Source organism: Ylistrum balloti, unplaced genomic scaffold, assembly GCF_031769215.1.
Source record: "Ylistrum balloti isolate Yb309-2 unplaced genomic scaffold, AGI_CSIRO_Ybal_v1 Utg369624, whole genome shotgun sequence".
Taxonomy (NCBI): Eukaryota; Metazoa; Mollusca; class Bivalvia; order Pectinida; family Pectinidae; genus Ylistrum; species Ylistrum balloti.
Window position 1 is genome coordinate 1209932 of NW_026781893.1, and position 144179 is coordinate 1354110.

Consider the following 144179-nt stretch of genomic DNA (forward strand, 5'->3'; position numbering starts at 1 on the left):
AGCGATACGGTCTAGATAGAATTGGAACTTCCCATCATTTTGATGTTGCATTAAGATGTGTAGTTTTAAACCAACTCTCTGCTAAATGAGCACTGTTGTATGAATGGGAAGTGCAACAAAATAGTTGAAGAGGTTATCTATAGATGTAATAGTACAGGGCATACAGTCGTATTTTGAAAAGAGTTTGTGGACATGTGTTTACGCATGACGGAACACATTGGATAGAAAACTACGCCACTAATGGTAAACGTTTACGCCTAGCTGATTTATGTAAATTGTTCCTAAAACGTTCCGAAATGCATTCTTATGCTTACTTCCCTTCAGGTATGGAAGACCGTGCGTGAGACAGTTCAGGTATGGGAGACCGTGCGTGAGACAGTTCTGGTACGGGAGACTGTGCGTGAGACAGTTCAGGTATGGGAGACTGTGCGTGAGACAGTTCTGGTATGGGAGACTGTGCGTGAGACGGCCCAGGTACCGGTGACTGTACATGAGACGGCCAAGGTATGGGACACTGCACGTGAGACGGTCCAGGTATGGGACACTGTAACGTGAGACGGTCCAGGTATGGGACACTGTACGTGAGACGGTCCAGGTATGGGACACTGTACGTGAGACGGTCCGGGTATGGGACACTGTAACGTGAGACGGTCTAGGTGCGGGTGACTGTACATGAGACGGCCAAGGTATGGGAGATTGTATGTGAGACGGTCCAAGTATTTTAGATAGTTCATGAGACTGTCTAAATATCGGAGACTGTGTGTGAGGCGTTCCAGGTAGGGGGGACCGAATGTGAGACGGTCTAGGTATGGAAGACTGTACATGAGACGTTCCAGGTATGGTGAACTGTACGTGAGACGGTCCAGGTATGGAAGACTGTACATGAGACGGTCCAGGTATGGGAGACTGTCCGTGGGACGTTCCAGTTATGGGAGACCGAATGTGAGTCATGCCAGGTATGGAAGACTGTACGAGAGACGGTCCAGGTATGGAAGACTGTACGTGAAACGGTCCAGGTATGGAAGGCTGTACGTGAGACGTTCCAGGTATGGAAGGCTGTACGTGAGACGTTCCAGGTATGGAAGATTGTGCGTGAGACAGTCCAGGTATGGAAGACTGTACGTGAGACGGTTCAGGTATGGAAGACTGTACGTGAGACGGTCCAGGTATTTGAGACTGTATGTGAGACGGTCCTAGTATCAGAGACTGTACGTGAGATGGTCCAGGTATGGGATACATTACATGAGATGGTGCAGGTATGAGATAGACCATATCTGAGACGGTCCAGGTATGGAAGACTGTATGTGAGACGGTTAAGGTATTGGAGACTGTCCGTGAGACGGTCCAGGTATGGGTTACATTACATGAGACGGTGCAGGTATGGGAGACTATATGTGAGACTGTCCAGGTATGGAAGACTGTGCGCGAGCGAGACGGTCTAGATAGAATTGGAACTTCCCATAATTTTGATGTTGCATTAAGATGTGTAGTTTTAAATCAACTCTCTGCTAAATGAGCACTGTTGTATGAATGGGAAGTGCAACAAAATAGTTGAAGAGGTTATCTATAGATGTAATAGTACAGGGCATACAATCGTATTTGGATAAGAGTTTGTGGAAATGTGTTTACGCATGACGGAACACATTGGATAGAAAACTACGCCACTAATGATAAACTTGTACGCCTAGCTGATTTATGTAAATTGTTCCTAAAACGTTCCGAAATGCATTCTTATGCTTACTTCCCTTCAGGTATGGAAGACCGTGCGTGAGACAGTTCAGGTATGGGGGATTGCGTGTGAGACGGTCCAGGTAGGGATGACTGTCCGTGAGACAGTCCAGGTATGGGAGAAGATGAGACGGTCTAGGTTTGGGACACTGTACGTGCGACGGTCCAAGTATGGGACACTGTACTTGAGACGGTCCAAGTATGGGACACTGTACGTGAGACGGTCCAAGTATGGGAAACTGTACACGAGACGATTCATGTATGGGATACTATGTGGGAGACCTTCCAGGTACGGGAGACTGTACGTGAGACGTTCCAGGTATGGAAGACTGTACGTGAGACAGTTCAGGTATGGGAGACTGTGTGTGAGATAGCCCAAGTATTGGAGACTGTACGTAAGACGGTCCAGGTATAGGAGATTGTTTGGGAGACAGTCTAGGTATGGGATACAGAAGATGAGACGGTCTAGGTTTTGGACACTGTACGTGAGACGGTCCAGGTATGGGACACTGTACGTAAGACGGTCCAAGTATGGGACACTGTGCGTGAGACGGTCCAAGTATGGGACAATGTACGTGAGACGGTCCAAGTATGGGACACTGTACGTGAGACGGTCCAAGTATGGGACACTGTACGTGAGACGGTCCAAGTATGGGACACTGTACGTGAGAAGGTCCAAGTATGGGAAACTGTACACGAGACGATTCATGTATGGGATACTATGTGGGAGACCTTCCAGGCATGGGAGACTGTGTGTGAGATGGTCCAGGTACGGGAGACTGTACTTGAGACGTTCCAGGTATGGAAGACTGTACGTGAGACAGTTCAGGTATGGAAGACTGTGTGTGAGATAGCCCAAGTATTGGAGACTGTCCGTGAGACGGTCCAGGCATGGAAGACCGTACGTGAGACGGTCAAGGCATGGGAGACTGTAATTGTAATAATCCGTCTAATTGACATCCCCTTTATTTCAATAGTTATTGTTCCTATCCGCCTAATGGACATTCCTCATATATCCTTAGTTATTGTTCCTATCCGTCTAATGGACATCCCCTATATATCCTTAGTTATTGTTCCTATCCGCCTAATGGACATTCCTCATATATCCTTAGTTACTGTTTCTATCCGTCTAACGGACATCCCCTATATATCCTTAGTTATTGTTTCTATCCGTCTAATGGACATTCCTCATATATCCTTAGTTATTGTTCCTATCCGTCTAACGGACATCCCCTATATATCCTTAGTTATTGTTCCTATCCGTCTAACGGACATCCCCTATATATCCTTAGTTATTGTTCCTATCCGTCTAACGGACATCCCCTATATATCCTTAGTTATTGTTTCTATCCGTCTAACGGACATCCCCTATATATCCTTAGTTATTGTTTCTATCCGTCTAATGGACATCTCCTATATATCCATAGTTATTGTTCCTATCAGTCTAATGGACATCCCCTATATATACTTAGTTATTGTTCCTATCCGTCTAATGAACATCCCCTATACATCCATAGTTAGCGTCAGCTGTCGATCATACATTTTTTTCATTAAATAAACAAACGTCCATTTTTTTAAAGATCGGTAATAACAACACTCAAATATTTAAAGTTGACTGTATTTAGTATGGTTAGTATGCATTAAAACAATGTCTGTATTCAACTCACTCAAGTTAATAAATATAAATCCATTAATATGCATTTTCCATGCTCGTTCATTATAAAGTCGCTTACGAACAATTTTGTGAACGAACGGAAGAAATTTGAAAAATCCATACAAAAAATAACAGAATAACGAATCCTATTATATATAATATGTATATAGTTATATATTTTACATACAATATGCAATGATAAAATACGACTTAATTCATAAAGTTGTATTTTTCATTTTAACAGTTTCCAGTTTCTGACATGATCGTCGTGCATAAGACGACGATAACACCAAGGAGATAGGTCTAAGTCCGTGGTAACACATTGGTATACGTGGATTTGTTCCTCTTGTTAAAGTGTACCCTGAGCGTAATTTCATATTTAGATATAATGTTAAGAATGCCTTAAAAATTAATAACGAAAACCCCGTCAAAATCCGTCGCCCCTGTGTAGAGTTATTAAAGCTCAAAGTTGTCGATTTTCACCTGTCCGCTCAGACCTAATCAGTGTAGTCGTCATTTCCGCGGAATCGAGGCGCTTCTGCTCGTGACGTCATTATCATTATTCTCTTTATTTATTTATTTATTTATAATTCTCTTTACGTGATAACGAAAATATAATATCTGGCGGCGGCCACTTGAGGATCTGGCGGCCGCCACATAACGATCTGGCGGCGGCCACTTGAGGATCTGGTGGCCGCCACTTAATGATCTGGCGGCGGCCACTTGAGGATCTGGTGGCCGCCACATAACGATCTGGCGGCGGCCACATAACGATCTGGCGGCGGCCACATAACGATCTGGCGGCGGCCACTTGAGGATCTGGTGGCCGCCACTTAATGACTTGCGAAAATATAGATAACAAACCATCCCTACCTATTTATAGGTCTTATTATATAACACGAGAAATGTGATAAAGTAGTCGATAAATATTAAATTTGAGTGGGTAACATTCCAATCCATTAGACGTATGAGATATTCGGGCATTGCTCATTCAAGGATTCACCAGAAAAAAATTGAACAAATTCTTTAATTGCTACTGTTGGAGTTATCTCCCTCTAATAGTCAAAACAAAACAAAAAGTAGTCTGAAATTAAGCATAATGTATAAAGATATAGAATTGCTTTTTAATAAAAAAAAAACAAATACTCATAATATACTCAATTTGTTTCATTGTTAGATTACATCGGATATAGTAAATGTTAAATTTGGACATTTATGACGATGAAGATATCCGAGGTTGGGTCCTATTTTAAACATCTTTGTCCAGTTTCCGTTAAGTTAGCAGTGGAAGGCCTGTTGAAGATGTCTGATGTTGGAGAAGCCCGACAAACACATGTAAAGTTTGTGACAGTCAATTAACGTTTCTTATTTTTCGTTCATATAGTAAAGTACACTTCTTTATATTGATGGGACTATCAAAACTGGTGTTATATTGACCCGTGGTTGTATCTGATAGCCACCGCGTGTCTGATTGTTATGACCTGTTGACATTGTCCATTTCATGAGGTGTAGTATAATATGGTAAACTTATTGATAAATACCTACATGTTAGATAAAACCTCTTTACATGTATGCAGGCTTTAAAGTCTTTATATGGGTATGTATCGCTTAATTTTGGTATATAAGACTTAAAATTAGTGATAATTCTTAAATATAAGGTCTTCAAATATACATGAATAGATATACATACATGTACGTGTAGACTAACCTGACCAGTGCCCGAACACAAATCATAGTGTTTCGATGATTTGATTGTCAATGACTTGTGTTGTTTAATCTTAGGAGAAACAGATCATGAACATCTCCAGCTATATTAAAATTACATGCGATTGTTGTTGTACTGTACTTTTTAGGGCAGGTAGTAAACACCACGTGTGTAATGGCAGATATCAAAGATAGAACCTACATGTATGCTCAAATACCCCATTAAAATATATCTTTACTGTGTCTATGTGATGTTTTATATAATGATATTCGAACCTCCTCTGCACGAAATTCACAAAAGACTCATTTCTAGGCCATTATTGTGGTATAAATTTTGTATTGATCTGCTATGGAATCGTGAATCAGCTTGCATTTCTATGGGTGAGTAGGGGGCAGGGGTGGGGTGAAATATGGACCAATGTTTTGGTTTATACTGTGTTTTACAAAACATGTCAGATCCACTTTTTGATGCAATACTTTTTTTCAGTAAGATACATGCATTTTACTATGATTATGGGTATTATGGGCATGCAAACTTTTAAGGAACTAGAGTTTGTCTTGCAGCTAGGATTCAGAATACCATAGCCTTGTTTAAAAGCTTTTCTTACTGAAGGTGGAAAAGTGTCTATATCCTGTTATTATCATGCATTATAAGTGGACAAATCAATCATTTTGTGGGATGAGAACTGAAAATAAAATAAGTGTTTAAGCACTGTTAGCCTTTGAGCTCAGGTCAGATTATTGTAGTCAAGAGTTATTTTGACATTCTATCAACTTTCATATATGACTTCGAGACGATAAAAGTACTAACTCTGTCCCTAGAAAAAGTGAGAGAAATCAGCCACCTGCACGCAGGTCAGCTTTCAAACAATAATTATGGAAAGAAATTGTCATTTTCACATGCATATTTTATATAGATTAAAGGTCTGTTCTTCATGTTATATGATGCAATTTTTGTTTTATAGTCATTGAATAACAAGGCATTAAGAAATAATAAAAAAACATAACAGGTAGATAGGTTTATTTTCATTAATGTCCTTATTACAGATTAAGGCATATATGTAGAAATACTACATTTTACATTTTGTATAAAAATTTTTAGGAGTAAGAAAAACTTCATGCAATGATAAATTTGGAAGATTTCCATTACTAGCTAGTAGAAAATTTAAGAGTCTTTAATAATTGGTTAAATTTTAAATGGACAAATAATTGCATCCTGAATTATTTAGGCTTGTTATGAAAAACATTAATGCAAAAATGATGTTTGGATGAGTAGAATAAAATCATGAATTGTTAATACTGATACTGTTTCATATAATTCAGTAATGAAACAAAGACTTGAATTTTGATAAACAAGGCATATTAAGTAGAATTCCAACTCCACCAAAGGATAGTCATACATACATTCAACAACTATGATTTATAGTATTATCTGTGTTAGTCAATCAAAGCAAAAATATAAACCACTGATTGCAAGTTTAGCATAGAAATTTGACGTTGAAAATACATTGGTAGAAGAAGTAGACTGTACGACAGTTGTAATGATGGTGATGTAGAGGATGTTTCATTTTATTCTGAAATGTACATGTTATATAGAATGAAGGGGAAAATATATGAAGAAGTTTTGTGATGAAAGTCCTAGCTATAGAACTGATGGTTGGATGGATGTTTTAAAACGTGATTAGTGAACTAACCATGCATGCCCTTGTTATCTAATTTTCATTCCACTGATTTTCTACAGTATGTTTAACCTTTTACCATATATGAGCCTGGTAGTTTTTACATTTTTGTACATTGTTATATTCCCCATCCCCACCCGTCTATAACTATGCTTAGGCAAATTGTGGCCTCTTTTTGGTGGAAATTTAGATATTTTCTGGTTTATACCAAATTTTGTATTTATTGGTATTATGGCATACCAAAATTAATTCTCAACTGTTTTTTACTTTTTCATGGAGATTTAACCAAATTTGATATATAGAGGTATTAGGGGACCCAATTCAATCTGTTATTTCTTGACGCTTGCATCTTCTGGATGCTTGCCTCTATAACCATGACTAGATCAGATGCTAAAGTTTAACGTTAGTTCATGAAGTAATTGATGTGGTTATTTGATAAATACATGTGTATATATATAAAATTGGAACTATTTCATACACATATTGCGTACTTCTCTTTTCACTTTGGAAGAAAATTATATTGTCTTCAACGTTTGATTTATCTCCCTTCGTCCATACTTTCAAATTTTTTACACACTAAATATTTTTTGAGATGTCTTAATTCCATGACATAACTAAAACAATGTCTAACTATTTTTTATTATTCTCTGAAAGATATCAGTCTTGCATATATGATCATACATCGTGGAAAAGGTAATTGATTTCTGACATTATTGTAAAACTGGAAGGAAGTATTTTAGCTGATTTTCAGTACCACCATGGACTTACTATCAATATCTAAGTCTATGGTACTACTTTATTATCAAGATCAAGTTTCTTACATGATTTAACAACTAGATGTGTGAAATACTTTTCACTTTTGAAAATTGAATGATGACAATAAATTAAACGAAAAGTTGATGAAATCTTCAATTCGAAACAACACTGGCTATAGCGTAGATATAGCTTTTTATGATATATTCATAGATGCAGACAAACAATCTTTAGATAACATTGTTGAGCTTTTGCATGTTTGAACACTTGAACAGCTAATAGGCCTATATCTTTTTTTATTTCATGTTGTATCAGTCTCGTTGATAAAATCTAGTATACATTTTTGTAATAATTTTACATGTGTCTAATCATGAGGAAGGATTTATCAACTCTTTTTACAGTTGAAGTTAACCTACTCTGCAGTCATTGTTGATTGTGTCTGGAAATTGATTGGTTTATATTTTGACTCAAAAATGAAAGCCCAGAAAGGTGACCATGAGTACCATCAACTTCTACAATTTCTACTGTCAGTAGGACTCATTAGTTTTGTACTTGTGAACTGGTAATGGTCAGTGCTCAAGCAACCTATGAAGTGATGAACTATTATCGGTCACAATTGTGTAAGGTACTTTAAAAGAATGAAAATAAAAACAACAGTTTACTTGATAACCTAGCAAGTAATTGATGGTTGTCCTTATCAGTAGCCAATTGTAATAACTGATCCTCGATGTTGAAATCTCAACCCATCTCCATGAACACTAGAAAATACTCAACCAATTTATTAGAGTTCACTACTTTAGACCTTCTATGGCCTGTAGCTATTCCCTAGACTGCAAAAGGTGCAAATTTTAGGGTTAAATTTGACAGAACATGATCAATTATTACCTCTCCAATCACATTTCCAACTGTCTATCAGTACAACTTCCAAACATCCTTTTTTGGGTGATGTTTGATGGTGTAGTTGCTTAAATTGTTGTTGAATGTCTTGGCTAGGCAATTTGGTGCAGTAGATCTCAAGTTAGAGGCCCAGGTAGGACACAAGTCAAAAGTTGTCTTCCTTTGTCAGTTGTACAAATATCAATTAACACAAAGCATCATATACACTGATTTGAATTTCCTGTCGAAATTGTTACCATGTTTTGTATATTTCCAATGTACAGTTTGTATCCATATATATGCAAACATTGTGATCCAGGTGTTCATATTACATAATAGACAATTTGCTACTGTGATCATGTTGAGAAAGCTCCAACTGTCTTTGAAACATCCTTTTTTGGGGAAGTCAGGAGGAGTGTAATTGGTTAGAAAGTCGTCAGATTTCATAGTTAGTTGATTGGGTTCTGTAGATTGTGAGTTCGAGGTTCGGTTAGGGCAGGAGTCTAAAATTGTCTTCCTTTGTCAGTTGTGTTACCATGGTTATATATCTATATACATGTGTATGTATACAGTATATATCAGCGTGGCCAATCATTAAAGGTCATATGCCATTCCATACTGTAATGCACTCCCTTTATTTCAGTACACATTGAACATTGCATCTATGAGTGTCTATGATACTTTGTTTAATTTCAACACTTTTTCTTTGGGTTTTATCATTCTCTGTAAAGAGGAAAAGAAGAAATTGAAACCTGCCTCTTCAGCTACATGCAAGAGGTGTTATTAAATTCTAAGTAATTGATAAAAATATCAAGGTCATTTGAACTAAAACTATAATAATTGATCATTATTATTATTTGTGTTTTATCAGGGAATCTCTGAAGAGCAAAGGAAAGAATTAACAGCACTTGTAAATTGTATGCGAGAAGGATATCTATTGAAATGTAAGTGTTACATGTGTATGGGTTTTTGCAAGATTTTCTTGTAAGTGATGAAGAGATTAAAATGTCATATGGGATAGTTCATAATGTCCTATGGAGTTTTTCATAATGTCTTAGGGAGTGATTCCTAATTACATGTTGCACAATGCATTAATTCAGAATGTCTATTAGAGAGATTTATCATGATGTCCCATGGAGTGATTTATAAATTGACGCATTTTCTATAAGAGAGATTTGACCACAATATCTCATACTATGATTTGTAATGTCTGTTACAGAGATGTGATCATAATATCCCATGAAGCGATTCATAATTTCTATGAAATAGATGTGATCTTGATGTCCAGAGTAGATAAATTCAAGACTGAAGTAATATTATAAATGTGGGATTGCACAGTACACTAAAAACTTTCTTGTGCAAATGATCCATACATTATCGACACACTTTGCTCACATCATCCACACAACCTGTGCCCATGTACAAAATGGAGTTTCAAGTGTACAACTGTACACTGCACATTTTGTAAAAGTGGTCAATTAATGTTATGGATTGAAAATTAAATGGAGAAGCCCATTAACTTACAAACTAAGTATTGTGTTAGTGTTAATCACTGATTATATCAAACAAAAAACGCACCCTCCACAACTGCATTAATTACTGTCTCTTATGTATAGATTTTAAACCTCAGAATGACAAGGGGTGTGCCCAGGCAAAAAAATGACCTGAAAACGACATATAAGCATTAGGTCTGTACCAACGAGGCCTCTGGCATAACAAGCACAATGTTTAAAATTTTCCTGAGTTTATATATTTTTTCATTCCAAAATGATACAAAAAAATAGGAGAAATAAAGAAATGTAATTAAAAATTCCTTTCTGTTGTATGGGTTTTTATACAATTCTTTACAAAGACAAAAAGATATCGACATCAACATCATCATCACTGTCACTTCAGTTTACATCATTATTATTATGACTGGTCATGGATGGCCTTTGTTACAGGTTTAGGAGCTGTTAATAAGGAAATAACTCTTACTCATATATATATTTACAAAATAAATTATATACCTCATTTATATATAAGTTATCGCTAAATTTATAGCAATCATGATAGAAACGCATATTAGTACAATAGAACTGCATTGATGTGCTGTTGCAAATTTTGCACATGTAACACAAAATATGAAGCATGGAGTGCTTAGTAGCAATTTAAAGGGTTTGGTTTGTCTCAGTCAAGGAAAATAAACTATGGTTTCCTCACAAGGGCAGAAACTTAAATTTCTACAGTTCAATACCAAGGAATGCTTTAAAAGTACAAAATATAAGCAAGAGGAATCTTATAAAAACAGGAAGTAACAATGTCCATTTCTGCAATGTGTGCACTAGATATATTGTTTATTACAATTACTTGTTTGTAAGCACAGGAATGAGACATACTGTATGTGAAATATAGCTATTGTAATTCTACCTGCTATTTTAGTAGTATAATAGCAGTATTTTACATATATCCGATTCCTGTGATGTAAGCAATACTTCAGTGTGGTATTAGGCAATGATATGATGCTTTTTTGTGATTAGGAATTGGTGTATAAATAGTAGGTTTCCTAATTTGTCTATGAACAAAAGTGTCTTTTACATGCATGTGTTTGATGTCAATTTCTGTCGTTCACAGGTGCATCTATATCAATAGGAATGTATACATTTTTTGAAGTACGAAAGCGAAGAGGTAAGAACAGAGAAAAACTTTAAATAATCCAAATTTTAAAAAAAATATTTATCACCTCATCTTAGAAGTAAGAAACACACATGTTATACATGTTGCAATCCTATACCTGGCCAGATAAAGAAATTTGCTCAACATGGCCATGTCCAGATGAATAACTGTACCCACCTTTACTTGCACAGATAAAATATTTTAACCACCTTGTGAATGTCTGGATATATAAAGCCTTGTACTTTAATTTTGTACCTGTCCAAGTAAAGTATTTTAACCACCTTGTGCCTGTCTAGATAATGCCTTGTCCCTATCTTGTACAATTTTTATCTGTCCAGATAGTGTCTTGAACGTGCCTTGTACCTTTCCAAATAAAGATAAAGTCATGTACCTACCTTTTAAGTGGCTAGTCAATTTCTTGTACCTACTTTGTACCTGTCCAGATAAGGTCTTGTATCTACCTTTAACCTGGCTAGATAACATCTTGTACTTATCTTGTACCTGTCCAGATAAGGTCTTGTATCTACCTTTAACCTGGCTAGATAACATCTTGTACTTATCTTGTACCTGTCCAGATAAGGTCTTGTATCTACCTTTAACCTGGCTAGATAACATCTTGTGCTTATCTTGTACCTGTCCAGATAAGGTCTTGTATCTACCTTTAACCTGGTTAGAAAACATCTTGTACTTATCTTGTACCTGTCCAGATAAGGTCTTGTATCTACCTTTAACCTGGCTAGATAACATCTTGTACTTATCTTGTACCTGTCTAGATAAGGTCTTGAACATACATTGTACCTGTCTAGACAATGTCTTGTACCTTAACTTTGTATCTGTCCAGATAAAGAATTTTAACCACCTTGTACCTGTCTAGATAAAGTCTTGTATTAGCCTTGGACCGGTCCAGATATAGAGAAGTCTTGTACCTAATTTGTACCTGTACAGATAAAAATAAAGTCTTGTATCTACCTTATACCTGTCCTGATAAAGTATTTTACCATCATGTACCTGTCCAGATAAAGAATTTTAACCACCTTGTACCTGTCCAGATAAAGAATTTTAACCACCTTGTACCTGTCCAGATAAAGAATTTTAACCACCTTGTACCTGTCCAGATAAGGTATTTTAACCACCTTGTATCTGTCCAGATAAAGAATTTTAACCACCTTGTACCTGTCTAGATAAGGTATTTTAACCACCTTGTACCTGTCCAGATAAGGTATTTTAAACACCTTGTGCAAGATTCAAGATTATGTTAAAGGTAGGTAATGCTACTGGGGATTGTTAATCTAAATCTCCAGAAAGTAAAGAAGCTTGCATGAAATTCCATTCAAACCAAATATATTCATTTTACCAAGCCTTTGACAAGGAAGATTGAAAAGTTTGTGACAAGTTTCATAAATGTCATACTGTTTGTCACATTAAGCAAATACGATGCACTTTCACAAGTATTTGTGAAAACAGCCTTTGATCAGACTGCTGCCAACTCTAAGTTAATGATGTTCTTACTTGCTAAGCTGTATCTTTGGTGATATCATGGTGTATATGACACCATGAAAATGTGACGTCACAATGGAAATATTTGGTCATAACCAAAACTGGTCTCAGTGGTGTTATTTAAGAAATTTATTTTTTCAACCTTTATGAGGTGGTAACAACATTGAGTTTCATGAAAAATTTTGATTATTATTATACATTTTTAAGATCACCTCAAACACTGAATTTATTTCACTTTGTTCATTGTAAAAACAACACAAGAAAAATTAAATGATGGCTTAACAGCAGTAATTTTAATTCAGTAGGTAATTTGGTTTAAAATATATTACAACACTGTAGCTACAGTAATGAAGTCATTGTTGTGGTGCTAAATTTATTACAACACAGTGTAGCTACAGTAATCAGGTCATTGATGTGATGCTAAATGTATTACAACACAGTGCAGCTACAGTAATCAGGTCATTGATGTGATGCTAAATGTATTACAACACAATGCAGCTTCAGTAATCAGGTCATTGATGTGATGCTAAATGTATTGCATTTTTGTCTTATGCATTTTGGCATACCAATTGTAAATATTATTTTGATAATATGTTAGTTTTTTGATGAAAATGTTAGTTACTGCAGTAAATTTATCGTGCAATATAATTCATTGAGGAAAGTATTGCATTATTTAAGAAAACCTATTTGTATTTCTGTGTGGCAGCTTAGTGATCCTTGAATTTAAAAGGGAACACCCAAGCTTTTACATGTATAGTAAAATGTACATTAGTAACAAGGTCTGTGGGTTGGGACCTTTTTCATTCGATTAAATTTTTGTTTTTCATTTTTGTTTCTTCAGGGTTTAATAACAGACATTGGCTGCTAAATGGATTGAGTAAGTATCAGTATATAAGTACTGGTAGATATAATGGACATTGATGACTGTTATATATTCTGATACATTTTACCTATGACATATCATTGTATCATTTGTTGTCTTTTGTTGTTTTGTTCTTCACACAAAAAAAAACACCATGTGATCACTTTCAAACTTAGTAGGCCTATGTTTTTCTGAACAGCGGTTTTATTTGACTGTATTGGGAAGAGTAACTGCCCTTTGTTTTCATGATGACAATCTTGTAGGGAGATCTTCTCTCTTCATATTCAACCAATTTTCTTTAAACTTGGTAGGCTTAATAGCAATGACATGGATTTGTATTTTCTTAAACAGTTGTTGGATTTGACTATATTTGAAAGAGTTACTTACCCTTGTTATTTTGTTTTCCTGAAAATTTTCTGAGGCGCATATAGTCACCGCGTTGTCCCTCTATCTGTCCATCTTTCTGTCTGTCCTTTTGTGTCTGAAGCATAACTTTGCCCACAGTTAAGTAAGGATCATGAGACTTGGTGTTCACATAGGTCATACGAAGAGGATATGCAGTGCACTGGATTCAGGACCCACAACTGCTTAGTTATTGCCCTTTGCTAAGATTTTGTGTCAGGAGCATAGCGTTGCTTTTTACAGGGAGAATTCATCAGTTCACCGATACTCATGTTTTCATAATTTCAATCTTGTGTGGATATCTCTCTGAGTATTTAACCTATTTCTTTCTCATTTAGTATCCTTTATCAACATGACATAACCGTTGTGCTTTCTGAACAGTAGTTTGACTTACTGCCCCTTGTTTTTTTTCACAAAATTGATTTTGTTTGGTAATCACTATTAGTTTTCAACTGGTTACTGTAGAACTCTGTAGACTTTATATTAAACCTTGACGTTTTTCCTTTAACAGCAATTCATTTAACAAATTTTTAGGGAATTATGGCCTTTTAGTATTTTTCAGCATTTTCATCTTGCATGCTGATCTCAATTTTCATACTATTCGTCTTGTGTCTTGTTGAGCTTTATGACCTTTATGACCTTTACATGACATTGTGTTAACCTTGATAGCATTATAGTTTTCCTTTTTTTTTATTAAAGGTATTGCCCTTTGTTCATCAATAATTTTTTCAGCATTTTAATTTTCCAATCTCTTTAAAACTTTATATGCTGTAATGATAGCGATGTTTTCTCTCTAGGTAACTTATACTCACAATTGCCATTTCTATATTAGTACATTGTACATGCATATTTCACTGCCATGCATGTTAAGGCTAGTTCTAAAATCTAAAAGTAGCTTCATGAACTGTTTTGATGTTTTATGGTAAATTTTCTGTTGTTCACTGCTCTCAACTTCTTATGGAAAAACTAGTTTTAAAAAATGTACACTGATGGCCAAGAGGTATATGGAATAGAGCACCATAAAAAATGTTCTCATATTAATTAATTTGTCCTCTTTTAATGGTTACAGGAGTCCAATGTTTTTGAAATTGAGAGTCTTCTTAAGTTGCATAAAACCAAAATTATTGATAATTCGCCATTAGGTACCTGGGACAGAGTACTTGAAAATTTCCTTATTTGAATAACCTTGACTCATTCCAAGGGCACATAGATCAAATATGAAAAAAATTACATCTTTTTGGAACACCAAGAGTGCTGATATTTGGCCAACAGCTAGATGGGTCTCTGAAGTAGCTGGTTGCTTCCCCACTGAACAATATAGTTGAGGTCCAATGCATGCCAATAACAGCAATTATAGTAAAGTTTCTAGCTGAAAAACACAACAATTTCAGCACAGACCGGACTGTTTCTCAGCTTCTTGAGAGTTGCAGATGCCAAAGGCAGGGAGCATCAAACCACCGGCCTCAGATCTTCACCTGATGTTATGTAGGTCAACTCTCGCTGACACAACTATCATGGCCCCTTCACATAAATAACTTTATATAATCTAAACCTATTTTCAATGTTGCAGGGATCAGATATGTTCAAGTTATGGTATTATAGAATGTTAAACGCTGAATGTTACAGTGGCTGGACTTAGTGGGATGATTTTAGGCAGATGGTTGAGGTTCCAAGAGTGCAAAGAAATGGCAAGACAACGCTTTCCTAATGGCCAGCTGGCTTCTCTCGCGAAAGGAAAAGTCAGGTACTTAATTAATATGTAAATTTATACAGTCTACTTCTCTAAATAAAGACATAGCTTCTTTTATATATATATGTACTGTAATATGTAAAATCACTTATTATTAGCATAAAGTCAAATATTATCTTCAGATGGTATTCTAAAAACAATCTCATATGATATATGTTCTGTTTTGTATGGCATTGTATGGCAATGCTGTAGTGTAAACCAAAATGTACGAAAGTCAGTTGCGTGTTACCAGCTCATGAACTGCAGAGGGCCAAAGAATATGGCAAGTAATGCAGAGGTTTTGTTCTCTTACGATGAGATGAAAATGGAAAATGATAAACATTAGCACTGAATTGCTTTTAGTTGATATTTCAGGGCATTGTGAATGCCAATTGGATTAAAAGGATCAGTAATTTCTCATCTTGATAGTTACTATTAAGTTTTTCAACACTTTGTCCTGATGTTCGATGATATCTACTTGGAAAGCTGACCTTAAGATTTTCCATGAAAAATTGTGCACTTTATGCGAGGGTTTTTACACTAGCAAAATAAGCCATATGGTAATGTCAGACTATGAATCTATTCTAAGTCTGTGATAATCTGTTCTAAGGTTTTGTTCTGGGTTCAGTATCAAATACCAATGCCAGTGGCAATCTCTTGATTTAGGACTTAAATTGCACATTTTGCACAAATTTCGCTGGAAAACGCATTAAAAGTTTCAAATATGGCTGTGGATAGTCATCGTTTATAAAAGAGTTTGTTTTGCATATGATGGATTTCAACTCGCATTTAAAGTTACAAATAGGTATGTTATCAACATATTTGGCCTTTCAGTGTTTTCAGAATTTTGATTTCAAGGTCACACTGTTATGAATTAACCTTGAGATAGATGACAGTGGTGGTGAAAGAACAAATAGTAAGGAAAAAATCCTGACTGATGTCATTAATCTTAATTACAGACCTGAAATGAATGAGCCAACAAACTTCGGACAGAACCCTAATGATCAAAGTGATGAATGGTCAGGCACTGGCAATGACAGTAAGTACAACACACTTAATATGTCCTGTAATATATACAGTGAGGATTTAACATATTGTACATAGTTCCTGATAATACAGTGATGATTTAACACACTGTATCTGGTCCCTGATAATACAGTGATGGTTTAACACACTGTATATGGTCCCTGATAATACAGTGATGATTTAACACACTGTATATGGTCCCTGATAATACAGTGATGATTTAACACACTGTATATGGTCCCTGATAATACAGTGATGATTTAACACACTGTATATGGTCCCTGATAATACAGTGATGATTTAACACACTGTATATGGTCCCTGATAATACAGTGATGATTTAACACACTGTATATGGTCCCTGATAATACAGTGATGATTTAACACACTGTATATGGTCCCTGATAATACAGTGATGATTTAACACACTGTATATGGTCCCTGATAATACAGTGATGATTTAACACACTGTATATGGTAACCCTGATAATACAGTGATGATTTAACACACACTGTATATGGTAACACCTGATCCCTGATAAACATGATTTAACACACTGTATATGGTCCCTGATAATACAGTGATGATTTAACACACTGTATATGGTCCCTGATAATACAGTGATGATTTAACACACTGTATATGGTCCCTGATAATACAGTGATGATTTAACACACTGTATATGGTAACACACCTGATAATACAGTGATGATTTAACACACTGTATATGGTCCCTGATAATACAGTGATGATTTAACACACACTGTATATGGTCCCTGATAATACAGTGATGATTTAACACACTGTATATGGTCCCTGATAATACAGTGATGATTTAACACACTGTATATGGTCCCTGATAATACAGTGATGATTTAACACACTGTATATGGTCCCTGATAATACAGTGATGATTTAACACACTGTATATGGTCCCTGATAATACAGTGATGATTTAACAACACAGTGATGATTTAACACACTGATAATACAGTGATGATTTAACACACTGTATAATGTTCCTGATAATACAGTGATGATTTAACACACTGCATATGGTCCCTGATAATGCAGTGATGATTTAACACACTGTATATGGTCCCTGATAATACAGTGATGATTTAACACACTGTATACAATGTAACACACTGTATATGGTCCCTGATAATACAGTGATGATTTAACACACCCTGATAATACAGTGATGATTTAACACACTGTATATGGTCCCTGATAATACAGTGATGATTTAACACACTGTATATGGTCCCTGATAATACAGTGATGATTTAACACACTGTATATGGTCCCTGATAATACAGTGATGATTTAACACACTGTATATGGTCCCTGATAATACAGTGATGATTTAACACACTGTATATGGTCCCTGATAATACAGTGATGATTTAACACACTGTATATGGTCCCTGATAATACAGTGATGATTTAACACACACACTGATAATACAGTGATGATTTAACACACTGTATATGGTCCCTGATAATACAGTGATGATTTAACACACTGTATATGGTAACACACCCTGATAATACAGTGATGATTTTTAACAGTGATGATTTAACACACCTGTAATCCAGTGATGATTTAACACACTGTATATGGTCCCTGATAATACAGTGATGATTTAACACACTGTATATGGTCCCTGATAATACAGTGATGATTTAACACACTGTATATGGTCCCTGATAATACAGTGATGATTTAACACACTGTATATGGTCCCTGATAATACAGTGATGATTTAACACACTGTAAAATAAAACCTGATAATACAGTGATGATTTAACACACTGTATATGGTCCCTGATAATACAGTGATGATTTAACACACTGTATATGGTCCCTGATAATACAGTGATGATTTAACACACTGTATAATGTCCCTGATAATACAGTGATGATTTAACACACTGTATATGGTCCCTGATAATACAGTGATGATTTAACACACTGTATATGGTCCCTGATAATACAGTGATGATTTAACACACACTGTATATGTTCCCTGATAATACAGTGATGATTTAACACACTGTATATGGTAACCCTGATAATACAGTGATGATTTAACACACACTGTATATGGTCCCTGATAATACAGTGATGATTTAACACACTGATAATACAGTGATGATTTAACACACTGATAATACAGTGATGATTTAACACACTGTATATGGTCCCTGATAATACAGTGATGATTTAACACACTGTATATGGTCCCTGATAATACAGTGATGATTTAACACACTGTATATGGTCCCTGATAATACAGTGATGATTTAACACACTGTATATGGTCCCTGATAATACAGTGGTGATTTAACACACTGTATATGGTCCCTGATAATACAGTGATGGTTTCAGTGATGATTTAACACACTGTATATGGTCCCTGATAATACAGTGATGATTTAACACACTGTATATGGTCCCTGATAATACAGTGATGATTTAACACACTGTATATGGTCCCTGATAATACAGTGATGATTTAACACACTGTATATGGTCCCTGATAATACAGTGATGATTTAACACACTGTATATGGTCCCTGATAACACACTGTATATGGTTCCTGATGATACAGTGATGATTTAACACACTGTATATGGTCCCTGATAATACAGTGATGATTTAACACACTGTATATGGTCCCTGATAATACAGTGATGATTTAACACACTGTATATGGTCCCTGATAATACAGTGATGATTTAACACACTGTATATGGTCCCTGATAATACAGTGATGATTTAACACACTGTATATGGTCCCTGATAATACAGTGATGATTTAACACACTGTATATGGTCCCTGATAATACAGTGATGATTTAACACGCTGTACATGGTCCCTGATAATACAGTGATGATTTAACACACTGTATATGGTCCCTGATAATACAGTGATGATTTAACACACTGTATATGGTCCCTGATAATACAGTGATGATTTAACACACTGTATATGGTTCCTGATAATACAGTGATGATTTAACACACTGTATATGGTCCCTGATAATACAGTGATGATTTAACACACTGTATATGGTCCCTGATAATACAGTGATGATTTAACACACTGTATATGGTCCCTGATAATACAGTGATGATTTAACACACTGTATAATATCCCTGATAATACAGTGATGATTTAACATACTGTATATGGTCCCTGATAATACAGTGATGATTTAACACACTGTATATGGTCCCTGATAATACAGTGATGATTTAACACACTGTATATGGTCCCTGATAATACAGTGATGATTTAACACACTGTATATGGTCCCTGATAATACAGTGATGATTTAACACACTGTATATGGTGATGATTTAACACCTGATAATACAGTGATGATTTAACACACTGTATATGGTCCCTGATAATACAGTGATGATTTAACACACTGTATATGGTCCCTGATAATACAGTGATGATTTAACACACTGTATATGGTCCCTGATAATACAGTGATGGTTTCACACACTGTATATGGTCCCTGATAATACAGTGATGATTTAACACACTGTATATGGTCCCTGATAATACAGTGATGATTTAACACACTGTATATGGTCCCTGATAATACAGTGATGATTTAACACACTGTATATGGTCCCTGATAATACAGTGATGATTTAACACACTGTATATGGTCCCTGATAATACAGTGATGATTTAACACACTGATGGTTTAACACACATGGTCCCTGATAATACAGTGATGATTTAACACACTGTATATTGTCCCTGATAATACAGTGATGATTTAACACACTGTATATGGTCCCTGATAATATGGTCCCTGATAATACAGTGATGATTTAACACACACACTGTATATGGTCCCTGATAATACAGTGATGATTTAACACACTGTATATGGTCCCTGATAATACAGTGATGATTTAACACACTGTATATGGTCCCTGATAATACAGTGATGATTTAACACACTGTATAATGTTCCTGATAATACAGTGATGATTTAACACACTGTATATGGTCCCTGATAATACAGTGATGATTTAACACACTGTATATGGTCCCTGATAATACAGTGATGATTTAACACACTGTATATGGTCCCTGATAATACTGTATCACTATTTAAACTGACTGGGAGTATGATTATGATACAGAAATGTACAGAGCAAGTGTATTTCCTTATGTTAACGAGACAGAGATCACAGAAATGTACAGAGTAAGTGTATTTCCTTATGTTAAATTGTTATCTAAAGGTAATTTATGACTGGAAGTCTTTGTGAAGCTTGTAAATAAGTAGGATTCAGTTTTATTAGCTCAAATGGCCTAAAGGGCCAGGTGAGCTAAAGAGATATCAGGGCCTCCGTCGTCCATTGGGCGTCCGGTATCTGTCTTCTTTTACTGTATATTGCAACTATTCAAGAATGACCAGGCCAATTTAAATAAAATTTGGTCTTGAGCATACATAGAGGGGAGGGGTCTCCTCTCCGTCCCCAGTGGCCTGACGGGTGGGGCCCAGTAGGGATAATCAATCAATTTCTTTAAAATTTATCTTGTTCTTTAGGAATTGCATATATTGTCCAAATTTAGTCTGAAGCATGCTTGGGTGAAGGGAAACCACTTTGTATAGAAAGTTGGTCTTGACCCCTGGGGCCTGAGTGGCGGGGCCCAATAGAGAAAATTTGTCAATTTCTTTAAAATCTATCTTGTTCTTCAGGAATTGCAAGATATTGTCCAAAATTGGTCTGAAGTATGCTTGGATGTAGGGAAATCAGGTTTGTATAAACAGTGGGTCTTTGGTCCCTTGGGCCAGAGAGGCAGAGCCCAATAGGGAAAATTTATCAATTTTTTAAAAATCTATCTTGTTCTTCAGGAATTGCAGGATATTGTCCAAATTTGGTCTGAAGCATGCCTTGGTGAAGGAAAATCAGTTTTGTATAAATGGTTGGTCTCAGTCCCCTGGGGCTAAAGGGTGGGGCCCATTAGGGAAAAGCAATAAATTTCTTGTTCTTCAGTTATTGCAGAATATTGTCCATATTTTTTTGAAGCACACTTTGGTGAAGGGAAAGCAGTTTTATATAAACGGTGGGTCTTGGCCCCCTGAGGCCAAATGAACAGACTCAACAGAGAAAATCTAACCCCCAAGTAGATTTAGTTTATTTTCATATCATTGCTTTGCTCTATCAATTATTCATCTGGATCTTTAATTCTTTGTAATAGTTGTGATCCCCACTAAACAACTATAGCAATGCTGAGTGTCAGGAGATAAACATAAGCACAACTGATAATTTGCCCTGGGGTCTGGTCCCACCCCAGAACAGATTATACCTTTGAAGCCATTGAGATTATCATACAATAAGCATTGCTGGAGATCAAGAGATTAACAAGTGATTTATGTTGTCATCCCTAGGGAATTTGAAGCAGTATCTGTGGGATGAGGTTCATAAAGGGAATTTTTTTTTCATTTTAAAGAAATGTAAAATTTTGCATTATTGACTTAAATATCTAGGTGAGCCCTTTGAGCCTCTTGTTTTTTAATGAAAGAAATCAAGAACTATGTTCCAGTTTTAAATAAGAAACTGATTATAATTGATAATTCATCAATTATGTCTCTTGTTAGGTCATCATGACCCGAAGTGTCAGGATGACGTATAGCCTTTGTGTTTCGTCCATCGTTGTGTGTTCTGCGACGTGCATAAACTTTCCATTGCTGATATTAGACCTGTAGCAAGCTAGTAAGAAGGGCTACCAAGTTTGTTCATGTGATTTGAACTTTCTCTTTTTAAAGGTCACAGGGGTCAAATGGGTTAAAATCTTTAAATGTCTTACTCTCAATAACGAAAGGGCCCAGCTGTTGTTGATATTGGTTCATTAATATACAAGTGGATGGAGGGCTACTGATTTGTTCAAATAATTGACCTTGACCCTATATTCAAGATCTCTTGGGTGAAGTGAGTTGAGATCTTTAAATTTCTTTTTCAACTAGAAATAGGTTCGGAGTAATGGCATTTGTGTAGTAGAATGTATTAAGAATATGATTTCTAGTTTGTCTTCTTTGTAAGCTGTAGAGTATTTGAGCAATTCATTTTAGGCCTGTTTAGCCTCTTTTATATATAGGTCTTTATAGTCAGATGACCATTAAAGCTTGTGAGCCCCTTGTTCATGTTGCTATGATTTGTCAGATACTTCAGATAGCTGGCAAAATCAGACAGACACATCTACCGAAAATACCTCAGGATCCGAAGGATTGACAATGAGTGAAGCACGACAACAATACCAAGCAAGGAGTCAACAGAACTCATCCCCATGGAAAAGACCCAAAGAAACAGAATCTAGCTTCTTCACTGACATCAATAGTAAATCAAAATCAAACACAGGTAATGTCATAGCACATCTAGCTATATAAGAGACAAAAACTTAGACCACACACAGGTATTGTCAGTAAATGTCTGACAAAAAAACAGACCACACACTGGTATTGTCAGTAAAGGTCTGACAAAAACACAGACCACACACAGGTATTGTCAGGAAATGTCTGACAAAATCATAGACCACACACAGGTATTGTCAGTAAAGGTCTGACAAAAACACAGACCACACACAGGTATTGTCAGTAAAGGTCTGACAAAAAAAACACAGACCACACACAGGTATTGTCAGTAAAGGTCTGACAAAAACACAGACCACACACAGGTATTGTCAGTAAAGGTCTGACAAAATCATAGACCACACACAGGTATTGTCAGTAAAGGTCTGACAAAATCATAGACCACACACAGGTATTGTCAGTAAAGGTCTGACAAAAACACAGACCACACACAGGTATTGTCAGTAAAGGTCTGACAAAAAAAACACAGACCACACACAGGTATTGTCAGTAAAGGTCTGACAAAAACACAGACCACACACAGGTATTGTCAGTAAAGGTCTGACAAAATCATAGACCACACACAGGTATTGTCAGTAAAGGTCTGACAAAAACATAGACCACACACAGGTATTGTCAGTAAAGGTCTGACAAAAACACAGACTACACACAGGTATTGTCAGTAAAGGTCTGACAAAAACACAGACCACACACAGGTATTGTCAGTAAAGGTCTGACAAAAACACAGACCACACACAGGTATTGTCAGTAAAGGTCGACAAAATCATAGACCACACACAGGTATTGTCAGTAAAGGTCTGACAAAAACATAGACCACACACAGGTATTGTCAGTAAAGGTCTGACAAAAACACAGACCACACACAGGTATTGTCAGTAAAGGTCTGACAAAAAAAACACAGACCACACACAGGTATTGTCAGTAAAGGTCTGACAAAAACACAGACCACACACAGGTATTGTCAGTAAAGGTCTGACAAAAACATAGACCACACACAGGTATTGTCAGTAAAGGTCGACAAAATCATAGACCACACACAGGTATTGTCAGTAAAGGTCTGACAAAAACACAGACCACACACAGGTATTGTCAGTAAAGGTCTGACAAAATCATAGACCACACACAGGTATTGTCAGTAAAGGTCTGACAAAAACATAGACCACACACAGGTATTGTCAGTAAAGGTCGACAAAATCATAGACCACACACAGGTATTGTCAGTAAAGGTCTGACAAAAACACAGACCACAAACAGGTACTGTCAGTAAAGGTTAGACAAAAACACAGACCACACACAGGTATTGTCAGTATAGGTCCGACAAAAACACCGATCAAGCACAGGTATTGTCAGTAAAGGTTAGACAAAAACACAGACCACAAACAGGTATTGTCAGTAAAGGTCTGACAAAAACACAGACTACACACAGGTATTGTCAGTAAAGGTCTGACAAAAACACAGACCACACACAGGTATTGTCAGTAAAGGTCTGACAAAAACACAGACCACACACAGGTATTGTCAGTAAAGGTCGACAAAATCATAGACCACACACAGGTATTATCAGTAAAGGTCTGACAAAAACACAGACCACAAACAGGTACTGTCAGTAAAGGTTAGACAAAAACACAGACCACACACAGGTATTGTCAGTATAGGTCCGACAAAAACACCGATCAAGCACAGGTATTGTCAGTAAAGGTTAGACAAAAACACAGACCACAAACAGGTATTGTCAGTAAAGGTCTGACAAAAACACGGACCACACACAGGTATTGTCAGTAAAGGTCCAAATAAGGTCAAAGAATATATCTATCTGTCACTTTAGGTCAAAACTTGAGTAGGTACATTTAATATAAACATTGTTTTGATTGTTAACATTTTCAGTATGAAAGATGAGTACCAGATCAAGTGTATTGTTTTTTCTGTCATGTGTTATCATCTTTATCAAGTGATATACAAATTGCCCTACTTCCATTGTTTGTTGTCAGGCCGTTCTCCATCCTTCTGTAAACAAACTATATGTTGTCACTATTGCACTAGTACTGGATGGATCGTTCTAGAATTTTCTGGTATATTGGTTTTCATTTTGGGACTGATCAGAAAAACAATATGACTAATAGTAGCCATCTTGGATTTTGACAATGAAAGTTTGTTATCATTATTATCATAATGCATGGATATTTCTGAAATTGTATTTGTGGGTACTCCTTGGTCCTGAGATGTGCAGTTTTGATTTTGGGACTAATCAGAAAAATGGCAATCATCTTGGATTTAACAAATATTATTATCATTAATAGCTGCAAAGAATATTCCATTGTGGCCGTTTAAAAGCAAGAACCAAGGAAAGAAGAGAAAAGAAGGACAAATTTTAATGAACAAATATAGACCAAATGCGAAGTTCCACTGGGGTCTCTTGTTAGCTCTCCCTTTATGTTTTGGGGAAGGCACATGTAATGTACTACATATTATTGTATGCCAGTGTAAAGAGATTATAATTGTGTTTTTTGTAGGTCAGAACAAATATGGAGATAGCTGGGATAACAGTGATTGATGCAGGGATGCCTCAGGTTTTCTTTTTTTTTTTTTTTTTGATGATTTTTACTGTTTTAGTTGCTGAATTAAATCCATTGTACATATCTGATATAAATATCACTATTACAACAAAGTCTGGTCTTTTGTGTCAATGATTCCAGCAACAGTTCATCTTTGAACATTTCTTTGTAAAGTATATTTGATCAAATTTGATCTGAGTGGTCATAATTTTGCAAAAATATGACTTACTGGTACAGAGACACGGGTGTTAATCTTCAAAATCCTTTTTTTGTTTGGAATAAGGGAGTTTGATCATATTTGGCCAAGAACATTCTTGAGTGAAGAAAACATTTTTGTTGGTGGTTAGGCTCGGTGGAGGGACAGAGTGAGCGGTTAGTCTTTAAAATACTTCTTCTATTCGGTAGAAAGAATTTCGACAAAACTTGGCCCAGGGAATAAACAGGAGCTCTGACAAAACATAGTCATGATGTTAGGACCGTAGTCATGATGTTAGGACCGTAGTCATGATGTTAGGACCGCATAAATGTTATAACAAGCTGAACATTTGCATTAGGAAAATCACCACATTCATCAGATTAGCAGAAAGTTATCTTCACTGCTTGCTTTTGAAGAAACAGAATGGTTCGTGTAACTGCTTCTGTTATTGCTTGTAATGATGATTAGTGTATGCGATGTTGATTATTACAGTTTTAATGATATCGTTTCTTATTGTTCAGAAGTAGCCATCGCCTATACATTTTCAGAAACAAAATTTTTGTAGAGGACTGTAAACAAAATCCATGTACGTGAAAGTGACATTAGTAATGTATTTATCTGCTGTTCTCATAAGCTCCTCAACTGAGTAAGCCCCAAATGAGTAAGCCTCAACTGAGTAAGCCCCAACTGAGTAAGCCTCAACTGAGTAAACCCGAAATGAGTAAGCCCCAACTGAGTAAACCCCAAATGAGTAAGCCTCAACTGAGTAAGCCCCAAATGAATAAGCCCCAAATGAATAAGCCCCAACTGAGTAAGCCCCAAATGAGTAAGCCTCAACTGAGTGAGCCCCAAATAAGACCCTACTGAGTAAGCCCCAACTGAGTAAGCCCCAACTGAGTAAGCCTCAACTGAGTAAGCCCCAAATGAGTAAGCCTCAACTGAGTAAGCCCCAAATGAATAAGCCCCAAATGAATAAGCCCCAACTGAGTAAGCCCCAAATGAATAAGCCCCAACTGAGTAAGCCCCAAATGAGTAAGCCTCAACTGAGTGAGCCCCAAATAAGACCCTACTGAGTAAGCCCCAACTGAGTAAGCCCCAACTGAGTAAGCCTCAACTGAGTAAGCCCCAAATGAGAAAACCCCAACTGAATCAATCTAGAGAAGGGTCAAAGCTATATCACATCTATAAATACTCAGAAACTCTGTTGAAAGTTGACACCACACTCAATGATATCTTGATATCGACGGAAACCGAAATCCGAATTACTGAAGAAAACCCTACTATCATTGAATGCCAGTATCAAAATACTGGTTCAAAGTTGGAGAAATCCCTAATGAATTTTGTGCCCAGAGCATGTTTCTGCGTCGGCACTCAAAAGGCCAGCATCTAAGTAGCTGTCCGTCAATTATAACATGATGAGAATGCATTTTCATTTCGAAACAAAATGGCTTGTTTGCTTACCGATGGAGCAATCCGTATGCCAGATACCGACAAAAAATACAGACGGAGTACATCTGGTGTTTTTGTATATACGGACCTGACTCTTTTTTATTAGATTCTATAACGAATTCGTCATTATAAACATAATATAACCGGTCATATGGCTAATTGCATAACTTTTAATATTGTTATGGGGCACTTAACTGTGCAGAAATGGTATGCCTATATATACTTGTATACTCGATCACTCTTCTCTCAAAAACATCTCGCGCGTTTAACTAGTAGTATCATACCTCACCGGACTTATTCAGAGTATGACAAAGTGAGCTGTGTTACTCTTGGTAAGTTACATGTACCGTTTCATTGTGGTGATTTGTGAAAATATGGCGCCTCACGATCGTGTGAATGATTGTCACTACAGTTTATGATTCTTAAGAAGAGTTAGGTAACGGGCCATTGGCCAGGGGTCATGTAAAATCATCATTTTGTAATGAAATGATAGAAATAGAGGATATTTAAAAGTGTCTCTGGTAATAACAAACATATTTCACAAATGTATGTAATGTTTAAGTTTATTTCACGAGTGCAGCACGCCGAGTGAAAGATGAACAAAATATTAGCCACACAAGTGAAATCTACTTATTATTGCTGAAGACACTATTGAATAATCTATTCATTACATTTTTACAAGCAAAATAGGCAAATTGTAGTCAGTCCTTTTGTTGAAATCATTAAAAATATATTAACACAAAATAATTGTTGAATGTCTATTTTTTTTTTTTTTTTTCATAGAAAATGTCACTAACAGACAAATTATATAGTAAAACATTCATAGAGTGACAAAATACGCAGCTGACAATATGGCGGCAACCTAGCTGTCGCTATTGACATGAATCTTCTTGAAATGTCCGACTCAAGTCATTCGGTTGGGGATTGGGTTTGGACACTGATAAGGTCATTTGGGATACTGGCTTGCATTGTTTTCTGACTCCCATGGAAGTGAACGGTTACCATGGAATTGAAAGTCATGTTACTATTAAACAACCCCTTCATGTTTCAGGTGTTTTGTTTTTTGTACCGGGCTTTGTGATTTATCATTTTTTTATAAGATGATTTGTGTTCTCTCTTTTCATTGGTGTAAGTCTACAAGTGTTATTTTTCACTAGTGAAAACTAACACTTTTATGAGCAAGATGTTTGTGTATATTTCGCTGGCAAAAATGTAATAAAATTCTTTCTTGGGAATAATTTTTAAACTCATTTTTCTAATAAAGTAATCAGTAATTTTTTCGCCTATTTCATCATTTTTAACTTATAATATTTCCGTTTTTGTTGACATGTAATATTTTCTGATTCATATTACTAGACTTTCGCCCGATGCCCTATGATAGATGCCAAACCACCAACATTAATAATCATTTTACTAGCAGACCAGCCTGTTTCGTTTCAATTATCGACACACTACAAACTTATTACATGTCATTGTCTTTGTTTAATCGCTGATATGGTTTCCTGGTGTAGACAAAATGTTTATCCATCAATAATTGAAAAAGGATTCTTATAAAACAATGAAGCTAGGAATCAGCAAGACCTCCAAATGTGACACGACTATAGTCGCTTTGCTGGCAATCCTTACTACACATTCTTAAAAAACAGTAATACTGTATTTCTGATATAATGGCACATTTGATTTAAAAGGGTTAGTTTGCACTCTAGATGCATCCTTTATCGTGAACGCGTACATCCTGATAAATAAACACAAATAATTCAACACAGAAGTCTACCACTGATAGAGTTCGTCTCTCGATATATACACGTTCTTGTTTAATATATAGAAAACGAAAGTTGTCCGTCAGCGAACGCACCAACGTATCCGAACAAGCCTTGGCTGTGCTCGTGGCCCTCCATAATTGCCAAACGTTTCAAATCTGGCCGTGCTCTTGGCCCTCCATCATGGCCAAACGTTTCAAATCTGGCCGTGCTCTTGGCCCTCCATCATGGCCAAACGTTTCAAATCTGGCCGTGCTCTTGGCCCTCCATCATGACCAAACGTTTCAAGAAACAAAATCATATTTACGTCTTTGATCCTCCATCATATATAACGTGTTTCCGCGTGTTGAAGGTCCCTCATCACGGATATGAACTTAAGTTTTATGCGTGCTCAAATTCCTCAGTAGAAATGAACACATAGCCATGAAGAGCTTAAGGTCGTCCTACATGTATGCACAGGTACGTACTTGTAATCCTGAATATCAAGTTACACGTGTTTGATAAAAAAAAGGCATGCGTCAGAGACATATGCTTAAGAAGTTGACACGTGCTTGAAGTTATCCATCAAGATTCCGGTTGAATGTATCTTGTTGCAAGTCGGGGACTAAATGCATTCACACTTTTTTCACGTCAAGTTTCCCATTCGAGATTATGTAGTTCCTATTTAGGGACTAATGTGTCATACATTATGTACTGTTGATACACATTTTGTACTTACACTTGTCCGTAATAATGGTTTCATGCACTTTTTGGTATGACTGCTACGTAAACCCAACAAGCTAGATGGAATAGTATTTTCTGAACACCGAAAATTGTAACATGCCTGTAGCGTTCACACGTGTTCAATATTTTCCTTTTCTAGTATGAAGTAGGCGTGGTAAGGTTCCTCCCCCGTGGACGGCTGTCTCGGCTTTGGTATGGGTTGAGACTTGCCGACCTGTGACCCGGGAACACTTCGTCGTTTTGGTGAGGCTGCGTCCTCGTCTGGAGAAATGTAATCGGCGTCGTCGTCGGGTTCGGCGGGTCGGAGGGTTGTATACGACACCGTTCCATCCTCGGCGCTCTGTAACACTGTGTAACCTCCAGAAGCTTCTTCGGGTACAGGGACACTGTCCTTCCGGATCTGGGGAGTTAGATAACCTTGCTGGTCCTCCGGGATTGTTCCGTTCGGAGGGGCAGATGGTAGAGGTCGCACTCCATCTGGTTCGAGGTAACCGTTCATTTCCGGATTTCGGAATGAATTCATCTATTAAATAAAATGAATGCATATTAACGCTAAAATAATCAAATAAATCGACGCCTTTAGATTAAATTTTGGATGAAATTTGGTGTTGTATTAAACCAAAAAGTTTATTTAATTTCTAAACTTCATAGTATTCCTAAGATAGGGAATTAAACTGGAATAGGGAGACTGAGGACTTTGAGAATATACTCACGGAACGCTCGTCGATTTCCGCATACACGTCTGAGTGCTGTCTCTGAACCTGGTTAAACTCCATATCCTTGTAACGAGACGATTCACGTTTATTGTTCATGTCGTTATCGCGAGAAGTCTTCTTTGATTGGCTGAAAGTATACAGCAAATATAACATCAGTTTTGGAACAACATTGCATGAACAACATTCCAAATAGCCACGATGGATCGAGAGTCTTTAAGAAATGATATCCCACGAACCAGCCTATGAGCACTGCTTAAGGTTAGTGACATCAGACCTTAATCAATTGACATTGTTTCAATCATTTAAGAACTGACACGTCCCCGGCATAAAGAATTACTATGCGAACGTTATTTTAAAAAATCTATTCTGAATCCAAAATACTGACTTGAGAGTGGGAAAGTGATTTGACATTACATTATATTTATCAAACTTGATTTATTCAATTTTATTGCTTGTCCTTAACAGATTTGTCATAAAACAGCAATTGTTGATTTTATCTTACGCGAAATCCTATCGTCTGAATGTCATTAGGTTAAGACATTAGGAACTATAGATTTTGACAACTGGGTGTGGTTATGTTTGAACTCTTGAAAGGAAAAATATTATTTTTTCTTTTCTTCTTTCCGGTATCATTCTTCTTTCAAATTATTTTGCTGTATAAAATAACAATTATATAATTCAACCGTACACTCCTCTCGCCGGGTAGCGAGTATCCCTGGCGATTTCTTGGAACAGGAATGCTTGTTTTGAAAGAAAAGGTACATAGATTTACCTTCTTTTTGGCATCCTCCGTTTGATGAAAAGGCAAATAAGAACGAGTATTCCTATCAGAATGAAACCTCCAACACTGGCCCCTATGATCCCAGCATTCACGTGACTGTCACCACCAGATCCTTGGTGACCTTCGCCTCGGGCTGATGGAGTCGTCGTTTCCTGTCCTGTTTAAGTCAATGTCCAGGTAAGTATTGTAATTTGCTCTAGGCACATGGCTTTATTCGTGACATCTGGATATTCAAGTTTTCTTTTATTATCATTCTATTTCTTTATTTTGAAATTACATTTTCAATCTTTGGCTATAATTGCATTGGGAAAAAAACTCACCTATATTGACGCAGTGTGGGTCGAAAAATCTGTTGATAACGGTAAGTTGTGGCTTAAATTTTTCGTTGATATCCTTGGCAGTACTTCGGCACTGTTTCTGTTTCAGCGCAGTACTCATACATGTTAGGGAACTCCGAACGTGGCTGAAACACCAATTTCATTCAAATTTAGTTACACCGAACGTGGCTGAAACACCTATTGGCCGATCGACAGCTTTTGATTGACAGCGCGGTTTAGCCAATCAGATCGCGAGTAGTATTCGCCTCTTTGTTTACATTTCGCTACTCCGACATTCTCCGACAATGGTGATACTTTGCTGCTGGGGAACTTGCAACACCGATTTCGCTACCCCGAGCGATTATAGGGAGGTGTTGTGTTCATACCGTTTCCCAAATCTCAGATGAAGCCACAGGCACTCGAGGCCAGGATATTATTTTTTAAACATTGATTTTTGTTTTAGCACTCATGACTGACGTTATTTAAACGAAATATCAGCAGAATTCACGTTTATATGCCGGTTGACAAATCCGAGGTCCACGGTCATTAAAAATACACAAGGCAAGCAACTCCAGATTTTAAAAAATCGACCCCTCGCTTGGAAACTGGCTCAAAAAAAGTAGTTATGATAAGTTCCTTGTAAAACAATATGTATCCGTAGGTAGTGTGTATATTTACCTTTTATTTGGTGCATAACATTACAGGCAACGAGAAATTCACAATACGTACATGAGATTAACATCTCAATAACCGGAGATTTTATCGTCCATGTAATTATCTTTGACGGAAGTAACATGCCATTTCAAGGGCGGTCACTCCGAGTTTTTGGGAGAGGAGTTCCGGATAGCACTATACCAGTGAACAGGTAAGAAAGGTTCCGATGTCATTACGCGCGTAACTTCAAAATAGATATTTTTATTTCTACAAATACATTTGCGGGGATGGAAAAATAATGGCTGGGCAAAAAAGTCCACATTTGCCAACTCGGATACAATATCATGGTAAGGGATTATACAGAATGCATTAACTTTCAATCAAGCTGGCGGTAATGAGATTTTTTTTTCAAAAAAAAAATAAGAAAAAAATCACGCAGATAATGAAATATTACTTTGACATTATATTCAAGGTCATGGATAAACCCTTAAATAACATCTTCTGATAACCAAAAAGGCCTTGGGTCATGATATTTGGTCAGGAAGTCCATTGTATGGACGTTTGCCAAAACATACAGTACCTGTAGCAATACAAGCCCTTTGGGCCTCTTGGTTAATAAGTAATATGTATTTCTTTTCAAATATTCTCAATAACTTGACAAAAATCACTATGGAAAAAATCATTTAATTTCCAATTTCTAAGTTAATATATTTCCCCCACGATATTTTTCATAAATTGCGCCCTTTTTTCATTATCTGCATGATTTTTTTCTATTTTTTTTTTGAAAAAAAATTCTCATTACCGCCAGCTTGATTGAAAGTTGATGCATTCTGTATAATCCCTTACCATGATATTGTATCCGAGTTGGCAAATGTGGACTTTTTTGCCCAGCCATTATTTTTCCATCCCCGCATATGTATTTGTAGAAATAAAAATATCTATTTTGAAGTTACGCGCGTAATGACATCGGAACCTTTCTTACCTGTTCACTGGTATAGTGCTATCCGGAACTCCTCTCCCAAAAACTCGGAGTGACCGCCCTTGAAATGACATGTTACTTCCGTCAAAGATAATTACATGGACGATAAAATCTCCGGTTATTGAGATGTTAATCTCATGTACGTATTGTGAATTTCTCGTTGCCTGTAATGTTATGCACCAAATAAAAGGTAAATATACACACTACCTACGGATACATATTGTTTTACAAGGAACTTATCATAACTACATTTTTGAGCCAGTTTCCAAGCGAGGGGTCGATTTTTTAAAATCTGGAGTTGCTTGCCTTGTGTATTTTTAATGACCGTGGACCTCGGATTTGTCAACCGGCACATAAACGTGAATTCTGCTGATATTTCGTTTAAATAACGTCAGTTATGAGTGCTAAAACAAAAATCAATGTTTAAAAAATAATATCCTGGCCTCGAGTGCCTGTGGATGAAGCATGAGAAGTGCAAATCTTGGCTCCGATTGTGCGGACGGCCTAAGTATCAACTTAACGAGGAGATCCTGTGGTGTCCTTCTAAAGGAAAGCATTTTTTATTTATGTCTGCTCAAAAGTGCGTTAATATTCACAGACTCACGTGTACAATATTGCAATGAACATCAGTATTTGTTTTTCACTCAAAATTTTGCTAGCATAAGTTTTATAATCCTCTCTCATGTGCTAATAAGTCGCATGTTAATGTGTGTATTTATAAACAAGCTTGATTTCGGACTGACCATTTTCGGATATTTATTGACTGAAGGGAAATGAAATCATCTGGACATGTTTCTGCTCTTTTACAAAGTTTTACTTTGTGAATGGTCTGTGATAAAATGAATGTTTACTGTTATGGTTAAACAGTTGAAATAAAATCTTAAAGTCTTCCAATAAGGTATTAATATTCTTGTTGAAAAAAAAACATTAACATGATATAAAAAAACCAAAAATTTAAGAATTTAATGCCAGTTTAGAAAGTAACCATTATATCAGTGATGTACCTTGGTGGCCATTTTATAAAGACTTTATATGACTGTAAAAGCAAACTTGTTTTGTTTGTTTCTTTGGGGTTTACCACTTCCTTCCCACTTGAAACAGAGGTGAAAGAAATTGCTGCTGCCGGGATTCAAACCCACCCGGCCCTCTGCACCCTTCTGATCGTGGAGCCTATGCTCTACCAACTGAGCTAACCCTGCATGGCGACTGTTTTTATTTTTATTTCATTAATTCTGCTCCATAGAAAACAATCACACCACTTGAACTTTGTTTTGTTTTTAATTATTATCAAAAATATAAAGAGGAAAAAAACATCAACAGATTCAACATTGTGTGGTGTTTAAAGGGTATCTTCAGCGAAAAAAAAATTTTTTATATATATATATGAAAATATAGGTTACTGTGACCACTTTACAAGAAATAAAAATTTTCAAAGATGAACCATAAAAGCGACATTGACTGTTAAAATGGCAAAATTATCGATTTCACGGAAACAGTTTTAAGTCATTCAAGGAGGAAAGGGGCTAAAAAATATATCTACATAATTTTAGGTTATTAAATTCCCTAAGGACCGGTATATTTCTTTATTTAATTATTGCACTGCTACCACATATGAAATTAGTTTAAAAAGTAAAAAACCGTCTCAGAAATACTCGTCTGAAAAACGGATCGTAGTAATGTGGCGACTTACTGGGTCCTGGCAATATGAGTCAAATGAAAAAGACAGTTTTTACTCCTTCAATAACGGAATGGGCTGTAATTCATAGATACAAATTTAGTATTTTGAATTCCCTATTGATTGGTATATATATTGAATAAATGCAGTGATTTGCCATGTTAACCTTATTTGAAAAGGAAAACCTCATAAATATTCGACTGAAAACGGGTATATCCCCAAATTTTTCCGCTGACTGGGGAAAACATGGCCACTAATTTCAACTGTATCATCGTCTCTTGTTTGGAAGGACGCTCGTTGAAAGTATGACCCAGACACGAAACCGTTTGCTTTTAGTTTTTTCTTCAACGACACGTTAGAAGTATAATTAAGTCCGATATCATTGGGAATGACGTTCAATGTTGATGACATTTTGTTTGTCGGGGATGGTAAGAGTAGCCTCCCTTTATTTTCGGTAGGCGTGGTTATCTTTGCGTTGTCGATCGGCCAATTGTAGTGTAGTGTAGTGTGTTGTAGTGTAGTGTAGTGTAGTGTAGAGTGTTGTGTTGTAGTGTAGTGTAGTGTGTTGTGTTGTAGTGTAGTGTAGTGTGTTGTAGTGTAGTGTAGTGTTTTGTAGTGTAGTGTCGTGTAGTGTAGTGTGGTGTGGTATGGTGTAGTGTAGTTTGATATGTAGTGTAGTGTTAGGTGTTGTGTTGTGTTGTATTGTAGTGTAATGTAGTGTAGTGTAGTGTGTTGTGTTGTAGTGTAGTGTAGTGTGTTGTTTTGTAGTGTAGTGAAGTGTAGTGTAGTGTGTTGTTTTGTAGTGTAGTGTAGTGTGTTTTTTGTAGTGTAGTGTAGTGTAATGTAGTGTGTTGTTTTGTAGTGTAGTGTAGTGTAGTGTGTTGTTTTGTAGTGTAGTGTAGTGTGTTGTTTTGTAGTGTAGTGTGTTGTTTTGTAGTGTAGTGTAGGGTAGTGTGTTGTGTTGTGTTGTGTTGTTGTGCAGTGTAGTGTGTTGTATTGTATTGTATTGTATTGTATTGTAGTGTAGTGTAGTGTGTTGTAGTGTAGTGTAGAGTAGTGTAGTGTAGTGTGTTGTAGTGTGTTGTAGTGTAATGTAGTGTGTTGTAGTGTAGTGTAGTGTGTTGTTTTGTAGTGTAGTGTAGTGTGTTGTGTTGTAGTGTAGTGTGTTGTATTGTATTGTAGTGTAGTGTAGTGTGTTGTAGTGTAGTGTAGTGTAGTGTGTTGTTTTGTAGTGTAGTGTGTTGTAGTGTAGTGTAGTGTAGTGTGTTGCAGTGTGTTGTAGTGTAATGTAGTGTGTTGTAGTGTAGTGTGTTGTTTTGTAGTGTAGTGTAGTGTGTTGTGTTGTAGTGTATTGTATTGTATTGTAGTGTAGTGTAGTGTGTTGTAGTGTAGTGTAGTGTGTTGTGTTGTAGTGTAGTGTGTTGTATTGTATTGTAGTGTAGTGTAGTGTGTTGTAGTGTGTTGTAGTGTAATGTAGTGTGTTGTAGTGTAGTGTAGTGTGTTGTTTTGTAGTGTAGTGTGTTGTGTTGTAGTGTATTGTATTGTAGTGTAGTGTAGTGTGTTGTAGTGTAGTGTATTGTATTGTATTGTATTGTATTGTAGTGTAGTGTAGTGTGTTGTAGTGTGTTGTAGTGTAATGTAGTGTGTTGTAGTGTAGTGTAGTGTGTTGTTTTGTAGTGTAGTGTAGTGTGTTGTAGTGTAGTGTATTGTATTGTATTGTGTTGTAGTGTAGTGTAGTGTAGTGTAAAACGTTGTGTTGTATTGTTCTTCGTTTCATTTCTTAGTACATTTCCATGACGTACCTGCAGACCAACAACTTGTTTGCTTGTGTGTCATCATAGCTGTCTATTTCCTCCAGTATCTCTGGAAGATGGTCGAAACAGCGGACAGCCCGGAGACAACATTGGCGACCCTGTGGTCTGTTATAGTAGTCTGAAACACGGCAAAAAAGGACAATTACTGTAGGTCAATATTTCGTGATTAACGCAGATTCCATGTATCATGCACACTTGCAACAAAAATGCATCATGTTTCCAGAAAAATATCACAAAAGATCTGTAAGCCTTTTCACACAATGCATTTTTTCACGACTCGTGTTGGTTTTTGTAAGTTTAAATGATCTCATCATATTCAGTCACCATGAAAGCCAAAGCTGTGACGGTATATTTATGTCACTTGTCCTTGTTATTTAAGTGCCTCCTGTCATCAAATGGATGAAAATGAAATCGTATAGTTTCTGAAATAAAACAACACAAAACCAATGACAAACTATCAACACAAGAACAAGTAAAACACTACCATCGTCATCACAAAATGTTCGATCCTGCAGCTTTTCCAGCTCGTGTTCGAGAATGTCTGTAGATCGGTCCATGTTTGTACCTGTTCATCTAACTGTGTCCATTATTGTGTACTTGTGTGTAATAAACGTGAGTCACCTGTCCTCAGGGCCACGCACAGCGTGAGGACCTCGTTAGGACTGTCGTCAACATGTATCAGAAATGTCGTGTTATGATTGTATTGTGTAAGAATTCTGTGTTCGAAGTGTAAAATTGGTGGAGAGGGTGTATGTACATGCTACACTGTGTTCAACAAGAGGAGAGAGAAGTAAGGTATACATGTATGAAGACAGAGAAGTTTGAGGATCGTCATGTGATTTGCCTATGTAATATTTTTAATAGATTTCGAAGAAGAGGTTGCAAACATAAGTATCCTTTTTTTATAATTAAAAGCTAAGAGGTGATGAGTTTTTATATATTACTGTACTTAAAAAGTCTAACTCTTTTGTGTTTATTGAAGGTTTAGAAAAATAATACACTAATTACTCGTTAGCTGCGTTTTAACCTAAGTTTGTATTTGCAAAATATCAACATGTTTTCGTTTATCCTTATATATTTATTCATTTTTATTTCTGTTTTCATTAATTGAGCGAAAAGCTTCATGATACCTACTGTACCACGCCTGTTTCAAAGTCCATGTAAATCAGTCTCATAAGCTTACTTTTTCGTCACTCAGCGTGCCAGTATATTTGCAAACTTACACCATTTATTTAACTACCAAACTTCGTCTTGCAACATTCATATGGAAAGTGTGTCATTTGCATTGAAAAAAAAGTATATTTCGGAAATAACAGTGCTGATCAAACCCATCGCACTCGCAGTACTTTAATAATATTCTACATGAATGAAGCATTATCTAACGTTGATAAAGGGAGGTAATTCCAGACGGCTTAGATTGGAAATTCAATATCAATTTAAATATATTTAGACTAAAATAAGACCTTGTACAATGTCCACGTTGAGTCAGATCATCAGTTTTGCCATGATGCACTCGGAGCAGTTGTTGTATTTTGACCAAGGTCGTTAACAAAAAACATACTATTTAAATACTTATTTGATGATAAATAATTCCGAGGACGACCAGAAAACCAGAGAATCGGGACCAGGGTAGCATATTCATGCTTGTTACCTTTATTATGCATAAAATATAACCGAGTTTTTGATCAAAATATATAACACAGAAATAATATTTTTAAAATTTGCTCCTCGTTTCATTGCGAATTTCGAACTTTTACTGGACCAGTGAAAAAATGAGACAGTCAGGCAGCTGTTATGACAAACAATGACAGAAAAAAAACAAATTGTTTCATGGTGTTTACAGTGTCGATGTAGACTATTGTGAAACACTTGCTCTAAAAGGAATACTTTGTCTTTTGTAAGATTGTCTGAATAAACATACGACATCGTTATATCCCTCGCGGTGATCATTTCAGCTGTTTCAGACAAATTCTTTCGTTTTCGATATTGTATTGTCTGCCTTGTAGGAAGTTTCAGGAAATGATTGAGCATACAAGAACAGTTGTTAGATGAAACAGGATTGTAAAATCCAGGTCTTGGTAATAATCGTATACAACTGTGTTGGGGCATTCTCGGTCTGACATTTTATTATTATACAGCGGTCGGAACAGTGATCAGGCTTCCGGAAGTACAAAAAGCTTTAAAACGGATTTATTTGTTTATCAACAAGTTGAAGACAGTAATTAATCCACTTAAAGTTTGACAAGAGGAGAGAGTCCGGCCTCAAATTCATGACAATTCAAGTATGACTTTATCGATACAGTATTTGGGCGATCCACTTTACTGACGTTTACAATCCCACACACAACCTCAGACACACTGTGTATATACAACACATACTTCTCTGACACAACATTAATGCTAAATTTACACTATGTGACATTTGTAACTGTGGACGTCACGAGAACGCATCACGTGTGATGGACGATCCCGGTCTACAATTATATATGAACATTGCTCCAGGATAAGGCAAGTTTGTTGTCGTGAACTAACATGTTGATGTCAGGTTGGACAGTTTTCAGTGCATTCGCCATGATTTAATTTGATGACATACTTGGGTCTACCAACAATTAAAACCATGACCTTTTTTTTCTTTCTTTTTTTTTTTTTTTTTAGATTTTTGAGTTATAACTAGCACATTTATTAATGCATCACAAAACATTACGACTGTAATGGCTCTTGGTAATTCTACAGGAAAGATATTGATGACACTAAGAACATATATGGGGTATGGATATTCTACTCGACAGTACATGGGTTCAGAACCTGGTTCAGAACCCTGTGACATTATCTACATAGGGTTGACTCTATAACTAGTATAAAAACCAACATGTCAACATAATCATAATCCAAACTCAAATTCAATAAAACTAGGGCAAAATATAAAAGATAGAAAGATTTACACGGATACTCCTGAAAAATACAAGGATAATACGACCAGGTGTTTCGGAGAGTACGCGTCTTCTGGTTATCGACGACAAACGCCATGAAAACCTTGGTCAATCAAAGTAAGTAAATTCACGTTCTTCAATAAGAAAGAACAAGGTATACAACAATGTAACCAACAGACAAACTAACGAGCATCAAACACCTTCAGCTTTATATCACACAAAGAAATAGAATATTTCTCAATGAGATCACTATGACGGCCGTAAACCCTTCCCATAATTTCCATCAACCTGCATTTGTTGAAAATCTGTGTTACGAATTTGTCAATAAGTTGACGACTTCTTGCACGAAAAATATAGAATCAACTTCCACATATAAACACCATTAGTTTGGGAGGGTGTTGTTACCCAAAAATGGAAAATCAACAACAGGGATATAGTTCAGACGGTGCCAGAGAAGTACCTGTGCATTTGAGTCCAGAAGTGTGGTGAACGAATGGTCTGTCATTTCCCTTTACGACGTCTGGCCGTGGTCCTATAATTGGTCCCCCGAAATCTGGCCGGGGCACTCTCCCTGGTCCTCCGAAAGGAGGGCGAGGAGGTGGAAGCCGCGGGAGTCTTTCGGACCCCCTCGAAATGTACGACGGAAGGCGTTTTTTGTTTAAATCTTCCTCGTTTACCTCCGTAGGGTCTTCAGTGACATCTGAGGGCATGGTCTCAAACTTTTTTTTACACACAGTTGTGGACAGAACTTCGATTGGCACAACAATTAAGAGATGAGTACTGATAAGTAGCTAAGTACCGTGTGAACGAGAGCTGTTTCCGTGTCAGGGTGGTGACCAGGTGTGTGTATAACGGTATGACGTACTCTGAATCAGGCGCCATCAATCAAACTTGTCATGTACATAGCCTCTCATATCCGCAGCCTTACATCAACAGCTTCTATTTCAAACTTCACACAAATATTTCTTTGAAGTACTATAACATGTTTATTGTCCTCTTTACAAGAAAATAGGTAATTTCACCAAAGCTTCAAAAACTTAAACATTGTCGTTTCCAATAAAACATTTTATCTTAATTTCTTACAGTAACTCCTCCAACCACCATCCATGACTTAATCATGACATGCTACATTAACGTTCTGTTCATTGTCTCATATTCAACATTCATAACGACCAATGACCGTGTCATTTCACCTTAATTTAGACGTATCAGCGAAGATGTATGACGTAGAACCACAAATATCGTCATGATATGCGGTCTCCTGACGGGACGTTGTGACATGAATTTCCATTGGGTCAAAGTATGCACCAATGGCTTTGTTTGTTAATACGTAGTGCAGTGATAAGGCAAAATAAAATGATTAAAAGTCAAAATATATCATTTTAGCTCACCTGACCCGAAGGTGAGACTGAAACTCGTGATGCAATATGACACAGGAGTACATATGCAGCATCCAAGCAGCGGGCCCGAGACATAAAAAAAAACTGTCGGTTGGGTTGTCCTTATCGTCCTTTTTTGTAGTTTTTATCAATAAAACAAACGAATTTACATATAAACTCAAAAAATTGAAAAATAACAGGGTGAGCACATGAATCTCACACAAACCAGAATTTACATTAATAATTGCACACTATTCCGTTCCGCTTGTCTGTGGTTTATTTGTCCTTTGTAAGGACGATTAGTTGACTTTTCAATTACACGTAACTCTTCAACATCCGGAGATAACAAAACATTGAAATGCAGTTTCATTGCTGTAGCGCGAGGTCAAAGTTCAAGATTGAGAGTGCACTAGGATCAACCAATGGTCGGTTGCCAAACGATCCAGTTTACTTATTTATTCGGACGCTGAAAGGAAATGTGTTGATACTGCGTTTTAAAATTTATTGTGCATATTAGCTGCATTTCTACGAACCCTTCAACATCGTGTATTATATTACATATAGATAAATTGCATCTGTTGTATCGTTCCTGAAAAATATTACAAGCTAGTCTGTACTGGTCTTCATTAGAATATCATTTCATCACATTTCAATAAATATCAAAATGATAAAAGGGTGACAAAAAAAACACATTTCATATTGTTTAATTTACAAATCAAACATTTCATTCCTGTCGTTAATAATTTATTATCTTCGCGAGTACTCAAAGATCCGGTCTAAATATTAGCCACACTCGCGGAATGTCCATGAAATACATCCCATATTTATACATTTCAGAGAGCTCCTATAAAACGCAGGCCAAGTTGGGCCGTAGAAACCTGGAATGGATTCTCAAACCCTTATGGTCTAAACATCATATGTGATTTGTCACTACTGCAGTGTATATAGAATTAAGGAAAACATGCATATATTACAAACAATTACATGTTGATGGACGTAGACATGGAGCCGCTTGCAAAGGCGGACAGTGATATGCAATTAGATAATACAAGATCACTTTAACGTAAGCAGCGCTATAATACATCATATTGACGAACAGTAAACAAGGCCGAGGGCGAGCTGGACTGCGTGTAACCCCCAGGATATACATCATTACCCGGGGCCCCAGGATAGGCACGGATTTAAGTAGACATTATTATGAATTAAAGACTCGTAGGTCTGTGATTGAATAATCCTGGTCGCATGCAAAAACACTTCTCAGGTATACGGACATAATATTTTCAAATAGATAGGGATAACTTTTGCTCCATATAAACTGCAAAACCGCAAAAAACTCCGAAAGGAAACAAAGACAAGTTGTATTTGTATGCTTCCAGTAGTGTTGTAAGTAATGATACATTGTAGTATACATGAGTCGTATACAGTACGGATATAGTGTCTACACACAAAGATATTTAAGATTTTGTGCATTGTTGGCGTAAACTACATTCCAGTGATTATCATCAAGTCGATGTAAATCCAGCTCCTGACAATGTAGTCGGTGACATACTCGAGACTGGTATTCGGGGAATGTCATAACTGACTAACTCGATCTGTCGGTCAAGTGTAGACGTATATAATTCATAAAAAAACTGTTTTATAAATACACATATTTTGTTCACGTAGGTGATCGAACAAACAGGCTGACCACACCTATAGCAACAGACCAATTCACTAATGGCAGGCGTTATCTGTTCAGTTGTGGTACATTTATGTAGCATAAAACATTCCCGGTTTGTGCGGTATATGTCTTTGTTAATTTACAATACAGATGTAAAAATATCCTTGTAATTTTCATAAAAATACTACAGTTTGTTAGGCACTTCTTTGGTAACGTCATTCCATTTTCGGATTGCATGAAATTATACTCTTCGGGTCTGCTAACCAGTTAGAGTGATATCAGACGTCCCTTTACGTTGTTTGGTGAATAAAGCCTAGTTTATATTGGAATCTACAGACACATACAGATCATAAATAAGTAATTGATCCGTAACACCGAGGGGTTTGAAACAGGCTGTATTCAGTAAGATTGGCTTTACAACGAAAAATCATCTTTGTGCCATTGTTATCTCAGACTGAGTTGAATGAGAACCAGTGGTTAGTGAAAAGATTGAAATGGGAATGAAACAAAATTTGGCACACTATTCATCACTTCCCATTCGACGATATGTGGGGAGGACAAATTCATGTTTTTTGAGTGTTAACGTTTAATTTAATTATTTTGTATTTTAGTGGCAAAAAAAATGGATTTTTCACAAACCATTAGATAGCTTAACTGACAGCTTTCAACCATTGATTTAAAAAAAAAAACACAAGACGCAACAAAAGTTGAAGGTGTTACGGAATTGATGTTGATCAAGGTGGAACCCATGTATTGTGTCCATCAAAAAGTCTATTTCTTACCTTTCTTGCAACTCTTCTTCCATTTTCTTTTGAGTGACAGCGTTTTGTTTTTATCCGCGGGTCGAGGGGGGTGATGAATATGTATGGTAATACCCTGTTTTGAGTCCTCTCCTTCTCCCGTGGCACTATCCGCGTCAATCTCCTTTATGGTAAAATTTGTGTTCGCGGTCATGTCACTTTCCTTCATGATAGAATCCACACCCCTAGCCATGCTGCTCTCTTTGACGGTGGAATCCACACCCCCAGCCATGCTGCTCTCTTTGACGGTGGAATCCACACCCCCAGCCATGCTGCTCTCCTTGACGTTGGAATCCACACCCCCAGCCATGCTGCTCTCCTTGGCCGTGGGATGGGGATCATCTTCGTCACCCCCGTGGTCTTGTTCGGGGAAAGTTTCATCTGTAATGACACTATGCACTGTAGTAGGTAGGATTTCGCCTGGCGGAGCTAATGTAATTGTGTCTCTTTCGAGACCCTGTCCCGGCCCCTCGAGATCCTGTGACGAGGGTGCAGTGGGAGTGGCTGACGACGCCCGAATATTTGAAGTTGTGTCATCACGAATTTGCACTGAATCATCAGTCACTGTTGTGCTTTCAGCAACATTTACTAAATTCCTCACGTGATCACCTTGTAATGAATCCTGTGCGGGATTATGGTCCAATAAATGTTGTCGAGGGAGAGGATGAAGCTGTGTATTTCCCCCCAGCTTCATCAACGGGGGACCATTGTCATCGTCACTTCTGCCCAACAGAAAAGAATGCAAAAATTCATGCACGTGTTCATTATCCTCGATCCCCATAGATGCGTTGCTTGACCGCGCTAGGGCCGGGGACCAAATGACAGTGCTCGACTCGGGCTCATTTATCTGCCCCGGGGTCACATCCCCGACTACACTCTCACTTCCAGGCACGTGACCGTCTTCAATTAACTTTTTAACACTTTTGTTGAATTCGTTTCTGAATTTTTTCTTGTCTTTCTTTTTTTCCCGCTTTTTCGCTTTCTTTTTTGCTCTTCTCGAAGTTTTGTTTGGTGTATTTACTTCCTGTGCTGTCGTCTGCGAAAGTGCCAAATTGGAGTGTAGTTCCTTGATCACGGAACTGGTTCCACTTGAGGGAATATCTGGAGCAGGCGTGTCCATCAACATACTACCGAGACTTCCTGTATATACATATGTTTGAATAATAAGTAAAGCTGGCCCTTGGTTCACAATTCACAGATATAGCGAACTTACATATTTACCTCGAAGAAACCTGTCACAAAATTAAGAATATTAAGGTGGACACACATCCTGTTGACTGAACTGAGATTTTCTACTGCGGGAGACCACTGCCGATCTAAGTTACCTGAGCAATACCTTTGATAGATGTGGTCGTTGATAGAGATGCTTTCACTATCATATCTTCACCGTGACAGGTTTATACTTCGGTGACGTCACCGGACCTGAAACACCTGAGTAGGAATGGTCTCGGTGTGTTTACACATAGAAGGACTTTGCAAGTTTTAGACAGTTAAGCTGCCTTAGTTAAGGTCAGTGTATTACGACTTTTTCATTGTCCGACATAGAAATAAACTGAGGGACACCATCGATTTTAGGTGTGCAATAGAATCAGTATGACACGTGTTCTGGATTTGTAAACTGCTTATAAATATAATGATATGACATTGAAATAGTTGTGTACAACAGATGATGATGTCCATTAATAATACAATAAAAAATATGTGTTTTACAGTCGTTAGAATGATTTCATAGAGAAATACTATTCCCTTGTACGACATGAAGCTGGGCGTGCTTGATGTTAGTTTGCAAGGTGGTTCCAACGTTGTAGACCTTGTTCTCATTTGAGAACGTGACATTGCTTACTTGGATTGATGAAAATGAAGCAGAAGACGCTTATTTTTCATGGTCTCCTTCTCCTTGTGCTCTTTCCAGAATCTCCATGCAATTCTTTCTTATTTCGTTTTTTGATCTTGAATTTCATCGAATTTGAGTTTGGATTTTCTTACCATGTTGGCAGTTCAGTGTTTCTTTGTTGTTTTTGATTTTGGGTTAGGCTGTCATTACAAGATCTAGAGTATATTGTAACTCGAGTTAATGTTAAACACTTACGTTATTCACACATGAAATAGATGGATTGTTCAGTTGCAGCTATGTGAAGGAGATGTCATAGTAATAGTAAGTTCAAATATCGACGGGGTAGGGAGAGGGAGGGGGGAGTCTCGTCCTTTATGAATGGTACGAATGGACACTAATGTTATTTATGTAGAAACCGATGTTTTTTCACATTAGGTATTACAAATGTTAAGCTAATAATAACACTTGAGATCATGAATGTAGAACCCGTCAATATATAGATCAGTCAGGCGGTGTTGATGGAGTATTCCGCCCCAGGGTAATTATGTCCTTGTGATGTAAGACGATACCTATGTACATGTCTGACACGACACCGGTGTGATTGGTCATAACTATATATATTAACATATTTATTGACCATGACTGGACAGAAATACATGTTTTAGCTTATCCAGACAATACATCTATTTGCTGGTATTGACAATCCATCATAAAAAGTATACATAATGTACCTGCGTCATCACAGGGACCAATCACAATCTACCTATACCTTACTATATCGTCGGACCAGGTAACCCTGACTACTGTACATCCGTATGGAACGGATTTTTACCTAAATTTAGTACGATGTTTAACCCTCTTCCCTCAGTCACCGGCCACCTGTTCGCCCACAAACACAAACACCAAAAAAAATATAACCCTATTGAATCTTTCGATAACTTGACAAGATCAAACTCAATTGAAATCAATACCATTATTCTCTATGTTCGTTACTTTTGCTGGTTTATAAAGACGCACTACAGTTATTTGTGCTCAGATACGAGTTCTTTTGTGTTTAGCGTGTGTACTCCTTAAGACACATCGCGATCATCGTTTGTATCTACTCCTTAAGACACATCGCGATCATCGTTTGTATCTACTCCTTCATACACACCCCGGTCACCGATTGTATCTACTCCTTAAGACACATCGCGATCATCGTTTGTATCTACTCCTTCAGACACATTGCGGTCATCGATTGTGTCTACTCCTTCAGACACACCCCGGTCACCGATTGTATCTACTCCTTCAGACATATTGCGGTCATCCATTGTATCTACTCCATCAGACACACCGCGGTCATCGATTGTGTCTTCTCCATCAGACACATTGCGTTCATCGATTGTGTCTTCTCCTTCAGACACACCCCGGTCACCGATTATATCTACTCCTTCAGACACATTGCGGTTATCGATTGTATCTACTCCTTCAGACACATCGTGGTCATCGATTGTGTCTACTCCATCAGACACATCACGGTCATCGATTGTGTCTACTCCTTCAGACACACCGCGGTCACCGATTGTGTCTATTCCTTCAGACACAGCGGTCACCGATTGTGTCTTCTCCTTCAGACACACCCCGGTCACCGATTGCGTCTACTCCTTCAGACACACCCCGGTTACCAATTGTATCTACTCCTTCAGACACATTGCGGTCATCGATTGTATCTACTCCATCAGACACACCCCGGTCACCGATTGTATCTGCTCCTTCAGACACATTGCGGTCATCGATTGTATCTACTCCTTCAGACACATCGTGGTCATCGATTGTGTCTACTCCATCAGACACATCACGGTCATCGATTGTGTCTACTCCTTCAGACACTCACCGGTCACCGATTGTGTCTACTCCTTCAGACACATCATGGTCATCGATTGTGTCTACTCCTTCAGACACACCGCGGTCACCGATTGTGTCTATTCCTTCAGACACACCCCGGTCACCGATTGTGTCTACTCCTTCAGACACAGCGGTCACCGATTGTGTCTTCTCCTTCAGACACACCCCGGTCACCGATTGCGTCTACTCCTTCAGACACACCCCGGTCACCGATGCCATCTGCATTGTTGTCTGTTACAACAGCTTACGAATGCTGACAATTTTGTTGTTAAGTTTGTGTCACTTACAATGTAAAATTCAACTAGTTCCAGTTTGTGTGGAACCATATGGAAAATCGTGTGACTTTTTAATAGCGTTGAGATTTTTGGACTTGTCGTATTCGAACGTAAGTGTATTCTCTCCCAATAATACACAATTCTAAATCACCGAGACGACACAATTTGCCTCAAATTGCAGTGATTTTTATTGTGTGTTCTCATTTTATATTTCCTTTTTGTCGTAGACATGATTTTTCTCAATATAACTATTAATTTTTCCTAATCATTGAATATTCCATCCACGATTTTTTAATTAAGTGTTCGGTTTTATCGTATTTGTGGTACGGCTGTGTAACTGTGGAAAACTTGCCTTTGGATATGATTTTACATACTCGTGTAGTACTCGTGCGACATTTTAAGCAATTTTATGCATTGTGGCTACTGCATGGAAAATGGACTGTGAATAAGTATGACCTAGTCGATGTAATTTCCCGCGTATCAAAGTTTCCATTCGAAACCCTTTGGAATGTGTTCGGAACTCCTAAAATAACTAACAAAATTAAGTGTTTTGCTTGTTTTTTGTGGTTATTTTCCATTTTTCAGAGTTAACCTGATTTCATTTTACCTACCCAGTGAAATATTGAGAAATTATATGAAATAAGTACCGCTGAAGAGCGAATGTAATGTATTCAAGCAAATGCTATGACATGTAAATTGTCAGATCATTAAGTCGGCGTTTTTGTGTTTTCTCAACTAGAGACATCCAACGATATACCAATTTGTTTTACAGTTTGACGTCATATTAAAATTCAATGCACACTTTGTAATGCTAGCAAGCGATGATAATTCTATACTGGGTCGATTACCTGTATACAACTTCGCCGTGTTTCGTATTTAGTGTGGTTTTGTCCGTTATTGTATCGTTCCGTGTTTTAGTATGTCCTGCGTTTTAAATCGGAAATTAGATCAACAGGAAATAAGATGTGCTTTGATCCTGATTGGCTAAATTTTCAACATACAAATTTATGGCATGTGCGTTAAAATTTGAATGATTTCCATATGAATATTTTAAGGGATATTTTGTAGGCCAGAATACTTTTTAATCAATCTTTAGGCCATACCAAAAGTTCGTCGGATTTACCGCTCCTATTTTAAGCGATCAATAATTTAATAAAAAATACCGCTCCTATTTTATCGTCAATCAAAATTGACGAATCCGGACTTATTTTGCATGGGTTAAAAACTTAAAAATTGTCCTATTTCTGGATCACAGGGGCGTTGTCACAAACCTCGCAATTATATAAAGTTTTTTCTGCGTCTGATCTACATTCGATCGGGGGAAAAATAGCTAACATGGGAATAATCGTAGTTTCTGTAACGACTGAGACTGGTCGTTATAATGTCATGCCAACACAGCAATGGAGACAGCTGACAACATTTTGTTTTATGATCTGTACGATCAGTTAGAACTATCGCATCAGATATTGGAAATAAGAATTTTCGCTAGTCGTCCTCCCTGTTCAAACAACATCGTCGTCTCCTCGCCGACCATGCTTGTATCGGTATGTGCGAATTTGAACATGAGATTCGATGAATTTTTAGTCAGTTCTTGCCATAAATCAGAAGACACCAATTCCGATAAATGTAAACAATCTGCATTTTCCGTGCTCATGGGGTCACAAAAAATACTCTCTCCTACCGAAACCTACAACTTCAAAACTGAATGTTCTTTTTTAACATTGTTTAGTTTACAATTTGATAAATGTATATCATTTTTTCAATATTTTTTATATCTCTTTACATGTTTTTCTTTCAAGCAATTGTTGAATACAATACAGTTATTATGTTTTGAAAATGTGTTTGTTGATAATTTCCTTCTGATTAATATAATTGATGTGTCCATTTTGGAATTCTATTCCAGTGCAGGTTTTCTTCAGATATTCAGTCATCCTCCACCATAATGATCTGCTGAACTTGATGCAATTGGCCATGGATAAATGCAATTACATTACAAATTAATGGTTTACTGTGAGATATTTTGTTGGTTAGCCCATGAAAACTACCATTTCTTTTTATAAAAATGTCTACCCCAATCTAGGACTTCAGATTTCTTTTTGGGTATCATGCCTACAATTCTTTTCTAACATATTTTCCTTATATGATACAATATAAGTATGGATAAAATTATTTATTACTGGAGTCCTCGATCAGGTAGATGTTTTACTTTAAAAGATCGGTCATAATCACTTAGAAACAACATTAAAAACCAAAAGGATAATTTAATTCCATCATAAAAACATTGCTAACAGTCGCTCGCTCCAATTTTGGAAGAATTGGATTTTTTTTTTTAATATTAAAAAAATTTCGCTCGCTCCACTTTTAAATCCTAAAATCCCGAATGACTATAAATCAAATTTGTATGGCCTAAGGTCGTAAGTTAAAAGTCGAGGCTGTATGACAGATCATATGCAGTCTGTTTTTGTTGGGTTTTATCCTCATCCACTTTGATATTCCAGATAGCAAAATAAGATAAAATGTAATAAGCATGTATTTTACAGTCTTTCTGTTATTAACAAACAGTACTCATTCTTGTTGTTCTATATCTTCGATTCGTGAAAGATACTAAAATATTGGCTACACTGGTAAAATTTATTTGTTATTATTGAAAATACTGTTTAAAATAACCCGCATTTCCTCATCAGACTTTCTCAACCCGATTTATCCCGTCTCAGTAAGACAAACGAACGAAGTCAAATATACATTGTAGATAATTCTATCAATGATAATCGGAACTCCTCGAAATTTTTCGTCGGGAAACCATTCATCGATTAAAGCATTGTTTAAAATTACAAACTTCCGACTGTATTGTCTGTGAATTTGAATTTGAAAAAAATTGAAATATAGATATATAATACAAAATGAAACTATATAAAATATTTTAAAGATATATTTTAACAAAATAATTAGTTTACGTTATAATAATATTTGTATTTGATTTTTTAAAAATGTTTCAAATAGCTTTACGGTTTACCTGTGTAAGTTTGCCGGTATAAAATTTTGGTCCAGTTCTTTGCCTGTTAAAACAAGAAACACGGGTACCGTAGATGTTATAACAACACACTGCCCTATTTGAGTACATAATGTTTTGGGGACAAACAGGACAGATTTTTTTCAGTTTTGGGACAAACAGGATTAAACCGTGTAGAGTGGGTTATCTGATGTATACTCAAGATGTCAAATACTAAATACAAGTGCCTTGTGGACGAAGTGTAATTTATAAGTCTGTAATGGCTAAGAAAACAAGCCAGCAATTAATCTTAGTTTTATTTAAAATACAGGTAAATTTAGCACTACATACCACTATAATATAATGTACATTTTATATAATTATACAATTATACTTACAACAAAATTTAACTTGGAAGGATGTGATATAGTGTACATTTTATGTTCAACTACTAGTATACAGTTCAAGACATAACTATAGAAATAAATGAAACCGATAAATTAACACTATTCAAAATAAAACGAAATCAGTCCACATTCAACAGGTATGTGGTTCTGTCTCCATAATTGATGTAGTTGATGTTGTTGTTTCGTAGGAGAGTTTTCAGTTGGATAAGACGGTCATTTAGCATTCTGTAACGACGTCTCTTTGGCACAGGCAGTCCTCATGCAGCATGTTGTAGGCGGTTAATGTAATTGGTAGCTTGAATGTCTTTCAATTCTCTGAGGAATATGAAAATGCTTGGATGTGCATGTGGGATCTTTTTCTTGAGTTTGCTATGCCATCCTTCCAAGTTGTTTGTGGTCCTGGGTCCATCGTTGTTAAAGTGGTTCCAAACTTGTCGGCCTCCTTCTATCCATTGGGTGGTGACGTAGTCAGTGATTGTATCTACGGGTAGGTCGACGTCTTCAAGGTCCTCCAAGGCGTTGAACCAGCAGTCCTCGATGTGATGTGGTGGTAGTGGAAGAACAGCGACTCAGCGAATATTTTAACAAAATCATTTCTTTCTAATATCCTATTTAAATTATTTTATTTAATTCATATTAATTATTCATACATGCATATATATTAGTTAACGTTATAATAATATTTGTATTTGATTTTTTCAAAATGTTTCAAATAGCTTTATGGTTTACATGTGTATAAAATTTTGGACAAATTTTTTACCTGTTATAACAACATACTGCCCTATTTGTGTACATAATGTTCTGGGACTAACAGGACATAGATTTTTTTCAGTTTTGGGACAAACAGTATTAAACCAAACCAGGATACAGCAGAGGCCAACAGGCAATTGTTGAAAAAGGGGTGTGGGAAAAAACACATTTCAAACGGCTTCATAAAAACGCTTATTATAAAGATTATTTTCCACACACACTCTTTTGGTATCCGACACTATAAGGAGAATCTATGTACTGTGAAGGGATCAGAGTTATGAGGAAAGTACAAGACTGGCTATCGTGCTCACGGTATAGTCGGCGGTGGGAGCCCAGGAATGGGGTGACTTGATAGTGGCTGAAATTTACACATCTAATGAATGAGGGTTTATATAGGATATTGCCGACTAACATCATACACATCTATTTCCGGCTCATTATCCAATCGAAACTGGAAATTTCATTCTTCCTGGTCCCGTGTCTTAAAAAGGAAACCAGACCTATCTGTCGTTTCATCAAATAAGAAAAGAAACTTAATCATGGCACACCAATTTATTTTATATAACGTCAAAATTATATAAATATATTGTCAAGATACGGACATATTCTCTGAATACCTTGTTTGTCCACACACCTGTAAAATATGATAAATATTCTTTAAATACAGACCTTAGGGACGACAAAAATGACAAACGTGTGAGTAATTTATGTATTATAAAGGTACCTGAAAAATATATGAGAATGGTCAGAAATCCTTTTCATGGGGAATGAGTCGTACATCCTATATCTTGATAGACACTTCATCATTGTCAAACATAACACATTTTTAACATTCAGTGTGACAAATAAACGGGCTTATTTGTACGTGTTGTAATAGCTTCCAATCACAAATTGGCTTGTAGTTACTCGCCAGTATTGAGTAAATTTGAACTTTATCTCCATACTTGCATATCTAGAAAATCTAGCATGGTAAAAGTCTGCTACAAAACTGTCAATCTAAACCAAGCAGCACACAAACAACACATTTTTATAAGTTAATGGTGCGGTAAAACACAAGACGTCTACAATACGCTTGTGTGGCAAAGAAAGGATTTAGCCTCTGTCATCAATATCACGAAAGCTCTTGAATTCAAATAACTTCAATGTTATCATCGTCAATGTTTAAAGATATATTCATTCATCCGATAGTTTGATGGAAGGTGATAACTCACGATACAATTATTCGAACATATTTACCTACACAATCAGACATTTGGCATTATATATCCACATTAATGAACACAAGTAATTACATATTTATCAAAGGAACCAGCAGTAACAATATCATGTCTTACGACGGTTACGTTTTAGTCAAATGACGCCGCCGCTCGCCTGACGGTCAACAAAGTTATCATGGCATTGAAGAATATCGATGTATGAGTTGCGCTGTTTGTCCACTGGCTGCACGTAGTCCCGATAATCAGCCTCAGAAGGTCCTGTACCATTGGATTTTTCCAACAGGAAATAGTTATTTTCAGATCCCCCAGTCGCTTTCCCGTATTCCGGATTCGCTGTGCCTAACATTGGCTGTTTCTCAGCGTCCTCGTCACCAGGCGTCTGAGGTGAAGAGGGTATAAGCTTGATACCGACATTGTCATCGTTATCGGGTGAGCGGGGATCAAACGTTATATCGGTCACCTTTTCAACCATAAAATACGCTCCGTCAACTGGGGTAGTATCTTTCATCACTTTGGTATAACCATCGCCTTCCTTTTCCACGATAAAGTAATTGTCTTCCATATTTGTTGCCTTGGTAAGACTCCGTGTTGAGCCGGGAATTGGTGCCAGTGTGTTCTGACGTAAAGACTCGTATGTACTTCTTCCTGCGCCTGTCACCTTTAACGAACTTTCCAACGGGTTATAAACATGACTCCTTCTGAAATTATCGGGTCCGATTTCCTCGTATTCCGGGTTTCTATACGAAAGCCGTTTCTCACTTTGTTCTCGTGATCGCGGAAAACTGTTACTTTTTTGTCCAGTTTCCGGTATAGCCGGAAGTGGGCACCGCCTCGTTGGTTCCCTTGTTGCAGCGTATGGTTGTGCAATGGTTGGTTGATTGCCCTCTTCACTAAGAAATCGTTTCACCGTCTGGAGGCCATTCGATACTCCTCCTAACCTGTTCCTGTTCTTTCTACTCGGAAGTTCAACATGACCATCCCGGTACGTTGGATCTCCCTGAAATAAGTCAATGCAAATTAGTAAAACATTTATTGAGAAGACGTTGTCAAAATTGATCAGTGTCAGAGAAAATAGCAGAATTAGCAGAATACTATAACCTCGTGTTATACAAAAAAAAAAAAAAAAAAAACCTACCATTGAAAGCTCGGCGTAGTTATCCTCTTTGTCAGTTATACTGCTCAGGTTTGTCTTCATCACACTGGACTCCGCCTCGGCTGCCTTCCTGTAAACATGATTGATAGTAGTATATTACATCGACTATTGCCTGGTGTTATGTGAAACAAAAGCACACCCTGTCTTGACTGCCTGCACATACAAATCAACAATTATACATTAAGTATGTTCTACCCCGGATCACTTTCAGAAAATTGTGATATTCATTGTCTTCTTTCCCGTAACATTGTGTTGATGTTATTTGCGCTAAGCGTTGATGATGACGTCATATTACTGTCTTATGATCCAGAGGAAATGGGAGACCATAAACACCAATAGTACAAAATATGAATGTGTGGTTACAAGTATTAAAACTTACCGTCTCCTTCTTTCACTACGGTTTCTCCGAGACATGACCATACATATGATAAAAAACATGCACAAGAGGAGAAGCAAAACGGCAGCGCCTCCTATTATGTACACCATTGCATTTGGTATTGCGCCGATGGGTTCTGAAACAGAAAGATGACAGGCATGGAGTGAATTTACAGGGAATAAAACCTTTATGATTGAACATCCAATTACATTGATTGATAACTGTAAGTATACATCGGTCTTTGATGGTACAGTTCCAGACACCATTCAGTAACTGTAATTGGATATTCTTGGAAAGTGCAAAGGAGATTAGCAAGGTATATATGCTTAAAACAGCCTCCATGAAACATAAACTCTCCCCGAACACTTGCGCAATTAGTCTTATAATATATGGAAGGGGGTAATTGGAGTGCTATTGGTCGCACAATACTGATATCCTTCGTAATAGACCGGTAACCACCAATATTCTCTCTTGTCACTAGCAATGTCAATACCAGTCAATCATATTCTCTGTGAGTACTTGCTATGCCAATGCCAGCCAATCATATTCTCTGTGAGTACTTGCTATGCCAATGCCAGCCAATCATATTCTCTGTTAGTACTTGCTATGTCCATACCAGTCCATCATATTCTCTGTTAGTGTTTGCTATGTCAATACAAGCCAATCATATTCTCTGTAAGTACTTTTTATTTCAATACCAGCCTATCATATTCTCTGTTAGTGTTTACTATGTCAATACTAGCCAATTATATTCTCTGTTAGTGTTTACTATGTCAATACCAACCAATCATATTCTCTGTTAGTACGTGCGATGTCAATGCCAGTCAATCCTTACACTAGTTATGGATACCTACTTTTGGTGCTGAGGCCACCTGGTGTAGTGGAAGTAACCGGGCCAGCAGTGGTCGTCGTTAATGTGACAGAGTTTCCATCGGCATCGTAAAATTTTGACCAGCATTCAACATACAGGTCTACGTGATTGTCTGTAAAATAGCAAAACATGTACGGGTTAATACTATGATAATACTTTTATGGTTTGAATGGCGGACGAGTAGGATAGGACAGAATTGACTAACAATGGTAGAGAAAACATTTCGTTGTAAAACTAAGGCCGATATCAAAGAAGACCCACTTTGGTTTCGTCTCGATTCCCGCAGGGAGAGGTCTCCGCTGGATTGTCCCCATATACCATCTACTCGTGACGGGCCCGAAGTGATGCAATCCTTGCTTAGAGTTACAGAATATACAGTCATGTGACGGGAACCAATGATATAGACCCTAAACATTGAGAACATGAAGTTTTGGAAGTTGGTTGTTGCATCGGTGAAGATCATGCGGGACGTCCGAACTACACACATGGGTGCCTACTTGAGGTTTAAGCAAGCCTTTATCGTTAAAGCGACAAAAATATTATATTGATATGGAACCCCGTTATACAAGACATGAAAAACTGAAACAAAAAATACCAACGAATACTATAACAATGACCAACGATAAAAATGACGCAACGTTCTCGTGGTGGTCGGAAAACGCGCATTTAACCTTGGTGTCTACGGTTCAGTTCCCGAAACGGACGTGAAAAGGTAGGAGGGTCACCTGTCAGACCACGTGAAATTTCACTGGTTTCCTCCCACAGTAAGACCTCTCGCGCGTTTACATAAGTTGGGACATCTTGGTTTGCAATTGGTATAAAATAGATAAAGCTTATCTATTTATTTTAACACAAAAACTGTTTATCTCAATGTGCCTTTTATATTCACTGCGGAAGCAATACCAAGTATATGACCTTTGAACTCAGACAGGAAGTTACAAAGTACGCGTATGCTCCTCTCTGGCATATCAAAATGCAAACAGAAGAGTTGAATGTATGGTGTGGAATGGGTCCTATAGTATATTTGACAAACGTCAGTGTTACAATACTAAACAGCTGCAAAACAAACTTAAGCTCCAAAACATTTGAAGTATACCTATCAACGATTTGAGCAGTTAAATATTCTGTGAAACAGATTTCTAAGTACAATGTAGTTTTTATGTATCTTAACCACTTACGTACAATGTCGTTCAATCGTAGTTCCTCTGCCCTTCCCAGTATTTATATATCACATATACTGACACAATAATAGTAAAATCGTTGGTGTAAAGACAATGAGTGAACGTAAATGTGAAAAGTTTCAACACAGATGAATGATATAAATAGTACGCTTTATCTATATATACAAAGTAGATAAATACCCGTTAGGAAACATGAATGTCAGTAGTAATCAGGGAAGGTACTTTTCTTACTTTAATGTCCTCCCTCATCGGAAGTTAATATTAGAACATACCTTTGTCTTTCTTCATCCTGTGTTTAGTCTCAACCATCGTGTTTCTTTCCAACAATCTTTTCCGATACGTTTCATATCTAATTAGAAACAGTACGCCATTTTGATTTTCAACACTGGAGTTTCTAGTTCTCCCTTCTGCTTTGTCAAACTGATGACACATTTCCATACCGGAAGTTAGTCCACTTAGGCAGCGAGCAGTGTGTAGGCCAGATCGAGACAACCTCACCATTAAAATACATTTTCCCTACTTCAGACGAAAGAAACAGTGGTATGTGTTTGTATCGGACGCTGTTGACATTATTCGGTACCATAGTTACACGTTCCGGTTGTATGTGGGTTATGAAACATTCGTTGTGATGTCATTTATCTCCACCGTGGAATTTTAATTTGAACATATCACGAGCTTAAGGCTAACATACTTTGAAATGTGAAGTGGATGAAAGTACTGACGGACACAAGACTATGTACCTCAATATGTTAATAAGAGTTAACACATATTTACATTCTTGATTTTAACATCTAATACGACGGATATGTGGTCACCAACATCTCAATGACTGTGATCACTAAACATCTCAATGACTGTGATCACTAAACCTTTCAATAATTGTGATCACTTAACACATTCAATTACCGTTATCCATAAACATCTCAATGACTGTGATCACTAAACCTTTCAATAATTGTGATCACTTAACACATTCAATTACCGTTATCCATAAACATATCAATGACTGTGATCACTAAACCTTTCAATAATTGTGATCACTTAACACATTCAATTACCGTTATCCATAAACATCTCAATGACTGTGATCACTAAACCTTTCAATAATTGTGATCACTTAACACATTCAATTACCGTTATCCATAAACATATCAATGACTGTGATCACTAAACCTTTCAATAATTGTGATCACTTAACACATTCAATTACCGTTATCCATAAACATCTCAATGACTGTGATCACTAAACCTTTCAATAATTGTGATCACTTAACACATTCAATTACCGTTATCCATAAACATATCAATGACTGTGATCACTAAACCTTTCAATAATTGTGATCACTTAACACATTCAATTACCGTTATCCATAAACATCTCAATGACTGTGATCACTAAACCTTTCAATAATTGTGATCACTTAACACATTCAATTACCGTTATCCATAAACATATCAATGACTGTGATCACTAAACCTTTCAATAATTGTGATAACACATTCAAACACATAAACATCACTGTGATCACTAAACCTTTCAATAATTGTGATCACTTAACACATTCAATTACCGTTATCCATAAACATCTCAATGACTGTGATCACTAAACCTTTCAATAATTGTGATCACTTAACACATTCAATTACCGTTATCCATAAACATCTCAATGACTGTGATCACTAAACCTTTCAATAATTGTGATCACTTAACACATTCAATTACCGTTATCCATAAACATCTCAATGACTGTGATCACTAAACCTTTCAATAATTGTGATCACTTAACACATTCAATTACCGTTATCCATAAACATCTCAATGACTGTGATCACTAAACCTTTCAATAATTGTGATCACTTAACACATTCAATTACCGTTATCCATAAACATCTCAATGACTGTGATCACTAAACCTTTCAATAATTGTGATCACTTAACACATTCAATTACCGTTATCCATAAACATATCAATGACTGTGATCACTAAACCTTTCAATAATTGTGATCACTTAACACATTCAATTACCGTTATCCATAAACATCTCAATGACTGTGATCACTAAACCTTTCAATAATTGTGATCACTTAACACATTCAATTACCGTTATCCATAAACATCTCAATGACTGTGATCACTAAACCTTTCAATAATTGTGATCACTTAACACATTCAATTACCGTTATCCATAAACATCTCAATGACTGTGATCACTAAACCTTTCAATAATTGTGATCACTTAACACATTCAATTACCGTTATCCATAAACATATCAATGAATGTGATCACTTAACACATTCAATTACCGTTATCCATAAACATATCAATGAATGTGATCACTTAACACATTCAATTACCGTTATCCATAAACATATCAATGAATGTGATCCACTAAACATTTAAATGACACTGAGCATTATACTTTTCAATACCAGTGATCAGTGAACATGTCAATGACTGTGATAACGGCCACCGTGACCACTAATTATTGGTGTCAATAAATATCATTGAAGATGATCATGCCAAACACCTCAACAACTGTGATCATCCAACACTGTGGTTGCCGCGATCACTAAATTTCATGAAAACTGTGGTCAATAAACATCTTTGTAATCGCTACATATAGAAACTACTGCCATCGTCAAACATCTTGCTGGCTGTGATCACCTAATATCCCGAAGCTATAATCACTAGAAATAGTTATTACTGCAATCATCAAACATATTGATGAATCAAAACAGATTGCAGTGAAAGTAGATATCATGATTATAGGCATCAACAAACATTGCCATGACTCTGAGATCCAAACATTTTGATGACCGTGATCGCCACATGTAATTCTTTCTGCAATTACACAACACTTGATGATAATGAAGCCAAGGGCAATCTTGTTTGGTCTCCGTCATCATCAAACATCAATGATAACTGTGGTCAGCTACTAGTACGACGATTAAACCTGTAGATCTCTATGACTGATACCAGTATCTCTCTACGTGTATATTTTATTACCTACCAGCTAGTAGCACAAAGATAGATAGATCATTCCATTTCAAGAAACTTTAATCAAGGATTTTTCTTTGCTTCTTTGTTTCTGAATAACATTTATACTCCCTCAAATGAGGTGAATATTCGATATTTTTCACCAATCACATTTTTCACATTTTAGACACAAGGCTCCAAACAATTTGATATTTTTTATTTGTAAAACTATAACGTGTGACACTTTAATAATTCATTTCACATTCGCCCTAACCAATACCTTACCGTGAAACAAAAATCTCTTCAAATCATTAATGATTATCTAAACATTCGTTCGCTCTGAATGGTCAAAATGAATGAATGAAGATACTGAAACTTTTCCACTCTCTGAAAAAAGATCACCTAATGGCGCCCACAATTTTTTTATCTATTTTTATCATTTTGGTTCTTAAAAGTTGGGTTTTCCCTTATTTTTACTTCTTACCTTTGTATTTGCTTTCAATTATAAGATATTTAAAAATTCTTCTTAAGAAATAAAGATAAATAAAGATGCAGGAAAGCCGCTTGTCAGCTATTTTTATTTTTCTATTCAGTCCCAAAATCGTAGAGACACAAGGTACCAAGAGGAGCCAACATATGAAATTTAAGAAAGACCTATCCTGTCCTTCTCGAGAAATAACAGATTTCCATTGCCAAAATCCAAGATGACCGCCCGTCAATCATTTTCCTTTTTGCAAATCAGTCCCAAAATTAAACAGACAAAACCAGGGACAAACGGGACCTACAAATGAAATTTTGGATAGATAATTTAGTTCTTCTAAAGTTTCCGTCCCACTGGAATAAATATAACTTATTCATCGAGAAACAAGGAATATGTTGATACGAGGGCTGATAGATAAGTTGTGAGCGATGTTTTGAAGTAATTAAGCAAAGGTGTCCTTTTTTTAGCTCTACTATTACCTGACCATTTAAGGCTGTGCACCCTAAGACTGGTGTCATTGTGGCAGTTCATGTCGAAGAGGTAATCCTCTTGAACAAGGCAAGTGACTTTTGCTAAATGGACCAAATCGCCGAAAGAAAGGTCTAGCACCTGATGACTCTACACAGGCTTTAATGAAAGGTGGATAGTGGAACTCAAGCGTGGCAGGCAGAGCCATGGAAAGCCTGTCACTGTTGCAACCCCAGAAATAGTCAATAAAAGTCATTGTATTGTTATTTATGGCTGACAGGCGAGTTACAGATATGTATATATATATATAGCCAGTACAGTTGGGAGTTCACAGGAAAGAGAACTGACCATTCTTAGGGAAGATCTTACAATAAGAGAGCTCTTAACCCGTCGGGTACCAAGACTTTTGACAGTTGATCAGGAGCACACCAGGCAGATTTTATCGCGTGATAATCTTAACCTTTTAGAAGGCAGATCCTGCTAACTTTCTGCAGAAGTTTTTGACCATCCAAGAAATGTGGGTTCATCATTTCACCCAGGAGGTCAAATAACAGTCAAAACAATGGAACCACCCTTTGGTTTTCTGGAATGCTGATGGTATTCGAGTATCCGCAAAAAATATTATGCATCGCTTCTTAGGTAGTTAAGAGAAAATATTAAACTCAAGCGCCAGTAAGTCAGTAAAGGTTTGTGGTTGGACAATGCCCTTGTTCTCAAGCTTGTTATATGCCATTAACGATTGTAGCTTTAAATTTATTAAGCATCCGACTTATTCGCGTAATCTTGCTCCATCAGACTTTCATCTATTTCCTAAATTGAAAAAGGCCATTTACGGTACCCATTTTCGGTCAAATGGTGACGTCATACATGTAGTGGAGGACTGTCTGAACAGTCTAGAAAATGACTTCTTTAAAAGTGGCATTGAGGTCCTTAAACATCAGTGGCAAAAATGTATAGATACTGAAGGGAAAAACAAAGCAATATGTCCGCCAAAAGTCATACTCTTAATCATAAGGCTCACAACTTACCAATCAGCCCTAGCATCACGTGGTCTGAATTCGTCGCTTTGTCTATTGCGTGGTTTATAGTTTCACACCTAAGAGACAATTCTTAAAATATGTTTCATTAAAGCAAGTAAATAAAACACACATAACAATTTAATAATTATATTCAGATTGGCTTGTACTAACATCTTACATGATTTTCTTATTCAAATGTGATTTAGATATAGATAAACTATACCGCAGTTCGCCATGAAACTCGTCAGAAATTTAAAGACTCCTTTCATTATCACACACGAAATTGATGCTCATATCAGAACCTTTTTATCACATTTTCAGTTATTCTGATAAAAAAAATGTTCTTTCCCATGTTACACTTGAAATCCTCTCGGATTTGATATCTATGTTTGCCATTATGATGACACAAGGCAATGTGTAAATGCTCACCCCCCCCCCCCCCCCCCCCCCCCCCCCCCCCCCCCCCCCCCCCACACAAAAAAAAACATAATTTAGCTTTGTGTTATGAGAGTTATTCCCCTTTGCATGGAAAAGTCCTCCTCAGCGTATCCAAATGATTATACTCTGCACATGATCTTGTGCTTTAGAAAAATAAACATATAAATGAACTAAGAGAGCAATATACATTGACGAGGACAGTGGTGACATCCGCATTTAAAATTTGCTTTGATAGGAAAGCGATAAATAACAATTTCAACAAAATGTGTAAACAAGCGCGCGACAAATTGATAATATTATTAATCGGGCCACTATGTAAATAACAATTTCAACAAAATGTGTAAACAACCGCGCGACAAATTGATAATATTATTAATCGGGCCACTATGTACTGGATTTCAATGCATTTATCTGGTGATTGTGCGATCATTCAACCGAATTATTACACACATATCTAGCGTAAACTTTGATCAACATCAGCAAGCGAATTTACATGAGGGTAAATATTCTAACTGAAGAGTGGCGTGTATTAAATCAATTGATGAAATGCATTAAATGTAAAGATAAATTGCGTGTTTTTAAATCATTATGCAATTCAAGAGGGAAATTATAACCATAGATAAATAACAAAACAGAACTTTCTGAGCAAGTATTTTTAATTGATCTCTTCATCTCCATGATCATTTATTGGGAAGTACATGGTATACAGAACTTCATTGGAACATTGAAAGAAGTCTAAATGATGAGGAAGATTCAACCGTAACAGAAATCGATCGAAAACTTGATGGCGGATATTGTGTCTCGCAAAGAGTTTCAAACATTCATTCGCACTTGAATGACCATCAGATAAATGGATTTCAATTTTTTTAAAATATTACCCGGGATGTCGTTCCTCGCTGATAGAAAATCACATCGATAAATTCTTTGATTTACTAGGAAAAGCTTTACAGGAAGTCAACAATAACCCTAGCAGAATTTTCAAGTGTTATGAATCTGGCTTCTCTGGAAGACTTCCATCATCCAAGTGTGATGAATCTGGCTTCTCTGGAAGACTTTCATCATCCAAGTGTGATGAATCTGGATTCTCTGGAAGACTTTCATCATCCAAGTGTGATGAATCTGGCTTCTCTGGAAGACTTTCATCATCCAAGTGTGATGAATCTGGATTCTCTGGAAGACTTTCATCATCCAAGTGTGATGAATCTGGCTTCTCTGGAAGACTTTCATCATCCAAGTGTGATGAATCTGGCTTCTCTGGAAGACTTTCATCATCCAAGTGTGATGAATCTGGCTTCTCTGGAAGACTTTCATCATCCAAGTGTGATGAATCTGGCTTCTCTGGAAGACTTCCATCATCCAAGAAAGCGTTATAAAACGTAGGTTACTGTTAAAGGGAATATTACTTAAATGCGATTTCAGTTTCTGGGGGAACATCACCAGCTCTCTACTCTCTAGTGTTATTTCAAGTGGGCATTAAAGATTGTACAAAAGACATACAAGTGCACAAAACTTTTCCATAATTTTGAGTAAGATACAGTAGAGCCAAACAATGGATTAAACTGCATAACACAGCTGTTTCGTCCTTCTCGGACTCGTCAGTGATGAAACATCATAAACTGTTTCGTCCTTCTAGGACTCGTCAGTAATACTACATTATACAACTGTTTTGTCCTTCTAGGACTCGTCAGTGATGCTACATCATACAGCTGTTTCGTAATTCTAGGACTCGTCAGTGATGATGAAACATCATACAACTGTTTCGTCCTTCTAGGACTCGTCAGTGATGCTACATCATACAACTGTTTCGTCCTTCTAGGACTCGTCAGTGATGTTACATCATACAGCTGTTTCGTCCTTCTAGGACTCGTCAGTGATGATGAAACATCATACAACTGTTTCTTCCTTCTAGGACTCGTCAGTGATGCTACATCATACTGCTGTTTCGTCCTTCTAGGACTCGTCAGTGATGATGAAACATCATACAGCTGTTTCGTCCTTCTAGGACTCGTCAGTGATGATGAAACATCATACAGCTGTTTCGTCCTTCATGGACTCGTCAGTGATGCTACATCATACAACTGTTTCGTCCTGTTAGGACTCGCCAGTGATGCTACATCTTACAGCTGTTTCGTCCTGTTAGGACTCGTCAGTGATGCTACATCATACAGCTGTTTCTTCCTTCTAGGACTCGTCAGTGATGCTACATCATACAACTGTTTCGTCCTTCTAGGACTCGTCAGTGATGCTACATCATACAGCTGTTTCGTCCTTCTAGGACTCGTCAGTGATGATGAAACATCATACAGCTGTTTCTTCCTTCTAGGACTCGTCAGTGATGCTACATCATACAACTGTTTCGTCCTTCTAGGACTCGTCAGTGATGCTACATCATACTGCTGTTTCGTCCTTCTAGGACTCGTCAGTGATGATGAAACATCATACAGCTGTTTCGTCCTTCTAGGACTCGTCAGTGATGATGAAACATCATACAGCTGTTTCGTCCTTCATGGACTCGTCAGTGATGCTACATCATACAACTGTTTCGTCCTGTTAGGACTCGCCAGTGATGCTACATCTTACAGCTGTTTCGTCCTGTTAGGACTCGTCAGTGATGCTACATCATACAGCTGTTTCTTCCTTCTAGGACTCGTCAGTGATGCTACATCATACAACTGTTTCGTCCTTCTAGGACTCGTCAGTGATGCTACATCATACAACTGTTTCGTCCTTCTAGGACTCGTCAGTGATGCTACATCATACAACTGTTTCGTCCTGTTAGGACTCGTCAGTGATGCTACATCATACAGCTGTTTCTTCCTTCTAGGACTCGTCAGTGATGCTACATCATACAACTGTTTCGTCCTTCTAGGACTCGTCAGTGATGATGAAACATCATACAACTGTTTCGTGCCACTATTCCAGTGAATTTCTGTTGCACTGGGTTTCATAGGGTGCAAAACTCTGCCACGAGAATCTTTTTCACAGGTCCACCACCAAGCATTAAACCGGTCTCTTCCAGCTAGTTTCGTTACCCTTTTCCGATGCTGGAATCTATCACTTTTCTTTGAAAAAACTTGGTAAAAGCACATCATTAAGTCATGCCCATACTGATTCTCCAATTTCTGCTGTGGATCATCAACCTACAGTACCCCAGAGCCAGACCCTTCGACCTCAACCATCGACACATCCTGTGGTAAGGACAAAGAAAACGTGCTCGTTTGATTCGTAATAATCACAAAACAGCCCGCCGATGTATTTCTGAAACATGTCGTGATAAGAATTCATCTTACTTATAATCAGCCCCCACATCCAGCATCGAACAAAAATTTTAACCCCGTAAATCAGTCCGAAAATACCACCACCTACCACAATAATGTAATAAGTAGACATATATTTGAAATGGAGAAAAGAGACGGAAACTAGTTCCACACTCAGACGACAGATAGCCTTGAAATGTGTAGTCTTTGAACTGAAACGCCAGGAGGCTGCATGCTCTACCAATAGTCAATGTATAGTCTCAGGGCAGGAAACACCAGGAGGCTGCAGGCTCTACCCATTGTCATTGTAGAGTCTCTGGGCAGGAAACACCGGGAGTCTTTGTGCTCTACCCATTGTCATGGTATAGTCTCTGGGCAGGAAACGCCAGGAGACTTTGGGCTCTACCCATTGTCATTGTATCGTCTCTGGGCAGGAAACACCAGGAGGCTACAGGCTCTACCCATTGTCATTGTAAAGTCTCTGGGAAGGAAACACCAGGAGACTTTGTGCTCTACCACTTTCATTGTAAAGTCTGTGGACAGGAAACACCATGATAATTTGGGCTCTACCCATTGTCATTGTATCGTCTCTGGGCAGGAAACACCAGGAGACTTTGTGCTCTATCCATTGTCATTGTATCGTCTCTGGGCAGGAAACACCATGAGAATTTGTGCTCTACCAATTTCATTGTATCGTCTCTGGGCAGGAAACACCATGAGAATTTGTGCTCTACCAATTTCATTGTATCGTCTCTGGGCAGGAAACACCATGAGACTTTGTGCTCTACCAATTTCATTGTATCGTCTCTGGGCAGGAAACACCATGAGAATTTGTGCTCTACCAATTTCATTGTATAGTCTCTGGGCAGGAAACACCGGGAGACATTGTTCTCTACCAAATTCATTATAAAGTCTGTGGACAGGAAACACCATGATAATTTGGGCTCTACCCATTGTCATTGTAGAGTCTCTGGGCAGGAAACACAAGGAGACTTTGTGTTCTACCAATTTCATTGTATAGTCTCTGGGCAGGAAACACAAGGAGACTTTGTGCTCTACCCATTGTCATTGTATCGTCTATGGGCAGGAAACACCAGGAGACTTTGTGCTCTACCCATTGTCATTGTATCGTCTCTGGGCAAGAAACACCAGGGGACTTTGTATTCTACCCATTGTCATTGTATAGTCTATCGGCAGGAAAAATCAGGAGACGTTTCTTTGTTTTTGTTAACACGAACGGAAGTGTGAATATACTGACGGCCTGCTAAGGCGATATATTTTCGTGGAATAATGAATCACCTACACTCTCGAGTTTGGGAACGCACACCGGTTCGAGCGACGTAGAGGGAACAAGCCTGGTTCGCACAAGCTCCTTGTACAAATATCAACAAGACATGGTAATGAAAAATGCATTCAAGCTCAAAAGCACACCTTATGGAATGAATGAGCAGTTTCCTTCAGCAGCTGAAGAAGCTCGAAAAAACTTTATCCCGTCATAAAGGAGAAAAGGAGGCTTGGTTATAAGGTCAAAATGGTGAGATGTACGTGAATAGCGTTCTATACCCTGACGAACGTGACAACACTGACGAGCGTTCTTTAGCCGACGTCGCTAGATGTCGCCCAGTCCGTCAAAATTGTTTGATAGACCATGCAAACACCGACGGAAAGCTTCCTACTACCAAAAACTCCTAAATTTTATGCTACACCACAGCATATGTACTCGTGGGGAGACCAAACTTCGGTAAAATGGATAGATAGGATCTAAAGGAGGACATTTCGTATTTAAGACAATGTTCCTGGAACGAACAGAGAAATTTAAGTAATAAACTTAATGAAGCTGAGTTTAGTGACATTTAAAAGATTTAGTGTGTCTGATCGAATGTTTGTTAGACGATACAGAATCATTTTCTGCTGATAGGTTCGGATTTTTCTCGCCATTTCAAAGATCGAAATCTAAAGTTTGTGGGATAGTCTGTGAGTACAAATCTAGGTTACAGCCGTACAGAAGTCTGGAGAAGGTTACAGCAGACAGCATAGTCTGGGTTAAAATAACAGGGAAACTCTTTTCGGATAGTAAAATATGTACATAGGTTTATTATACATTCCTGCCGAAACGGCAACTGTTTACAATGTTTATGATGTTGGTGTTTTTGAATTTCTTGAAAGTGATATTTCAAATTTTGGTAAAGAAGGCCATGTTTTTGTCATGGATGATCTTAACAGTAGGACCAGCAATGAACCGGATTACATTGTTCTTGATGTTTTGCATAACTGCTTACATGAGGTTGCTTTCAGCAATGAGATGTGTCATAATGTTAGAGTTTCTCAAGATTTCCATGTGAATTCATTTGGTCGTCGATTGTTGCAATTATGTAAAACTTCTGGTTTGCGTATTTTAAATGGTCGAACGGTTGGCGATTTGGATGGAAAGATTACATTTGACTATGCTTTTGGTACTAGTGTAATTGATTACGTGCTCAGAAGTTCTGTAACGATTCGAACCTTCGTTCACTATTTTGATGTCGGCCTTTTTATTGAGTTTTCAGACCATGCCCCAATATTTCTTCGTTTAAAATTTAAGGCTGAAAAATGTAGATGTTGTGATAACGATAGCACAAATAATAAAATAACTGATGTTTCTTGATGTAAAGATACTAAATAGATGTCTTCTGAGTATGTAAGTGAAAACAGGACAACTGATGGCTTAGCAAGGCAGACAGCAAAATGCAGTGGTGACATAATTGACGGTATGTACAGTGGTTGATGCAATATTTCTCTATATTTCTTTGACCGGCAGGAGAGGAACATTCATATTTAACGTTGCCCAAGACTGTTTGCGATTTTTTAATATCTAAAAGACGTATTTTGATATTTGTGTTTGATCCAGGTACGTGTATATAGACGATGAGCTGTCAGTCAAGCGAGACACCTGTCCAGGTAAACACACCTGTGTCAGGTGAGTTTATCACGCACGACCAAGCTACCGCATACACTACACCTGTGTCGTCCGGAAAACGGACAATTCAAATTCAAATTCAAATTCATTTATTGACTTTGAGCTTTACAGCTCATCAGTATGTACACAATACATATAAATACAGTGGCAGGCAATGCAATACCGCAGTGGAGAATGGACAGAAAATGCATGTAGTTACATATATTTTAACATTATATCATGCTATTCCTCAACTGGGTGGCATCATATATATATTTACTTAACATAGTTAATTCTTTAAAGTTCGTTGTACTCAATAATTGTATCAGCTTGAAAACTGATGGTTTTTTCCAGTAATACAATTTTATACGTCTCTCTCTTAAAGCTTGATAAAATGGACAATTAAACAAAAAATGATATTCGTCTTCAATATCTTCAGAATTACAAATTCTGCATATACGTTCATTTCTAACAATGTTTCGGTATCTCCCGGTTTCACTATACAGCATATGCGCTGATAAACGTAATCTAGTTAGAGCAATTCTATTTCGCTTTGGTATATATTTACATAAATATTGTTGCAATGTTAAATTATCAACTAAATGTCTATACAAAAAACATTTCGAGGAATTCTCTAATATTTCAAACAATTCTTGCCGTGCATTATCAAAGATTCTCTGTTTAACAATTGGCAGGGCAACAGACGGGTTCACATTGTGTTGATTCAACCACACTTCGCCAAGACCGAGTAAAAAAAGTTTGTCTTTCACAAAAGTTACCCAATTAAAAACAGTATTTCGCTGTGGCATATACATGAGTTCATCAGAAGCAGTTTTAAGAACACAGTTCTTAGTATTTAAAAGCTTGAACCAGTATTTAATTAAATTATAATGTCTGGTATGTACAATTGGAAATCTACCCAATTCAAAATAGATCATTACATGGCATGTTGACTTCTTAACACATAATATCCTTTTGCAAAATTCCAGGTGAACTTTCTCAATATCTATGCCTTTGCACGAGCCCCATACCTCAGATGCGTAACACAGTATACTGTTAACATATGTATCAAAAAGTTTAATCCAGGTATGGCAGTTTAAATTCAAATTTTTACATTTTGTATATAAGGCAAATACTGACTTTCGACCTTGCCCGGATAATTGCTTTTGTACAACATTAAATTTATTGTTCCATTTAAAAACGATACCTAAATAAGTAAACTGTTCAACGACTTCTAATTTGTTTCCATCGAAGAACCATTCCTCGTCATTACGTAAGCGGCCTCCATTTCTAAAGACAACAATCTTAGTTTTTGCCGTGTTAACGGTCAATTTCCTTGAATTCGCATATATAGACAAACTAATTAACATATTTTGTAGCTCATTGGCTGATTCTGCAAGTAGCACCAAATCATCCGCATACATTAATAAAAAGAGACTGAGTTCTCCAAACTCATACGGCCTAATACCGTTAGCAATAAAGTCATTTTCAAAATCATTTACATACATTGAAAACATAATTGGGGATAAAATTTCCCCTTGGGCGAGACCCATATTGTTTACAAAAAAATCGGAACATCTTCCCTTAGATGAGACACATGTCTTAACTTTTTTTATACATAGCTTTCAAAATTGATAACAGCCTTCCTCGAACTCCTAATTTTGACAATTTATACCACAATTTACAACGATCGACAGAGTCGAACGCTTTCTTGTAGTCAACAAAACAGCAATACAAACGTTTACTATCATTTAGAGATTTTGTAATAATGGCATGAAGCGCGAAAATGGCGTCAACCGTACTTGTTCCAGGACGAAAGCCAAACTGTGCATCTGTGATAATGTCATTCGCCTCCGACCAGTCTACTAGTCTTTTGTTCAGTACAGATGTAAAAAGTTTCGCCATACAGCTCAGGAGACTTATTCCACGATAATTATTAGGATCGTTTTTATCACCATTTTTAAACACCGGGACCATCACCGCTTTAGACCATTCTTCAGGGAAACATCCAGAGTTAAATACATTATTAAAAATAGTGTGTAAGGCTTGTAGTAAAATGTCACCAGCTTCAATAAAATATTCGTTTAATAAACCGTCTAAACCATGCGCTTTTTCACGTTTTAGATGCTTAATAGCGCTTTTAATTTCGTCCCTAGATATACTACAGTCAAGCACATCAAAGACGGTGTTCATATCAACATTATCCTCTAAACGTTCATTATCCGGCGGGTCAAGATTCATGGCTAAATCCTTGAAGTGATTAAAAAAGTCATCCAACGACACATTTGAAACATTGGATTTTGTAGCTGAGAATTTTTTATAAAAATACCGTGGATTGGTTTTCCGTAAGTGTTCCATCATATCTCCCTCGAACTTCCTATATTGCCTTTTACATGCGGCTTCAGAACGTTTGTATTCCCGTTTCCTTCGTATTAAAAGTCCATGGGTTACATCACATTTATTTCTATTAAAATTATTCAATGCAGTCAGGTATTCTCTCCTCAAAGCACGCAACTGCCTGTCGAACCAGGGCTTATTATCTTGGTGAACTCGTGCACGTGGAATGGATTTGTCCGATGACCTTGTCGCGCTGTCACGTGATGACCCGCGTCACCTCGTAGTAAACGGTGATAGTATTTGCAATAGTTCATGCGTGAATTTGTAAACACTGGAATTTATGGCCTCTTGTGTTGTCTCCCCGTCAATAGTAGCAACCTGATTAATCTTGTCTATATTTTCCCTGATTGCAACTAAGCATTGTACTTTACATTGTTCATTCCATTTATATGTTGGTCTACTTACACCAATTGACTCGTCTGTGATGGGCGCGTCCCGCGATACCCTCACACGTAGTTCTACGTGCAGGGGGGCGTGGTCAGAATATTCATTGAAGTTACATACAATAAAAGTTTTAATATGCGGGAAAAGTACAGGGTTCGCTATAAGATAATCAACTGTGCTCATGCCATTTGTACCAATAAAAGTAAAATCATTTGATAACTTTTCTGGGTCTCTGCCATTCAGTATCCTCAGACCTGTAGCTTTACACAAATTCAATAATCTTGTACCATATTCATTGCGGACATTGTCTGGGTTAATACGTTTATCCATAATAACATCATTTTCATAATTGAAAAAGTTACGTACATTTTGTTTCAAATTTTTAACCAAATTACCGTTTTCAATAAAGTCATCATCGTTTCGAGTTCTGCTATTAAAATCTCCAATCAAAATGACCTCACCCAAGTTTGAGTACTCGGCTATAGAGGTTTCAATTTCAAAAAATAAATCACAATTATATTTTGCATAATAATTTGATCTACTGTGCGGGATATAAACTCCTGCCATAAAGACATCTTTACTGTGTTCAAACATTACTTTGTCTAATCTTAACCATACAACTGAATCATACAAAATTTTATCAACTTAAATATACTCCTTGTATTTTTCTCGTATTAAAACAACGATACCACCCCCTTGTGTATGATTTAACAATGTTCTTGGTATACACATAGAATAGAAACCATTAATATCTAAGTTATAATCATTCGGTATCCAACATTCAGTTAGAACAATGATATCATATGTTGAAATATAGTTTGTAAATACTGGATCAGTTATTTTTGTACATAGACCTCCATGGACACTCCATGATATTATCCGTAATTGACCATTCTCTGCGTGATCCCATTTACTGTCACCTGTAGTACGTTTGCCCGGCCCTTTGGAAGGTACTGATGATGGTGACACGTGCCCCGTGTACAACACCCCATCTATATACAACTTGTCCCTCACCAGGACTGCTCGCTTGTTGTCGGCACGCGCCTTCTTACACACAGGCCACAACTTTCTCCTGGACTCCTGGACACACTTGGGGAACTGTTCGTTGATATAAATAGCACTTCCTTTCAGATATTTAGAGCTTTTCCTAACCACCTCGCGTTGCGCGAATGATTGAAATTTCACTTTAATTGGACGAATTTTCTCAGAATATTTAGGACCCATACGTTGAGCTTCAATCAGAAATAACTCCTCACGAATTTGTAATTTATCGCGACATATCTTGGTTACGCGTTCCACACAGTCTTCATCCCTACGTTGACCGCTGTCCCTGTTCGTCGCCCCGCTTCCTGATACATGTACGTCCGCTTGACTGCTCTCCTCCATCTTGTCCTCGTCGTTGAGCGCCCCCTCGGGTACCCCGAAGAAAAGTATCCTTGAGGGCTCTGGATTCTATATCAACCACTGTGTCCGACAAGTTATGATAACGTTCGACAGTCGAATCCCTTCTTTAACATTTCAACATCTTTACCGACGTCATCCCCTCCTTTTCTGTTGTCATCGTATTTTTTACTTATGAACTGTTGACTTTTTTCAACTTCGGTCATCCTATCATTGAGATTTTTAACATCCTTTTTAACGTCGACGAGTGACTTTTCAATAACATCCAGTCTACTTCATTTGTCTTTCATCTCGTCTACTTTAAGAATTAGTGCATGGGCCCAGCTAGGGGTCGATTCTGAATGCATGGTGGGGTTAACGTTGGGTGGCCCGTGCACGGGGTACACCATAGTCGGGGACTGAAGGTTATGATAATTCATATTCATAAATTGTGGCGGACTGGCAGCATTGAAAAACTGTGATGGTTGTGGACTAGGGGCTGGGTAGCATTGTTGCTCGCTCATGCTAACCTGGCCCGAGTACGAGCTCGGCCAACACGTAACACTGTCGTGACTTTGCACACTGTTCAATGACTGACCTTGATTTCCTTTGTTGTTACTTTCTTTCTTCTTTTCAGCTTTGGCTCTCTTTTTGGGTGGCATTTAAATACCAATGATGATAGACAGCATCATAAACTTCATCCAAGACTATTTTTCATCTTCAGTAGAAAGTTTTAAACACATGTACAGGCTCGCTACACGCGGAGCCTACGTCGCGCACCTGTCCACTCTGCCCGCCATCTCACATCTAATTGACTTCATATCACCTGATAACTCTGTTCAAGAGGATTCCAAACGGCTCCAAACTTACGATTCCCCTCCTGATGTCAAGTCCCAGCACCAGCTACACCAGGTGTCGGAACATGTGTGTGAACTTTCTGACGCTATTTATCAAGCTATGTCTCAACCGTCATTTGTAAATCACCTGGTGCAGTTACTGGTCAAGCCGGTCTCTGATGCACTTTCTGCTGTACTTTCGAATTCGATTGCACATGAAATAAATTCCCAACTCGAGCCGCAAATGAAACATTTCATAGAAAATGATATTGAAATGAAGAAAGTTGTACATGATAGTGTTGGAAATTTGGTGTCAGAAAGTATGAAATCCGTAACTTCGTCAGTAGGTAAGATGGAGCAACAAATTGTCTCCCTACAGGAAACCATCAAACGTTTGGAGACAGTAATTAATCTACTCTCGATAACATAATTTATATTTGCAGTTATGTTGTATATAACAAAATACCATATACATCCATACGGATAAAGTTCCATTGTTTTTTTGTCATCCAAAGCTCATTTGTTTCTATCAAATGTTTTTCCAATTTCCATCATTTCTTTGTTGTGAAAAAAAAAATGTTTAAATATTTCGGGCGTGAAAAGTCGTAAGCCTGATATTTCAAAAAAAATGACAGACCCAACGACCAATATTACCTTTTCTAACGATGACGATAAAGCGCGTTTACTTAATAACTATTTTTGTAGCATTACTCATGTTAATGATGTTGATATCCCAGTTCCGATTATTGAATCCAAAACTGATAAACGCTTTGTATCTCTCAGGCTAAACTATTTGGAAATAAAAGATGTTTTACAGATTTTAAAACTAAAGAAAGCCTCGGGAGGGGATGGGGTTAGTCATCATGTGCTGACGTATACTGCAAACTCTATGTGTAAACCACTTGAACTACTTTTCAACATGCCCCGTTCTTTATGTGTGTATCCAAACAAATGGAAACTTGCAACTGTAATGCCACTTTTCAAAAAGGGCGACCGTCATACGCCGTGTAATTATAGATCCCATCTATCTACAGTTGGTAAAGTCTTCGAGCGTGTAGTTTACAAACACTTGCATAATTATTTGTTTGACAATCGTTTGTTTTATCACTATCAGTCTGGCTTTATGCCTAGTCTTTCTCCTGTTTATCAACTTATTGAAATTTACCATAATATTTGTATTGCTTTAGAAGAAAGAAAACACACTTGTATTATTTTTTATGATATATCTAAAGCTTTCGATCGTGTATGGCACAGGGGCCTGATAGCTAAATTGGAATAATATGGAATTTCGGGATCATTGTTGAATTGGTTCACAAATTATCTTCACCAGAAACAGAAAGTTTTAATTGGGAATTCTTTTCCGGTCTAGGTAATATCGACGCTGGTGTACCTCTTTTTTGTTAATGATATTTCAGATGTTCTTGAGTAGGCCTCTAGGTTATTTGCAGACGATACATCATCATTTCATTGTGCTTTTTCATGTCACGAATTACAGACTGTTCTCAGCAGGGACCTTGAATCTTTAAATCAGTGGCCTAAACGTTAGTTGCTTGCTTTTAACCCTCAAAAAACAGATGTTCTTCTTATTTCAAATTCAATAAATACTGACAGGGATCTAGACTTATTTTTTGACGGAAAAATTTTAAATTTTACAGAAGTTCACAGACACTTAGGAGTAAATTTTAATTCCAATGGAAAGTGGGGGAGTCATGTTGAGGCAGTTTATAGTCCGATTATGAAAAAAAATAATGTTTTACGAAAACTGAAATACTTGTTAAAAAGAGATTCTCTGTTAAAAATATATAAATCCTTCATTCTACCTGATTTTGTACATGCTTGTGAGGTATGGGATGGTTGCTCTGTTTTGGATTCTGAGAAATTAGAGAAAGCACAAAGAGAAGCGGCTCGAGTTAAGATTTTGCGGAATTGAGTTTATTTTTATTATTATATGCAGATGACTTGGTTTTATTCTCGGAAACAATCGAAAGTCTTTTGGACAATTTATGCAATTACTCAAAAAAATGGAAATTATCAGTTAATACTGATAAAACAAAAATCGTTGTTTTCAGAAATGGTGGGCGTATTAAGGAATCAGAACACTGGAAGTATGATGATAACCTCATTTCGGTAGTTGATCAGTTTTGTTACTTAGGATTTTTGCTAAGGTTTAATTACAAATATGGTAGTATGGTAAAACATTTAGCTGACCAAGGTCGTAAAGCACTTTTTGCGTTGCGCTCTAAGTGCAATAATTTTAACCTGAACATTAAAACTATGTTGCATCTATTCGACACGTACATTGGTAGTGTATTATACTATGCTTGTGAAACATGGGCTGTTTGCAAGGCTAAATCGAAAAAAATCATTTGGAATTTTGTAAAAGTATTTTATGCGTTAAAAAATCAACATGTCATGCAATGGTTTATTTTGAGCTGGGTCGATTACCTCTTGTTAACCAACATTTATTCAGAATATTTAAATATTGGTTTAAGCTGTTGAATTGTGATAATTGTATTTTGAATGGTGTATCAGTTTATGCTGAAAGAAACGGAAACAGATAACCCAAAGCAAACTTAGTTGTTATTTGTAAAGCAGAAATTATTCGAACTTGGTTTAGGCTACATCTGGATCAGGCAAACTCCTTCCGATATCATCCTATTATCATCAATTAAGCAACGCATAGACGATCAGGCTAAACAAAATCTATTTAATTCTCTTACTATGTCTAGTAAATGTGATCTCTACCGGTTCTTGGTAGATGATTTGTCACTTCAGTTTTATTTAACCAAATATTTACCAAAACAGCGCAGAATTGTTATCTCTAAACTTCGTTTTCAGCTCATAACCTAGCTATAGAAACTGGTATATGTAGAAATACTGATAGGAATAATAGACTTTGTAATAATAGTGACCTATTAGAAGTGGAAGACGAATTTCATTTTCTTTTTACCTGTCCCATACATTCTGATCTCAGGAGAAACTACATTAAAAAATATTACTGGTATCAGCCACCTGTTTTCAAAGTTATAGAATTATTGAACTTTACTGGGCAAATACATTATTGAAGCGAACAAACGTAGAAGTATTTGATTATTAATTACAGTACATTCTACATTTCTTTTTTCTTATGTTTGTTGTTGTTGTTGTTGTTGTTGATGATGATGATGATGATGATGATGATGATGATGATGATGATGATGATGATGTATATGATGATATTGTGATGATGATGATGATGATGATGATGATGATGATGATGATGATGATGATGATGATGATGATGATGTTATTATTATTATTATGACGACGACGACGACGATGATGATGATGATGATGTAGATGTAGTTGGGTTGTCGATACGTCTCATCATCAGATATTAATGAAAATTATTGTAACAATGAAAAAATATAACTGACTGTTTGTGTCTAAATAGTGTGTATGATGTTGTTCCAGTGTTTGTACTATGTATTATATATATACTTCTCACAATTTGATAGGGATCACTTTTTTATTTAATGTGTAACGGTATATATTGTAAGAATATATTCTACAGTTCAATTTATACATATTTCGGCATTATAAGAAGAAGATTTAACAACACCAACAAATTACGACAAAGGGGCGAACAATTAAGTCCTACGAAACAGCGTCGTTCAGCGAAAAATACAGTGTTAGTATCGAGTATTACGTCCTCGAGCATCAATTACGCTCTGGCAGCGGCGGCGCATGCTTCTGATCAAGCCTCGTATCCGGTTTTGGGGAATACTTGTCCATTCAGCGACGAGAGCTGCTTGAAGTTCCTGAAGCGTTCTAGGTTGGATGTTTCTCGCCGAAACAGCGTTCTGAAACATGTCCCACACGTGTTCTATAGGATTGAGATCTGGAGATCAGACTGGCCAGTCCATCCTCTCAATTGTTTCCCTTTCCAGATACTGTTCAGTCACACGAGCTCTGTGTGGTCGCTCATTATCGTCCATAAGAATGAATTCCGGACCTATAGCACCAGCATAAGGCCTGACGTACACGTCCAGGACTTCGTCACAGTACCTCTGTGCAGTCAAACTGTCAGCAAGGAACACATGAAGGTCGGTCTTGCCTTGCATGCTAATGCTGCCCCAAACTGTAACAGATCCACCACCGTATCGGTCATGTTGGGAAACGTTAGCGGCATGGAACCTCTCATTTGGTAGTCGCCACACCCTTAAACCAGCATCATGAAGTCTATTTCTCACAGTTTGTGTTGAGATAAGAGTTCCGGTGGCATTCTGGAAGTCATTACGTAGTGACGTAGCGTTGATGAACCTTTGACGTCGAGCTGCAATAACAAGATAGCGGTCTTGACGCTGCGAGGTAAGTCGTTCCTGACCCCAACCATGTCTTCTGGAGACAGTTCCATAATTTTGGTAACGATTCCACATACTGGACACAACACTCTGGGACACACCAAGGTCATTTGCCACCTCCCTTTGTGACCTACCAGACTGGATCATACCAATGCCCCTGTCCATATCTGAAGTGCTTAGACGCCTGCTGTCGGGGCATTTTGAAACCATTAAAATTCAAAATGTAAAGCAAAAAGCGAGATATTCTGCCACAAACATATTGATGACAATCTGCACGTAGGAGGCTCGTGCGTGTACACGTAAAGTGTAGGCCTTACGGGTGACTGACCACATAAACACCCGATACACATAGACCTCGGTACAGATATAAACCAACAAATATAAGGAATACGTATTATTTTATTTTAAAAGAAAATTTTGCTTATTATTGTGATCCTATCAACTTGTAAGTAGTATATTATCATGTGTGTTATTATATGTTACCCATAAGTTTTATAACTTAAGGAAATAAACTTGAACAAGTTTACCTTCGTATTCTAGTAATGAATCACTATTTTTTGAAACGGGATTGGAAACATTATCAGAGAGAAGGAAAACACGCAAGTTAAAGCCCCAATATACGTAAAAATCACTATAAAAAACAAACTTTATCTTATTTTCCCCGTAATATATGTAACAAAACAAACACTTTCCTATAAAGAAAATAAAACTGACTGTTTTCAATTTAAATAAAAAATGAAAAAAATAGGAAACAAACAATGTGGGACCCACAATAATTCATACATTACCGCTCGTAGAGATGACATGGCGCATGCGCATATTCCACGTGTGTAAACATGGCAGACACAGTACAGATGTTCACCAGTCGCTTCCTTTTTTTCCAATCATACATCAGGCCAGTTCTGAATTCTTACGTTATAATTGTGCGTCGTATCGTTTCTAAACTAATTATTCCTTCTAATAATTTCCCAAAAACTTAATGTTTATCACAGGAATACCTCAAGTCTACGACAAGACTTCGCAAACAATGTTTGTAAACAAAACCTTACCGTAGACATATCTGCATGTGTTTCCTCTAAAGTAGAAACCTCAACTCGCGCGAGATCAGGTCATGAACTTTCCGACGTGGTTCGGCAACAATCGTAATTTCGATGGCGGCGTGTTTAAAATGGAGGTGTGTTTACAAATAATGAGTGTCACCTGCTCATATATCAATACTTTATGCACAAAGTCATGGTAACTGTTGTTTGAATAACTCAATTTTAACTACATCTTAGAGAATATCTCAATAATTATGTGTGATTTTACACTAAATTTTTGGTGAATGTTACGTATATTGGGGCTTTAAATGTATTATACAAAATGATAAATAATTTAACCCCCTTCTTATTTATCGGCCCAATTGCCAAACACAGTGGGTTACAACAATCAGTATAACTTACGGAACCAACATGATTATATCATTCCTTCTTTCAGACTTTCCCTAAGTAACTCTTCTTTTCTGCCATCAAGTTTACGTCTGTGGAATTCGCTAGACAGTTCAATAAGAACATTACCATCTTTGAATGCTTTTAAATCTTCTTTATCTAATGACGCTAATTCTTGTCCTCCATCTTATTATGATTTTGGCGAACGTGATCTAAATATATTGCATACGAGACTCAGATATCAGTGCAGCTCTTTGAAAAGTAATTTGTTCCGTGTAAAGATTGTTGATAACCCATCGTGTGCTTCTTTACATCTATTTTTATTTGGAAATGAAAATCTGTCCCTAACTACCAATACAGAAGTATTCAGACACGTGCAAATTTTTATCAAATCCAGCAACAGATTTTAAGTGAAATGTACTGTTAAATATATTAGGTATGCCTTGTTAATGTTATCATGTAAAATATCATCATGTATTGTATTAGCGGAAAAGGCAGCCATTAGTTAAAATAACTTGTGCCTAATCCTCTGCTCAATTTTGGGCAATAAATATGTTTAAATCTAAAATCTAGAAACTGAAAACAGCTATCTGCTCAATGATTCTGTAAATGAAGTTTGCGATTCTAGTGAAAGTATTGATCGTTGCCTTGAAATTTTAATTAACAATGTTCATTTCTTGTTTGACCGGTTTTGCTGTAGAAAAAAGAAGTTCCGAGCTTTAAGTGCCCTTGTCATAAATTGCGTGGTCGTGTTATTAAAACATCAGAGAATTCTTGGTTCAACATAGAATGTAAGCATTGTATGAAATTTGTAAGTCTGTACTGTTGTGGTCTAACAAATGTATGTATTACTTCTGTAAATCTAGACACGGCCAGATTCACCATGCTCGACTTAGGATGCACTGTAGCTCACTAAACGCACACTTATATTCTCGTAATCTTGTTAACAACTCTCTATGTTCATGTAACCAGTCCGACGAAACTACTGAACACTTCCTCCTCCAGTGCCCTAACTACCATTATATCAGAATGCAATGCTTCAGTAACATACCCCCCGACATTAATGTTAATACCTTATTATATGGTAACCCTGATATGCCAGATCAGTACAATGAAAATATTTTTGACTGTGTCCAAAACTTTATTAACCGTTCTAAACGTTTTAATTAAGCTCTAGCGTAACTAGTGAGTTTGTGTATACTGCGAAGTAATCTCAATTACAGTACTGACCTGGTCGTGGTATATTGTACTTTGTTGAGTGAACCACAATCAAATATAGATCTATAGCAGTCCTAAACTCTTGCTTCGTCATCCTACAACGGTTTCCTCCTTTGAACCCATGCACCCTTTCTTTTCCCCTTCCCTGTACTTATGCACCTACTTAATTACATTATGTTGTCAGTGCTGTCCATTGCTCATGTAATTAGACACGGAGACAGATTAATATAAGTACATTGTACTTGTTTCTGAATCCAAAATGCATATTTGCTTTTGTACTGTACTCATTTCACAAAATAAAATACAGTTTAAACTAAATGTATGTAATAGAGAACGTTTGACTATACCAAAAAAGCGCTATACATTGTATGAAATTTGTAAGTCTGTACTGTTGTAGTCTAACAAATGTATGTAATAGAGAACGTTTGACTATACCAAAAAAGCGCTATACATTGTATGAAATTTGTAAGTCTGTACTGTTGTGGTCTAACAAATGTATGTAATAGAGAACGTTTGACTATACCAAAAAAGCGCTATACATTGTATGAAATTTGTAAGTCTGTACTGTTGTAGTCTAACAAATGTATGTAATAAAGAGTCGGATTATTGCAATGGGAATCTTTATCTCCGATTTTATTTTCATTGTTTATCAATGATATGGAGTCCGAACTTATCAATTCAAATTGTCAGAGTTATCAATTACAGTTGCTAAACCTTTTGTATATCTTTGTATACGGACGACACGACCTTGTTTTCTGTATATCTTTGTATACGGACGACACGACCTTGTTTTCTGAAGACATAGTCGATCTGCAGAATTTGCTTGACTATCTGTTTTTGTACGCTGAACGTTGGAAATTAAATGTTAATATAGATAAAACTTAAGTAATTATATTTAGGGAAAATACACACGTTTTTCCTAATGAGCAAAGGACATATAATGGTAGGCCTATTGATATAGTGGACAACTAGCTTGGTCCAGTGTTACTAAAATGACCTTTTTACCTTAGTAATAGATAACATTGCGGCCAAAGGCAGAAAGGCTTGTTTTTTATTGAATAGAAAATTAAGAAATTTTATGTCAAACTTTGAAACAAAGTTGTCATTATTCGACATATCTGTTACTTGCTTGCTTGTGAAATCTGGGGATCCAATCCTGCAACCCAAATTGAAAAAGTACATTTGCAAAGAAGTTCTTGGAGTTAAAATGTCTATAAATAATTCTATGATTTACTTCGAATTAATACGAGTTACTTCACAAATGAAACATAGAATATCAATTTTAAAGTACTGGTTAAAGCTTCTTAGTACTAATCATTGCATTCTGAGATCTTGTTACGAGGAACTTGTCGAATCAAATTCGAATAAACCTAATTGTAAAACTTATTTTGTTTACCAAGTGAAACAGGAATTATGTAGAACAGGCTGTTATGATGTTTATTTAAATCCGTTCATATTTAGTGAAAAAAGTTTGTCTTCTTATACACCTGACGTGTGAAAGATTATTATATTCAACAGGTGAGAAACATTCTAGAAATTCTTCCAGATGTCGTTTGTATAGATACATTGTTGATCATTACGATATGCAGTTTTACCAAATCTCTCGCTTGTAAGTATAAACATATCCTCAGTAAGTATCGGTTACCGTCCCACACATTAACTATAGGGCAGATATAACGGTATTTCCAGACCCCAAAGATACTGTCCTCTTTGTAATAGTAATGACATCGAGGATGAAACTCATTTTATTATGTTCAGTTTACTCAGAGTTCAGAAACAAATATAGTAAACCCTATTATTTCTGTCGTCCTTCTGTTTTCAAAATAATACAACTATTTTCCTTAAAAAATGTGAAGGGTTTGAGAAATCTTAGTAAATATTTGATTCAAGCTACTTCTAAAGAAAGTATCTTCTTAACATTGAATCAAATTGTATATTTTCTAGCTTAATGCTACTCACAATCACTGTATATTTTCATTGTTACATGTATGTTGATGATGTTGTCATGTCCTCCGCCATTTTGCTGTATAATATTTGTATATGATCATTTTGTAATCCTATATGCTATTCGCATTTGAATTGAAATTAAAAATCAGCACGACGCCCACCCCTCCACTTCCGGTGTTAAATAACGTTGAAGTATGTAACAAATCATTCCCCATTACCTCTATATGCCCCCCTCATAATACAGTACATACATAATAAGGAAGACACCGTACAAATTTATTACAATATGTGTCTTTATAAAATATACGTCCTCAAAGTTTATGTTCTCGTTTAAAAAAGTTTCATCGTCCATTGCAGACAAGCACACTTCTATTAAAGTTCAAAGCATCTTCAGATGATAGCACAGTGAATAGCTTGTGGATGATGTCATGCGTGTTTTAATATGGTTCTAAAAATTGATTAAATATATTGATAATTACAGTTATCAGCACCTTATTGTACTGATCGCTGTATTATGAAACAGACTGTAACTGTTTTTTAAACTTATATGTAACATCAAAGCATTCATAAACTATAAATGTGTAGGTATTACTCAAACTAAAACTGAAGAAAGGGAGATGTAGAGTATTATGAAACAGACTTTAACTGTTATTCAGACTGTGTAGTTACGTCATCAAGTGCAGCTGGTAGAGATAATATGTTGAGAAATTGTGTGGCCTGTACCAGGCATAACGTAACAATCTAGCTGTTAGCCGCAATTTACGACTGTTCAAATCCGTCTCGGTATACTGTTCGTTTATTTTATTTTTAGTCTTATTAATAACAAGAGGACACAGAATAAACAGGTGAAAAGGGATCAAATAACAAGTTTGAGTCTTATTTGTCTTGGAGAGACATGTAATAAATGTATATACCTCGCCCTTGTCTCCACGTAAGCTGAGAGAGGCCACGTGACTGAGCTTCGATCTATCCAGAATGAAAACGAACGGCAGTTCGGGGATACACGGAATGAACACAGACAGACGATGAGCGACCATCAAGAAGATATATGACCAGATGATTACAAAACCTTACTTTTAAACAGATTAACAGGCATTCTGCATTTGTACAACCGTAAGTATCCGTAAGCATAAAAGATGACACTAAAACTCGCCTTATCAGCATTCCGTTACTCAGAGACATATATATCACATATACGTCTCTGCGTTACTTATCACAGCAACGGATGTGGCAGAAGCATAAACTCATTCCCAAATAAGGAGATGTGCACATTGCATTGGAATTTGTCAATACGATTGTAAATTACAATGTGATTCGTCAATACGAGCGGAACCCAGAAACAATTAACCTTTTACATCATAGACACTTCGGCATCTGGTCAAGCAGGGACTTGGATATCTCGTCAATATCACTTTTGGTACTTAAGATAAGATAAGATAAGTGATTTATGGATGCAGAACACACACCTTGTCACTTTCACTTTTGGTACTTTGAACACACACCTTGTCACTTTCACCAGAGACATATATAACGTGTATTATATATGTCTCTGCTTTCACTTTTGATACTTGAAATGCACACCCCATCACTTTCACTTTTGCATACCTGCCAGCTTTCCCCGATTCTGTCTGCAGTTTTCCGAATTCTACTTCCCAGGACCGCCTCCCAATCGTAGGGATAAAAATTGGGGAATTTCCCGATTTCAGCGATCCCGCTAGGTAGGTCATAAGTAACCTTGCTTTATTTGTCAAATAGGTAAGGCTGGCCACAAGATCAATCCCTGGCTAGGCGAGTACTCTGCCCAATTATCTAATTAGTGTCACCCAATTCAGGTTAATCCTAGCTGACCGCTACGCTTGGTTGCACACTTGTACCCGGCCAATTAATCCTTACCTAATTAACGGTAGACTATTGGTCAGTTAAAATTACGTCATTATACCTATAATTAAGTAGTTATTACCATTTTCATACTACATATTCGATCAAAGTACAAATTAACAACAAAATGGTTGATAAGCGATCTTCATGATGTAACTATGTTCAAGCATTCCTCAATCAATTTATTTAATTCAACCATGTCATTCCTTAAAATCTACTAAGTTGGTATCATGAGTAAAAAAATCAGATAAAAATATTTCATTCACTGGCGAGTTAATTAAATTTCAACATGTTTAATGTTTGGTTTGGTACTCCTCAAAATTGTGATAATGGATAAACAGGAAGTAGCTACATTTATGCAAAATATGAATCGATCCGGACCGAATTTCCAGATTTGTATCTGTCTGCAGTTCTTTTCTAAATATATATCACTGTAAATACAAAAATTCAAATATCATGGACAATTTGATCTAGATTAAAACACTTTGAATTTTCTGGAAGATTTTATTTCAGTTATCTTTTTCACTCTTTTTCTAAAATTTTAATAAATTGACAGCTTAAAATTTCATGAGATGATTAATTTTATTTTTACCATATTTCAATTGAACAAAATCTTTCAGAAGCATCATATTTTGAAACACCTATCCTTACTAACAACTAATCTTAATATCTGTTGTGTGAGTTCAATGAATACTGAGAATTTGAATGAATAAATTCCAACTTGATCCTTACTTGTGAAAACCCCCATTTTTTTCATTGTTTCATTGAACACACACACCTTGTCACTTTCACTTTTGGTTCTTGGAACACACACCTTGTCACTTTCACTTTTGGTACTTGGAACACACACCTTGTCACTTTCACTTTTGGTACTTGGAACACACACCTCATCGCTTTCACTTTTGGTACTTGGAACACACACCTTGTCACTTTCACTTTTGGTACTTGGAACACACACCTTGTCACTTTCACTTTTGGTACTTGGAACACACACCTTGTCACTTTCACTTTTGGTACTTGGAACACACACCTCATCGCTTTCACTTTTGGTACTTGGAACACACACCTTGTCACTTTCACTTTTGGTACTTGGAACACACACCTTGTCACTTTCACTTTTGGTACTTGGAACACACACCTTGTCACTTTCACTTTTGGTACTTGGAACACACACCTCATCGCTTTCACTTTTGGTACTTGGAACACACACCTCATCGCTTTCACTTTTGGTACTTGGAACACACACCTCATCGCTTTCACTTTTGGTACTTGGAACACACACCTTGTCACTTTCACTTTTGGTACTTGGAACACACACCTTGTCACTTTCACTTTTGGTACTTGGAACACACACCTTGTCACTTTCACTTTTGGTACTTGGAACACACACCTCGTCACTTCTATGTTTAGTACCTGTACACCTCAGCTCTGTTATTTCCTGTCGGTGATATTGCTCCAACAGGCGAAATATCTTCTGAACTGTAGAAGTTTCTCTGCAACTCTTTTTATTAGTTTTGCATTTTTAACCATTTAGACCTGTGTGAGACTTTCTGTTACCAAACAAAAACATTAACAACAAGTAGAAAGGCACTGGACCAAAGCTGTACTTAAAGAGTTGATTTGGTTGTGCCATTCTCCAACATCGTTGTTGGTAAGGCTGGCCTCCACTTTGAAGACTTTGTGAATGAATAACAAGGAGTATTACATTCCAGTTACATGAGTAGGTACCAATTGTCTATAAATTATCAAAAGCCTTACACAGCTGAGACATATCTTTCTGGTAACTGGTGCTGTTTACTTGTGGCTGAGTGACAAGATGGATCCCTGCAGGTCTTTTCTCATGGCACATGTTTGTCAAGTATTTAAACAGTATATAAATCTATGACGCATGTTCTTGTGTGTCAAATATTTAAACAGTATATAAATCTATGGCACATGGTTGTCCTAGCGAATGATTAAAAGGTATACCGTACATGTTTTAATATCTACTAACATATGTCCCTTTGTACACAGCCAATTATTTGAATTATCGAGTTATACATCTACATTGAACATTATTGAACATTACATCAGGGACGTATATATATGTATATATTCTCCATTACATTGAACATTACCTATGTAGAGCTGTTCTCCATTACATTGAACATCACCTATGTAGAGCTGTTCTCCATTACATTGAACATCACCTATGTAGAGCTGTTCTCCATTACATGGAACATCACCTATGTAGAGCTGTTCTCCATTACATTGAACATCACCTATGTAGAGCTGTTCTCCATTACATTGAACATCACCTATGTAGAGCTGTTCTCCATTACATTGAACATCACCTATGTAGAGCTGTTCTCCATTACATTGAACATCACCTATGTAGAGCTGTTCTCCATTACATTGAACATCACCTATGTAGAGCTGTTCTCCATTACATTGAACATCACCTATGTAGAGCTGTTCTCCATTACATTGAACATCACCTATGTAGAGCTGTTCTCCATTACATGGAACATCACCTATGTAGAGCTGTTCTCCATTACATGGAACATTACCTATGTAGAGCTGTTCTCCATTACATTGAACATTACCTATGTAGAGCTGTTCTCCATTACATTGAACATCACCTATGTAGAGCTGTTCTCCATTACATGGAACATTACGTTTGTGGTGCTATTCTAACTACAAGGAAGAAAGGCAGGAAAACATGAAAATGGTACAGAATAGACACATTATACAGAATATATTAAATTGTAATCAAACACAAATTACAAGTAATGATACATATTTACTGTACCTACACTACATCAAACACAAATTATAGATAATGATACATATTTATTGTACCTACACTACATCAAACACAAATGTAATGATACATATTTACTGTACCTACACTACATCAAACACAAATTACAGATAATGATACACTACATCAAACACAAATTACAGATAATGATACATATTTATTGTACTACACTACACTACATCAAACACAAATTACAGATAATGATACATAGCTGTACCTACACTACATCAAACACAAATTACAGGTAATGATACATGATACATACAAATTACAGATAATTATTTACTGTACCTACACTACATCAAACACAAATTACAGATAATGATACATATTTACTGTACCTACACTACATCAAACACAAATTACAGGTAATGATACATATCTATTGTACCTACACTACACTACATCAAACACAAATTACAGATAATGATACATATTTACTGTACCTACACTACATCAAACACAAATTACAGATAATGATACATATTTACTGTACTACACTACATCAAACACAAATTACAGATAATGATACATATTAGAATTGTACCTACACTACATCAAACACAAATTACAGATAATGATACATATTTACTGTACCTACACTACATCAAACACAAATTACAGGTAATGATACATATTTATTGTACCTACACTACATCAAACACAAATTACAGATAATGATACATATTTACTGTACCTACACTACATCAAACACAAATTACAGATAATGATACATATTTATTGTACCTACACTACATCAAACACAAATTACAGATAATGATACATATTTACTGTACCTACACTACATCAAACACAAATTACAGATAATGATACATATTTATTGTACCTACACTACATCAAACACAAATTACAGATAATGATACATATTTATTGTACCTACACTACATCAAACACAAATTACATATAATGATACATATTTACTGTACCTACACTACATCAAACACAAATTACAGATAATGATACATATTTATTGTACCTACACTACATCAAACACAAATTACAGATAATGATACATATTTATTGTACCTACACTACATCAAACACAAATTACATATAATGATACATTTTTACTGTACCTACACTTCATCAAAAACATATTACTTATTATGATACATATTTATTGTACCTACACTACATCAAACACAAATTACAGATAATGATACATATTTACTGTACTACACTACATCAAACACAAATTACAGATAATGATACATATTTATTGTACCTACACTACATCAAACACAAATTACATATAATGATACATATTTACTGTACCTACACTACATCAAACACAAATTACAGATAATGATACATATTTATTGTATACATATTTATTACAGATAATGTACCTACACTACATCAAACACAAATTACAGATAATGATACATATTTACTGTACCTACACTACATCAAACACAAATTACAGATAATGATACATATTTACTGTACCTACACTACATCAAACACAAATTACAGATAATGATACATATTTACTGTACCTACACTACATCAAACACAAATTACAGATAATGATACATATTTACTGTACCTACACTACATCAAACACAAATTACATATAATGATACATATTTACTGTACCTACACTACATCAAACACAAATTACATATAATGATACATATTTACTGTACCTACACTACATCAAACACAAATTACAGATAATGATACATATTTACTGTACCTACACTACATCAAACACAAATTACAGATAATGATACATATTTACTGTACCTACACTACATCAAACACAAATTACAGATAATGATACATATTTACTGTACCTACACTACATCAAACACAAATTACAGATAATGATACATATTTACTGTACCTACACTACATCAAACACAAATTACAGATAATGATACATATTTATTGTACCTACACTACATCAAATACTAATTACAGATAATTATACATATTTATTGTACCTACACTACATCAAACACAAATTACAGGTAATGATACATATTTACTGTACCTACACTACATGTACAATCAAACACAAATTACAGATAATGATACATATTTACTGTACCTACACTACATCAAACACAAATTACATATAATGATACATATTTACTGTACCTACACTACATCAAACACAAATTACATATAATGATACATATTTACTGTACCTACAATACATCAAACCCAAATTACATATAATGATACATATTTATTGTACCTACACTACATCAAACACAAATTACAGATAATGATACATATTTACTGTACCTACACTACATCAAACACAAATTACAGATAATGATACATATTTACTGTACCTACACTACATCAAACACAAATTACAGATAATGATACATATTTATTGTACCTACACTACATCAAATACTAATTACAGATAATGATACATATTTATTGTACCTACACTACATCAAACACAAATTACAGATAATGATACATATTTACTGTACCTACACTACATGTACAATCAAACACAAATTACAGATAATGATACATATTTACTGTACCTACACTACATGTACAATCAAACACAAATTACAGATAATGATACATATTTACTGTACCTACACTACATCAAACACAAATTACAGATAATGATACATATTTACTGTACCTACACTACATCAAACACAAATTACAGATAATGATACATATTTATTGTACCTACACTACATCAAACACAAATTACAGATAATGATACATATTTACTGTACCTACACTACATGTACAATCAAACACAAATTAAATACAGATATCATGTTCTCTTATTTAATTACATGGCCAAATTATGTTGTGCTGATTTATATGAAATATTATTTTTATGTAATCTTAATACATGTAGTTGTCAGTATATACCAGTAATAGACAAAAGTCCAGTAAGTTCAATTTGACCCCTTAAGTAACCAAATCTATAATAGTCTTTTATAAACATCAAGTTGCCACTCTGATTTATGAATATAATAAATTAAGATCCCAGCTGAAGATGGGATAACACTAGAAGAAATAAGTCAACTGGTAACAAAAGTGGAGTATTGTAGGTAAAAATAACTGGTATGCCATAAGGAAATAACAGCTGATCCCTACATGATATATATGTATACAAATAATCTATTCCTAACATACTGAATCTAATGCTACAGTAAGGTCAATGTTCGTGTGTGATATCCCATGGACTAACCAGACTACAAACATCCAGTACATATTTAAACACTACATATGAAATAAGAACTACTCAGCCACCAAATAGACGTACAGATAATACATGTCAGAAATTTTGTCAGTCCGCCAAACCCAAAACTTAAGTAAAAACTTGTTAAAAAATGTATATCTAATGATGGAACGTTAGTTAATTTACCATGATAGTCTTCTTATGAATAGCTACATCCTGTTGACAGGAAAACTGTTGAATAGATGACCACGTCTAGGAAATCAGCTACTGACTGGAAGTATAGAGATGGCAAACACTGAATTACCAGAACACTGAATTACCTGAACACTGAATTACCAGAACACTGAATTACCTGAACACTGAGTAACCTGAACACTGAAGTACATGAACACTGAATTACCCGAACACTGAGTTACCTGAACACTGAATTACCTGAACACTGAATTACCAGAATACTGAATTACCTGAACACAGAGTAACCTGAACACTGAATTACATGAACACTGAATTACCTGAACACTGAGTAACCTGAACACTGAATTACATGAACACTGAATTACCTGAACACTGAGTTACCTGAACACTGAGTTACCTGAACACTGAATTACCTGAACACTGTGTTACCTGAACACTGAAGTACATGAACACTGAGTTACCTGAACACTGAATTACCTGAACACTGAGTTACCTGAACACTGAATTACATGAACACTGAATTACATGAACACTGAATTACCTGGTACAAAATTTGTATGCAAGAAAATAGTTACCAACTCAAGAGATTCCATTATCAAAATCCCTACAATGAATGATTTGTTCATCCGTAAATGAGGAACCAACCAAAAGCAGTTACACAAGTGAAACCTCTTCTGCTGGCAGGGCAGTGAAAGAGGAAAGCAAACGGGCCACAAGATATCTTATTATAGTAAAATACCAGAATTATAAGACTACAAATAACACATGGTATTACCAAACAGAATTTAGAGGTGTACAAACTATTTCAGCTAGAAAAGTGACACATCATATCAACAAAAACTTGGCCTATATATAATTCAGTAAGGATAAGTTGAAAGAGAATATAGGTTGCCTTGATAGCGTTGCTTTGACTTATAAGAATTTCCCCTTTTGTAAAGCTATGGAGTTAGAATCTAAAGGGTTGCTTGTTCGAACCCTGGTGGGGAAGGGCTGTTTTCATCACCCCATCCAATTAGAAATTTATAGCAGTTAAGTGAAAAATCAATGTGATTGATAGACTCCATGGGCCTGTTGATAAGACTGCTTGATTAAGATAAGAATTGTCTTTTTTTAACAATATTACATGATATTCCAATGTATTTATAGAAACTTTTCTGGTAACATTAATGCTACTCTGCAGCAATCTATGCCCATGCTATTTTTTCTCTCTATTTTTTTTTATAGAAATTCAGAGGTGACAAATATGGAGAGAAGGCCACTTAAAAAAGAAGCTATCGATGAGGACCTTGCTGCAGACTTTGAACGTGAGTATTTTGAATTTTAAGAAACTTTCATAAAATGTGGTATGCTGATACTGCAATAAGGGAGGCAAACCACAGTTTTTTTCTACTCAACTGATTTTAGAAAAGTAGTCTTGTACCATGTAATTTTACAGTAATCTATGCATTGTAAAAAAGAACAAAAATAATTATAAAAAACCCTTCTATCCTGCTATATCAAACCATGTTATAAACTGCCATCCACTGTATATCAACACCTGCTAACCATTGTTAAATACAGAAGTGTTGAATCCCTGAACCACGTCACCATTACTTATGTTTCATTTGGTCTGAGCTGTCAATCATATACCAGCGGTAGTTGATGAATCAGTGATAGTGTGTACCCCAAGTAGATAAACAATTATCACTGTAAATTGTTCTATTGTTGTTGATTTTGTATTTCTTAAAATCATTGGGCAGACATATAAACCCTGATAATACACTAACTGCATTATACCACTTGGTAAGAGAAAAAATTCTGTTTAGTTCAGTTGGTTGCGTGTCAGACTAGTGAGACAGGGATCAAGGGTTCAAATCCTTGGTTGGTGCTCTTGTAGGGATTGTAGGGATTCTAGAATAATACTTAGCATTATACTTTCGCAAGCATTGCTGTGTCTCCTGGAAACTTGAGGATGAGTGATTTCTTGGAGGGGGAGTATGTAACTCTGGTAAAATACTAGCTGCAATATAATGCTCAACTAGAGAGACCTTCCTGTTAGTTCAATTAGTTGAGGGTCAGATTAGTGAGGCAGGGTCCAGAGTTCCAATCCTATTGGAAGCACTGAAATTTATTCTGTAAATGATGACCTCTGTTACTCCTAGAAAACACTGGATTTCAATCAGAATGTGCAACATCTCAAGCTGACAAACCCTTTAGAGAATCATTAAATGTGAGAACTGTTGGCCATAGCTATTCTGTCACAGAAAGGATCTCCTGATCCTGGCCTTTCATATCTACTGATATTAAATGTTTCACTGACAATCTTGATCAATTGCCTTCTGTTGTCTGTTATATCAACAAACTGTTGTCAACATAACAGTTAACACATCATAAGAAAGGGTGTGGCTTACATTCTGGTGCGGCTAATATGTGGATCAAATCGAAAAAGTCATTTAACATTGGCTCTATAACTTATATATGCAGTTTATAACCTATGGTAGATCTGTCTAATTTCCCAAAGTAAACAACATTGTTAAATACTATTCCCATTAGTTTCAACCAGGCTTATTTGTACCTATAAATATGTGTCGCAATGTTCTCACTTGTAAACAACATTAAATACTATTCCCGTTAGCATAAACCAGGCTTATTTGTACCTATAAATATGTGTCACAAAACTTATGGTTTCTTTAAAGATAATGTTTATTGATTTTGTTTATTTTGCCATAAAAAACACCATATCATGTGACATGCAGAAAGTAATGAAAGATCACAGGTGAAAGTGAATTACTACTATGAAGTGAAAATGTCTGTCGTCATATTGATGAGACAGGAAGTCAAAATTTAAACCTGATGACATGTATGTAAGGTGAAGAACATAACTGTCAGTGTTCAGGTGATGTATAGGTGGTGATATTATATGGGAAATTACATTTATATGATAATGTTCTACAATCCAATTGTATCATGACCCTTATTACACTGCTAAAATCACCATGGAATCTCCTGTATAAATGAGTTTTGTGAATTTAAGCAATGAATTATTTACAAGTTGCAAGTAAGATTGTTAAGAAAGAGAGAGAGAGAGAGAGAGAGAGAGAGAGAGAGGGAGAGGGGGGGTAGGTTGGTTGGTTGGTTGGTTTACTTGAAAGAAATAATGAAACCTCCCCTTACAGAATAGTTTGTAGGCACTTCAGCTGACCCATGGCTCTCCCTCCTACCTGTAACAGGGGTCACATTTGCATTACATGTAGAGTGTAACTCAAGTTTTAAAAAAAAATATAATTACAGCTTTGTATCATGAGTACTAGCTGCAGTGATAGACAGGTAGACCTGTAATAGCCCATATGGTTTGAAAGATGTGTCATACATAAGGGACATATTTTCACTCCTCTTCCTGTATTTAATAATTAGTACATAAGTAAAACAGTCTTCATATTTTCAGAACCCCCAAGGAAAAAAATTCACAGGGACTTTGGTGCATCTTCAAGCAGAAATGAACAGGTTTATGGAAATGAAAACAGTTTGGAGGAGATGCAAGTTTCCTCCTATAGTACAGACAATAACCAGGATGTGGAAATGCTTTCACATCACGATGATGATCTTCCAGATGATCCAACAGAGGATATGTTTGCCGATAATGTAATGAGGATGGATATACCAATTCAGGGTAACAAAAATGATTTAGGAAAACAGATAATGTCTGAATTTCTTTCCAATACGATGTTATTAAGAAATTCAGGGGGTGGTGTTACGATCATCAGAAATCTAAACTATTCAGAAAAAGACAATGACAACTTATACAAGGACTCTTTCACAAGCAAGGTGGACTGTACGCTGCAAAATATGGCTACATATAGGGGAGAAGTTGGGGAATTCAACAGCTGGTACCAGACAGTTTGGTGGAAAGGGGTTGGAAAATGGCTACTCTATTATATTAAAGATGGTCCACAGCTTACTTTTCCTCTTGAGTCAAAAGTTTACACAGTAAACCAGCATGATCACAAAGAAGTGGGAATTGAAGAAATACAAAGACGCTTGCTACAATCAACAAAAAAACCATCAAACTATCACCCTGAGGTCACACATGTACATTGTAAGGAAAAACATGGGAAGTTAGAACTGGGAATGAAATGTTTCCATCTTCATGAATCTACAAATATTCAGCTCAAGTCTTCGAATGCTTCAAAAGAAGGTGGCCAGGGTGATAATGCCATTAATGGTATGTGTAAAGATATCAGACACTACAGTTCAGCATTTAGCCAAAACCAAGAAGGAGGGAGCATATATTTTGGAATTACAGAGAAAGAAAACCCTAAATCGAGTAATAAAACAGCTTTCAGTAAAACTCCTGTTGTGTGTGGAATAAAGTTTGATATAGATGAAGAAAAGGAACGAGTTATTCGTATGAAAATTGATTATGCAATGTCGAAAGAGATGCTCTGGGTGAGACATGATGGAGAAAAAGCAAATAAAGATGAAATACATCAGTATTATGATGTTCGTTTTCATAATGTTGGCGCTGAGAACAGTACTAGGAAAGTTTTGGAGGTTTCAGTGGCAAAGTTTTATGGTTGTGTATTTTCTTCTGACCCGAAACCATGTTATCTTGATGCTGAAGGACAGAGGAAATATTATGAAGTAGAGAAATGGGTGCCAATTGTGATGAAAGACCTATGTATGTATACATTGTTTAATTTCATTATGTAATTTTATATAGAGTGTTGATATAAACTTAATAGATCTATACATTATACTAGTTGACTTTAGAAATACTAATAATTGGTAAAGTTTATTGATTATTCTATTGTAAAATTCTCCTACAGCCAGGCATATTGTCACTCTGTGTCACAATCAAATGTAAAGACCTTCGTCTAACACCAGGTAAAATCTTTATGTGCACTGACAAGGGCAAGTAAAAAAATTATTTCAATGACAGGAAAGACATGCTCAGATTTCTAAACATTTGGTATACAGAAATATATGTACTATTCTTGTATGTTTCTTAGATATTTAAGGCAATAATACTGTATTTTCATTTTTAAATTGACAGTGTTATGAAAAATGGAATTTTTGCTAAAGCTATACTGTTGTAAGTTAATGTAAACACATTATGTTTTTCAGCTCATAGTGAAGACTTCATATCACGTTTCCAGAGATTGGATATTGGTCAGAAGAATAAAATCTATGAGGTAGAAAAAAGTTCGGAAAAGATTCAGCAAAGTGTCTTCAAAAGTAAGTTGTAGGTTACGATGTTAGTGATAATATTGAAGTATAGAAGTAAGTTACGATGTTAGTGATAATATTGATGTATAAAAGTAAGTTACGATGTTTGTGATAATATTGATGTATCAAAGTAAGTTATAGGTTACGATGTTAGTGATAATATTGATGTATAAAAGTAAGTTACGATGTTTGTGATAATATTGATGTATAAAAGTAAGTTACGATGTTAGTGATAATATTGAAGTATAAAAGTAAGTTACGATGTTAGTGATAATATTGAAGTATAAAGTAAGTAACGATGTTTTTGATAATATTGATGTATAAAAGTAAGTTACGATGTTAGTGATAATATTGATGTATAAAAGTAAGTTACGATGTTAGTGATAATATTGATGTATAAAAGTAAGTCATAGGTTACGATGTTAGTGATAATATTGATGTATCAAAGTAAGTTACGATGTTAGTGATAATATTGATGTATAAAAGTAAGTTACGATGTTAGTGATAATATTGAAGTATAAAAGTAAGTTATAGGTTACGATGTTAGTGATAATATTGATGTATAAAAGTAAGTTACGATGTTAGTGATAATATTGATGTATAAAAGTAAGTCATAGGTTACGATGTTTGTGATAATATTGAAGTATAAAAGTAAGTTACGATGTTAGTGATAATATTGATGTATAAAAGTAAGTTACGATGTTAGTGATAATATTGAAGTATAAAAGTAAGTTACGATGTTAGTGATAATATTGATGTATAAAAGTAAGTCATAGGTTACGATGTTTGTGATGATATTGATGTATAAAAGTAAGTTACGATGTTTGTGATAATATTGATGTATAAAAGTAAGTTACGATGTTAGTGATAATATTGATGTATAAAAGTAAGTTACGATGTTAGTGATAATAATAGTTACGATGTTAGTGATAATATTGTATAAAAGTAAGTTACGATGTTAGTGATAATATTGATGTATAAAAGTAAGTTACGATGTTAGTGATAATATTGATGTATAAAAGTAAGTTACGATGTTAGTGATAATATTGAAGTATAAAAGTAAGTTACGATGTTAGTGATAATATTGAAGTATAAAAGTAAGTAACAATGTTAGTGATAATATTGATGTATAAAAGTAATACGATGTTAGTGATAATATTGATGTATAAAAGTAAGTTACGATGTTAGTGATAATATTGAAGTATACGATGTTAAAGTAAGTTACGATGTTAGTGATAATATTGAAGTATAAAAGTAAGTTACGATGTTAGTGATAATATTGAAGTATAAAGTAAGTTATAGGTTACGATGTTAGTGATAATATTGATGTATAAAAGTAAGTTACGATGTTAGTGATAATATTGATGTATAAAAGTAAGTTACGATGTTAGTGATAATATTGATGTATAAAAGTAAGTTACGATGTTAGTGATAATATTGAAGTATAAAGTAAGTTACGATGTTTGTGATAATATTGAAGTATAAAAGTAAGTTACGATGTTAGTGATAATATTGAAGTATAAAAGTAAGTTACGATGTTAGTGATAATATTGATGTGTAAAAGTAAGTTACGATGTTAGTGATAATATTGATGTATAAAAGTAAGTTACGATGTTAGTGATAATATTGAAGTATAAAAGTAAGTTACGATGTTAGTGATAATATTGAAGTATGAAAGTAAGTTACGATTTTTGTGATAATATTGATGTATAAAAGTATAGGTTACGATGTTAGTGATAATATTGAAGTATAAAAGTAAGTTACGATGTTAGTGATAATATTGAATTATAAATGTAAGTTACGATGTTAGTGATAATATTGATGTATAAAAGTAAGTTACGATGTTAGTGATAATATTGATGTATAAAAAAGTATAGGTTACGATGTTAGTGATAATATTGAAGTATAAAAGTAAGTTACGATGTTAGTGATAATATTGAAGTATAAAAGTAAGTTACGATGTTAGTGATAATATTGATGTATAAAAGTAAGTTACGATGTTTGTGATAATATTGAAGTATAAAAGTAAGTTACGATGTTAGTGATAATATTGATGTAGAAAAGTAAGTTACGATGTTAGTGATAATATTGAGTATATGTTAGTGATAATATTGATGTTACGATGTTAGTGATAATATTGATGTATAAAAGTAAGTTACGATGTTAGTGATAATATTGATGTATAAAAAAGTATAGGTTACGATGTTAGTGATAATATTGAAGTATAAAAGTAAGTTACGATGTTAGTGATAATATTGATGTATAAAAGTAAGTAAGTTACGATGTTAGTGATAATATTGATGTATAAAAGTAAGTATAAGTTACGATGTTAGTGATAATATTGATGTATAAAAGTAAGTTACGATGTTAGTGATAATATTGAAGTATAAAAGTAAGTTACGATGTTAGTGATAATATTGAAGTATAAAAGTAAGTTACGATGTTAGTGATAATATTGATGTATAAAAGTAAGTTACGATGTTAGTGATAATATTGAAGTATAAAAAAGTAAGTTACGATGTTAGTGATAATATTGATGTATAAAAGTAGTTACGATGTTAGTGATAATATTGATGTATAAAAAAGTATAGTTACGATGTTAGTGATAATATTGATGTATAAAAGTAAGTTACGATGTTAGTGATAATATTGATGTATAAAAGTAAGTTAAGTTAGTAAGTATACGATGTTAGTGATAATATTGAAGTATAAAAGTAAGTTACGATGTTAGTGATAATATTGATGTATAAAAGTAAGTTCGATTAGTTACGATGTTTGTGATAAATATAAAAGTAAGTTACGATGTTAGTGATAATAAAGTAAGTTACGATGTTAGTGATAATATTGAAGTATAAAAGTAAGTTACGATGTTAGTGATAATATTGAAGTATAAAAGTAAGTTACGAAGTGATAATATTGAAGTATAAAAGTAAGTTACGATGTTAGTGATAATATTGATGTATAAAAGTAAGTTACGATGTTAGTGATAATATTGATGTATAAAAGTAAGTCATAGGTTACGATGTTTGTGATAATATTGAAGTATAAAAGTAAGTTACGATGTTAGTGATAATATTGAAGTATAAAAGTAAGTTACGATGTTAGTGATAATATTGATAGATGTTCGAAAAAAGTGATAATATTGAAGTATAAAAGTAATGATGTTAGTGATAATATTGAAGTATAAAAGTAAGTTACGATGTTAGTGATAATATTGAAGTATAAAAGTAAGTTACGATGTTAGTGATAATATTGATGTAAAAGTAAATAGTTACGATGTTAGTGATAATATTGAAGTATAAAAAAGTTACGATGTTAGTGATAATATTGATGTATAAAAGTAAGTTACGATGTTTGTGATAATATTGATGTATAAAAGTAAGTTACGATGTTAGTGATAATATTGAAGTATAAATGTAAGTTACGATGTTAGTGATAATATTGAAGTATAAAGTAAGTAACGATGTTTTTGATAATATTGATGTATAAAAGTAAGTTACGATGTTTGTGATAATATTGATGTATAAAAGTAAGTTATAGGTTACAATGTTAGGTGTTAGAATATAAGGATAGTTTAACTGAAGACAAGGTTCCCTTGACTGTTAACATTGAAATTAGCTAAATGAGTATCTGGTGATAAAATCTCCGTGTTAATTCAACAATTTCTGATAATACTTGTGCACAACAGATAACTGTCTGGGTGCCAGACTCATAACTTACAGCACTACATCACCTATTAACAAAATATAGCCATGACATCATGGAAGCATCCTCAAAAAGATTATTTGAAATGTTAGTGATAAACAGTTTCATATTCTTGACATGATGATAGAGGCTCAGATCCTGCATGAGTCGAAAAATGTTCCTGTGTGAATAATGTATTAATTACTTGATGGGATTAATGCCTAACAAACTAAGTAGATGTTGTGATGATATTGAAGTTTACAAAGTCTACGGGTTAGATATTATTGACCTGTTGTAATTTTCAGAAACATGGGTTATTTTTGAAAAGGTTGTTGTAGTTTACAGTATAATGGTTCAAGCATATGAAAATCTTTTTGTTTGGAAAGATGGGTTATATGTACATATATGTTGACTGAATGGCTATATAGATTGGAATTATCATACATATAGTATTGTATATAGTTTGAGATGGATACTATTATATATTTTCCAGTTTACAGGGAGATGGGTTATATATTCTTCCAGTTTATAGTTTACAGGGAGACAAATTACACAGTTTATATTACAGGGAGATGGGTTATATATTCACCAGTTTACAGGAGAAGGTTTATATGAAGACAATGGTGTAGTTTCATGGAGATGGGTTATATATTCTTCCAGTTTATTTTACAGGGAAGTTATATAAGCCAGAATGTTTACAGGGCATGTCCAGTGAAATGGGTCTCTATCCTGATTATAGTTTGTGGAGATGGGTTATATAAATGCCAGTGTTATGTTTACAGGGAGATGGGTTATATATTCTTCATTAGATTTACAGGGAGATGGGTTATATATTCTTCCAGTTTACAGGGAGATGGGTTATATATTCCTCCAGTTTATAGTTTACAGGGAGATGGGTTATATATTCTTCCAGTTTATAGTTTACAGGGAGATGGGTTATATATTCTTCCAGTTTATAGTTTACAGGGAGATGGGTTATATATTCTTCCAGTTTACAGGGAGATGGGTTATATATTCTTCCAGTTTATAGTTTACAGGGAGATGGGTTATATATTCTTCCAGTTTATAGTTTACAGGGAGATGGGTTATATATTCTTCCAGTTTATAGTTTACAGGGAGATGGGTTATATATTCCTCCAGTTTATAGTTTACAGGGAGATGGGTTATATATTCCTCCAGTTTATAGTTTACAGGGAGATGGGTTATATATTCCTCCAGTTTACAGGGAGATGGGTTATATATTCCTCCAGTTTATAGTTTACAGGGAGATGGGTTATATATTCCTCCAGTTTATAGTTTACAGGGAGATGGGTTATATATTCTTCCAGTTTATAGTTTACAGGGAGATGGGTTATATATTCAGTTTATAGTTTACAGGGAGATGGGTTATATATTCTTCCAGTTTATAGGGACAGGGAGATGGGTTATATATTCATTTCCAGTTTATAGTTTACAGGGAGATGGGTTATACATTCTTCCAGTTTATAGTTTACAGGGAGATGGGTTATATATTCTTCCAGTTTATAGTTTACAGGGAGATGGGTTATATATTCTTCCAGTTTATAGTTTACAGGGAGATGGGTTATATATTTCAGTTTATAGTTTACAGGGAGATGGGTTATATATTCTTCCAGTTTATAGTTTACAGGGAGATGGGTTATATATTCTTCCAGTTTATAGTTTACAGGGAGATGGGTTATATATTCTTCCAGTTTATAGTTTACAGGGAGATGGGTTATATATTCTTCCAGTTTATAGTTTACAGGGAGATGGGTTATATATTCTTCCATGGGTTATATAGTTTACAGGGAGATGGGTTATATATTCTTCCAGTTTATAGTTTACAGGGAGATGGGTTATATATTCTTCCAGTTTATAGTTTACAGGGAGATGGGTTATATATTCTTCCAGTTTATAGTTTACAGGGAGATGGGTTATATATTCTTCCAGTTTACAGGGAGATGGGTTATATATTCTTCCAGTTTATAGTTTACAGGGAGATGGGTTATATATTCTTCCAGTTTATAGTTTACAGGGAGATGGGTTATATATTCTTCCAGTTTATAGTTTACAGGGAGATGGGTTATATATTCTTCCAGTTTATAGTTTACAGGGAGATGGGTTATATATTCTTCCAGTTTACAGGGAGATGGGTTATATATTCTTCCAGTTTATAGTTTACAGGGAGATGGGTTATATATTCTTCCAGTTTATAGTTTACAGGGAGATGGGTTATATATTCTTCCAGTTTATAGTTTACAGGGAGATGGGTTATATATTCTTCCAGTTTACAGGGAGATGGGTTATATATTCTTCCAGTTTATAGTTTACAGGGAGATGGGTTATATATTCTTCCAGTTTATAGTTTACAGGGAGATGGGTTATATATTCTTCCAGTTTATAGTTTACAGGGAGATGGGTTATATATTCTTCCAGTTTACAGGGAGATGGGTTATATATTCTTCCAGTTTACAGGGAGATGGGTTATATATTCTTCCAGTTTATAGTTTACAGGGAGATGGGTTATATATTCTTCCAGTTTATAGTTTACAGGGAGATGGGTTATATATTCTTCCAGTTTATAGTTTACAGGGAAATGGGTTATATATTCCAGTTTATAGATTACAGGGAGATGGGTTATATATTCTTCCAGTTTATAGTTTACAGGGAGATGGGTTATATATTCTTCCAGTTTATAGTTTACAGGGAGATGGGTTATATATTCTTCCAGTTTATAGTTTACAGGGAGATGGGTTATATATTCTTCCAGTTTATAGTTTACAGGGAGATGGGTTATATATTCTTCCAGTTTATAGTTTACAGGGAGATGGGTTATATATTCTTCCAGTTTATAGTTTACAGGGAGATGGGTTATATATTCTTCCAGTTTATAGTTTACAGGGAGATGGGTTATATATTCTTCCATTTATATTCTTCCAGTTTACAGGGAGAGTTATATAGTTTACAGGGAGATGGGTTATATATTCTTCCAGTTTATAGTTTACAGGGAGATGGGTTATATATTCTTCCAGTTTATAGTTTACAGGGAGATGGATTATATATTCTTCCAGTTTATAGTTTACAGGGAGATGGGTTATATATTCTTCCAGTTTATAGTTTACAGGGAGATGGGTTATATATTCTTCCAGTTTATAGTTTACAGGGAGATGGGTTATATATTCTTCCAGTTTATAGTTTACAGGGAGATGGGTTATATATTCTTCCAGTTTATAGTTTACAGGGAGATGGGTTATATATTCTTCCAGTTTATAGTTTACAGGGAGATGGGTTATATATTCTTCCAGTTTATAGTTTACAGGGAGATGGGTTATATATTCTTCCAGTTTATAGTTTACAGGGAGATGGGTTATATATTCTTCCAGTTTACAGGGAGATGGGTTATATATTCTTCCAGTTTACAGGGAGATGGGTTATATATTCTTCCCAGGGAGATGGGTTATATATTCTTCCAGTTTACAGGGAGATGGGTTATATATTCTTCCAGTTTATAGTTTACAGGGAGATGGGTTATATATTCTTCCAGTTTATAGTTTACAGGGAGATGGGTTATATATTCTTCCAGTTTATAGTTTACAGGGAGATGGGTTATATATTCTTCCAGTTTATAGTTTACAGGGAGATGGGTTATATATTCTTCCAGTTTACAGGGAGATGGGTTATATATTCTTCCAGTTTATAGTTTACAGGGAGATGGGTTATATATTCTTCCAGTTTATAGTTTACAGGGAGATGGGTTATATATTCTTCCAGTTTATAGTTTACAGGGAGATGGGTTATATATTCTTCCAGTTTATAGTTTACAGGGAGATGGGTTATATATTCTTCCAGTTTATAGTTTACAGGGAGATGGGTTATATATTCTTCCAGTTTATAGTTTACAGGGAGATGGGTTATATATTCTTCCAGTTTATAGTTTACAGGGAGATGGGTTATATATTCTTCCAGTTTATAGTTTACAGGGAGATGGGTTATATATTCTTCCAGTTTATAGTTTACAGGGAGATGGGTTATATATTCTTCCAGTTTACAGGGAGATGGGTTATATATTCTTCCAGTTTACAGGGAGATGGGTTATATATTCTTCCAGTTTATAGTTTACAGGGAGATGGGTTATATATTCTTCCAGTTTATAGTTTACAGGGAGATGGGTTATATATTCTTCCAGTTTATAGTTTACAGGGAGATGGGTTATATATTCTTCCAGTTTACAGGGAGATGGGTTATATATTCTTCCAGTTTATAGTTTACAGGGAAATGGGTTATATATTCTTCCAGTTTACAGGGAGATGGGTTATATATTCTTCCAGTTTATAGTTTACAGGGAGATGGGTTATATATTCTTCCAGTTTATAGTTTACAGGGAGATGGGTTATATATTCTTCCAGTTTACAGGGAGATGGGTTATATATTCTTCCAGTTTACAGGGAGATGGGTTATATATTCTTCCAGTTTATAGTTTACAGGGAGATGGGTTACAGGGAGATGGGTTATATATTCTTCCAGTTTACAGGGAGATGGGTTATATATTCTTCCAGTTTACAGGGAGATGGGTTATATATTCTTCCAGTTTATAGTTTACAGGGAGATGGGTTATATAATGTCAATTATTGAGATATAAATAATGGTATGTACTATTTAAACTTATTATTTTCTTGTTGTAGGATTTCCTGGAACAGGAAAGACCATTATGGCCCGCCAGCTTGTCCTTAATCTGTACAACAGAGGATTCGAACCAGAAGAGATTTTGTTCCTGTCTCAGCATCGTACTAGTTGTTGTCAAATACAGTAAGTTTTAGTTACCTGTAGTCTGCCTCTCATCACAATGAAAGGGTCACTTTCTTCTTCTGTATAACTGGTAATATTTGCAGGTGATTAAATTTTGAGATGTTTATGGTCATCAGAGGCAGCACAAAATCAATACCCAGCATATAATTTTAACATAAATCAAATGTAAAGAATCTTGATATATATCCACATACATGAGTACTAATTGTACACAAAGTATCATTATTTCTAAAAAAGGGTTTTCATGCTTGAATCACCACCTTTCATACAACAGCTTAAGATGATTTGTTGCATCTTAAAAAGCATCTGCTGATTATCGAGACACCTAAATTTTCACCACTGTTCTCGATTATAGTTAAGATCTTTGTATTTGTTTTATGTTCTTTGTATGTGATGTAACTTTAAATGATATATGTTTTGGTGACTTGATAAAGGGGCAGATTGCCTTGAAAATCAGATAATTTACTTGTATTGACTTCATTAATCATACATAAATACTAATGCTAATTACAAAACTTGGTACCTGTAAACAAGCCCAAATATGGACAACTGCAAAATATAAGCCCTGCAGAATTAATATACATTATATATAGAATGTAAAGTCTGTGTTGGTCAGTAGTTTTTGTATATTTTTACGGCATTCCAAATTACAGTATTCAGATTTTCAGATTCAGAAGTCCCATTACTCGGGGATATATTGGTTTGACAAGTTTGTTTCACCGCACATAAATTTTATCATTGGGTATCATTCACTTATCATTCACTTGGGGAGGGAATAATGCAGTCTGGTTATTTTGTACAATTTCACAAGCTTTCCTCTGATTGGATGAGTTTTTTTAATGACTGATTGCTGATAGGGTTTAGATCATTTTACTGACTGTTAATGTTTTGTATTTACAGAAAAATGGAACGTTGTGTAGCATTAACACCTGATTGCTTGAAGGATGACCTGAAAGATCCAGACAGAAAAGTAATGTATAGAAAAATCAAACACTTCATCATTGACGATGCTCAGATGATCTGTGCAGTGTCCAAGGATAAAGGATGGTTTGCTTTCCTCCATTATCTATGGAAGAAGAAAAGGTCAAACAAATATAGCCTCTTCTGGGTGTTTTATGGGGATCACAAGTACTGTAGAGATGATGGAGGCTGTATGAAATTCATCAAGAACAGATTTGATCACAAAATAAAATTGGACTTGATCTTAAGAAACTCTCATAGTGTAGCTAAAAATGCTATCAAGTATGCAGAGAATCCGAAATACAAAACTGCTGTTGAGAAAATCACGACTGTCCATAACTTTAAGGGAGAGGCTGTTGTCTGCGAGGAAAAGCTCTTGTCTAATGTTGAGCAGTATCTTCAAGAAATCGGAGACTTCCTGAACAGTGTTCTGTCGGAAGGTTACCACTATGAAGATGTAGCCATTTTGTTTTCACGACAAGCAGACATTCCCAGAGCACTTGACTGTATCAGCAAAGAACAGGTAGAAAAATCTGAGGAAAATCTGTTATGTAAAACCATCACTTCACCTGGTATGGTGACACTGCCAAGGATAGGAAATGTTCGGATATGTAGTGCCTCAGACAATGACATTACAGGACATGTGGTGGTGGACACTTTTCGAAGATACTCGGGACTTGACAGACCAGTTGTCCTGGCGATCAACCGCAATATTGGGCCTTATGATGTTTACACTGATTCCAAGGGTCTTGATTTAATCATTGCTACAAGACCTATTGCTAAACTGATAATGTGGAAAAAGAAAAAGTAATTTGGACACTTTGATCAATGTTATGTTTATATCAGTGTTTTTCCTGCCTTTTCAATCGGTGCATATTTAGACCCCATGTCAACTTTTGCATTTTGATAATTTATTTTTCCTAGTTAATTCCTAAAAATTCCCAGAATCATTAAATCAGGGATTCTATTTAGATTAGGACATGAAATTTAACAAATGATATTCACTTTTTTATCCCATTTCCATGTGCACTTTTACTGAACGAAAAATTCTCGTTTACTGCCAGGTGGCAATTTCCCAGAAAGGCTAGGATAAACATTGCATATGATGTGGAGTAGTAGTAAAGATAAGACCACTTGTTTTGATTAAGTATAGGAAGACCTGTGAACTGACATTATTCGAAACAAGATTTTTGTCGCTATTGGAGCGGATATTTAATCCTTTCTTTAAAAATCAGCAATATTTGTCCAAATGAATTGTTGTGCATACTTTTATAAACCCTTAAAGCTATGAAAATCTGGTAGAGGAAAATATCTGATGGGTCAGAGTTCAAGTGAGGGGTTGATCTGATGTTTATTGGAGATGTCTGATGGTTATCATGAACTGGAGTTGGTTGGCGATTAGATCACAATGCCAAAATGGTGTATTGTATTGAGAAATACAGTTCTGTAGATGTATCTGTATTGTCTTTGGTGCAGGCAATTGTACAATAGCTAGCTTCATTAAAACCAGTTTTGTAGATGTATTTGTAGTCTGCCTCTGTCAAAAAAGTTGTCCACTCGACATCTGCTTGTCCAAACGTCTTTTTACACAACTTCTGCATGTCAAAAGGTATGTCTTCTCTATGTCTGCATGCACTTTTCTCTTCAAACAACTTTTGATTTTGAATAACCAAGAAGCTCAGGTTGATAATGTTTGTCCAGGAACAGCTGGAATGAAATTATCATTATAAAGTTTGTTCAAAATGGCCATTACCAATGTTCATGGTGATTTGGATCCAAGCAGATTAACCAAGAAATCTGATACTCATGCTGGCATCAAGGGATGTGAAAATAACTGAATTTCATATGGCTTGATATACTGAAGTCCAATTTAATAGTCTTTTTTGGATTGATTATCTGAAAAACAAAATGGCCTCCAGGCAGTACTCTTCAGTTTTGACCAGTAGAACTTGTCATTGCTATTTTCTGAGAAGTAAGGAATTAATCTCTCTCAGATTTCATAAATATTTTCATAAGTAGATTTTCTGTAGTAATAGCTGTGTGTGATCAATTTTTTGGATAAATCTGAAAGATGGAATTTTTGGATTTTTGAAGTTTTGAATTGTTGTTGCTATTAGAAATCTTGGATAAATCATTCTGAAACTTTATAAAGATGTAACCCTGGTAAAATATTAGCCTCAATAATCTGTTTGGCCCCTCTAAGATTTAATTTTAAAACTGATTGAAAAGATACAAGTGACAAAGATCACTGAATGGGGAGTACCAAGATCCGTTTGTGATCTGTTGTAAAACAAGGAATTTTACAGGGCTTCACATGTTTAACAAACAGTTGTTTTGATCTGTCTTAATGTACTTGATTATGTATAAATATTGTATAAGATGTGTTTACAAGTAATCTGTAACTGATTGATTTTATTTGTTGTAATGGTTCTCATTAACTAATGTTATTGTTTTCCTGTAAACAATACAAATAACATTTATATATCTTTTATGTACTGTATGTACATTATTGTACTGTCAGACAGTAAGCTGACTGTTATGAAAATGCTGTTATAATACTCTACATAGTTTACTATCAGACTTTTGTACAGACCATGTGTTTGGAATGTTTTGCATGTACATGTATCATCCCTTTGTGATAAGTTAGTAAGAAGATCTAGTGTTATAATTAGGTTACATTTGTAAGGGCCTGCTGCACTAATGCAAGGGCCTTTATCATTGTAGTGCCATTTTTTGGTGATATAAATATTGTACCATATTTCCTATAGTTAGTGCCCAAGATTGTGTGGCAAAGGTGATGCTTATTAGGATAACAAAATACAACAATACAATGAAAATCAGGTACAAGGTCCAGCAGAAAATCTTCTAAAAATTTTGATAGTCTTGTTGAGATGGATCCCTAATTCAATACAGAGTCCAGGTCCAAAAGAGTAATCAAAATTAATGGTAGATATGACCAGACAACCAATAAATCCTTCTGAACCTTCCGTCAGATGTTGTTTGGTCATATCTAAGTATGTCGTCATCGGAACCTGATGATGATGTACGTAGTACATTGAAACATGTAAACCTATAAATCCTTAGATTAGAAATATGTTTTATTTTGTTTGGTCATATCTAGGTACGTCGTCATCGGAACCTGATGATGATGTATGTAGTACATTGAAACATGTAAACCTATAAATCCTTAGATTAGAAATGTGTTTTATTTTGTTTGCATGCTTTTTTTGCACTTTGTGCTTTTAGTTAAGAAAAGATTTGTTTCTTTGATTTCTGATTTTCTGTTGAAATCTTTTTTATATTCTTGTCAATTTGTTTTGTGTTCATTGTCAATTCTTAAACCGTTCTTGTTATGGATACTCCATTTCTTGAAAAGTATTATATGAATGTTAAATTTTGACAATGAAAGTTTGTTATTGCGATTGAGAAATGCAGAACAGATCTTTCTAAAATTTTGTTAGCAAATGTCCCTGGGTCCACAGTGTGCCCTTTTGATTTTGTACACATCAGAAATACAAAAGGGCCAAGATCCCTGCTTTAGGATCTGTTGTCATTTTGAATTTTTGAATTGTCTGCTATTTTTGAAATTAGTGACATGTCAATTTGAATCTTTTGACCAGTCCTGGAGTACTTTGGTGTTAGACTGGATAGTTAAGTACAAATTCATCAGGAATGAGATAGTGTGTCAGAATTCAGATAACATCACTATCACTTTGATTTTATATAAGTAGTCCGACAGAGTATGGAATATGAAATCATGATTAAGTTGGAGTCAAGATCACAGACACATTTTCGAAAGTCTTTTTATGGATAATCATTATACCATGTTCATGATTACTTCTGATCTTTGGAAATAGTTTCTGTCATTTCATCATACTATATATATACATCATTGTAGTATATTCTGTCATTTCACTGTCTATTTTTTCCTACTCTGCTGTGAATGATATCTTTAAAAATGTGTATTGCTTTATAATAAAATTATAACAGGACCAGTAAGTAATGTGTGGTTATTACTTGTAAATTATTGATATGCTGTCTACATACATATTTACTGTTCATCATTGTATGTCGGAATGCAATCCTATCATTTAGAACATATCAAATAAAATAAAACAAACCCCAGAAAATTGTGGATTAATTCTGCTTAACAAGAACATATCAAATAAAACATGACAAAATAAACAGCATATCTTTTTAATAAGATTTCTACGGCAAAAATTCAGTTAAATGGCATAAAAAATGTAGTCCGATTGTTAAATATCCTTACTCCTCTCTATTTTCCTATAAAAGCTCAGACGTGTCAGTGATACATTAAATAACATGACTTCTGGTAACATCAACATTTACAGATGTATGTCATAAAAACCGCCAGCATCAATTGTGTAGGACATAAACTTATGCTGATGTAGTCCATAATCTGTCCTGCATCTCATGTGTGTGACATCAGCAGTTATTGATGTACTCCATGAACTGCCCAGTATCCAATGTTTGTGACATCAGCAGTTATTGATGTACTCCATGAACTGCCCAGTATCCAATGTTTGTGACATCAGCGGTTACTGATGTACTCCATGAACTGCCCAGTATCCAATGTTTGTGACATCAGCAGTTATTGATGTACTCCATGAACTGCCCAGTATCCAATGTTTGTGACATCAGCAGTTACTGATGTACTCCATGAACTGTCCAAGTCTTGTTATGCATACTTTGGTTGGGAAGTACACAACTGTATCATTTTCTTTATGTATTTTACCTGAAAGCAATCAAATGAAACTCAAATAAGAAAAAAAAAAATAAATAAATAAAAACCTTGCATGTGTTGTCATTAAATTTTGACTTCCAGTAATAATAATTTTTCTTTATAATTCCTTAAATGTTAAAACCTTATTTTCATTACTGCTAGAACAGCAAAAACTCCATTTTCTTTGTCTTTCTGAAAACTGTTCTAAAATTCATAATATTTAAATTAAATTTTCAAATACCTGCTTCTCTCACTTTGAAAAATTCCCGGATATAATAATTATAAATTCATTTGTCTTTCCATCCATGACTGCCATAGCAAATTGAAATTTGCATGAAATATAGGAAATTTCAATATTCAGCCAATTTGTCGATTTTTACAGTTTTCTCTAAAGCACATTCCTTAACAAACTAAATATATAAAGGCACCTACATGTCAATAAATTTTGTTCAAGTATAATCTAAACATATATATCCACATTTCCCAAATTCATGCAATTTTGAGGTAGTTACTATAGCAACATAGCAGAAATATTAATAAATCTCATTACAGTGGTACACATGTAAATAGAGGTATGCAAGAGTTTGATTTTAAGTTTCAGAAATTGATTTAAATTGGGAGCCAAAAAAGGCTGAAACCATATCTAGCCCTTTGTATGAGATGAAATGTAATTAGTCAATGTCCAACAAGAATAACCAGACAATTACAATCCCCTCTGACACACCACCTAACCAAAGTAAGACCCACACCCCAAGTATGAAGTTCCAGTGACAAACAGAGGAGATAAAGAGGAAATAATTTTTTTATGAAGGTCAAAGGTGAAAATGATCAAAATGCGACACACCATCTAAACCATATCCCTTGTATTATGTTCCCGTGATTAGTTGTGTAGAAGTGCAGGCCAAGACAAGACAGTTGAAGGATGGAGAGAACACAGTGCAAAACCCTCTGGTTTCCAGTGATAGAATAATAAAATGTCACTGTATTGACTAATTGATAAAGTTTGAATGATGTATCAAATGTGATAAATGACAGATATGAAATGTAAACATCTGCTTCAGTATTTTGTAACATTTTCTTCAGGATGTTAATGTCAATAGAATAAAAGTTCTTCTAATAATACCAGTAGAAAATTTGCGTATGAGGTTTCAATGACTGGACGATCACCTTCCAGTGTGGAGAGTACAAGCACTGACGTATGTAGTGTATTTAAGGAATCAATCAACTTTTTGGACTGTACTATAATCCTATGTACATTAAGTGTGATGAGATGGTAGACAGATTAAAGACAAAAAAAACCACAAGATTGTAAAAATGAATTGCAGTCAAATCAGCTATGCTTTGATTAACACATGGACATAGATGTGTAAGGTAGGTGGCCCATCTCCCCCTCTTCCCTGTTTAGTGCTGGCCTGCTTCGGCATATACCAGTTGTCCAGAATTGCTTTTTCATGTTGCAAAAGTCATTTAGACCAATGGGATGGTTAATCCTCTTATCTGCTAGATAAGGGAAGTTTAGAGCCAGTGGTAAAAAGATTCTTATGTCATAACCATTAGTTTACCTGGTTGTGGACTGACACGCTTACTAAAGAGAGTTGGCTTGATTTGTCGTCTTATAATGCTCTTTTCAATAGCCTTGATGTCTTCCAGAATCTGAAAAGTATAAATTGGTACACATGCAATTCAGTGTGTCTTTATAGGACAATATACTTAACATGATGGTTTGTTCAGGGTATGCAATATATAATGCCTTATTTAATGGGAGTGTTTGAATGGGAGCAATGTTTAGGAACTGTTAACATGTAGCAAATCTGTTGACCTACATACAGCATCTGCTGTAACATTTATGTTCTTAATTACCTGGAGTATATGATGTTTTAAGAAGGGTGGGTTGTGATGACATACCTGGAGGATCTGTTGATTTAAGAAGGGTGGGTTGTGATGACGTACCTGGAGTATCTGTTGTTTTAAGAAGGGTGGGCTGTGATGACATACCTGGAGGATCTGTTGTTTTAAGAAGGGTTGGTTGTGATGACATACCTGGAGGATCTGTTGATTTAAGAAGGGTGGGTTGTGATGACGTACCTGGAGTATCTGTTGTTTTAAGAAGGGTGGGCTGTGATGACGTACCTGGAGTATCTGTTGTTTTAAGAAGGGTGGGTTGTGATGACTTACCTGGAGGATCTGTTGTTTTAAGAAGGGTTGGTTGTGATGACATACCTGGAGGATCTGTTGATTTAAGAAGGGTGGGTTGTGATGACGTACCTGAAGTATCTGTTGTTTTAAGAAGGGTGGGTTGTGATGACTTACCTGAAGTATCTGTTGTTTTAAGAAGGGTGGGCTGTGATGACGTACCTGGAGGATCTGTTGTTTTAAGAAGGGTGGGTTGTGATGGCGTACCTGGAGTATCTGTTGTTTTAAGAAGGGTGGGTTGTGATGACTTACCTGGAGTATCTGTTGTTTTAAGAAGGGTGGGCTGTGATGACGTACCTGGAGTATCTGTTGTTTTAAGAAGGGTGGGTTGAATGGGGTATAGTTGTCACACAAGGTTTGGAAACTGATGCCCGGGGAAGCCATTATTTTGAACATCATTGACTCGACCATGGTTTTAAACAAGGGTTTGTTAAGGTTTCCTTCTGGCTTCCTCCACGGAGAACAGATCAGTCTCACCCTCTGGTAAGTACTGTAATAACACAGACCTACATTGATGACCTATTTACCTGATTACACACTTAAGATACTTCCAGTATGTTACTAAAAATATCTGCACATATTGCATCTCAAATCATAATAAATCATGTTTATCAAAAACATCTCATTTTATATAATAATAATCATAATATTATATTATATCATAATTAATTGTTCCACCATTCACTCTTCATTGGAATAGCTTCTAATTTGTTTCGGTGTCTCTCCCATCTTTTCATCAACATCAACATCATGAATTAGCAATACCACATAATTTGTGGTGACTTTGCTGTGATTGAAGTAATGAACAAGGTTTCTTTCACACAAAAAATATGTGTTAATTTCTTTAACAGAATATTCAATCTTGAATTTTAAAGGAAAAATATTTCCTTCACCTACCTAATTGGTTTGGGTGTGGCCGTGCTGCTTACTGCAGAGGCGTTTGTTTTCGTTTGCTCCCTCACTCGTTTTGGCCGCCCAGCACTTTCTCCTAGATTGACGGTTGATGTTTCCTCACCTGACTGATGACCTCTGTCCAGTACAGTGGTATCTAGGCTTTGTAAACCAGATGATGTCGGTCCACTTTCTTTCAAATCTTGTTGATTTTCTGTGGTACTGAAAGCTGTTACTTCATCACTCGTGCTAGTTTTATCCTTCAGGTCAGAGGTCAATGCTGTGACTGTGGAGGTTATGCCTGTTGATTCAAGGATCGGAGTAGCATCCCCTGTTGGCCCTGGAGCTGGGACGCTAGTGTTTCGGTAGCCAAGAGGGTTTGACAAAAGCTCTTGGAGAGACTCACTGTCAGCATCATCCACCTGTAAGGATTTAAAAAAATTTTTGTTGTCTGCCTTCAATACACAGTATTCATAATTTCTTTAAATGAATGAAAAAAAAACCCATATATTGCTAATCAGAATAATTTTTATTTTGCTTGTAAATGAAAAAATTGTTTTTGAAAAAAAAAGACTCATAGATTTGTCACTTTTTCAGTAAGAGTTATCCCTCTTCTGTCATATACCGATCAAAATGTAATGTGTGCATTATGCATGAAGTCCTATTTGACTCATATAAATTACGTTAAGCTAAACCTTTCTAAGCCTAAGTGGGCTAAGATTGACAGTCTGTTTTCTGTAGTGTGTTAGTAATTTGACATTTCTGGTCTTCTCTATAATACAAACTGTGTTTAGATCTAGCAGCAATTCAGTGTGTGGATAGTTCCAGAAAAGAGATCCCTGAAGGATCTTGGTGTTCATTTGTATGATCTTTATGGTGGTTTTCAATTTTTGGATCTTAATTTCCCTTTTTTAAAACTATTTTATAAGACTTTCCTATTGGACTTTTAGTCCCTGAGGTTAATCATAACCTGCACGCCACATTTTAATTGCTTTGAAATTGTGGCAGAGTTCAGAATAAACACATGCACTTGAGGTTGTGCTGAAATTATCAGATATCTGTCAAATTTATTCAATTATGGTGTAAGTGCACCCTCTAGACTTTGAATTTTTTATGATCACTCTGGATTTTCTTCAGTTGCCTCCTGATTTTTAAGTTGTATTCACAAGTAAATTAATCATCTGATAACATCAATAAACAAGTGAAACCTACAGTAAAAAAACAAAATCTCCATCTACAATTAAACTTATCAAAGGACTAAGGGAACCTACAAATGAATTCTTATAAACTACAAATCCTACATGACTGTTTGTCAGTTACTTTAGCTAAAAAGTGACTGAGCACCATTAGGTTCTTATAGAAACCTCTATACGAAATTTGAGATTGATTCATTCAGAAACTTTTCAAGGAAGAGTCATAGCAAAGTATATCAGTCGAAATCCAAGATGGCTGCCTGTCAGTCATTTTCTTTTTCTGATAAGTCTAAAAATTAAATGAAAGAACACAATCAAGGACCAAAGAAAATTTACGTAAGAGATATTTCAAAATATACTCAAGGGATAAAGAAATGCAGGGTGACATTAATTGCAATATCTTGCAAATGATTGTTCAAAAACAATGAAAATCGGTCAAGAAACTCTCTAGGTTACAGTGCTGGTGGTCCCGTATCAAATGTTGCATTATTGTATTGCTTGACAATGTCTTCCAGGGAAAGCTTAAAACGGGAAAATCTCGTGCACAGCAGTGTTGTGACATTGAGTTACACTGCTCATCATACCATTAGGTAGTCTTCATACAGACACATCATTTTCCAATATTTTGATTAATTTCTGATAGCATTAAACAATGGCACGGCTGACGGAAGTTCAGAGGTGTCAGGCCATTGTGAGGATTATGCAATGTCAAAGGCAAATACAGGTTGCCAAACATTTCACGGTCAAGTTTTGAAATATAGAACGTCTTGTTAGACATCTAAGGGAAACTGGTTGGGTTGCTGAGAGACCTAGGTCTGGCCATCCGCATGTGACGTCACAATATCAGGATAAGTGTATATATGTCTCGCATATTTGTGCAATCAACATCTTACTGCCATTGAATACCAAATACCAAAGGTACTCCTAACTGTCTTATCCATGCAAAAACTGTAAGGAAACAATTGCAGGAAGTTTGCTTGCAAGCATGTCCCCAATTTGTCTGTCCATTACTGCTGCTTGTTGGCAGTGTCATATGGCTTGGGTGGCAGCACATGTACCAAAAAATTCCCATTGAGGCAGTAGAGGTGGGTCTTGTTTACAGAGGAGTCCCGGTTCACATTGTTTCAAGCAAATGGTAAAATTTGTGTATACATTTTGCCGATTGCTACGTGGAAGAGACGGATAAGTATAAGGGGTGGATTGCTTATGGTGTGGGGAGAAATCTCATATGGAGTTCAGTCACCACTGTTATGGTAGTGGGTAACTTAAACTGCCACTAGGTATAGAGATAAGATCCTCTGACCCAGTGTTGTCCCATCATTGCAGCAAAACAACCTCACATTCCAGCTGGATAATGTTCTGCCCCATGTAAAACGAGGAGCTGTCACGACTTTCTCACTATCAACAATATCCACCCACTGGACTGGCTGCCATACAGCCCCAACCTATCCCCTATTGAGCACTTGTGGGACCAGCTGGATAGACAAGCTCGACGACGCCAGCCTCTCCCTGTTACTCTGGTCCATCAGAAAGCAGCCCTCTTGGAAGAATGGACTAACATCCCAATGAAGAAGTCAAGTCTTTCATGAACTCCATGCCTAGGAGAATCAGGACTGTGGAGTGGAGTGAATGGGGACATACCCGGTATTGACTAGCCATCTCCCACAATCAGTCCATTTCGATTTCAGATTACAGAGTTCTCTTTCAATTTCCTTCAATTACTCCTAAATCACTTGCCAGATACAAATTGTTGATTTTGCATTTTGTTTTGTATGGATTAATCTTCATGTTTACTTAAAAATATTGAACATTATACTCGACGTCTTGCCTAGAATAATCTTCAAAGTTTGTCCTGCATTTCTTTATCCCTTGAGTATATTTCAGTACAGATCTCAGTTTAGAATGGGTTGTATTATTTTTTAGTATGTGAAATTGTTTCATTAAAATCAAAAGCCTTTTCTATGATCATCCAGAAACACACATTTCATCCGCACAAATCAGAAATACATACATAAAGTTGGGAAGACACCAATTCCAGAGAAATCCTATTACTTTTGCTTTGCAGACACTTAATCCTTATCACATCTCCAATAACTTGTCAATGATACATATTTCCAACTAAATTTTTAAAGATTTTAATCCCTCACATGTACATTATGGAATAAGAAATTTGCAGACATGTCTGAGTGTTTTTTCTGCCAATACCTCAGTTGTCTGGCGAACTCCTCTTCCCTTCACATTCTTGTAAGCATGTGTCACCCATGGTCGAGCATTCCTGAAGCTTACATAACGTTCAACAGTCACTCCTACTTTCAATATCTGTAATGATACAAATGATATTAGGCATGAAAGTGAAAATAGTGTATGTAATACTGATCTAATGTAAAAGGCTGTTCTACATCTACATCAGTGTGAAAATATCGTAAACAGCAGTTACATCTACATCAGTGTGTAAACAGTGTCTACATCTACATCAGTGTGAAAATATCGTAAACAGCAGTTACATCTACATCAGTGTGTAAACAGTGTCTACATCTACATCAGTGTGAAAATATCGTAAACAGCAGTTACATCTACATCAGTGTGTAAACAGTGTCTACATCTACATCAGTGTGAAAATATCGTAAACAGCAGTTACATCTACATCAGTGTGTAAACAGTGTCTACATCTACATCAGTGTGAAAATATCGTAAACAGCGTTACATTTACATCAGTGTGTAAACAGTGTCTACATCTACATCAGTGTGAAAATATCGTAAACAGCAGTTACATCTACATCAGTGTGTAAACAGTGTCTACATCTACATCAGTGTGAAAATATCGTAAACAGCAGTTACATCTACATCAGTGTGTAAACAGTGTCTACATCTACATCAGAGTGAAAATATCGTAAACAGCGTTACATTTACATCAGTGCTTGAGGCTATGTAATTGAGAAAAGTTTACAGACATATTGAGGTGTCCTTGTAGTAGCTTGTGAGGCTATGTCATTGAGAAAGGTTTACAGACATAATGAGGTGTCCTTGTAGTAGCTTGTGAGGCTATGTCATTGGGAAAGGTTTACAGACATAATGAGGTGTCCATTGTAGTAGCTTGTGAGGCTACTTACTTCATGAACATCATGTGGAAGGCCCATTGTATGCCAAGTTGAACAAAGGGACAAAGTGTTTAGCCCGAAGACTTAACAAGGAAGACAGGTCTGTTCACAGCTTCTGGAGCAACACAAATGCTAGAGTGGCAGGTGGTAAAATTTTCAAATTGATAAGTAAATGAATATTATGTCTGTTATTTACTGGTTTGAAAAGTGAAATAAAATGAAACAAGAGATCCCAGAGGGATCTTGGCGCCCACCATTTGAGGATCTGTTTTCAGTTCTTGAAGATTTGTCTATTTTTTTTGTTTTTGTTTTTTAAATTTTATATTTTATTTTATTACATTAATGTTTTTGCAACAAAAACACTTAAATATTAGGAATTATCAACATTTTTAATAAATCAATTCTTCTGTTACTTTTCATGTGTCAACCCATATGCCATTAACTCAATTCATTGCATGGTTTAGTATACATACCCTAAACAGTGTATTTATCAATGTTTACTTAATTTAGAAAATCTGATACTTGAGAATGACTAATCATGTAGGTAAGAAATAGCCATAAAACAATTACTCGCTGTTCAAATCCAAGATGGAGAGCTATAGGCCATTTTGTTTTTCAGATCATTCTAAATATGGGAAAATGCTTAACTAGGTACCAAGAGGAAGCTAAATATGAAATTTGAGAAGGATCCTATCACAGTCATAACAAACTACTGTATTACTGTTGACATCCAAGATGGCTACCAGTGGGCCACCTTGATTTCAGATCAGTCCAAAAAAGGTACAATGCACAACTAGAGACCAAGGGGAACCTGCATATGAAATTTGAGAAAGATCCATCAAGCATTTTCCCAGAAATAGCGATAACAAACTTTTACTTTCAAAATCCAAGATGGACGTCTGTGGGCCATCTTGATTTCGGATCAGTCCAAAAAAGGTATAATGCACAACTAGGGATCAAAGGGAACCTGCATATGAAATTTGAGAAAGATCCATCCAGTGCTTTCTCACAAATAGCAGTAACAAACTTTTACTTTCAAAATAAAAGATGGCTGCCTGTCGGCCATCTTGAATGCGAATCAGTCCAAAAAAGGTACAATGCACAACTAGAGACCAAGGGGAACCTGCATATGAAATTTGAGAAAGATCAATCCAGTACTTTCCCAGAAATAGCGGTAACAAACTTTTACTTTCAAAATAAAAGATGGCCGCCTGTCGGCTATCTTGAATTCGAATCAGTCCAAAAAAGGTATAATGCACAACTAGGGATCAAAGGGAACCTGCATATGAAATTTGAGAAAGATCCCTCCAGTGCTTTCTCACAAATAGCAGTAACAAACTTTTACTTTCAAAATAAAAGATGGCCGCCTGTCGGCCATCTTGAATGTGAATCAGTCCAAAAAAGGTACAATGCACAACTAGAGACCAAGGGGAACCTGCATATGAAATTTGAGAAAGATACATCCAGTGCTTTCTCACAAATAGCAGTAACAAACTTTTACTTTCAAAATAAAAGATGGCCGCCTGTCGGCCATCTTGAATGCGAATCAGTCCAAAAAAGGTACAATGCACAACTAGGGACCAAGGGGAACCTGCATATGAAATTTGAGAAAGATCCATCCAGTACTTTCCCAGAAATAGCGGTAACAAAAATTGTTTACGGACGGACGGACTGACCACGGACGCAGGGCGATTTGAATATCCCACCATCTGATGATGGTTGGCTAATAAAAACCAGGTACTACATGGTACATAAACCTGTCCTGTTGATATTTGTCTAAAGAGCACATTTCACTACCCTGACCAAACAATAAAGCAGTTATGACCCAGATAATGGACATCAACAAAGGGCCAAAACTCTGCAAATAAAGGACTTGTCCTATCCCTAACTGTGAAGCATTTATCAAATACATTTGGGAAAGTGGCCGATTAAGCTGTACAATATTATGAACTACAATAAACCAAACTCCAGCACACATTTAATCAAATAAAAGATTTAAATTTTCAATTGTTCATACCTCACAAATCCTTATGTAAATTAAGTTTTCTAGGAGCATCAGGGTTTTATCATTTTATATAGTACATTCCCACCTCGAACAAATGAATCTTCAGGGTACACATCACACACGATATTTAACAATTAACAAGAGAGATTATCATCCTTTTTATCGCTTTTGTCATTATCTGGCCTAGAGTACAGATTTTCGCTCTGAAGATCTATATATCAAAGCCAGATATGTCAGTAAAGTGTTTTTGATAAGACTATGAAGATATAAGATTGTTACATTTAAAATCAAACTGCCTTCAAGCACAAACCTGGGTGAAAATGTATAACAGTTATAACAGTAACCTAATTCATTGTACTTCACCAGTTGATGGCCCTATAATGTCCTTCTATGTGTTGACTGGCTGGTAAGACTGTAATAATAATAATTGTCTAAAGAAACACTAGGTTTTCGTATATAAGGACGTTACAAGAATCAATTTAAGAAAAAGACGAATAAAGGTGACAAAAAGTGCAGTGTCACCAATTCACCAGATTTTATCAGGTGAAGATAATAACTGCCATATCATGACCTTCGCAAATATGAAAAATGCTAGAATCATAAAAATATTTCTTAACTTCTGTTCATTTCTTTTAAAATTTCAAATCAATTTTCTGAAACTATCATGGCTGAAATAAGACAACTGAAGATATTCCAATGTGATAACTATACAATAAAATTAATTTAAAGTTTTTTTTTCTTATTCTTTTTTCAATGAATTGGTACATGTCATTTATTATTCAGCATATAACTTGTATACTCATACAATGTATTACAATATATTGATATCCTTTTAAATTTTTTTTTTTGGATAATGTTTTGATGAAAAATTTAAATGGGAAAATAATTCATTTATAAACTGTACAGCACTTATTTATTTTGAATTTTACTTTGACTACAACACAGATATTTGTTATGATAATAAAACTTTAGCAGATTTGTATAAAGTTGAAGATGACTGCTCTCAGGCGTCCATGAACCAGATGTGTCTTGTTTTTATTGTACCTGAAGACATTTTAGCAGTGTAATCTGACAAGAAATACATCACCAGATTTATCATAATAGGGGACTCTTTAGATCTCACAGTATGACAATAGTTTATTGGCAGTAGGATTACACGACATCCTGTCTCCTGTCGCTCCTAATCTAGTTTCAGAACAGCACCAGAAAAACAACCTGATAATTTTACCATTCCAGACAAGTTCAACATAAATTTGAGTGTTAATTTCAGATGTTATTGTCATTGAATAGCAAAACTTGACTAATAAATCTGTACAAAGTTGTGTTAGGATATTTATGACGATGATTATGTGAAATATTCATGACTCTGAGCGGTAAACTATTGTGAAGCTTTAGCAGTCTCTATTCCAGGTTGTTTCAGGACTTGTCTTACCATACACTCTTAGAGAAATCCATTGATAATTTGTATTACCGTACACTCTTAGAGAAATCCATTGATAATTTGTCTTACCGTGCACTCTTACAGAAATCCATTGATAATTTGTCTTACCGTGCACTCTTACAGAAATCCATTGATAATTTGTCTTACCGTACACTCTTAGAGAAATCCATTGATAATTTGTATTACCGTACACTCTTAGAGAAATCCATTGATAATTTGTCTTACCGTGCACTCTTAGAGAAATCCATTGATAATTTGTCTTACCGTACACTCTTAGAGAAATCAATGGATAATTTGTCTTACCGTACACTCTTAGAGAAATCCATTGCTAATTTGTCTTACCATACACTCTTAGAGAAATCCATTGATAATTTGTCTTACCATACACTCTTAGAGAAATCCATTGCTAATTTGTCTTACTGTACACTCTTAATGAAATCCATTGATAATTTGTCATAACATATACTTTGAGTTACAATGTTGTTATATGTAACATGTTATAGAAATACATCTGATGATGGTGGGCTAATAAAGTAAGATATCTTGAAATACATTGTACATGTAATGCAAATGTAAACTGTGCATACCATTACTTTCATCCCACTTAAGTTTTTTTAACCATGTTTGTGTTAAAGTACATTACACTCAAACTGTTATTGCCCTGTATAAACATTTGTATCCATGAAGAGTACATGTATTTATTTGATTCTATCATATCTGGGTACTGAGAAGAAGATTTTTGAAATTTTAGTCAATTTGACCTTTTTTGGTCTTACCCATCAGCCCCTGTAATGTAATATTCCTATATAAAGTATAATTAACTGTACCTCTAAATACTTTACTGGCCAAAAACCAGTGACTTTAAGAAGCCATTGAATTTATCTTTGGTATTTCATTGGTCCCCTTTACTAATAAACGTACCAGGGTATATCAATTCACAAGAGTCCTCATTACAATTGTTACAGGCCCCTGTGATAGTATACCTTACAAGCCCTCATTCCCAGAAACATTGTTACAGGCCCCTGTGATAGATTGTTACAGGCCCCTTTGATAGTATACCTTACAAGCCCTAATTCCCCAGAAACATTGTTACAGGCCCCTGTGATAGATTGTTACAGGCCCCTGTAATGGTATACCTTACAAGCCCTAATTCCCCAGAAACATTGTTACAGGCCCCTGTGATAGTTTACCTTACAAGCCCTAATTCCCCAGAAACATTGTTACAGGCCCCTGTGATAGTATACCATACCAATAGTTTTTTCTAAAATCAAGTTTCATAAATATCACATGAAAGTGAAAGGAACGCTTACTTTGCTATATACATGTTGTCGCTATTGGGCCCCAATCTTCTGTCCCCAAGGGGCCAAGATCCTCCATTTACACAAAAATTTGGCCCCCCTCCCCCTCAGGATGCTTCTGACCAAAGGCTCAAGCCTATAGGGGAAACCCAACATACTGTTTACACTAAATTTGTTCTCCTTTGCCCAAAAATACTTCCGACTCATCAAAATCTGCTCAATTGTTTCTAGTAGCTATCTTAAGACAAGAGGCACCCTCGCCTAAATGGTCACCAAAGTGAAACCAAAAACGGAAACAATTGGAACTGGACCATATGATTTACACTATATAAGGTTTCTTCTTAACTGCACTGAAATTGGTCAGGTGTTTTGTAGAAGAGAATAAAAATGTAAAAAAGTTTACGGATGAATAATGGATGATGCTGGACAAAAGGAGATCGCAACAGGTCACCATGAGACTTTGTCTCAGATGATTTAAAAAAAGTTGACAGATGAGCAGCAGATGCCAGGCTATGGTAAAAAGCTCACTGGGTCTTTGGAGTAGGTAAGCTAAAAATTGAACAAACACAGTTGTTCTTATTCATCCTCCAACATCTCACGGCCTCCGGATCGTGAAGATCCTATGTAAAATATCTAAAACTGCAATAGATCATTGTATTTTTATCTCGAATCAATGAAGATATGAGTTGAAGTGTTTTTTTGACACATTCTCTTGGAAAATGCTAATCTTACACAATTTTTTTGACCAAGAATAGTCCAGTCTCAGAACACCAGAGTATTCTAATAGGTAAATGTTCAGACATTATATATCTCCTGTATATCTTCAATTATTTTTGATTTGCCACAAGACATCAGTTGCTGTCCAAATACCCTTAAGTATAGAGGTACAAATCTCTTGAATAATAATATGTCATCTGTCAGTGTTGTAAGAACAGAAGGGTGAAAGGTTTTATAGTTAATACATCAAACTATATAATGGAAATCTGATAAAGACAGTCAGTTGTCCTCACATCAATCAATTCAGACTCACAAACAATACCTTGGCTTAGCTGTTGCTAAGAGGAATCAAATATGTACAGCCGTCTTGTACCCCAGAGAGACCTATATATACAGCTATCTCCTGCCCCGGAGAGATCTACATATACAGCTATCCCCTACCCCAGAGAGATCTACATATATAACTATATCCTACCCCAGAAAGCCCTACATATACAGCAATACCCTGCCCAAGATAGATCTACATGTACAGCACTCTCCTGCCCCAGAGAGATATATATTTACAGCAATCTCCTGTCCCAGAGAGATCTACATATACAGCAATCCACTGCCTAAGAGAGATCTACATGTACAGCTATCTCCTGCCCCAGAGAGATCTACATATATAGCTATCTCCTGCCCCAGAGAGACCTACATATTCAGATATCCCCTACCCCAGAGATACCTACATATACAACTATCCCCTACCCCAGAGAGACCTACATATTCAGATATCCCCTACCCCAGAGAGACCTACATATACAGCTATCCCTAACCCCAGAGAGACCTACATATACAGCTATCCCCTACCCCAGAGAGACCTACATGTATAGATATCCCCTACCCCAGAGAGACCTACATACACAGCTATCCCCTACCCCAGAGAAACCTACATATACAGCTATCCCCTACCCCAGAGATATCTACATATTCAGCTATCTCCTACCCCAGAGAGACCTACATATACAGCTTTCTCCTACCCCATAGATATCTACACATACAGCAATCTCCTGCCCCAGAGAGACCTACATATACAGCTATCTCCTACCCCATAGAGACCTACACATACAGCAATCTCCTGCCCCAGAGAGACCTACATATACAGCTATCTCCTACCCCATAGAGACCTACACATACAGCAATCTCCTGCCCCAGAGAGATCTACACATACAGCTATCTCCTACCCCATAGAGACCTACACATACAGCAATCTCCTGCCCCAGAGAGACCTACATATACAGCTATCTCCTACCCCAGAGAAACCTACACATACAGCAATCTCCTGCCCCAGAGAGACCTACACATACAGCAATCTCCTGCCCCAGAGAGACCTACACATACAGCAATCTCCTGCCCCAGAGAGATCTACATATACAGCTATCTCCTACCCCATAGAGACCTACATATACAGCAATATCCTACCCCAGAGAGACCTACACATACAGCTATCTCCTGCCCCAGAGAGACCTACACATACAGCTATCTATTGCCCCAGATAGATCTACATATACAGCAATCCCATAACCCACTCAAATTACTACTGAAGATACTTATATTTCACAGGTTAACCTTCAGAATTCTATTAAATAACAATACATCCACATTGATGCTCTACTCTCTTTCATGATGCTTACCATTTTCAAAACATCAATAGAGTACTTCATTATGTTCAGGTTAAGGTACACTTACTGATTAATAGATGAGACTAATCCACACTGTTCCAAACATAGACTTTAATATATATATACACAAAGCCTACAATATCACAGTACATTGTATCTAGAATTCAGGCAATGTCACTCAAACAAATAGTTACAGTACTGATAGATACTTCACATGCAAAAGTACCATCATCTACAAAAACCTACCAGGATTCAGAATTAATGCGACATCCTTAACGTCTCACTAACGACATTCTAGGATGTGTATTACAGACATGGTTTTCATACCAGAGATAGGATTATTTCACCTGTTCTTGCTATTTTCCCATTCATCTGATGAATATTGAACTGACAAATTTTAATTGAAAAAGAATGTTTTTAGTCCCTGCTCTTTGATGGGTAAATTATGGCATAGCTCAAACTAATATCAAGGGTAACAAGATGTTTTAAAAGGTTGTTAGTTAAAAAAAACATATGGATTGTATTGTATCACATTTGTATGTATTTAGATGACATTCTTTGTGAACTTTACCATGATTTCATCAGGTCACCATATAGCCAATATCAGGTCATTATATAGCCAATAACAGGTCACCATATAGCCAATAACAGGTCATTATATAGCCAATAACAGGTCATTATATAGCCAATAACAGGTCATTATATAGCCAATAACAGGTCATTATATAGCCAATATCAGGTCACCATATAGCCAATATCAGGTCATCATATAGCCAATAACAGGTCATTATATAGCCAATATCAGGTCATCATATAGCCAATATCAGGTCATCATATAGCCAATAACAGGTCATTATATAGCCAATATCAGGTCATATAGCCAATATCATAGCCAATAACAGGTCACCATATAGCCAATAACAGGTCATCATATAGCCAATAACAGGTCATTATATAGCCAATATCAGGTCATAATATAGCCAATATCAGGTCATGATATAGCCAATATCAGGTCACAGCATATCAGCTTATAACAGGTCATTATATAGCCAATAACAGGTCATCATATAGCCAATAACAGGTCATTATATAGCCAATATCAGGTCATCATACAGCTTATATCAGGTCACCATACAGCCAATATCAGGTCACCATATAGCCAATAACAGGTCATTATATAGCCAATAACAGGTCATCAGGTCACCATATAGCCAATAACAGGTCATCATATAGCCAATATCAGGTCATCATACAGCTTATATCAGGTCACCATATAGCCAATATCAGGTCATCATATAGCCAATATCAGGTCACCATATAGCCAATAACAGGTCATCATATAGCCAATAACAGGTCATTATATAGCCAATATCAGGTCATCATACAGCTTATATCAGGTCACCATATAGCCAATATCAGGTCACCATATAGCCAATATCAGGTCACCATATAGCCAATAACAGGTCATTATATAGCCAATAACAGGTCATTATACAGCTTATATCAGGTCACCATATAGCCAATAACAGGTCATCATATAGCCAATAACAGGTCATTATATAGCCAATAACAGGTCACCATACAGCTTATATCAGGTCACCATATAGCCAATAACAGGTCACCATATAGCCAATATCAGGTCACCATATAGTCAATAACAGGTCATTATATAGCCAATAACAGGTCATCATACAGCTTATATCAGGTCACCATATAGCCAATAACAGGTCACCATATAGCCAATAACAGGTCACCATACAGCCAATAACAGGTCATTATATAGCCAATAACAGGTCATTATACAGCTTATATCAGGTCACCATATAGCCAATAACAGGTCATCATATAGCCAATAACAGGTCATTATATAGCCAATAACAGGTCACCATACAGCTTATATCAGGTCACCATATAGCCAATAACAGGTCACCATATAGCCAATAACAGGTCACCATACAGCCAATAACAGGTCATTATATAGCCAATAACAGGTCATCATATAGCCAATATCAGGTCATCATACAGCTTATATCAGGTCATCATATAGCCAATATCAGGTCATCATTTAGCCAATATCAGGTCATCATATAGCCAATAACAGGTCATCATATAGCCAATAACAGGTCATTATATAGCCAATAACAGGTCATTATACAGATTATATCAGGTCATCATATAGCCAATAACAGGTCATTATATAGCCAATATCAGGTCATCATACAGCTTATATCAGGTCATCATATAGCCAATATCAGGTCATCATTTAGCCAATATCAGGTCATCATATAGCCAATAACAGGTCATCATATAGCCAATATCAGGTCATCATATAGCCAATATCAGGTCATCATATAGCCAATATCAGGTCATCATATTGCCAATATCAGGTCATCGTAAGGCCGTTATCAGGTCATCATATGGCCAATATCAGGTCAACATATAGCCAATATCAGGTCATCACATGGCCAATATCAGGTCATCATATGGCCAATATCAGGTCATCATACAGCTAATATCAGGTTATCATATAGCCAATATCAGGTCATCATATAGCCAATATCAGGTCATCATATTGCCAATATCAGGTCATCGTAAGGCCATTATCAGGTCATCATATGGCCAATATCAGGTTTTCATATGGCCAATATCATAATTGTAAGGTCAAAATCAGGTCATCTTATAGCCAATATCAGGTCATCATATTGCCAATATCAGGTCATCATATAGCCAATATCAGGTCATCATATGGCCAATATCAGGTCACCATATAGCCAATATCAGGTCATCTTATAGCCAATATCAGGTCATCATACAGCTAATATCAGGTTATCATAAGGCCAATATCAGGTCATCATATTGCCAATATCAGGTCATCATATAGCCAATATCAGGTCATCGTATAGCCAATATCAGGTCATCATATAGCCAATATCAGGTCATCATATAGACGATATCAGGTTGACCTAAACAAATCAGGTAAGTTGGCGACACTGGATACAATGTATGGGTTGACATCAAAAATTGTGGTGATGATGAAACTTCTGACATTTAACAATTATTTTTGACAAAACAAGCTATATCTGAAGTATTGGTGATGCATAGACTATCAAAAGAATAAAAAGAAAGCTCCATTTAATAATCCCAGAACAACCACGCATAATCTCATCTGTTTACTTCAATAATGTATATCCCTTTGTCAATGACTTGAAAGGTAACGCAAGATCTCAGTTTAATCATTTGTGTGGTGACGTACATGGCAAACAACATTAATTATCATGATATGAATACTATTGCTACTAATATCAAATTATCTCCCTTTAGAAATTAGAGATTAGTCATACGATCAGCATTCTAATATCCAAACAATATACTAGATACAGGCAATCACACAGACAATGTCGCAATCAGCAGAAAGACCTATGTTTGTGTACTCCAATGTAACAGACACAGAGCCATGACAAACCTTATAGGGAGTTAATAGTTGATGTCCGTATCTATAATAGAGTTTTCCAGATGAAGAGAAAACAAATCAGGCAGATATTCCTTCATCATTCATGTTGAATTTGTTCAATATGTCAACTGAAGATGAGGAGATGTTTGTCTTGACAGATTGAGTCGAAGAAAAGTTGAAAAGGCTAGAAATCATTGCTCAATCATCAGATCTGTATTGGATACAAGCATATGGTTGATTCAGATTCCATATCTAACTTGTACCATCACTAATGTCACTTTGACAGCACATAACACTTATCAAAATCAAAAAGGAATTCTACCACATTTGGGTTTTTGAAAGATTTTTGATGTCTCAGCCAATTTGACCCCTTTTGGACTTGCCCTCCAGCCACTGGTACTGAGATTTAAGGTAAATACATGTTACTACCAAACTGTCATCCAATACCAGAAAGTCTTACAAATTTTTAATCAAATCATTGGCAGGAGTCCAATATGTTTCCAAATTGGTTCACCTTTCGCCATGGGAGGTTTCCCCAATATTTCATAAAAATGATTGAGGGCTTTTGGTAAGAAATTGAAGATATTTATTGTTTATGGATGCATAGCTGAAAACACCAGACAACATGCCTCCATTCCTGGTAACACACTGAACTACCTGCATTAGTTTTTAACCAAGAGTTCAATAAACAGCCCCCATAACGTGTATACAATTTCTGATCATATTCTTTGCTTTAATTCTCCTAAGCACAGAAACTATCAGACTTTTACATTCTAAGCTTTCATCCAAACCATACAATTCATAGTTTTCCAATCTGAATACAAAGGTCGCAAACATACAAACTCTAATTTTAAGTAAAGTTGGGAATGGGCTTGGTTTTTAAAAATTTTACCAGGTTTTCTTTACACACAATAATGGAAGTTTAGTTCATTGTTGCTTAATGTTCTATTAACAGCCGGGATCATTTTAGGTCATTGAAGGCCGTGTCAGGTTTAGTTGGTGGAGGAAAGCCCGAGTTCCTGGAGAAAATCCACCAACCTGTGGCCAGTACCCGGACTGACCACCCGTAACCCAGAGGTGGAGGGTTAGTGATAAAAACGCTCTGGGGCCTTATCCACTTGGCCACAACAGCCCTTTACAAGGCCAAATGAAGATGCCAACAATCTACAATGCTGATTTCATCTGTCATTGAATATAGCAGGATGGACAATCCATTTTTAAAAGGGTATTTTCTCTAGATTATGAAAACATTTTTCAACATTATTTCTAATTTTTTTTCTGTAGACCAATATGTGTGGTCAATATCACTAAGTAGAGTACCAATTATAAACATCCAAAAACTTAACAGGACTTCAGAGTTAAATGAATAAGAAACACACTTCAGAGACACATATACTGATGTAACATTTCTAGAATATACCTAACAAATTAAGACCCTTGGACAAATGACTGCTACCTTGCAGCATGTGACACACAAATGTCAATTATAAAGGCGTTAGAGAGTGTCAGTTTTTCACATGTTCAATTGTTAAGACAAATCACAAAATTCAAATCTATTAAAGTTTTGCCATGCCCTACAAACTTTTGTTGAAATCTAGCAAAGAATTAAAAAGGATCCTTTTTAACTAATTACCGTAATGCTAGCGTGAATGGCAGATGATTAAAACATTTTATTTTTTTGTTGTTTTTATCTCCAAACTATCATATAAGACCGACGACTTTTACATATAACTATGTGAAGGGAGGTAATCCAATATGGCGGATGCAGAACTCGGGAATGATAACCCCAGGAATGGCATGTACCTGCGTATAGTGTGCACCCCCTTTTTGACACGACAGTTTCAGCTTAGAAAAGTGCGCACTATACGCGAATATTTACAGTAAGTAAATGTACCCATCTTTTTTTGCCCCAGAACAAAAAAAACAGTGTAGAGCATTTACTAGTTATATGTTAGGTGTGTTAATAAGGTTAAACATGTCACATCTTAGTTATCTATTATTCCATTTGTATCTTAAATTCAAATCTTTAGAGACAATTTCCAAACTATTTTATCATAGTTTTCTGTTACCATGGGAACAGATATTACATTGACATTTTCCTGCAATGCCTTCAGTTACCTACCAAGCAGGCAATAAGGCATCAATGAGAAAGGTAAAGGAGGACACGAGTACAGCACAGTTAGATAAACTACCAGGAATAGAAAGTGTCTGGAACACTGCAACACACTCATCGGAATGCTTTCAAACCGTGATTAAATAATATACATATTAATTATAGCAACAAAATCTATTTTCTGTCTGGGACAAATTACAACTTTCATGGTTTCCAAGGTTATGACATTAACTGTATAAGGCTTGAAACTGTACAAAGTGGAATTACAAGTGACAAAAGGAAATAGAGCTAGAAAACTTATGGATATTTACCATTAACACAATCGTTTTGTCTGGAACAGGAAAATGGTTTTAGGGATTCTCGATCGTACCAAACGAGATAACTAGATCCTAAACAGTCTTACGCTATTCAGCAAGCTTTTCAGAAAAAAAAAACCTTTCTCAGTAAATCTATCATGAACATTTAGATAGAGGATATCACTGCAGTTAAATCAACATATCTTTATCATATGACCCTGATTGGTGCAACAATCTTAAGTTCCATATATACAATAACATTGTCACACTTTCATAAGGCTGTCTGTGAAACTCAAAATCCTTGTTTACATGACAAACTGAAGTCTACAGAGCTCAATACTATCCATAATCCTACATTCAATCCCCAGAGATCTACACATACACCAATCTCCTGTGCCAGAGAGACCTACACATACAGCAATCTCCTGTCCCAGAGAGACCTACACATACACCAATCTCCTGTCCCAGAGAGATCTACACATACACCAATCTCCTGTCCCAGAGAGACCTACACATACACCAATCTCCTGTCCCAGAGAGATCTACACATACACCAATCTCCTGTCCCAGAGAGACCTACACATACAGCAATCTCCTGTCCCAGAGAGACCTACACATACACCAATCTCCTGTCCCAGAGAGACCTACACATACAGCAATCTCCTGTCCCAGAGAGATCTACACATACAGCAATCTCCTGTCCCAGAGAGACCTACACATACAGCAATCTCCTGTCCCAGAGAGACCTACACATACAGCAATCTCCTGTCCCAGAGAGACCTACACATACACCAATCTCCTGTCCCAGAGAGACCTACACATACAGCAATCTCCTGTCCCAGAGAGATCTACACATACACCAATCTCCTGTCCCAGAGAGACCTACACATACACCAATCTCCTGTCCCAGAGAGATCTACACATACACCAATCTCCTGTCCCAGAGAGACCTACACATACACCAATCTCCTGTCCCAGAGAGATGTACACATACACCAATCTCCTGTCCCAGAGAGACCTACATATACAGCTATCTCTTTCCCCAGAAAGAACAACAAAATCATTATTTTTTTTTTTTTTTAATTTTGATATGATACTAAGATTAATACTGAATATGTCAAAGAGATTTTCAGGTTTAGTTCCAGAGAAGACTGTGGAGCAGTTACATTTTAACAATATTCTTAATCGCCTCTGATAATCTAGAAAATGATATAGAGATGAAAACCTAGCTCCCACTGCGGTGATCAGTGTAATACTTATTAGTGATAGACTACTGCGGTGATATCTGGTGAAGTACAGTGTAATACATTCTTGACTACTGCGGTGATATCTGGTGAAGTACAGTGTAATACTTTATAGACTACTGCGGTGATATCTGGTGAAGTACAGTGTAATACTTTATAGACTACTGCGGTGATATCTGGTGAAGTACAGTGTAATACTTTATAGACTACTGCGGTGATATCTGGTGAAGTACAGTGTAATACTTTATAGACTACTGCGGTGATATCTGGTGAAGTTCAGTGTAATACATTCTGGACTACTGCGGTGATATCTGGTGAAGTACAGTGTAATACATTCTGGACTACTGCAGTCTGGACTACTGCGGTGATATCTGGTGAAGTACAGTGTAATACTTTATAGATACTGCGGTGATATCTGGTGAAGTACAGTGTAATACGGTGATATCTGGTTTACTACTGCGGTGATATCTGGTGAACTCAGTGTGATATCTGGTGATATCTGGTGAAGTACAGTGTAATACTTTATAGACTACTGCGGTGATATCTGTGTGAAGTACAGTGTGATATACAGTGTTATAGACTACTGCGGTGATATCTGGTGAAGTACAGTGTAATACTTTATAGACTACTGCGGTGATATCTGGTGAAGTACAGTGTAATACTTTATAGACTACTGCGGTGATATCTGGTGAAGTACAGTGTAATACTTTATAGACTACTGCGGTGATATCTGGTGAAGTACAGTGTAATACTTTATAGACTACTGCTGTGATATCTGGTGAAGTTCAGTGTAATACTTTATAGACTACTGCGGTGATATCTGGTGAAGTACAGTGTAATACTTTATAGACTACTGCGGTGATATCTGGTGAAGTACAGTGTAATACTTTATAGACTACTGCGGTGATATCTGGTGAAGTACAGTGTAATACTTTATAGACTACTGCGGTGATATCTGGTGAAGTTCAGTGTTATACATTCTGGACTACTGCGGTGATATCTGGTGAAGTACAGTGTAATACTTTATAGACTACTGCGGTGATATCTGGTGAAGTACAGTGTAATACTTTATAGACTACTGCGGTGATATCTGGTGAAGTACAGTGTAATACTTTATAGACTACTGCGGTGATATCTGGTGAAGTACAGTGAAAAACATGTATAGACTACTGCTGATATCTGGTGAAGTACAGTGTAATACTCTATAGACTACTGCGGTGATAACTGGTGAAGTACAGTGTAATACAGACTACTGTGATATCTGGTGAAGTACAGTGTAATACTTTATAGACTACTGCGGTGATATCTGGTGAAGTACAGTGTAATACTTTATAGACTACTGCGGTGATATCTGGTGAAGTACAGTGTAATACTTTATAGACTACTGCGGTGATATCTGGTGAAGTACAGTGTAATACTTTATAGACTACTGCGGTGATATCTGGTGAAGTACAGTGTAATACTTTATAGACTACTGCGGTGATATCTGGTGAAGTACAGTGTAATACTTTGGTGATACTACTGCGGTGATATCTGGTGAAGTACAGTGTAATACTTTATAGACTACTGCGGTGATATCTGGTGAAGTACAGTGTAATACTTTATAGACTACTGCGGTGATATCTGGTGAAGTACAGTGTAATACTTTATAGACTACTGCGGTGATATCTGGTGAAGTACAGTGTAATACTTTATAGACTACTGCGGTGATATCTGGTGAAGTACAGTGTAATACTTTATAGACTACTGCGGTGATATCTGGTGAAGTACAGTGTTATACATTCTGGACTACTGCGGTGATATCTGGTGAAGTACAGTGTTATACATTCTGGACTACTGCGGTGATATCTGGTGAAGTACAGTGTAATACTTTATAGACTACTGCGGTGATATCTGGTGAAGTACAGTGTAATACTTTATAGACTACTGCGGTGATATCTGGTGAAGTACAGTGTAATACTTTATAGACTACTGCGGTGATATCTGGTGAAGTACAGTGTAATACTTTCTGGACTACTGCGGTGATATCTGGTGAAGTACAGTGTAATACTTTATAGACTACTGCGGTGATATCTGGTGAAGTACAGTGTAATACTTTATAGACTACTGCGGTGATATCTGGTGAAGTACAGTGTAATACTTTATAGACTACTGCGGTGATATCTGGTGAAGTACAGTGTAATACTTTATAGACTACTGCGGTGATATCTGGTGAAGTACAGTGTAATACTTTATAGACTACTGCGGTGATATCTGGTGAAGTTCAGTGTGTAATACTTTATAGACTACTGCGGTGATATCTGGTGAAGTACAGTGTAATACTTTATAGACTACTGCGGTGATATCTGGTGAAGTACAGTGTAATACTTTATAGACTACTGCGGTGATATCTGGTGAAGTACAGTGTAATACTTTATAGACTACTGCGGTGATATCTGGTGAAGTACAGTGTAATACATTCTGGACTACTGCGGTGATATCTGGTGAAGTACAGTGTAATACTTTATAGACTACTGCGGTGATATCTGGTGAAGTACAGTGTAATACTTTATAGACTACTGCGGTGATATCTGGTGAAGTACAGTGTAATACTTTATAGACTACTGCGGTGATATCTGGTGAAGTACAGTGTAATACTTTATGCGGTGATATCTGGTGAAGTACTGTGTAATACTTTATAGACTACTGCGGTGATATCTGGTGAAGTACAGTGTAATACTTTATAGACTACTGCGGTGATATCTGGTGAAGTACAGTGTAATACATTATAGACTACTGCGGTGATATCTGGTGAAGTACAGTGTAATACTTTATAGACTACTGCGGTGATATCTGGTGAAGTACAGTGTAATACTTTATAGACTACTGCGGTGATATCTGGTGAAGTACAGTGTAATACTTTATAGACTACTGCGGTGATATCTGGTGAAGTACAGTGTAATAATAGACTACTGCGGTGATATCTGGTGAAGTACAGTGTAATACTTTATAGACTACTGCGGTGATATCTGGTGAAGTACAGTGTAATACTTTATAGACTACTGCGGTGATATCTGGTGAAGTACAGTGTAATACATTATAGACTACTGCGGTGATATCTGGTGAAGTACAGTGTAATACTTTATAGACTACTGCAGTGATATCTGGTGAAGTTCAGTGTAATACATTCTGGACTACTGCTGTGATATCTGGTGAAGTACAGTGTAATACTTTATAGACTACTGCGGTGATATCTGGTGAAGTACAGTGTAATACTTTATAGACTACTGCGGTGATATCTGGTGAAGTACAGTGTAATACTTTATAGACTACTGCGGTGATATCTGGTGAAGTACAGTGTAATACTTTATAGACTACTGCGGTGATATCTGGTGAAGTACAGTGTAATACTTTATAGACTACTGCGGTGATATCTGGTGAAGTACAGTGTAATACTTTATAGACTACTGCGGTGATATCTGGTGAAGTACAGTGTAATACTTTATAGACTACTGCGGTGATATCTGGTGAAGTACAGTGTAATACATAGACTACTGCGGTGATATCTGGTGAAGTACAGTGTAATACTTTATAGACTACTGCGGTGATATCTGGTGAAGTACAGTGTAATACTTTATAGACTACTGCGGTGATATCTGGTGAAGTACAGTGTAATACTTTATAGACTACTGCTGTGATATCTGGTGAAGTACAGTGTAATACTTTATAGACTACTGCGGTGATATCTGGTGAAGTACAGTGTAATACTTTATAGACTACTGCGGTGATATCTGGTGAAGTACAGTGTAATACTTTATAGACCACTGCGGTGATATCTGGTGAAGTACAGTGTAATACTTTATAGACTACTGCGGTGATATCTGGTGAAGTACAGTGTAATACTTTATAGACTACTGCGGTGATATCTGGTGAAGTACAGTGTAATACTTTATAGACTACTGCGGTGATATCTGGTGAAGTACAGTGTAATACTTTATAGACTACTGCGGTGATATCTGGTGAAGTACAGTGTAATACTTTATAGACTACTGCGGTGATATCTGGTGAAGTACAGTGTAATACTTTATAGACTACTGCGGTGATATCTGGTGAAGTACAGTGTAATACTTTATAGACTACTGCGGTGATATCTGGTGAAGTACAGTGTAATACTTTATAGACTACTGCGGTGATATCTGGTGAAGTACAGTGTAATACTTTATAGACTACTGCGGTGATATCTGGTGAAGTACAGTGTAATACTTTATAGACTACTGCGGTGATATCTGGTGAAGTACAGTGTAATACTTTATAGACTACTGCGGTGATATCTGGTGAAGTACAGTGTTATACATTCTGGACTACTGCGGTGATATCTGGTGAAGTACAGTGTAATACTTTATAGACTACTGCGGTGATATCTGGTGAAGTACAGTGTAATACTTTATAGACTACTGCGGTGATATCTGGTGAAGTACAGTGTAATACTTTATAGACTACTGCGGTGATATCTGGTGAAGTACAGTGTAATACTTTATAGACTACTGCGGTGATATCTGGTGAAGTACAGTGTAATACATTCTGGACTACTGTGGTGATATCTGGTGAAGTACAGTGTAATACTTTATAGACTACAAGTTCCCCAGGTCAGTATACGGTCAGTATTATCGAGGCCTTTAACATGAACTTGTAGGTAATGCCCATTAACCCCTAGGCTATGAAGTTAATGAAAAGAGACATTACATTATGGACATCTGCTCCTGAAGGTTGTAAAACACGATCACTAATATTCATATCTGTCATATTGAATTTGTATCTTTCAGCAGGAAACATTGATTAGAGTTGGCTGGTAACAGATTCACTTGTGATGACGTAGACTAGTATAGTATATCCCATATTTTACTGTCACACACAAGCAAACAATGACATTTATGTTGTTTACTTATGCATGGAGTCATGTAACAGATGCATATTTCATTGTGATGAGGACTAAAGTTTATTTATATCAATAAAACCTCTCTTTGTAAAACTTACGAGTGCTCTGATAAAGTACTTTAATGCACGTGAAGTAAACCTAATATGAGTGCTCTGATAAAGTACTCTAATGCACGTAAAGTAAACCTAATATGAGTGCTCTGATAAAGTACTTTAATGCACGTGAAGTAAACCTAATATGAGTGCTCTGATAAAGTACTTTAATGCACGTGAAGTAAACCTAATATGAGTGCTCTGATAAAGTACTCTAATGCACGTAAAGTAAACCTAATATGAGTGCTCTGATAAAGTACTTTAATGCACGTAAAGTAAACCTAATATGAGTGCTCTGATAAAGTACTCTAATGCACGTAAAGTAAACCTAATATGAGTGCTCTGATAAAGTACTTTAATGCACGTAAAGTAAACCTAATATGAGTGCTCTGATAAAGTACTCTAATGCACGTAAAGTAAACCTAATATGAGTGCTCTGATAAAGTACTTTAATGCACGTAAAGTAAACCTAATATGAGTGCTCTGATAAAGTACTCTAATGCACGTGAAGTAAACCTAATATGAGTGCTCTGATAAAGTACTCTAATGCACGTGAAGTAAACCTAATATGAGTGCTCTGATAAAACACGTCTCTAATGCATGTGAAGTAAACCTAATATGAGTGCTCTGATAAAATACGTCTCTAATGCACGTGAAGTAAACCTAATATGAGTGCTCTGATAAAATACGTCTCTAATGCACGTGAAGTAAACCTAATATGAGTGCTCTGATAAAATACGTCTCTAATGCACATGAAGTAAACCTAATACGAGTGCTCTGATAAAATACGTCTCTAATGCATGTGAAGAAAACCTGATGATTTCCAAGATTTGGAGATCCACACTATTCCATCTTCTTTATATACGAGACTCGACACTTACAGACTTCCATCTTTAACTTTAAAAGCTATTCTACAATGATCAATTGTTAAATGATAAAGGAAAGTGTGTAAAAACTCTCTACTACAGAAACACCCACAGTCGATCTGTTCTACAATACTCCTGATAAATATATCATTTACCCAAGTCTTGGGTGGAAAAAATCAAACAGACGATCTTTTATTTAAATATTTTGGTCATTAGAGCTAGCTTATCTAATCTTGATTTTAAATATTCTCATATCAATACTTCTGTGTGCAATGATGTTGTAAATAAAAAAAGAAAATTAGAGACAACATTAACATCAATATAAAAAAAGAATCCATTGTATATAGGAGTATACAAGATTGAGACCAGTCAGAACATTCAATATTCAATTTCCTCGCATGTATCATCCTGTAGTCTGCTAGCTCCCAAAACTGGATTTTTACTTCAAAACTAAAGCTAGTAATGCATCTCTTTAAATGGTTCTGATTAAAACTGATTGATTTTCTCACTTGAATTTGAATGATTAAATTCTGTCACATTCATCATGAAAAGTAAACAGAATTTTGTAAGCACGAAATGTAATTGTATATCAGTCTTGAATGGAAATGATTCATGTGTGGTATATTGGGTCCTATTTAACTCACAGAATCGTGTTGTAGTGTTTATTTTCACATGAACTGTAATTACATGCAATCGTATTAAATTCAAAGAAACTGATTCTCGGTAATTAATTTTATGTGTAACCTAACTGTAATTTAATTTAAAAATAATGTGAATCTCCACTTTCAGGCACCAATGTAATGAGACAATCTGTTTTCAGGACGTGTTGATGGATGGTAGGGCTGGATCTGTCTGCTACAGATAAGGGGATCCACAAGTTTGTCAGCAATATGTTTGTGATCTCTGCCATTCTGTAAGGCCTTTGGTTAATGCTAAAAACATTTGTTTGTCTGTGTTTTTTGTTTTCTAGGCTCTGTTACATTGGAAAAATCGTTCAGGGACATAGCTCTAGTATTAAACATGTTCAAATACAATCCCAAGGGCCATAATACTACAAATAAACATGCTCAAATCTAAAGAGTGCCTTCTGCAAATGATGCTTTAGGCCAAAGGAGTATGTATGGTTTGGGTACCTATGTACCCCCAATATTTTACTGAGAAAAACTGTCTCAGAAAATCAAAAGAGTGAAGACATTTAATAATGGAAGTGTCCATGATTCTAGAATTTTTTTCAAGATTTAAAAAATATCACTAATTTTTTTAATATAGCTGTTTGAAAATTGACAAAAAACACGAAAATCGGTGATTTCCCCCATTTCGTGGGTACATTTTACTGAAGTTTACCATGAGCGCAGGCTTGAACAAGTTTCATATTGATGCTACAAAATAAAAATTTTAATAAAGTCATTGTGTTAAAAGGAAAAACTTGTTCAAGACTGCGCTCATATTAAAAAATTATTTTTCAAAATTATTTTTCGGCATTTTGATGCAAGATCGCGTGTAATATATGGTCCGGAACATGGAAAACGGACTTCGCCGCTATCGATATTTTTGTTTACTGCAGCAGAAACACTCAAATGATGGAGTTAAAACCAACAATTCCTTAATTTTTCACAACCAAGAAAGGTAAGATTTGTTCTTGTTAGCAAAAATTTTTAACTGATGTGATATAAAAAATGAATAGTTTTTTTATTCATCGGACGTCTGCAGCACTTGATTGCATCATCAGTTTTACGTCTGGTTGACAGATGCCCCAATACAGGTAGACGGCAAAAAATCCACTAACTTTGTGTGATGTTTGTTCAAAAATTAATTCAAATGTCATTTATTAACAATAAAATATATTTAAAGGTATCTCAATACTTTTTAAAGTTCTGAAACAGTATTATTCTGTGCTGCCAAGCCCAGTTTGAATGTTGTTGATGTTGATCGCCGAACAAACGGTGAAGTGTCGTCTGGACTGAAGGCGAGCTCACAATAAATTCAAGAGTAATTCATTATAAACTTCAACAGAGACTGTGTGTCTTGTTGAAGTCCACTGAAAATGTCTTCTTTCTGTCTGAAAAATATTCGTTTTATTAACTAAGGAAAAATAGAAATGAAAGAGCGCATCTATTTATACTCATTGTCTTGGAAACAGCCAGAGAGAAAGCCAACATAGTTGGTGTATATATACTTTCAAAATAACAACGGGTTGCATATGTTGTACCGTGGTGTAGTGGTATGAGGGTTGGCTCAGTAGCATAAGCACCACAATTATGGGTTCCAATCCTGATGACCATTGATCTTATTTTTTTTATATTCAATTTAAGATACAAAACTATAATACATATTTTCTAGCGAGAACTTTGCAACACATTATTATTTTTAACATTAATTAAAACTATTTGTGTAATTAATTAAGCTCTGACTTCAAATCCTGTTGACAACTCTTATTTATTTTGATTTCAAATAAAAAAATACCTATTCTTAATTTAATTTAAAATGCAACCATGTAGTCTGTTCTTGAAAGTGCTTAGCAACATTTTATTTTTTTCACATTAAGAAAATAACATTTGTAATATTAATTAAACTGTGAGTTCAAATCTTGTTGACAATCCATATTTCACAAACATTTATCGACATTTGTGTGAGTTACAGTTGTGCTGGTGCCTGTTCCTTTTTATTTTTTTTTCTTAATTTCAGTGTAAAAATCTTAACAACATATTCACTAAATAATGTGTAATTATTGATCAATTATGACAAAAATATGTTATGTAATTTAAATATGAATATAATATCTATGTTTACAACTTTTAATTTCTTATACAATGTATAGAACACACATTCTGTTGAGTTCCACATAAAAAGTTGTCACTTTTATGTTTACATATTCTTTTTATACTTTTCTACGTTACCGTGATTCATATGGTTGGTATAAAGTATTAATATACTTATCAAATATTTCTTTCCAGATGCCAAAAGACATCCCATGTTGCTTGTGCTTCAAAAGGTGTAAACCAAATTCCAGAAGGCATATCCCACCTGGCGTGGCCTTTAAAAGATATGTGGAGCGATGTGTTGGCAGGGACGTGAGTAGCAATGACATGATATGCGGGACATGTACGGCACGAGTGTATAGGAGTCTTCCAATATTTCACCAGAAAAGAACCACTTGTGAAAACTGACGCAACATCAGAAGCACATTGCAGGGCAATGCTTGCAAAGTCCAAGGAACCAAATACAGTGAAGGCATTTTTGGAAAGCAACAACTTACTAAATAAGAGAACTGTTTATCAAAAGCTGGAAGCAGAAGACTTGATGAACTTCCCTAAACTTTCCATGGATGACTTACGAAACATCACCATGGGAGTTTATCAACTTAAACAGGCTCCAAGTTATACAAAGGAGCACTGTGTTGAAGATGGACTGTATGAGTTGCTTGTCTTCTCAGAAAACCCTAATCTGATCAAGTTAAAAATACAGTCTCGACACTGTAACAGCAGAGCACATTCTTTGTGGATTGAGTATGACTCACTCTCTGATGATCCCATCAAAGGTTGGTACTGCACTTGTAAAGTAGGCTCAAGAGTGGTCGGTTGCTGTGCCCACATTGCAAGTGCATTGTGGTTTCTAGGATATGAACGCTTCCAAGGCAAATCATCTGGGGCAGTGACTATTTCAACAAAGTCTTTGGCTGATGCAGCTGACATTCCAACAACAGATTCCGACACGGATGAGGAGTATACAGAGGAATAAACTGTAACACTATATGTATTTAAAGTAGATATAATTTGAAGTCGCTTATCACTTGTTCATTTTCATGTTTGTTAAATTCTGTGAACAAAACCAAAGGTTATACATTGATTATATGCTTCGAATATGCTTTGCTTTCAAAAGCACCAGTGCAGACGTATGAAGCAAAATAGAAACCGATAACAGCTTCAGGTGATGTTCTTGCTATGAAAAGAATATGTTAACAATTACGGGTATGCTATGTGATAGACTCTGTTGCTAGGGTACTAACTTTGATCTGTATCAAAATGTTTATATTATACATATTTCGTAAGAAAAGGTTAGTCCATATAAAGTGATAATGATCTGTTTTCATTAAATAACGTACAATAAAAAACATTGAAACAATATAAAAAAAATAACAGTTTAGGTCATATTCTTGCCATGTGTAAGAATACTTTGCTAGGGCACCAACTTTGATCAATACTCTAATATCTATATTGTGATACCTTTATTAGAAAGTTTAGCCACTGAAAACATGAGAAATATTTTGTTTTCATTAAGTACAGCAGAAGAAAAATCTTGAAACTGGAAAGAAAATGTTGTTATCAATATAAGTTATTGTTGTTGCTATGCGACACATTCTGTTGCTAGGGAAATTATTGTCACTTCCCAAATGTTTGCATTATAATACCTTTGTAAAAAAAGTTAGTCCATATAATTATGTCACATATGCTATGATTTGTTTTCATTTCACAAGTTCGGACGATAGAAAATGTTGTTACCAGTAATAAATCTTATAGCCATGCCGTTGCTATGTGATATAATTCGTTGCTAAGGTACCAAATGTAAATATATTAAAAGTTTAATTTAAGCCTTTGCTAGCAAAAGCCATTAGTTGATAACTTCCATAAGTGATTTAATTACATCAATATTAAGCAGCATATTTGTATGATAATTAAAAGTTACAGAATCTTTTTGTAATGCTTTGTGTCATTTTTCTCTTAAAAAATACTGGTGTGACACCTATATTTGATGTGCCGCTACGCATGCGCCGAGAAAGAAAACATGCTAAAATCCCCCAATTCATTAATTACGTTACTATCCTTTCTCAATATAGGTATTTCATCAAATTTGAAGAGGGGGCCAAATTTGACCCAAATCATACATACTCCTTTAGTTTAAATCTGTCCAGTAGTTCTTGAAAATAAATCAGATGAAGTAAGAGAATGGACAGACTACACAGAGACTCCAACCATAAACTACAGAGTCTTTGACCAGGTGAGCTTCAGTCACGGAAACAGAAAACCTGTCAATCCATCAAGGTGAGCTTAAGTTCAAGGGTCGTGTTTCTACGGCTGAAGCTGACAATAAATGATAAGGCTGTCAAATACAGATTAAAACAAGAGGCCCAATGGGCTGAACATTCATGTGAGTTACCAAGCGGTGGTTGTTCTTGTAACATGCAATAGAAATAGCCTCACTTGAATTACGTGTAATGTAAATATAATCTTGGTGTCATATCACCCCATGCTAACTAAGACTTCTAACCATGTTTGAAATAAAAGAGGGTAAGTTATAACAAACAACCAAGCAGCCCTGATGGCCACCTGAAAGACATCATGAAAAAGAAATTTTCAATACTGATGAAAGTAAAACTTGACTAATATAAGAAACAATATGAAATACCTCAGGAAAGGCATGTTGTTTAGTTATCATGCCAGAGATTTTCATTAAAAAAATCAAGTGAATTGGACCCTTTATGGCCACGCCCATCTGCCACTTGGGGTCAGCCAGGGTCAATATATGCATACAATTAAACTGTCATTCTAATCACCAATAGAAATTAAACAAATCATGCTCAAAAAATGTCCTTTCCTGTACTATGGTAAACTGTATTCCTTCCTACAGGAGAAATGTGACACCCTTGGGTTGCAGAATTCACAATCTTGGTAAAGCATCTTAAAGCCCTTTTACATGTACTAACGTATCTTGGTGTTGAGAAGAAGGTTTTTAAAAGTTAAGTTAATTTGATCCCTTTTGACCCAGTTCATCTGCCTCTGGTGGTCAGTCATGATCAATATGTGCATATCATCAGTGTCACCCTGTACTCATAATTCTTACTAAGTTTGAAATATTTCTAATGGAAAATAAGCAAATTATGTGCGAAAAAAGTTATTTTCGTATAAAACAACAACTTGATATTCCCTTCCAAGGAGGATATGTGAGTCTCTGGGAATATGTAATTCATATTTTTTGTAAAGCACCTTAAGACCTTTCCATCTAAGAGTATTTTTTTATTGTACCATATCTAGGTGTTGAGGAGAAGAAGGCCCTGGGAGATGGGTTCCATGTAATTCATAAGTTTGGTTCACCTTTGGCAATGGAAGGTTTCTGCATAATTTCATTAAATTGGTTGAGGGGTTTTCCAGAAATGCTGGTTGTAAAGATAGGATTGTAACAATGAACTGGCCTTGACATTTGAACACTGGTTGTAAAGATAGGATTGTAACAATAAAACTGGCCTTGACATTTGAACACTGGTTGTAAAGATAGAATTTTTTGTTAATTAATAAATACATTAGAAAATCACAACACAATAAAGACACATCAAGTAATAAATTATTTTAATTTCAATTCCAGATTAATCTTTTTCATAAGAAAGTGTTAATCTCATTTACAAATAAATATATTCAATAGGAAATAAACAGAACAACATAAAGGATACTTTCTTTTGTCATGGGAATTATACTGCTCATTGTGATAATCACTGTTAACCTGTCTAAAACAAACACTTTAAGGACCATGTGTTAAACCTGTCTAAAACAAACATCTAAGGGACTAAGTTTTTTTTATTATATGGGCTTAACACAGAGAGTTGTCAGAGTTGGCTGTTTGTCCTCAGTTGCTCAAAGCTTCCTTAGCATTATAACCAGTGGTTAGTGAAAAATTTCAAATATGAATTAAACAAAACTGTGTAGACTTAATGAAACAGGTCTGATTGATATATTTTATGTAAGTGTCAGTTTTACAGTGAATGTCCTTGTTCTTTCAATGGGAACAATTTAAATCTTCCACTAACCACAAGTTACTGCAACTCTCACCAAGCTTTGGGCAATCAAGGCCTGGTTTCCGCAGATCTCCTAAAATCTTCAGCGTGTATATCATTTTAAAGTGTGTCTCAAATTAAGTACACTTATACAATCTAGGCTGCATACTTTAAAACTGATGGGTCCCTTTCTGGAAGACTTCATTTCAATTTTATGAGGCTTTCAAATTTGGAAAAATAGTTACATACCAAAATGCTAAAAGCTTTATCGTCACTTCTAATGAATGACTCTCGAGGTCTTTCGGTTAATCAGATAGTGTCATTCACATCAGTTCAACAAAGATGACCCTGGTGACCTTTACTATGAGTCAAAGTTATTTCTTTAAGTAAACATTTTTTCAACTCATCCCAGGAACCTACCAACTATTTGCCAAATATCATGATTCAAAGCCTTTTGGTTTATCATAAGAAGTCATTTACATTTTTTTCTAATTTGACTACCTGGATTCTGAAACGGTCCTGGCAATTTTTTTGGAAACTTGAGTTTCATCCAACAAACCTGCTTGCCAAATACCTCATGATAGTATATTCTAAATCAAATAGTTCTTTGAAAAGAAATTGCTTAAAGAAAAACTTGACGGATGCCATACACCATGTCATGC

The 144179-nt window shown here is 35.9% G+C and overlaps 9 protein-coding genes across 9 annotated transcripts in view; 4 read left to right on the top strand and 5 right to left on the bottom strand.

Moving 5' to 3' along the window:
• Window positions 1-4673: 4673 nt before the first annotated feature.
• Window positions 4674-25625, top strand: LOC132550858 (uncharacterized). The gene is made up of 8 exons (XM_060214952.1): window positions 4674-4717; window positions 9266-9338; window positions 11008-11061; window positions 13388-13423; window positions 15437-15554; window positions 16499-16578; window positions 22773-22967; window positions 25489-25625. The coding sequence occupies exons 1-8, from the start codon at window positions 4685-4687 to the stop codon at window positions 25527-25529; spliced, it is 630 nt and encodes a 209-aa protein (XP_060070935.1). The 5' UTR covers window positions 4674-4684; the 3' UTR covers window positions 25530-25625.
• Window positions 25626-29663: 4038 nt separating this feature from the next.
• Window positions 29664-44489, bottom strand: LOC132550988 (uncharacterized). The gene is made up of 7 exons (XM_060215095.1): window positions 43820-44489; window positions 43346-43723; window positions 36583-36712; window positions 31476-31618; window positions 31147-31312; window positions 30372-30501; window positions 29664-30181 (listed from the first exon to the last, which is right to left on the bottom strand). Exons 1-7 carry the CDS (start codon window positions 44487-44489, stop codon window positions 29768-29770), a joined length of 2031 nt encoding a protein of 676 aa, XP_060071078.1. The 3' UTR covers window positions 29664-29767.
• A 1886-nt stretch (window positions 44490-46375) lies between these two features.
• Window positions 46376-47752, bottom strand: LOC132550771 (seminal vesicle major clotting proteins-like). Its single transcript, XM_060214863.1, has 3 exons — window positions 47731-47752; window positions 47209-47312; window positions 46376-46834 (listed from the first exon to the last, which is right to left on the bottom strand). The coding sequence occupies exons 1-3, from the start codon at window positions 47750-47752 to the stop codon at window positions 46376-46378; spliced, it is 585 nt and encodes a 194-aa protein (XP_060070846.1).
• Window positions 47753-52039: 4287 nt separating this feature from the next.
• On the bottom strand, window positions 52040-56713 carry LOC132550401 (uncharacterized). Its single transcript, XM_060214466.1, has 5 exons — window positions 56573-56713; window positions 55103-55231; window positions 54252-54384; window positions 53855-53942; window positions 52040-53716 (listed from the first exon to the last, which is right to left on the bottom strand). Exons 1-5 carry the CDS (start codon window positions 56607-56609, stop codon window positions 52853-52855), a joined length of 1251 nt encoding a protein of 416 aa, XP_060070449.1. The 5' UTR covers window positions 56610-56713; the 3' UTR covers window positions 52040-52852.
• A 26055-nt stretch (window positions 56714-82768) lies between these two features.
• Window positions 82769-95106, top strand: LOC132550782 (uncharacterized). Its single transcript, XM_060214874.1, has 4 exons — window positions 82769-82922; window positions 91106-91185; window positions 93306-94538; window positions 94985-95106. Exons 2-4 carry the CDS (start codon window positions 91125-91127, stop codon window positions 95104-95106), a joined length of 1416 nt encoding a protein of 471 aa, XP_060070857.1. The 5' UTR covers window positions 82769-82922; window positions 91106-91124.
• Window positions 95107-103442: 8336 nt separating this feature from the next.
• LOC132550793 (schlafen family member 8-like) lies at window positions 103443-106983 on the top strand (the record flags this gene model as incomplete). Its single annotated transcript, XM_060214885.1, has 2 exons — window positions 103443-103576; window positions 104477-106983. Coding segments are annotated over 2 exons (1005 nt in total), but the record flags the coding sequence as incomplete, so codon positions are not given.
• Window positions 106984-108755: 1772 nt separating this feature from the next.
• Window positions 108756-116694, bottom strand: LOC132550804 (general transcription factor 3C polypeptide 1-like). Its single transcript, XM_060214896.1, has 6 exons — window positions 116668-116694; window positions 115763-115876; window positions 112371-112786; window positions 111771-111963; window positions 110843-110933; window positions 108756-109292 (listed from the first exon to the last, which is right to left on the bottom strand). The coding sequence occupies exons 1-6, from the start codon at window positions 116692-116694 to the stop codon at window positions 109195-109197; spliced, it is 939 nt and encodes a 312-aa protein (XP_060070879.1). The 3' UTR covers window positions 108756-109194.
• A 23255-nt stretch (window positions 116695-139949) lies between these two features.
• LOC132550815 (uncharacterized) lies at window positions 139950-140492 on the top strand. Its single transcript, XM_060214908.1, has one exon. The coding sequence runs from the start codon at window positions 139950-139952 to the stop codon at window positions 140490-140492; it is 543 nt and encodes a 180-aa protein (XP_060070891.1).
• Window positions 140493-143080: 2588 nt separating this feature from the next.
• Window positions 143081-144179, bottom strand: part of LOC132550314 (FMRFamide receptor-like) — a 3656-nt gene continuing 2557 nt past the window's right edge. Inside the window, exon 1 of the mRNA XM_060214362.1 lies at window positions 143081-144179. This exon is cut by the window's right edge and continues 2557 nt beyond it. The gene's annotated coding sequence lies outside the window, so the exon portion shown is untranslated.

Bases quoted from the DNA above. Each gene is read 5' to 3' on its own strand.
- LOC132550782 (XM_060214874.1), top strand. From the start codon at position 91,125: ATGGAGAGAAGGCCACTTAAAAAAGAAGCTATCGATGAGGACCTTGCT. The intron at 91,186-93,305 runs GTGAGTATTTTG...TCATATTTTCAG, and splicing joins CCTTGCTGCAGACTTTGAAC to AACCCCCAAGGAAAAAAATT. The intron at 94,539-94,984 runs GTATGTATACAT...TATGTTTTTCAG, and splicing joins AATTGTGATGAAAGACCTAT to CTCATAGTGAAGACTTCATA.
- LOC132550804 (XM_060214896.1), bottom strand. From the start codon at position 116,694: ATGGGCCTTCCACATGATGTTCATGAA. The intron at 112,787-115,762 runs GTATTGGCAGAA...AAATCCTTACAG, and splicing joins GAGTTCGCCAGACAACTGAG to GTGGATGATGCTGACAGTGA. The intron at 109,293-110,842 runs GTAAACTAATGG...GATTGCTTTCAG, and splicing joins GCGTGTCAGTCCACAACCAG to GTAAAATACATAAAGAAAAT.
- LOC132550858 (XM_060214952.1), top strand. From the start codon at position 4,685: ATGTCTGATGTTGGAGAAGCCCGACAAACACAT. The intron at 4,718-9,265 runs GTAAAGTTTGTG...GTGTTTTATCAG, and splicing joins GAGAAGCCCGACAAACACAT to GGAATCTCTGAAGAGCAAAG. The intron at 16,579-22,772 runs GTAAGTACAACA...ATGATTTGTCAG, and splicing joins GTCAGGCACTGGCAATGACA to ATACTTCAGATAGCTGGCAA.
- LOC132550988 (XM_060215095.1), bottom strand. From the start codon at position 44,489: ATGTTGATGGACACGCCTGCTCCAGATATTCCCTCAAGTGGAACCAGT. The intron at 36,713-43,345 runs GTAAGAAATAGA...GCCGTGTTTCAG, and splicing joins GAAGAAGAGTTGCAAGAAAG to ACTACTATAACAGACCACAG. The intron at 31,313-31,475 runs GTGAGTTTTTTT...TGACTTAAACAG, and splicing joins CCCACACTGCGTCAATATAG to GACAGGAAACGACGACTCCA.
- LOC132550401 (XM_060214466.1), bottom strand. From the start codon at position 56,609: ATGGTTGAGACTAAACACAGGATGAAGAAAGACAAAG. The intron at 55,232-56,572 runs GTATGTTCTAAT...GCTATTTTACAG, and splicing joins CAGGATGAAGAAAGACAAAG to ACAATCACGTAGACCTGTAT. The intron at 53,943-54,251 runs GTAAGTTTTAAT...TCATGTTTACAG, and splicing joins CGTAGTGAAAGAAGGAGACG to GAAGGCAGCCGAGGCGGAGT.
- LOC132550771 (XM_060214863.1), bottom strand. From the start codon at position 47,752: ATGTCGCACGAGTACTACACGA. The intron at 47,313-47,730 runs GTATGTAAAATC...CTGTTGTAACAG, and splicing joins GTCGCACGAGTACTACACGA to ACAACAATGCAGATGGCATC. The intron at 46,835-47,208 runs GTCTGAAGGAGT...CTGAAGGAGTAG, and splicing joins ACACAATCGGTGACCGCTGT to ACGCAATCGGTGACCGGGGT.
- LOC132550815 (XM_060214908.1), top strand. From the start codon at position 139,950: ATGCTTGCAAAGTCCAAGGAACCAAATACAGTGAAGGCATTTTTGGAA.